This window comes from Anolis sagrei, chromosome 4, assembly GCF_037176765.1.
Source record: "Anolis sagrei isolate rAnoSag1 chromosome 4, rAnoSag1.mat, whole genome shotgun sequence".
In the NCBI taxonomy this organism is placed as follows: domain Eukaryota; kingdom Metazoa; phylum Chordata; class Lepidosauria; order Squamata; family Dactyloidae; genus Anolis; species Anolis sagrei.
In genome coordinates, this window is record NC_090024.1 from 221311580 (window position 1) to 221455758 (window position 144179).

At 40.1% G+C, this 144179-nt stretch overlaps 1 protein-coding gene and 1 long non-coding RNA gene across 2 annotated transcripts; one reads left to right on the forward strand and one right to left on the reverse strand.

Moving 5' to 3' along the window:
* The first annotated feature begins 40673 nt into the window (after positions 1-40673).
* SLC9A8 (solute carrier family 9 member A8) lies at positions 40674-114607 on the forward strand. Its single transcript, XM_060772132.2, has 16 exons — positions 40674-40887; positions 51221-51399; positions 63117-63197; positions 75746-75804; positions 78035-78118; positions 80690-80791; positions 84323-84357; positions 87090-87233; positions 90176-90314; positions 91318-91423; positions 98731-98847; positions 103405-103487; positions 107268-107379; positions 108424-108644; positions 112929-113075; positions 113959-114607. The coding sequence occupies exons 1-16, from the start codon at positions 40865-40867 to the stop codon at positions 114064-114066; spliced, it is 1740 nt and encodes a 579-aa protein (XP_060628115.2). The 5' UTR covers positions 40674-40864; the 3' UTR covers positions 114067-114607.
* Positions 57696-71392, reverse strand: LOC137097020 (uncharacterized). Its single transcript, XR_010909923.1, has 2 exons — positions 70893-71392; positions 57696-59411 (listed from the first exon to the last, which is right to left on the reverse strand). It is a non-coding gene; the product is annotated as an uncharacterized lncRNA (long non-coding RNA).
* Positions 114608-144179: the final 29572 nt, after the last annotated feature.

A 144179-nucleotide genomic window follows, 5' to 3' on the forward strand; every position in this document is an offset into this window, starting at 1 on the left:
CTGACCTCAAGGCACAAAGCAGCCCTTGCTCTGTGTGCATCGTGATTGTAATCCCTGTTATTATTATTTCTTCCTACACAGCTGAACATAGATCAAAACAGTCAAACCCACAAAAGTGAGTCAGTATATGCGGGATGGGAGAAGGCTGTCCAATGGAAGAGCATACAAGTGATGGCACGAAAATTTCAAGTGCTGCCCTGACTGTGCCCTATATTATAGGACCCACGCACAATGTATTACTAGTATGATGGATGCTTTCCTCTTCCTACAGGCTGGTATTTTGCCAATGCTCTTGAAACTCTTGGAAACTTTCCACTTGCAACAGACAAGGAAATACAGTATCAGGATGAGTATAATACCAGCTGCCCTGTATTCGTCTCCCCCAACATAGCTAGTAATTCCAGTGTTAAAAATAATAATTATCTCAAATGAATGTTGCTTTGTCCATGTCTTTGAGTTTATATCATTTAGAAGCTCAGAAAAACAGCACAGCACAGAATCAACCAATGGGCTGCCTGACCTAAAATGTTCTGAGAGTTATTGTTGAAAAGTAACTTTCCCAAGCTCTGAAAATCATACATTTAGAAGTCCAGGAATTCATTCTCATTGAATTCTATGAGTTTAGATTGGAAGGCATATGCTGTGACCAGGTTTTAACTAAGGCAATAAGGCAAATTATCAAGGCTACTCTGCATTCTGTCCTTGACAGCCTCCACAGTCTTGTTCTCTGTCACCTCCACATCATGTCACTCTTCCTTTGTGAAAAGTAACTGCCTGGTGTCATCTGTTTTATAAGAAAACCATAAGATAGTCATTTGCTAGATCTTGTGGGCCTTCTCTTTGCAATTTATTTATTTATTTATTTATTTATTATTTATTTATTACTGTGCTTATATACCGCCGTTTCTCAGCCTAAATCGGCGACTCAACGCGGTTTACAACACAACGACAAGCAGCAATATTCCATTAAAAAGCATAAAAACACATACACAATACACAATATTATTGGGCCACCAGATATCTCACAGGATAATTAAGTTACCAGCAATCGACAGGTAATGCTTCATGTATCACATCAGAAGCTAACAGATAGGATCTTCATGTATGGCTCATATTATTAGGCAGGCAATATTTTAGAGGAAGAAACTGACAAAACTAGCTTTGAGTATTCCTTGCCTAAAAAAGCCCTATGAAATCCATGTGGTTGCCATAAGCCACAAAAGTAACTTGAAGATACATGCACAACTATTTGCACTCAGTGATTCTGGCCATGAAAGCCTTCGATAACATATTTACACATTGAAAACATCTTCGGCTTGCAACTGCTTTCATAATGTGAAGGCAAAGGGTGTAGCTACAGTGCACTAAATGTTTTCTAGAAAGTGGCTTTTCTGAACCAATCAATCCATCAAATGTAGGCCTCAAAGTGTTTTTAAAGAGATTCTTTGAATCCCTCTTAAAAGTCATATTTTGGTCTAAAAGATAAATTACATTAATAAGGGCCCTATCAAGACAGACTATCACACAATATCTGCTTTGAACTGGGTTATCTGAGTTCACACTGCCATATATTCCAGTTCAAAGCTGATAATGTGGGATTTTCTGCCTTGGTATTCTGGGATATAGGGCGGTATGGAAGGGCCCTAAGAACTTGTTTCAAACACTTCGGATCTTCTCACCGGTTCCACTATACTTCATCACTATAGAAACACGGGAAGAACATTGCAACAAGTATTGTACTCAGTTTATACAATCGTATGCAATAATATGCAAATTATGTTAGATTTGAAGAACAAGGGTAAAGCAACCATACTTTCTAGATACATTTCAAAATGTTGGTTATAACCTTATACTGTAAACTCCTTTATAATTATCTGGAGCACTTTATTCTCCCATAAAATACTGTCCACAAGTTTTTATCTGCCTCTTTACTGTCACAGATACATTAGTGGGAACATGGGTCTTTTCTACAGCTGATATCAAGCTCTGTAATCCCCTTCTTAGGGAAGCTAGACTGATTGATCTATCCATACTGACCATTTAATTCAGTTTCAAACTGGCATTGCATTTATTTATTTACTTACTTTATTTATACCTGCCTTTCTCCCCATGGGGATTCAATAATCCCACACTTTGTTCACAATTTTAAACAAAACAAATACAGACAATAAGAAAACAATACAGTGTGGATTTTGGTAAAAATACAGTTAAAATTCCATAAATACATTAAAATAGCATTTAAATCTCACATTCCCCCACAGAGTCCCACCCACACCTTCCCAGCAGTGTGCCCATCATCCTTTCCCAAATGCCTCCTGACGGAGAATGCTTTACTTGCTTGCAGAAGGCAAGCAGGGATGTGGCCATCCTGTTCTCCCTTGGGTGGGAGTTCTGTAATCTGGGAGCAGCCACTGCAAAGGCCCTCTCTTGTATTCCAACCAAATGGAACAGAGAGAAGGCTGTAGATGTTTCATAGGTTCAGAGAAAAAGATATGGCTCTTCAGACAACCTGGATTGTTGCAACAGAGGAGTTGTACATTTCCTATGCCAGCCCCAGTTAGCAGTCTGGCTGCTGCTCTTTGGATCAGCTGAAGTCTCTGAGCACTTTTCAAAGGCAGCCCCAAGTAGAGCACATTACAGTAGTCCAACCAGGATGTAAGCAATGCATGTACCATTGCGGCCAGTTCCAACTTCTTAAGGAAATGGGTGCAGCAGGTGCACTAGCTTTAATCGTCCAAAAGCACTCCTGGTCACTGCTGATGCCTGGGCCTTTAACTTCAGAGCCCAATTCAGGAGTACCCTCAAACTGCAAACCTGCATTTTCAGGGGGAGTGTGACTCCATTGAACACAGGCTGAATCTGTTCCCAGATTTGTTCTTCTGTTGACCAGGAACATCTATGTCTTGTCTAAGCTTCAATTTGTTTGCCTTCACTGAAGAAAGTGGTTTTGTAGTGCAGATAATTACATAGAAAAATCCTGGAACTGGTTGGAGACCCAGATGGTCATTATACAAGCCACAGAGCACTGGTGTGTATTAAGGCTTTCTTTTACTAACTTTTGTGGGACTTTGTTGTCTGGCTGATGATCTGAAATGTTTTCTGTGTTAATGTTTGTAACTCACCTATTTTCCCATGGTAAAAAAGAGAATATAAACATTAGGGAGAATTTCTTGACTGTAAGAGCTGTTCAGCAATGGAACTCTCTGCCTCAGAGTGTGATGGACACTCCTTCCTTGGAAGCTTTTAAACAGAGGCTGGATGGCCATCTGTCAGGGGTACTTTGATTGTACTTTTCCTAAATGGTTAGGGGTTGGACTATATCGCCCAGGTGGTCTCTTCCAACTCTATGATTCTAAACAAAATCATTTATTTAGAATAAATGATTTATGTTAACCGTCCTGAGTCGCCTGTGGGCTGAGAGGGGCAGTATACAAATATAGTAAATAAATAAATAAATAAATAAAATAATTTCAGAGTTTATGCTCCATGCATACTCCATGTCTTATACTTTACATCCTTATATAAAGTAAATATGTTCACAAATTAATGTATCTGTCATTATACCTAGAGATGACTATACACTCAACCTGTTCCTTAACATAGAACATATGTGCTTTCAAGATACCTGTTGACATTGATGGCCACATGAATTTTGTAAGGTTTTCTTAGACAAGGAATATCCAGAAGTAGTTTTGCCACATCCTTCCTCTGAAATACATCTTGACAGTCTCCCATCCAAGTGTTAATCAGGACTGCTTGGCTTCTAAGATCAGATAGGATTTGTAACTTTTAGGGGATTTAATGTATCTCAGTGCAAACTGGAATGAATACAAGTACATTTCATTAATACAACACATTGTCAGGTTCTGTGACAATGTTGTAGAAATCACCAACATCTTCAAGTGAAACTGTTTTTAAAAAGTTTATAATGGAAATAAGTACCAGACCCCATCTAATTTTGGAATTTAAGCAAGATCAGTTCTGCTTAGATAGGAGACTGCAAAAGATTATGAGGTGCTGTTGGCTATATTTCATAGGAAGGAACTGTCAAAACCACTTCTGAGTCTTCTTGCCTAAGAAAACCCTATAAAATTCATGAGGTTGCCACAGCCATCTTGAAGGTGCATGTGCACACACATACATGTTTACAGTCTTAAACTATCTTGATTTCATAAATTGAAAGTGGTGCACTTAACGTTTTCTGAAAAATGCCTCTTCTGAATCAGTCAATCCAGCAAATTGGAGTCTCAAATTAAAATGCTTTTAAAGAGGTTTTTTTTATTTCCTCATTAGAAGTCAACTTTGGCTAAAAGGTAAATTACATTGCTAAGGTAAGGTAAATTACATTACAGGCACTTCAGGTCTTCTCACAGCTTCTACGGAAGTCACGCTCTTTCAGTTCTGTTCATTTCCTATATGATGGCATCTCATGGACTGACAGGGAAAATGTGTCCCTCAGGAAGAGGAACTGACTGATTGTTACTGCAGAAAGCACCAGATGGCAAGAACTTTGGCTTTCCTGAAATTTCCCAGGGGAGGAAGTCACTAGAACCCCCACAGTATAAAAGATAAAAGAAAAGTGGCATGCATTATTGATTAACCCAACCAGGCTTGAAACAAAGACTTTTTTTTTTTTTTTGCCTTTTGTCAATGTCAGTCTGACAGTGAAGAAACTCACATCATTTGGTGAGGTTTAGCAGTTATCACATATTGTTAGACATGTAAATACCAACTTGTTGCATTTTTGTACATTAAATAAGGTAACTTAAAAAATAACTTGCAATCTGCGATTTTTTCATAAGGTTCTTTCTCGGTAGAAGTCCCAGGGAGAATTTCCCTTTGCGCATTTCCCTAATATGTACAATACTGGGAAATGTTACTACTTAATATTAATATAAAACTACTAAGTAGCAAGGGATGCATTGTTTGTGTTTGAGAATAAATTGCCCAGATCTTTTATACTTTCTATGTGTGTATCTCACAAAGAAAGGACAACATTAGTTTAGTACACAGACATCAGTTTTATGAGGCTATGCCTGTATTTTTTAAAAAATTAAAATGTCATTCATTCTGCCCCTGCCCAGCATTGTCTTCCAAAGGATTAGCCAATGAAGCCTATTAAAGTCTAGGTTTTATGTGATCATGATTAATAGTGACATTTCTGTTTGTTAAAAATAATAAAATATAGGGAGCTGCAGTGGCGCAATGGTTTAAAACCTTGTGTCAACTGCACTGCTGATCTGAAGGTCAGTGGTTTTTTAATCTGCGAGATGGGATGAGCTTTCATCTGTCAGCTCCAGCTTTTCATGCGGGGACATGAGAGAAGCCTTTCACACATCTGGGTTTCCACTGGGCAATGTTTCTGCAGACAGCCAATTCTCTCACACCAGAAGCAACTTGCAGTTTCTCAAGTCGCTTCTGACACGATAAAAAAAACTTTAAAATATATAGAGTTCTTTACTTTTTGCTTTATTCCATCAGCATAACATAGTGATTTAAGCATAGCAAGAAAGTGGAGCAATTATGAGAAAATGTTTTACAAGAAGCCCAATTGACGAGATGCACAAGGGGATCCTCCTTATCATTGTTAAGGCATTTTGTGAACAATCAATATTTCCTCCTCAGTTCTCCCATCTATTACTTCCAGAGTTATCTAACCAAATCCAGGTTGGAACTAAGAGCTGTTGCTATTCTTTGAAAGGTATTTATTTATTTAGTAATTGGATTTTTACCCCACCATTCTCTTACCATGGGACCAGGCCCGTAGCCAGGATTTCGTTTGGGAGGGGGGGGGCTGAGTTTGTTTCGGGGGGGGGGGCTGAGTCTGAGTGAAAGAGGGTCTACTCTAGGAAACCTTTTGTATTGTTACCCCAATACCCCCATGCATATGGGATATATTGGGTATGGTGATCAGATCATGATATGAATAAACATAACAGTTTAAATAATGCACCAGTAAGGCCTTTTCGCGAACCACCATGAGAATTTCGGGAGGGGGGGGGCTGAAGCCCCTCAAGCCCCCCCCCCCCCCCCCGGCTACATGCCTGCATGGGACCTAAGGTTGCCTGTAATATTTTCAAATAAAATTAGCTAAAATGTTACATTGGAAAACATTAAAACTTATGCTACAGTACTATTAAAATTGTTAAAAAGCAGTGGGTTGTTGTAGGTTTTTTGGGCTATATGGCCATGTTCTAGAGGCATTCTTTTCAGAATTTCTTGCTGCACAGTTACAAAGTTATATTGGGCTCACTACACACTACATCAAGGACTCAGCCCACTTCATAGAAAAAATCAGCAATCTCAAGCTAAATACCAGCAACAAAGTGATCAGCTTCGATGTGGTGTCTCTATTTACCATGGTCCTGGTAGCAGACACCATTGCACTAATCAACCAGAAGTTCCCAGAAGACATCATAGCTCTGTTTCACCATTGCCTCACCACCAGCTACTTTCAGTGGGACAATGAATTCTATGAATAGAAAGATGGAGTAGCTATGGGGAGCCCTCTCAGCCTGGTCATAGCTAATTTCTACATGGAACACTTTGAAAAACAAGCCCTGGAAAAATCTCTAGAACATGGCCATATAGCCCGAAAAAACCTACAACAACCCAGTGATTCCGGCCATGAAAGCCTTTGACAATACAGTTAAAAAGCAGTTTAAATTATAGTGAACTCACAATTTACATTTACACAGCACATCACTTTCAATGTCAGCATTGTTTTGATGGAGTTTCAACGCTGCTGTTGTATATTCTTATACTTTATTTAATTGTGTTTTTATCTAGATTGTTATATTTTATTATGCTCTTTATTTTAATTGTGTTTTGCCTTAATGGATTGTTTTGTATTTGTGTCTTGTGGACATTTTGTCCCATATGTAAGCCATGCCGAAATGGTGGTGGGCTATAAGAATAAAGTTATTATTATTATTACATGATTATTATTCAGCCATATGATTAAAAATCAGTCAAAGGCCTTCCTAAAAGATTAAGTCAGAAGTCATGTCTACACCGGCTGGTAAATGTAGGTTCAGCTTAGAGCAGAAATGCTTCAGACTGGTCCAAAGGGTGGCCAAACACTCTCCAGAATGCAGTGTGATCAACATTGTCCAGCAGAGTGGAAACCACATTTCCCCACTAGACCATCAACTTGTCCATCTGTCTGCAGCCGGTCACAGAACTCAATGTGAGCAGCTGGGAGCTGTCAGGGGAGCCCCATATTGACATAAGCATGACCAGGAAGCATGACTTCTTCCTATTTGCATGGACCTCTCTGCTGATGTCAGCACAGGGTGCCTGTGATGAGCAGGGGCTCACATGGAGCTCAGTGGCTAGCAGGGAGTGGCAATGATGGTATCACAAGCACATTCTGTCCCTTTTTCCTTGTACCAATGAGCAGGTTAAAACATGAAGAAGGGAGAGTGAGGGTGTTGAAGTCAGTCTGGATCAGTTGCAAGTTGGGCGGCAGACTAAGCAAGTGTACAACTCACATTGACAGTGTTATGAGATAAAATGTACTGCTTTTCTTTTGAAGTTATAATACTGGCCAGGATCGAGCGGAATACTTCCCTTTGTCAATGGGAAGTTGGTAAGTCAACACTCATATAGATTCTATTGATATAATGGGTTTGCCTTGTATGGAGTAAACATTAGATTTCCATCGCAGATTGCAGCTTCCATTGTTCCTAGCCAGGATAGCTAAAATGTTTTCTAGTTATCTTCATTTTTTAAATTTTAAAGCCATGAGCATTTTGTTTTTTGTTATGTAATAATTGTTCTTAATCAGTTGGAAATAATCAGAGCTTTTAAAATGACTGTCAATGCATATTGGTAGATACATGCAGGAAAATAACAGTAATCCTTAATTTGAGAAGGGTGGGGATTATTCCTTTTTGTTTTTGTGTTGTTTCCTTTCCTATAACATATGACACAAGAATGCACGATTTCAACAACATAGTTCTGTTTACCCAGTTATACTAACCACTTTGCTTACTGTTCTGTGAATGTGGTCAACTCCCAACTGATCAATTATGGCATATCTGTCGGTTTTAGGATTTATGGTGGGCACCTGCTTGACAAACAATTTTCATTAAAGTTGTCTATTTAACTAGGCAACAGAGTGCATTAAATATTTGTACTTGGCTATTATTACACTGTGGCATTGCTATATTCACTCCCTTGAAGGATGGGCCAAATAGTAAAATAAGGCAATTAAATAGGATGCTGTTGAGCCTGATTAAAGAAAAGAGCACCTTGTGTCACAGAGAGATTCAAAGGAACATTGTTATCTAGGTTTTGAGCAACTTTTCCACTGACACAGCATACAGAGAACACAACTGTACATGCAACAGCTCAATCAAATTTGTATTTATCCCTATCGTTCCTAAAGTTCCATGAACAGCATGGCCAGTCTGGGGATTCTGGGAGTAATAATACAAAAACTGAGCTTTATAAAATCCAGAAATAAAGCATAAAATTCAAGAAATATCATTCTTTCTATATCATAGGGATCTAGTGTAGGTCCAAACATATGGGAGAGTATCAAATGCTTCTGAAGTCAAGGAGCATAGTGCTTGAGCCAGTCAAATGGGTTTGGCACCCAAGTCAGAAAATCTTACTCAACTCTTCCCTTTCCCTAAAGTGCACATATAATAATAGTTTAATTTAATTGTCACTTATTGCCATTTCACAACATATTAATCTCTTGTTGGAGGTAGCCATTTTGCACTACCTAATAGTGATGCTCAATAAGTGAAAATCACATCTTTAGCCTTTCACATCTTTCTCACAAGTGCCAGACATGTATGAATGGTTTGAGGGTATAGTATGGCAACAACATTTTACACATGTTCAGAGGTGCTTTTATATTGTTTCATGTGTTAAGAGTTGAGTTCCTCCAGTGGTTTTCTCAAGTTAAGATCTGAAACTTATAAGAGGGAATGTTGAAGATGAGTCCAGGAAGGAAGGAGGGGAGGGAAGGGAAGGCAGGCAGGCAGGCAGGGAGAGAGGAAGGAAGGAAGGAAGGAAGGAAGGAGTTTCCTCGTCACACATCTGTTCTCTAATCAGTGAGAAATCAAGGAGCAGGATTATTTTATTTCTCAGCAAAACTCTGGTAAAATGATCATGCAAATTGCACGTTCTCATTTAGAAGGAGGCAATGGCACACTTCCTCTGAATAAAACATCATTCGTTGAAGCTGCCTTGAAGGCGCAGAAGCACTACCACCACCAAGCTCATCACAATTTTGTTACATATAGCTTTTTGTACATAAAGATGATCCCCCTGTCACATCTCAGTTCTGACTTACTTCCCCCCCCCCCCCCCCCCCAGTATCTCTATTTTTGCAACTTATTCCACTGCATCCCCATAGAGCAGGCATGGGGAACCTTTGGCCCTCCAGGTGTGGTGGACTTCAACTCCCACAATTCCTTGAGGCCAAGGTAAGCCTTTGGGGCAAATGCCGAGCCTCAAGGAATTGTGGGAGTTGAAGTCCACCACACCTGGAGGGCCGAAGGTTCCTGACCCCTGCCATAGAGGAAGATGAGGGAGTGGGAAGACTACACTCATGACAAATTCAACCTTTCCTCCTCTTACTCTATTTATTCAACCAACAGAAGTATTATATATCATTGAGTCATACTAATGTGTGGTACCTGCGGCGTCCTTTTTCTACTTTTAATTCCCTTCTAATGCCATCACCGCTTTCCCTTTCACCTTCTGTTAATTATTTTGCTACTTTTTCAATCACTGGTTTTGTGGTTTCTGAATCACTTCTATGATCAGTTTTTCAAGTGTCTGTCTTCTACTTTTGCCATACCTTGTCAGGTGAACTAACCAGTTTGATGTCTGTTTGCTCTCTAATCCTATCACTTCTCACCTGTAACAGGCCTTGCTACTCTCCTTCACCACATTATTTGTCCCTTTCTATTGGTTCATTTCTTTCTGTACTTAAATATGTCACTGCAATCTCAAAAGCTTCTTAATTTCTAAGTTCTGGTGAAAGTATCATTTTGCCTCCCTTTTACTGCTAAATCATAAATGAACAGAAAATGTGGCCAATTGGAACAACTGCTACAGTTTCTCATAGTAAAGGTAAAGGTTTTTCTCATATTTTGTGTTTATTTACGACTTAGGCCATTGCCCCATCTTTCAACCTTAAACATCTTCCTTGGCAGATGGTGGAGGAGAAAACCAAATCAATAAAATATTACTCTGTAATAAGATACTTACTTTTCAATGCAAAACTCTAATTCTGACATCCAGCTTCCTATGTAATTGATTTTTATTGGCATTCTAGCTTTCACAGCAGTGAGATAATTCCATGATGTAGCACAAAGCACTTGAGTTTCTCCAACATTGGAGTAAATTTAAATATTATTTAGTAATATTTGTAATGTTTGGTAATAAATGTTGAGTCTCCAAAATGTTTGGTACTAGAAGTATTTTGGATTTGTAGGGATTTTAGAATATATTAAAAATAAAGAGATATCTTGGGACCCAAATCTAATCACAAAATTCATTTATGTTTCATATACACCTTATACCCTAATATTTTAATAATTTTGTGCATGAATCCAAGTTTGTTTATATAGAACCATCAGAAAGAAAAGGTGTCACTATCTCAGCCACTCATTCAGGCAATATAGGTTTTTGGAATACTTCGGACCCATATCTGTCTTTATTTAAGAACACGCATGTTGAGCACAAATAGAAACATAGATCTTGATATAGAAAAGGCACCCTCATCTTCTTTCATCTAAGGCCCCCATGGAGAAGGCAACTTCCTCCTGATGTGTCAAAGTTTCCAAAAACCCAGCCCTCTTATTCTTTTCTTATGTTCTGACAAAACATTTTTTGTTTAAAAGGTGAACCAAGAAAACTTTGAGTACAATTACTCTCCTCCTAAGCTGCCACTCCACCTCCCAATAGATAATATATCTGGATCCTATTGAGACTTGCTCAACATTAAACTGAGCTTAGAGGGTCCTCTATTTAAAATACTTGCCTGAGAGCAGTCTTTTATTTGAAGACTGTTCAATTCAAGCCCATATCAAGGTTCAGTAATCATAAAGAAGGAAGAGCATCAGCCTTGAAACCAAATATTAAGAATAGACCTGAATGGGCACTTGGGTAACTTTGAGGTTAGGTATGGTATTTCTATTCAAATTGTAGCATTTTTTTTCTAGATGTACATCTATATATTTAATTTGCCATGTTGCAATATTTATACAGGTTTCTGAACTTCCTTGCCCTTCCTAATGTGATTTATATAAGTATGTGACTTATTTGGGAGCAGATGTGGCATTACTTTATCTGTGTTCAGTAGTACTTATTCTTAAGCCAGTGTGTACAGGAGTGTAAATTGGAATATGCTTGTTTTTCAGGATTATTGTAAAAAGCCCCTCTCCAATTCTACAGTTGGAACTAAACCCATATTTCATGATGGTGGTGTTCTAATAGTATTTTTATTGCCAGGAAGAGGTGTTCGTGTAATTTTTTGTGCGCTGATGTTTCAAAATTACGTGATTTCCTTCTCGTTATCTTGGTCTTTTGCTCTAATAGTGTTGAGTGAAGAATTATGAAGGAGCACTAAATGGGAAGTGATCAAGGGATAAATCTAGTCTATAAGTTTGCAAAGTATGTCCCTGGTTCTGCATGTGGATGGTTCTGGAAGATATTTTTGGGGTCCTCAACACTTTCAGAATCCCAAGAGACTTTCTTTCTGGCCAAAAGAGAGAGGGGGAGTGCATTTCTGCTTTTGGAACATTTTAGGTACTAATAGTTTAGCTTTTAAACAGGATGCACTCTTTAACATTAAAAAGGGTGCATCTACACACTTTGTAATGTTAATTCAAATTAACATTACAATTAGCGCAAATTGACACTACTTTTGTTATTGAGAAATTGACCCCCCCCCTCCCGTCATAATTAAACATGAACAGAGAGAGATTAATTTTAAAAATATATTTTTTAAATTAAACAATTTTTACAATGTCGAATGATCACTCCTCTGGAAATCCAGAAAAGCGCAGCCAGCTATGTCTACCCTGGTTTAAGAAATCAACCTTTCAGGTGTTACTAAAACTAAAAGCCGATTAATGTATGCAAGCCTGAAGATACCTGAGTCTCATTGATGGGATATCTATTGTATTTCTGTGAACCAAAACTCCTTCCCATTGACAAGTTTCTTTCCCATTGATAAATCCTCTTCCATACATTGGAAATCTTCCTGGCTTCCATTGATGAGATTGGGAATATCGTCCGATACTGATCAATGCACCTGCTGCAGGCGAGACCAGCCCATTATACCATCAAGTGATTTCAATCACCCTATTGTGTTTTCCAAACTCCCCCTTTGTGTTTATCTGGACTAGACATTAAGTCAATCATGAACTTATTTGTATTTGATATCAATACATTCCAAGGGCCCACACCTCTCTCCGGGATTGTTATGGAGCAACGGTAACAACCCCCACCCTAAGATGTATAGTTCACCAAGGGCTCAGAAATAAATTTATAATATTTCCTTTTTAAAAGACAGCAGAGAGAATCCCCAGCCAGCAGAAGCCCAGATCCTACAAATAACAGTTTTCAGCCAATCAGAGGCTGGTGGAGGTATGCTGAATAGCTGTCAAAGGGAATCAATGTGTTTTGTATTTTCCAGTGCTTTATGTCAGGACTTTGAGCACTAGCTCTGCTGATATCCTCAATGACCATTGAGAATTAAAGCCCTCTACTTTTGCCTTCTATCCATCTGTTTCCTGATTTGGCCTTCTGGAGTGGCTGAGGAACTCCTGGTTTTCAAACCCATGATTTAGTGGAGCTGAAATCACTTAACACTTTAACTTTCAGGGCTATGTCCTTTGGAATCCTAGGAGTTTTAGTGCTACAAGATCTTTAGTATTCTCTGCCAAATCGTGCTGGTGTGTCACCAAAATACAACTCATGTGATTCCATAGCATTGAGCTATGACACTTAAAATGATGCCAAATTATATTAATTCTACAATATAGATGAACCCAATAATTACCAATTTTTCAGAACCAGAAGTGAACAGGCTGCTGCTTCAGATTTTTGGTTTTATTTTTTGGTAGTCTGTGCAGCTCTCCCCTCTTTAAGGTCTTGGGGCATAAAAGTGTCCCACCCTTGGTGCAGTTGTCTAACCATGATCTAGTTAGCAATAACTTTGTGTGTCTTTGAACACAGCTGTTTGTGGCTGCTGCTTTGGCTGCCAGTGATTTATTCCTCAGCCAGAAAAGAACAGTTCAAGAGTTGCGGCTCCCGCTCCAAATGATTTATTTTGGCTGCACTCTGGATTTTGGCAAGAGGGTGCTTAACTCTTTCTGCAGGGAGGGACATCTTAACTGTGAAGAAAGTTAATTGCTTTGAGCGTGGATGATGATGACTTTTTCGAAGTTATTTGCATACATTTTTGAGACAATAAAACATGCTACTCTCTTGCCAAAGATCTACACACTTATGCAGATGAATGCTGTTCTGATGAAGCCCCTGGCTTCTCATTAAGCTTCCAAAAATTAGCATGTAGAAATTGCACAGCTTGAGAGGCAATGAAATCAAAAAAGCTCAGCTGATGAAACCATCCCGTAGCCACAGCATCACTTGGTATTTATGGTTTTCACTTCTCTGTGGAAAGCAGGTATGGTGTGCCTCTGATTTTGGGGTGCTGCTATTATGGTACTTTACATTACAACTGACCAGAGGACTTGAAGATGTGGCTTCTTGTACCTCCTTTCTTATGCTGATTTGTTGAACAAGAATTCCATGATACAATTAAATTCTTCATGCGCTACTGCTTGGGGTGTTGAACTAGGACAGTGGAGAATCTGGCGTAAATCCAATCCAAATATGGTAAACCCATTGTATAAATGGAATTACTAGATTCCCATTGGTTCAGTAGGTCTACTGTAGTTGAAACTCATATTAAAATGTAGTCTTTGATTAAGCTTACTGAAGGACCTTGGGCCATTTGCTATCTTTTTGCTTAAAGGACTTTAGAGCAGTGGTGCACAAACTGAGGACCTGCAGGTGTTTTGGACTTTAGCTCCCAGAACTCCTGATCATTGGACAAACTGGCTAAGGCTTCTGGGAGTTAGAGGGCCACATGTCATGTATCATTAGCACTGCCTTAGAGGATTTGTGTGAGGACAGAACTGGAGAGGCTTTGGTAATTTTCCCCAGAGCTTGTGAAATTTAAGTTTGTGGACATCCGATATCCTTAATCCAGTAGTCAACATTGTGTTGAATAAGAGATTAAAAGTATTGTTATCCACAACCTGAATATTTTTCAAGTTCTAATTTTCACCATAACATGTGAACTTTTTAACATGAGGCAGGCAAACTGGCATTGAAGCTGGACAGTCACTTTTGGTGACAATCCCTATTGTGCAATGCTGTCCATCCCACTGTCAGTCTGCCTTGTTCCCATGATTTTTTTGTCTCTTGCTACTGAAGGGCAAATCTCATCAAAATAGCTTGCAATCTTGCAAAGTTCTCATTGCTGTCTTTGGTGCAAAGAGTCCTTTCTATTTCTGTGCCAGCATGCTGGCATTAAAGTGATTTGTGTGTGTATGGGAGGGGGGGGGATTCTCCTCCTTTCCCCCTTGCTATTCCCAAGTTGTCTGCTTTCCATTTATTTTATATTTTACAGTCATATTTGCCCTTTTTTGTTGAAATTACAAAATTGATATAAAATTAAAGTGCAGGAAGTTGGATTTATGAGGGTATGCAGAAGTATGATGGTGGGACCAAAACTTGCCGAATTAGAATAATAGCTCAAATTAAGGAAGGTATTATTTTGGATGTGCTCAATCCAGCATGTATCCTCTATCAATGATAGTGTGCCTGCAGTGGAACAGTGGGTTCGTGCAATAATTCTGTGACTCTGTGATACAAGGCCTGTTCCCCTTGCAACTTGTGAGTGTATCGGTAGAGGTATGTAGTGGGATCCCCTCACATAAACATGTGCTCATGCATGTAATTCCTGAAATTGGAATCATGACACCAAGTCCAGCATCATTGCTTGACGTTAGCAGCGTAAAATTAATTCTCAAGAATCTCAAAGCCAACTCCTACCACAAGGGCAAATAGTTCGTGGCTTATGAATAGGATGTCACCACACAGGGAATCACAGCTTGCAGCATTGTACTGTGGTTTTATGTTCTTACGTAAGGCCAAATTGCACTTCCAGATAGCTGTGAGCTACTTTGAAGGCTGAGGGCCATCAAGTACATTGCCTTGAAACAACCAAATAGCTTTGTCTTGTAATGTGCAGTCATGGAAATACACTGAAAACTTGCCCTGCAAGTCTGTAATCTATTCTAAACTGTCAGCTTCTCAAGGATACAGTAAAAAATAGCACTTTGGCCTTTAACCTCAGAATGCTGCAGATATTCTAGATGTGCAATGTATATGAAAATATATATACAGTACAGCTGTGCAAAGAAAATAATTATGTGGGTAAATATTCTTCAGCCTACATTGGAAACCATGTCCAGATCTTATGGAAAGTATATCAAGTGAGTCAGCCTACAGTGTTTGGTTCCAGAGCCGATAGAAGTACAGGTTGAGTATCTCTTATTTAAAATTCCAGAATTGTTTACATGAGTGGTTTACATAGTAATACCTTTATTTTCTGAGAATTCAATGTACACAAACTTTGTTTTGTGCATGAATTTATTACAAATATTTGTGTATAGAATGACCTGTGCACAGAGTGTATATTAAACATATACAAACACACACACACACACAGAGAGAGAGAGATAGATATAGATGTCCCATCTTTAAGATATCTCATTACGTATATGTAAGTATTCCAAAATCTGGAAATATGGAACACTTGTGGTCCCAAGCATTTTGGATAAGGGGTACTCAACCTGCTCTGTTAATTCAAATGACACATATTTGAATTTGCTAAATGATGTAGTGATGGCTGCCATACAGGATGCTTTAAAGAGGATTGGGGGAAAATAAAAATGGGGGATGCCAGTGGTTACTAGGCATGATGTATATTGGTATATATTTTTTTCAGTGCTGCTGATAGTTTATAATTTTTATATACCCCTTGTTGACAATACAAGAGCTATTGCTTTCACATTGTTACTTATAGGCATCCTATAGGCAGTCACTTGGCTGCAGTATGAACAAATTGCTGAATAAAGTTTTTGTTCTGATCAAGCAGTTGTTCTTTTTCATGTTTTAATCACATTGTCCAGATAGATTTAATGAGTTTGACTAGATTTAAGCTGCTCTGAGTCCCCTTCGGGGTGAGAAGGGCAGCATATAAATATCGGAAATAAATCATAGAATCATAGAATCAAAGAGTTGGAAGAGACCTCATGGGCCATCCAGTCAACCCCCTGCCAAGAAGCAGGAATATTGCATTCAAATCACCCCTGACATCCAGCCTCTGTTTAAAAGCTTCCAAAGAAGGAGCCTCCACCACATAAATAGATTTAGATTAATTCCAATCAATTTAGAATAAATGTTAATGGATTAGATTGGGAATATACCATTGTGAGAATTCTTTAAATTGTCATTTTCTCTCATGCTACTTGGTTGTAATCCCAATAGTATTATTGTTGAATGCAGAAACTGAAACATTTAGCGAAACAATTTTTGATAAAACTCTATACCATTAACTTTAGAAAATATTTTTATTTATATGGTATAGTATTTGTTGGGAGCCCCCGGTGGCATAGTGGGTTAAAGCACTGAGCTGCTGAGCTTGTTGATCAAAAGGTCGCAGGTTCAATTCCAGGGAGCGGCGTGAGCTTCCGCTGTCAGCCCTAGCTTCTGCCAACCTAGCAGTTCAAAAACATGCAAATGTGAGATCAATAGGTACCGCTCCGGCGGGAAGGTAACGGCGCTCCATGCAGTCATGCCGGCCACATGACCTTGGAGGTGTCTATGGACAACGCTGGCTCTTTGGCTTAGAAATGGAGATGAGCACCACCCCCCAGAGTCAGACATGACTGGACTTAATGTCAGGGGACTACCTTTACCTTTTTATAGTATTTGTTAATTATTTTTCAGAGCCACAACTTAACTGGGTTTCTCTTCAAGAAGATGTGGAAGTCATATGTTCCTTACCTTTGCTCTAGATCAGCAGTGGGGAACGTCTGGCTCTCTTTGCAAAAAGTAAAGCTCAGATGAAGCTTTAGGAAAGTGCAGTATACAGAAAAGATCTCAAGAGTCGATGATACAAACATTGGGTATGTTCCAAATCCAAAATGCAGGATTAGAACTGTTTAAAACAAAATATTTCGCACCCAAAACCACACAGATGAGACTGATGTGGGCGAGGGAGAACCTTTGACAGCCTCCCTGGATAGAGATTGGGATGACTGCTGAGACAGGGCACTTGGGGAGGGCAGGGCCAGAGGTTTTATAAACCCAGGGACATCTTGTACAGTGATGAGCAAAGTCTGGACTGTGGTTCTCAAGTGACTCTAAACCCCGTGTTTAGTAGCCCTTGGAGCCCCTCCCTCTTTTTATACAAAAAATGAAAACACCCTCCAAATCCCCTTAGCTAAAAATAGTGGGTCACTTCTAATTCCTTCCTATCTATCAACCATAATGGTAACTAGGGATGAAGACACACAAAAAAGGGTCATCTCAGGTCCAGATGTGCAGATATAGACCTCTGATCTAGTAGCCATAAAGGTTAGCATTATGCCACATTTCCTATCATATATTTATGTCTGGGACATGCTATACTCTTGAGCTGCTCTGGCCCAGTCCTATAATTTTATCCCTAAGTCTACTAGCACTACACAGTTATATTGATTTGATTCTACTTTCATTGACATGATGCCACCATAAGGGATCCTGAGATGTGTGGCTTAGTGAGATCCTCAGAAGAGACCTTCAGAAAGATCCCTGAGAAGAGAGGGACTGGGATTAATATGTTTTTAGTGTGTTGGAGAGCCAGTGTGGTACACTAGTTTGAGTGTTGAACCAAACCACTAGGATAGCACAGTTCAAATGACTACTTGGCCATCTAAGCCCACTTTAGGGGAGGGGGTGCTTTGGTAAATCAAACTCTCTCAGCCTTAGATGCAAACATACTCTGAATAAATCTTCTCAGAAAACCATAAAATGGGACTGTCTTAACTTAGGGGTGACTTCAAGGCACATTGCAACAATGAGAAATCTACCCCATTTCCATAAATTATAGTTTTTCACAAGATACCTTCAAGTGTTAACCTCATATACAAAGAAATTGTGTAAGCTCAAGCCTTAACAATGAAAAATGGTATCAAGCTTCTATATAGATATTCTCTTAAATTTTACTAATATAGGATGCCTTTGTATTTGTCAAACAACTCTACTCACAAAACTTTAAAGGAAACCTGTAACAGGATTAATGGTGGCTTGGCTAACTAGCTGGTCACCCCCTCTCATCACCACTCCCTATCCTAGAAGATCATGTAAAGTAGTTATCGTATGGAAGTGATATAACTTGAGTCATATGCAATTGATTCACTCAAGTGCCTTGTTAATGAGAAGGAAATGGTATGATATTTCCCCATCTAGCAATGGGGAACATGTCTGGAGTCTCAAAAAAGCAGCAGTTACATGGGAAAGGAGCACATGTGTAGCTGTGTTGGATGGGTAACTATTTTGACATTCACCCTGAGCTATTAAATATACTGGAATAACCCATTTCTCCAAGGGAGGCCAACTGGCATTGAAGCAGGACTATCACCTTTGTTTGGTGATAGTCCCTATTGCATGACACTATGCACATCTTGTTCATCTGTCTCCCCTCTGTGATTGTCTCCTATCATATCTTTATATATAAAAACATAGCCTTCGTATGTTTGTGCTCGCAAAACTCAAAAAGTAGTTGGTTGAATGACTTGACGTTTTGACACAACGTTGCATTCAAATACATGTGTGAATTTAGAGTAAAACCAGCAGTCTAGGAAGTGGCCAACAAAAATGATCCCAACACCCACTCTTATGAAAGTTGTCCAAAAGAAAATCTGTGTTGCCCATAGCATCCACTCATAGCCTAGCTTTCATTTTACCTCAGCCATATAAGAAACGAAAACTGAGCTCTAGCAACCAATCGCTGCACAGCTTTCCTATTACCACAGCAGAATAAGAAATAACCTGTCACAGAGCAACTTTCATTTTACCTCAGCAGAAAAAAAATAACAAAACGTAGTCAATCCACTAGCTTTACTATAAAAATCATTTCTGGTAAAAACAAACAAACCCAAAAGCCTCTTTTTCTTTTCTTTCCTTTCTTTCCACAAAGACACAGCAAGGCAAGGCAGGGTATTTACTTGAATGATGTGTTTCCTCGGTGAATCTATGTTCACAGCAATACTTTTATTTACTTTCACATTGATTTCATATCAGACTGAGTCACAGCAAACCATGGCCGAGTTTAGCTAGTTGAAAGATAAAATCTGTCAATAGCTGCCAATCCTGCCGTTTTGTCACCTACTTGGTGTGATGGGCCCATTCCACTTCTATGCCAGCATACCAACGTTGACACTATAGGAGGATTTTCCTCCTCTCCTACTGTCTTCTCAACACCCTCACTATTGAATTTGGGTTGTTTGAAAAAAAAATTAACAATTGCTGTAACTGTGTAATTGCATCATCAACATCATCATCCTACAGAGTAGCAGTAGTGTGAGAAGGCAGGGTTATGGGCGTATGCCGAAGAATGACAATGGGAAAGCGACACTATTCTGACACAGAGACGGGGTTATTGCAGTTTGATGGTTTTTCCCCCATGTTTTTATAGTGGAGACAGTTAGGAAATGACATTTATATCTCAAGAACAGCAGGCAAGAAGATGGAGTGGCTAAGCCAATAGTTTGGCATGGTGTCTCTACTCACATTGGTGTGTGTTTAGGGAACAATTTTGTCCTAGCTGTTAAATCTGCTTGAATATCCATGCTTGCTCAAGTCTTTCGTATTCTGGAAGAATAAAAGATTTGCTGTTTTGCGTTTTCTTTTGCACTCAGTTGGCATCCTAGGGAGGTAATGGGATTTGGCTATGGCCAGAAGAAAATTTTGTGTACAAACAGAATAGAAACTGAAGCAGCATTTTTGTCATGCCCTGAATTAAACTGCACCATGCAGTCACTGCCCTATTTTATATCTTGTATTTCTTCCAAGAAGCTAATGGCACAACATCCAAGGTTCTCCTTGTCCTGCCCCCCTCTGTCCTCCCAGCCTCCCCTTCAGGATTAACTTGAAAGATCACCCATGGAGCTGAACAGAGAGTTATATCTAATCCATCAGCTCTAGTCCAACACTTCAATATGTGGTTTTTAATAATTCATTTTAATGTTTATATGCTTTGTATGTTTTAATGTATAAAAGATAAAGGTTTCCCTTAGTCGTGTCCGACTCTGGGAGGTGGTCTCATCTTCATCTCTAAGCTGAAGAGCCGGCATTGCCCGTAGACACCTCCAAGGTCATGTGACTGGCATGACTGCATGGAGTGCCGTTACCTTCTCACTGGAGTGGTACCTAATGGAGGGAGATGCAGTAATGAAGGTTTTCATGCTGGTATATATCTGCTATTGGTGCTGTGGAATAGCCTATTTGTGCAATACCATCCTGTGCTACAGACGGGAATCTTTGATCCTTTCAATATTGTGGACTACACTCCCTTACCAGTAACCATGCTGGGTGGGGCAGTTGTAGGTTAAAACACTTAGTAGGCCAAATATTCCCCAACGCTACTCTAAGGCAGCGAGTCTGTTCAGGGCCAGGGCTTTAGCTTTTCCTTGGATAAGAGGGCACTGATGCATCACGGGTTGTTTATAACTGTCTGTTTACTAGAGGTCAAGCACAAGTGGCGAGAAAATGGCACTTCCAGTATCTCAGATCTGATCTGCTGAAAGAAATCCAGCATGTTCAAGGTCCTTCTGCCTTCAGCGCTCTCGCAGGCTGTGCATTTTTTTCTTTAAAACTGTCAGCTCTTGTTGAACTCAGTCACTCACACACACCCACAACTACCTTTCAACCCTCGACTCCCATTAATGAAACATCAATCAACCCTCAAGAACTCATTAACTAACAATTTGCCCCACAAAAGGAAATAATTTCCAACTCATCTGTGGAGAAAGGTGAGTGAACTTTTGAATTGGAGAGAGAAAAGATACAGCTATTTTGAATTATTTTCTGTTTTCCGGGTTCTTTACAGTGCCAGGTAGGCAGGGCCTGTCAAGGGCAACCAAATTGTGGACTGCTTCTCATTGCTGTTGCTGTGTGCCTTCAAATCATTTCTAACTTACGGCAACTCTATAATCACAAGGTTTTCTTGGCAAGGTTTACCTTCCTCTGAATTGTACCTTTCCCAAGGTCACTCAATAAATTTCTATGTCTGAGAAGAAATTCAAACCCGGGTCTCCACAGTTCAGCATTCAAACCACCACATCACTCTGGCAGCTATAGTTTAACAAAAGTCATCAACATGATCTCTTACTTATAATGACCATCAACATTTTAGATAGCCCAATCCACCCACAAAAAATATATAAATGGTCACAAATAAAAACTAGAAAAACATGAAATTTCAGTCCATAGGCATCAAGGTGACTGTATTAAAAAAAAAAACCCAACCCGATTCCAGTAGGCTTGGGTAGAGACAAGGGCTTGAATTTAGTGCTTGGCCCTTTTCTCATTATCAAAACTGAGTAAACAATTTATCAGCAGAGCTTCTTCACCTTGCCCCGAACCTCTGCACCTTGCCCTGCAGTTATGTTTGTACATTAGGCTGCTTTTTCTCTTTAAAAACAATGGTTGTTTAGAGTAAACATTCTGTCAGAGGCCATTGCTGCTTGTTGTTAGTCATGGCATGTTTGCATCTTCAAAATGCAACCTTTTTCCTTTATCATCTCAGGAATGACTTGAGAAACTGAAAGTCGCTTCTGGTGTGAAAGAATTGCCGCCTGCAAGGATGTTGCCCCGGGATGCCTGGATGTTTTACCACCCTGTGGGAGGTTTCTCTCATGTCCCCACATGGGAAGCTGGAGCTGACAGACAGGAGCTCACCCTGCTTCCCAAATTCGAACCACCAACTTTTCAGTCAGCAATTCAAACCGGTACAAAGGTTTAACCTACTGTGCCACCGGGGGCCCCTAATGCCACCTGTAATAGCTTATTTCACGATGCATTAAAATTTAATTGGCCTGAACATTCACTACAGATATGTCATATGATATGAATACAGGTTAACAAGTGCCATCTGAAATAATGGGGGTGAAGACACAAGGCATGTTCAATCCAGTCCAGGCTGCAGTCACTTGTTCATTTCCATAGGCAATCACATTTGGGAGTTTTTGCATAGGTTCTTTTGCATTTCAAAAATGCAGTTGCATTAGGAATAAGAGGAAACAAGCACCCAGGGTGCAGTTTAAAATACAAAAGGATTGTGCACCAGAACTGATGCCAAGTTGCATAATTTCCTGCTTTAAAACACACATCTCAGTGATTTGTAATGCTTATTTTCAGGGCCCTTGGAACTGTTTTAAAGTATGGGTACTTCCAGATATCACTTCACACACAAACAGATAAAACACAGAATGCATTGTATTAAAGTAACACCAACCAACTGAAGCAGGAAATACTCTGGTTACCATAAAAAGCAATGGTAAAATAATACTTGAAATACTGCAGATTTGTTTAAATAAGCACAAGGAACATAAGTAACCTTATGAAGTGAATGCAAAGGTGCATATAAGGTCTTCTATCACATTCATTTCTCCACTGCACAACTTCAAAAGCAAAACCTGTTAAGATATGTTAGAAGATAGAAAGTGAAGTCGAGTCTGCACTAAATCATGAGGAACAGATGGCATACTAATAGAGCTGCTCCAAGCTACAGAAAAAGAATCTCCTCTAGTTCTAACTAAAATCTGACAGTAAATATAGAAAACAAAATAGTGGCCCACAGATTGGAAACAATATATGCATTGCAGTCCCAAAGAAAGGGGACACCGGTAGGCCTGTAGCCAGAAAAAAAATTGGGGGTGGTTGAAACTTTTTTTAAGCGAATCATGAAGAGTAGGTCCATAACACAACACAATTTAAATTCTAATACTCATTTTATATTTTTATATAGACTTAATTGAATCAAATGTCTATTTTAGCGACAGTTTCAAGTCTAAAAAACCCTGAAAATGACTCTTAATTGGTAATTTAGTGGTTACATAACAATATCGCAATGCCTGTTGGAAACACTTGAAAACTGTATCAATAGACTTTGACAGAAATCAGGCTCGACTGAAAAACTTTGGTGGACACTCAAGAATGCACATCCAGTCAGTCTTTCTTGCCCCACTGTGCATCTTATGCACGTTTTCAAACAATTAAGAGTTGAAAACGGCTTTTCATCTGCAGGTGTTGACACTAGCAATGTTGCAGAAATCTCTTTCTTCACATTCAGAAAAAAATGTCTATCATAGACAAGATATGCTTCCAGTGAATTTGATGGTTTTTCTGCAAGTGCAATCTTTTTCCATTTTCTATCTATAGAGGAGTGAGTAGGGACGTCATGCATGTGTGTTTCCTTCTGCATTCAGTCACTGATTTGGATGGGATGGGGGAGCGTGAGGAAGGTGAACACCCACATATGAGTCCTTGCACACTCACTCACTCACTCACTCACTCAGGGAAGGCAAATAGAGAAGACGGGGGGTCAGAGAGCCTAAGGAGGGAGGGCATAAATGTTCTTTTTCAATACAAAATTTAGATATATTGGTCTTGGAGGGCTTGGGTGGAATCTGTGGGTCATAATAACAGACAACACTGTGCCCACTAGTGCAGTGTAAGGATGGAATGTAAAGAACCAGCAAGCTGGATTGTCTTTTCTTGCATGCCAGTTCCTTGCTTCAGTATCTTGAATAAAACAGTTAAAATATACTGTGCCAGACTGGAGAAACATCAGAAACTGCTTAATATTAAGTCAAACCACAGTTTACACCGTATTATTATTTAGAAGTAGATCGCCAGGGCATCAAGCATGATTTCTTCCAGACCCTTTAATGTAGATCAAGTTGAGTGGCAATTAAACTTGATCTGCACTCTAAAATGCTGTTGTAGGACTAAGAATCTGGAATTTGACAGTCATCTTCCAATTCCACAGCGACAATGACTACTAAACCACCATAATAGTAGCAATAATTCTAAAGCTCTCAAAATGCTGGCTGGAAACATCCTCCATCCATGATTCTAATAAATGAAGATTATAAAAATATGTTGTAGATATTTGATCAATCTCCTGTCCACTAATTCACCAAGCCATCCAGGACAGTATTTTCAGATCAATTGGTACTTTCCTCTCTGTTTTGCTTCTTAGTCATACAGTATGTGAATCAGATGAAGGCTAGGAGGTCTCTGTTCTTTGTCTTTGTGAAGCTAAATTTACCTTACTTGGATCTAAATGAGGACTGACCCCATTAAAATTGGAGCCCTCATCCACATCAAATTTGCCCTTCTCTTTTTTCATGGTTTCCTACAAGGTGGTTACTGCCTTTACAGTCTTTTCAGATGTTCTTATGTTCATAATCTTAAATCAGGCTATAGTTTCATTGGTAGGCTATTCTACTTCCTGGGTGACAATCGTGTCTAAGAGATGTGATTCCCAGGGTAGGATAGCCAATGCTTCCCTCTGATCCTTTGCCTCACTGATCCAGTGATAAACCTCTAACACTTCTTGTAGAGAATTTAGGTTAGATAATATTTTCTCCCAACTGCATGAGTGCATGTGTAAGGGAATGCACATGTGCACCCTCTCCTTGTGCCATTTCATGCCTCAGCAACTGAGTGTATGGGGGAATATGCACACAGCCAAACTCAGCCACTCCACCACTTTTATTTCCTCCTAGCAACTAAAGACTTTACTGTTGACAAAGCCAGAATTAACTGAACACAGCTCAGGATGGAAAAAATAACATTTTTTTTGTTTTGATTTTTTAATTTCACAGGGGTCCCTATGCCCCTGACCCTAATGAATGTGGAAGGCTGACTGTAATCTCGCGTATCAGTGGATTTGTACTGTTGATTTCCAATTAAATACCATCTCTTTGACTAGTTTAGGGGTGTCCAACCTTTTAGCTTCTCAGGACCACCTTGGAAGAATAATTGTTTTGGGTCACACATAAAACAAGCTTACAATAATTATAACTTGATGGAGGGAAAAAAGGTCAATGCATAATATTTGTAATATTCCTCACTAGAGACAAGCAAAAACAGTGCTCGCATAATAACCCTAATTATGCACTGCCCCATTTGGAGAGTCTTTTAAAACCTTTGATTAGGTCTTCTGTCTGAACTGTTTGCAATTATAATGCAAATTACAAATATTACTCCGATATATGTAGACATAACATACAGTACTCTGATTATTCTATTCCATTCTGTTGTCATCTACAAGGTTCACACTTAAGAGCCACACAATTGAGTAAAAAATGCCCCATAATATTTTAAGTAAATTTACAATTTTGTGTTGGGATACATTCATAGGTGCCCTGGGCTGTATGCAGTCATGAGCTGCAGGTCAGATAAGCCTGGGCTAGATTATTGAAGATATAAACTCTACAGCATGTTATAGACTTACAATGTCACATAGTTTTCACTGCTAGAGCATTTTACTAGGCCTGTTTGATCAAGAAAAAATTTGTTTCTAAATTCGATTCTTAATTGGGGTGTTTTTTTGTTTCGTTATTTAAAATATTTACAAAACTTTTCCAAAAAAATGTTTTGTTATTTACGAAATTTCGTAAATATTTACAAAACATTTTAGAAACAATTTTTTTCTTGATCAAAGTGTGAATGTTGCAGTAATGGTCACCTTGATTAGCAATGAATGGCTTTCTCCCACCCTGGACATTCCATAGATAATATTAGATGATATAACTCTCCATTTGCCTAGTTCCAACAGACCTCTGAGGATGCCTGCCATAGATGTGGGCAAAATGTCAGGAGAGAATGCTTCTGGAACATGGTCATATTATACAGCCCTGAAAACTCACACAAGCGGCCTCCACGCGCCATCCGGCTCCGGCTCCTGCGCCCTCCTCCTCCTCGGGTGAGCGCGCGCGCGCCATCCAATTGGCTCCGGCTTCTGCGCCCCCCTCCTCCTCCTCCTCCTAGCACTTCCTGCAACACAGCTGGGTGGAGGAGGAGGAGGAGGGGGGCGCAGAAGCCGGAGCCGGATGGCGTGCGGAGGCCGCTTGTGAGCGCGCGCGCGCCATCCAATCGCTCCGGCTTCTGCGCCCCCCTCCCCCCTCCTCCTCCCAGCTGTGTTGCAGGAAGTGCAGCTGGGAGGAGGAGGAGGGGGGCGCAGAAGCCGGAGCCGGATGGCGCGCGGAGGCCGCTTGTGAGCGCGCGCGCGCCATCCAATCGCTCCGGCTTCTGCGCCCCCCTCCTCCTCCTCCCAGCTGCACTTCCTGCAACACAGCTGGGAGGAGGAGGAGGGGGGGGGCGCAGAAGCCGGAGCGATTGGATGGCGCGCGCGCGCTCACAAGCGGCCTCCGCGCGCCATCCGGCTCCGGCTCCTCCTCCTCCTCCTCCAGCACCACTCAGTCAGCAGCCCCCATGCCATTAACGAGACGAGCTGAAGCTCGTAAAAACAATGGGGGCTGCTGTTTCGATATTTTCAAACCCTTCCGGGTTTGAAAATATGTTTTGATATCGCTTCGTTTTTTAAAAAAATAACGATTAAAATACGAAAAACGAATTAACGATACAAAACCGACAGGCCTACATTTTACCACACTATTCATTCAGAAAGATCTGTCATGAAGCAGAAAGACATATCCTCCATCTTTTCATAGATGTAAACTGGGGCATCTGTGGCCAAGCAATGTCAAGACAGACACATTATTAATTGACACAAACAGACAGGCTAATGAAGTCAAGGAGCATTTTGCTTTTTCCTGAGACTACTGGGAAAAGCATGAGGCCTCCTTCTCTTCTCCTGCCATAAACTGAATTGAAACTATTTTTGCAACTCAATCTGCAGAAGCTGAAGTAACCTGAACATAAAGGGGGAAAGTGAGGGGAAAGAGAGAAACTGGGACATATTGTAGACAACTGAAAAAAGAAACAACAGAGGATTAATTAGGCTTCTCTTTGCCAAGTCAGAACAGTGGGAGGGTACGTAAAGGTTTTTAGGTTACTCAGGGGTGGCCCGTCCATTACTCGAAGTAAGCGGTGGCGGAATACTTTTTTTGCCAGGGGGCGCTGTTCTGTCCTTAGGCCACGCCTCCTCCTGCAGGCCCCATGCGCCCTCCACAGCCTTCTAATGGAGAAGCGCAGGCCCCGCCCACTAGGCGAGAGGGAAGTCCTCCCTCCACGTGCTGCCAGGAGGGAGGCAGCCATCCAGGCTCTTTCTTTCGCTTTCCGTTTCCTTCCCTGCAGCTGAGCCTGGACCCCTCTCAGGGCAGCAAGGAGGCCTGGTCAAAAGGTACTGCAAATGTCATCTTTTGTACATGCCTCCCCCAAACCCCTCTAGTATTTGGTAATGGAAGTCCTATATGCCAAGCTTGGTTCAATTCTATTGTTGGTGGAGCTCAGAATGTTCTTTGGTGCTTGGTAAACTGCAATTCCCAAATGTCAGGGTCTATTTTTCCCAACCCCCTCTCCAGTATTTTCTGTTAGTCATGGAAGTCCTGTATGCCAAGTTTGGTTCAGTTCTATTATTGGTGGAGTTCAGAATGCTCTTTGGTGCTTGGTGAAGCATTCTCACCTGATGTTTCACCCACATCTATGGCAGGCATCCTCAAGAGGCTGTGAGGTCTGTTTGTAACTAGGCAAGTGGGGTTTGTATATCTGTGGAATGTCCAGGGTGGGAAAAAGAACTCATGTCTGCTTGAGGTAAGTGTGAATGTTGCAATTGGTCAACTTGATGAGTATTTAATGGCCTTGCAGCTTCGAAGCCGAGCTAGTTGCTGCCCAGGAATCCTTTGTTGGGAGCGGTTAACTGGCCCTGATTGCTTCATGTCAGGAATTCCCCCCCCCCCTTTTTTAGTGTTGCTCTTTATTTATTGTTCTGATTTTAGAGGGTTATTTTAGAGGGTACTGGTAGCCAGATTTTGTTCCTCTGAGGTTGCCTGCCATAGATGTGGGGAAAATGTCAGGAGAGAATGCTTCTGGAACATGGCCATACAGCCCAGAAAACTCACAGCAACTCAGTGATTCTGGCCATGAAAGCCTACCACAACACATTATTATGTTTATTTATACCCTGCTTTTTCTCTCCCCAAGAAGACTCAAGTTGGCTTAGATTAAAAACATTTCAGTACAGTTTAAAATCCACAAATATGCAAACATTAAAATGGAATTAAATATCATTGGTATTTTAAAAATTCAGTTAAAATCCATAAAAAACATATCCAAAACTAAAAACTGCAGCAGACCCTGACTTGATCTTTAAAACCTTTTAAAGCCTGCATTAGATTACCAAATGTAATGTCCCTTCATACACACTGCTTTATATTAATTTCCCCAGTATTCCTTTATCTGATTTGTCATCAACACACTTAATGGACTGCAAAAATATGATCCTGTGTGACTAACAAAATGAAGTTCAACAGTGACAAATGCAAGATACTCCACTTTGGCAGAAAAAATGAAATGCAAAGATACAGAATGGGGGATGCCTGGCTCGAGAGCAGTACGTGTGAAAAAGATCTTGGAGTCCTCGTGGACAACAAGTTAAACATGAGCCAACAATGTGATGTGGCGGCAAAAAAAGCCAATGGGATTTTGGCCTGCATCAATAGGAGCATAGTGTCTAGATCTAAGGAAGTAATGCTACCCCTCTATTCTGCTTTGGTTAGACCACATCTGGAATATTGTGTCCAATTCTGGGCACCACAATTCAAGAGAGATGTTGACAAGCTGGAATGTGTCCAGAGGAGGGCGACTAAAATAATCAAGGGTCTGGAGAACAAGCCCTATGAGGAGCGGCTTAGGGAACTGGGCATGTTTAGCCTGAAGAAGAGAAGGCTGAGAGGAGATATGATAGCCATGTATAAATATGTGAGAGGAAGCCACAGGGAGGAGGGAGCAAGCTTGTTTTCTGCTTCCTTGGAGACTAGGATGCGGAACAATGGCTTCAAACTACAAGAGAGGAGATTCCATCTGAACATTAGGAAGAACTTCCTGACTGTGAGAGCCGTTCAGCAGTGGAACTCTCTGCCCCGGAGTGTGGTGGAAGCTCCTTCTTTGGAAGCTTTTAAGCAGAGGCTGGATGGCCATTTGTCAGGGGTGATTTGAATGCAATATTCCTGCTTCTTGGCAGGGGGTTGGACTGGATGGCCCATGAGGTCTCTTCCAACTCTTTGATTCTATGATTCTATGATTCATTGCTGGCCGAATAGTTTAAATTTGGATAATATTTTGACTTTGATATTTTAGCAATTACATTTTGCAGCAGTGTCTTTTGGGTTGCTAACTCTTGTCCTTCCACTTATCCTTCCATCAGTTCCAGGGCTCAATCCCAACTGCTGTTGGACGAGACACTATGGAGCTCTATATTTATATTTCCACAGTACAAAGTGGCAAAATCAAAGACTGCTTTGGGATTTTTTTTTTAAAAAAAATGTTTTTAAACCATGGATGGTTGAAGCAGTGGTTGCAGAACACCAACTGTGTAACACTGTCACTGTACGAGTAAAGCAACAACAAAATGCTCCCCTGCCCTTAGGTGTATAATTTAATTAAAACATGACACAAAGGCAAAGGGATGCCAGTGTGGGAAGGGATGAAGGGCCTGTCCAGACAGGCCCTATATCCCAGGATGTGATTGCAGGTTTTCTGTTTATCCTGGATTATCTGGCAGAGTGGACTCATATGATCCAGTTTAAAGCTGAAAACCTGGGATTTATTTATTTATTTGTCATGTCAGAACAACCAGTCAAATTATGTTACATTTCTAACAGAACAAAGCAAAACAAGCAGATTACAAAATTTGTGAGTATGGTAGTTGATTAAATGTCCTTTGATCAGTATCTGGCCACTTGGAGTGCTTCTGGTGTTGCCGCAAGAAGGTCCTCCCTTGTGCATGTGGCAGGGCTCAGGGTTCATTGCAGCAGGTGGTCAGTGGTTTGCTCCTCTCCACACTCGCACGTCGAGGATTCCACTTTGTGGCCCCATTTCTGAAGGTTGGCTCTGCATCTCGTGGTGTCCGAGCACAGTCTGTTCAGCGCCTTCCAAGTCGCCCAGTCCTCTGTGTGCCCAGGGGGGAGTCTTTCATCTGGTATCAGCCATGGGCTGAGGTGCTGGGTTTGAGGCTGCCACTTTTGGACTCTCGCTTGCTGAGGTGTTCCAGCGAGTGTCTCTGTAGATCTTAGAAAACTATTTCTGGATTTAAGTCGTTGACGTGCTGGCTGATACCCAAACAGAGGATGAGCTGGAGATGTCTCTGCCTTGGTCCTTTCACTATTGGCCGCTACTTCCCGGTGGATGTCAGGTGGCGCAATACCGGCTAGGCAGTATAATTTTTCCAGTGGTGTAGGGCGTAAACACCCTGTGATAATGCGGCATAGGGCCTGTCTGGAAGGGCTCCATGGCTTCACATGCCACCTGTTTCTCCAAGGCCAAAGCAGTGGCAGTTGGATGGAAGGAGGGCTCTTCATCTGCTTCTGGGTCAAGCACATGCAAGAGCAAACTTCAGCCCTCCAGGTGTTTCGGACTTCAACTCCCACAATACCTAACAGCCGGTCTAGCAGTTTGTAACGTAATACAGGTTGAGTATCCCTGATCCAAAGTGCTTTGAACTAGAAGTGTGTAAATCACTTTGAGTCCTCCTGAGGGTGAGAAAAGCGGTATACAAATACTGTAAATAAATAAAAATGTTTGGGATCATGGGATAGCTGTTTACATACACAATGACACATTTCAAAGATAGCACCCAAGATGAAACACAAAAGAGGCATGCACGAGGCCTCTTTTCCCACGTGCCCGGCAATGCCGCTGCGCATCCCTCTCTCGGCATTAGGAAATGTGCGCCCTGCATCGCCCTCCTTCTCCATGCACTTCCTAACGCTGGGAGAAGGATGCACACTGGCGTTGTTGTCTCCCTTGGCCTGCAAGGAGGAGGAGGAGAGGAGGACAACGTGCGCACTTGTGAGGGAAGGATGGAGGGAGAGCATGCTCCCTGCATGAGGGCTCTTTTTCCGTGCGCCTGGTAATGCCGGCGCGTGTCCCTCTCCCGGAGTTGCAAAGCGTGTGGGGGAAGAGAATGCAAAGCGCATACCCAGGAGCCGATGGAGCACAGGGCCTCTTCTCCTGTGTGAAGAGGGGCAGCATTGCAAGTGCCTCTCCAGGCAGCTGTGCCATCACCCCTCTCAGGGCGGCAAGGAGGTTTCTTCATGAATGGAAGTGACTGAAGGTACTGCAAATCTAAATTATTGTACATGTTTCCCCAAAACCCCTCCAGTATCAGAGTCTATTTTCCCCAAATCCCTTCAGTATTTTGTGTTGGAACTACATCAACACTGACAAAGAAACAACAAGAAATACTATTTACCCACAAGCATTAAGAAATTACATATATTAGAAACCAACTTTCTTATTACTTTCTTTTCAAGATCACTAGACTGGATCACAGCAACGCGTGGCAGGGGATGACTAGTGTGTGTGTGTGTGTGTATGTATGGCTGGCATGGGCCAACTTCAGCCCTCCATGTGTTTTGGACTTCAATTCCCACAATTCCAAACAGCCAGTAGGAAGTCCTAAATACCTGGAGGGCCAAAATTTGTCCATGCCCCCATAGATAGATAGATAGATAGATAGATAGATAGATAGATAGATAGATAGTGATTGGTTTTGGGGGAGGGGGGGGCGCCAAAATACTGTTTGCTTACCATTGAAAATTACCTAGGGCCGCCTCTGAGGTTACTCTAGATAGAACATCCACTTACGACTAAAGACAGACAGAGACATTTACTGCCAGATCACAAAGGGGGGGGGGGGGGGGATGAGTTTTAAGCAACAATGAAAACATCAGAGTGTATTAAAGGAAAGAGTCAAGCAAACATTTACTAGCAGATGCTTATTAACCACACAGCAGACAACCACAAATGAAAGTTTTGCAGATGAGTCCTTCTGCAAAAATTACCACCTTTGAAAACCAGTGTGCTTGATCTGGGAAGCAACTGTCTGAATACAGAAGTTTTGGAGAGGGAAGGAGAGGCAGCTCTATTCACCATCCTTTCTACACATTTTGGTTTCATTTCCTTGATCTGGTTTGAGCAGGATGAAAAGAATGGTACAGTTAATCAGTTTGAGCATGAAGGTCTCTTTCCTTCTCTCCCTTCCCCATGGTTCAATTTCACACTGTTTGGTAATATGATCGAATGTTTATTTATTCATTTAACTTCTTTCAAAATTTGGTACTGGTTTTTAATGCAACCAGGATACTCAACAGCTGGCCAGAAGGAAGGACTGGAAGGAGAAGGAAGGAAAAACGATGAACAGATACAGATTTGTTTTATGAACAGTCTGATTCTTTAAGTTTTTAACACGAGCAACAATAGTAAATTTAAGTTGATCCTATAGACATAACCATAAAAGTAAAGCATATTTAAGGTCACTGTTGTCTGCATGTGAAAACAACATAGGTCGCTTTGTTCCTATGTGAAAAGAATGCAAACATGTCAAAGATGACCAGAAAGTTGTTTTGCAATGTTGTGAAGAACATTAGAGAGCATGTAATTCAACTGTTTGTGCTGTTTGAAAGATGTAATGTATTGACTCAAGTATAAGTTGAGGGTGAGAAATGCAGCAGCTACTGGTAAATTTCAAAATAAAAATAGATACCCATAAAATTACATTAATTGGGGCATCAGTAAGTTAAATGTTGTTGAATATTTATATAAAACTGTAATTTAAGATAAGACTGTCCAACTCTGATTAAACCATTATTTTAACATTCTTCAATATAAATGTGTTTATGTATCCTTCCAATAATAATAGAGTAAAATAATACATGTAATAAAATAATAATAGAGAAAAATAATGTAAATGTAATAACAACAGCAATAATAGGGTAAAATAATAAATAACTTTGACTCAAGAATTTATTTATTTTATTTAGTTATTTACAGTTCTTATATTCCGCCCTTCTCACCCCGCAGGGGACTCAGGGCGGATTACAGTAAACACATATATGGCAAACATTCAATGCCAGTTTGACAAACAACATTTAACAGACAAAGGCTATTTAACTTTTTTTTTTTCTGGCCGCCGGGGGAGCTGCTGCTTTTCATCGTCCATCAACGACACCGATGAAGTTCTTCCGCATTCCACATTCCCCGGAGTCTTCTTTCTTTATGGCCTCATAAATTAGTTAAATTTAGCCTCCCACACAAGGTGGTACCTTATTTTCCTACTTGACAGATGCAACTGTCTTTCGGGTTGCAAAGGTCGACAACGGGCTACACAATGGCTGGACACCCACTCCAGCCCGGGCTGGCTTCGAACTCATGACCTTTTGGTCAGAGTGATCTTAATGCAGCTGACACTCAGCCAGCTGCGCCACAATCCCAGAATAAGCCAAGGGGAGCTTTTTCAACTTAAAAAAAGGGCTGAAAACTCAAGTTTCTATGGTATATTGGATTCTGCTGGCGAACGCTTGGGAGATATTCCAACTTTTGTAATTATGTATCTGGAGATGGAAAGTTGGAGACATTAATGAGCTAATCCACTGTTTAGTAGCAGGAAATTTGGTCAAGAATCTGATAAGAACAAGAGAACTCAAACTCAGGATTTGCACAAAATAATTTAACCAAGAAGAAAAATCTGAGCTGATAAAACTATGTAACATGATTTTTGTTCCTGCGTTATAAATGTCATTTCCTAATTGCTTCTATCATTAAAAAACTGAAAAAAATATTAAGTTGCAAAACTTTGATTTTTCAGGACATCTTGCAGCTATAATTTTTTAATGAATATCTCATAGAGACTCAACCAAATCAATATAGTTTGTGGTTGCCACAAAAGCGAAGTTTTGGGAGTATAACAACTACCGTATATTCCGGGGTACTACACGACTGGGGCTATAAGATGACCCCCCAACTTTAACACATAAAATAGAGAGTTGGGCATATACTCGCCATTTAAGTCTGCATTCCAGCCAGGTAGTTTCTGTCCTCTACGCATGGAGCGCGGTTGCCCCTGGGCCTCTGGGCTGCTTCCTGCGCCGCCTCCAGAAGGGCCTCCCGCGTTGCTCAGGCCGCTCTCCTTCTTCCTGTCCCGACTCTGCCGCCATGGCATCTCAGCCTCCCAGCCCCGCCAAGCCTCACGAGAAGCGCCTCTTCTCCCACGAGACAACATTGTCTCGCTGGAGAAGAGGTGCTTCTTGCGAGGCCTAGCCAGGAAGGAGAGCGGCCTGAGCAGAAGGGCCTCTCGCGCTGCTCAGGCCGCTCTCCTTCTTCCTGGCCAGGCCTCGCGAGAAGTGTCTCTTCTCCCGCAAGACAAAGTTGTCTCGCTGAAGAAGAGGTGCTTCTCGCAAGGCCTGGCCAGGAAGGAGGAGAGTGGCCAGACCAGTGCGGCACAGGCTGCTCTCCTTCTTCATGGCCAGGCCTCGCGAGAAGCACCTCTTCTTCAGTGAGACAACGTTGTCTCGCTGAAGAAGAAGTGCTTCTCGCAAGGCCTGGCCAGGAAGGAGGAGAGTGGCCAGACCAGTGCGGCACAGGCTGCTCTCCTTCTTCATGGCCAGGCCTCACGAGAAGCACCTCTTCTCCAGTGAAACAACGTTGTCTCACGGGAGAAGAGGCGCTTCTTGTGAGGCTTGGCCAAGAAGAAGGAGAGCCGCCTGAACAGCACGGGAGGCCCTTCTGCTCAGCCCGCTCTCCTTCCTGGCCAGGCCTCACGAGAAGTACCTTTTCTCCTGCGAGACGTTGTCTCACAGGATAAGAGGCGTTTCTTGCGAGGCCTGGCCAGGAAGAAGGAGAGCGGCCTGAGCAGTGTGGGAAGCAGCCCAGGGGCCCAGGCGCCAACAAGGGAGAGGCCTGGGCCTGAGCAAGGAAGGCAGCCAGGAAGAGAGGAAGGATGGGGAGCCTGCCCGGGAGGCTGCCATGAGCCAAGGCAGCGGAGGAGGAGGAGGAGGAGGGGAGCCCATTGCCAAGGCCCTCCACACCAAGAGGCTCTACTGGTGAGGAGGAGGAGGAGATTCCAGTAGGTCTATTTTTGTCTTTTTTCAGTTTCCTTTTGGTTACAAAAAACATTTCTTTACTTTTTGTGGTTGTGCATTGATGTACTTGAGATTAGATCTAATCATGAATTTTAAACAGAAAGGAAATGGCGTTCATATAGATCTGGAGAGTTGATTCTGGGACAGAGCAATATGTGCAACTCTCTTAACCAGCACCTAACATCATGCAAGATTACATCTAGTTGAAGATCCTATATTGGGGTGATGTACAATAAATCTCTGCTGGCATAAATGTCCACATTCTGTAGAATGGCAATGCTATATAACTGAATGAATGATAAAGGGATATTACTGCTAGTTTCTGCAGGGGTAAGTGGGTATGAATTGCCCCGAAATTGGTATTTCTAGGTTCAATGGCATCCAATGCAATGGCATCAATGGGCTTTGGATAGCAGGCATGAAAGCACTTTGGGTGTTGAACTGGACTGGAAGAGGCTATTTGGCTTGATAATAAAGTTTTTAGATTGTTTTAACTCACTGTTTTTATTGTTTAAATTCTGTTATATTTATTATATCTGTTTGTACGTTGCGGCATCGAATTGTTTCCAGTGTAAGCCGCTCTGAGTCCCCCTTCAGGGGTTGAGAAGGGCAGGGTAGAAATGTTAGAAATAATAAATAAATCAATCATATATGCAACTCTGCTTCTACATTCTTGAACTGCATTTGCAGTTTACAATGACAAAAATGTTATTGCTTCCATAGAAGAACTTATAAACATATAAGAATCTGAACCATGTATTATCAAACTGGAATCACTACAAATTGCTAGAAATGCCCAAGAGGACCTTCTAGCTTTTCTGCACTTCACACAGTGAAACAAAGACCCAGACTGATGGATCAAAGAATCATATTAAATACCTCCTCTGCGTTGACTCCTCTACAAACACATTATTAGATGGACCTTATGGTTTCAACACCTACTACTTTAAACAGAATAATAAACAGTAACATCCAGAGACAGCAACATCTGCTTCAGGTGCATCGAAGCAAACTCAAATTATAGACCTTCAGATACCAAAGCTACAGTTACTGAGTGTTTATAAATGAACACAAAGGTCAAGAATAGGACATTATGGCTTGCTTTAAGGAATGGATTGTTGCTGACCTTATTTTGTGTTGAATCCTTATATTGTTTGAAAGTGTGTACATTTTGATACTCCTCTTTGGTCAAAGCTACTGTTTAAGTATATCTAATAATGCCACTTGCTTGAGTGGGTTTTGAAAAGAATGTACAATTGTCCATGCATGGTTCTATGGCAGCATTTCTCAACCTGGGGATCACAAGGGGGTTTCAGAGGGGTCTTAGGAAGGAATCCTTTGGCAGAGAAGGCTGAAGATCTCTCTGCCTGTCCTTCTCTTCCTTTTTGGAAACAGATGGCAAATCCTCCCATCAAATGCCCTCCTCCGCTGTGATTGACCGGCCTCTCAACCAAGGGGAGGGCTATTTCTGAGACTCCAAGCAGGGAGGGGAGAGCAGGTGTGCTCAGCACATGGCAGAATGGGGCACATGTGCAGGCGAAGGAGAGTGTGTGAGGCTGGTAGGAGACTCACACCAGTGAGTCCCTTAAAGGCGGCGGGGGGGGGGGGGGGTCTGTGTGGGAAGTTAGGCACAATTCTATTGTTAGTGGGGTTCAGAATGCTTTTAATTGTAGGTGAACTATAAAGCCCAGCAACTACAACTCCCAAATGTCGAGGTCTGTTTCCCCAAACGCCACCAGTGTTCACATTTGGGCATATTGAGTATTCGTGCTGAGTTTGATCCAGATCTATCAATGTTTGAGTCCACAATGCTCTCTAGATGTAGGTGAACCACAACCCTAAAACTCAAGGTCAATGCCCAACAAACCCTTCCATTATTTTCTGTTGGGGAGTTGAAAATAGGATGGGAGTTGCGTGTGCCAAGTTTGGCTCAATTCCATTATTGGTGGAGTTCAGAATGCTCTTTGATTGTGGGTTAACTATAAATCCCAGCAATTACAACTCCCAAATGAGAAAATCAACCCCCTCCCAACCCCACCAGCATTCAAATTTGAGCATATTGGGTATTTGTGCTAAATTTGGTCCAGTGAATGAAAATACATCCTGCATATCAGATATTTACATGACGATTCATAACTGTAGCAAAATTATAGTTATGAAAGAAGCAATGAAAATAATTTTATGGTTAGGGGGTCACCAAGGTTGGGCTTCTGCAACGTGCTCTATATTTGGCTACTTTTGTACCAAGTTTGGAAACTCCCGCTAGTTTGAAATACCGCAGCCAGACTGATTACGGGAATATCTAGGAGTGAGCATATTACACCCATCCTAAAGTCACTCCGCTGGCTGCCTATTAGTTTCCAGGAAAAGTACAAGGTGTTGGTTTTGACCTTTAAAGCCCTAAATGGTTTGGGTCCAGGGTATCTAGAGGATCGTTTTCTCCTGTACTATCCGCCCCACACACTTAAGTTCTCTGGGGGGAAGTTACTCCAATTAGACAAAACCTGACTGGCAACCACCACCCAGAGGATCTTTTCATCGGCTGCTCAACAACTGTGGAATGACCTGGCAATAGAGCAGTAGAGAATTTAAGATACAAGACCTATCTCTTCCATCAGGCCTACTGAGACAGTTTTTATGTTGAATTTTAAACTCCACTGTATGCCTTGTTTTGTTTTGTGTATTTTGATATGTATTTTATGGAGATATGTTTTAATATGTCTATTTTACAGAGTGTTTTAAAATTATTGTGTTTATGTTTTAGTAATGCTGTAACCTGCCTCGAGCTGTGAGGAGAGGTGGGCAAGAAATAAAACTATTATTATTATTATTATTATTATCATCATCATCACCATCACTAAATGTCAACAAGTCATGCCAGACTAATTGTATTTCTTTCTTGACAGAGTTACAAACTTAGTAGATGAATGCCACAGTAGATGAAGTAGATCAGTGGTTCTCAACCTATGGTCCCCAGATGCTTTGGCCTTCAACTCCCAGAAATCCTAACAGCTAGTACACTGGCTGGGATTTCTGGGAGTTGTAGGTCAAAACACCTGGGGACCCACAGGTTGGGAACTGCTGCTATAGGTGTAGCATACCTTGATTTCAGTAAGACCTTTGATAAGGTTCATGCATGATAGTCTTGTAAACAAGCTAGTAAAAACTGTAGACAATACTACCACTTGGTAGGTTTGTAATCAATTGACCAAAGTATCTGAAATGGTGCTCAACAATGGCTCTTCTTCATCCTGGAGAGAAGTGACTAGTGGGGTGCTGGGCGAAAGCTAACAAAATGATTTTCAATAGGGAGGAATCTAAGGTATTACACTTAGGAAGAAAAAAATGAAATGCGCAGATACAGCATGAGATATATCTGGTACAAGTGAAAGGGATCTAGAGCCTTAATACACCACAATCTGAATATGAATCAACAGTGTGATGTGACAGCTCAAAAAGCCAATGCAATTCTAGGCTAAATCAATTCTATAGTATTGATAATTAAGGAAGTAATATGACCACTCTATTCTGCCTTGGTCAGACCTCAGCTGGAATAATGTGTCTTGTTCTGGGCACCAAAGTTCAGGAAGTACATTGAAAAGCTGGAAAGTTGAGGAGTGACATGATAGCCATGTTTAAATATTTGAAAGGATGTCACACTGAAGCTGGAGCAAGCTTGTTTTCAGATTCTAGAGACTAGGACACAGAACAATGGAATCCAATTATAGGGAAAGAGATTCCAACTAAACATTAGGCAAAACGTCTTGACGATATGAACCGTTTGACAGCGGAATATGCTGCCTCAGAGTGTGGTGGAGTCTCCTTCCCTCTGACAAGCACTCTGTGAATTCCTAGATGGCCCTCTTCCAACTCAGTAAGAACTGTAAGATCTGCCAAGCGTGATTCAAAAGGGTAGCTCAAAGGGTTGGGCTAGTTTCCCAATGAAAGTAAGTGAAACTGTATTTCTTAGTTATTAATAATATGCCTGCAGAAATACTGCAGTTTGACACTTTAACTACCATGACTCAATGCATGGAATCCTGGGATTCTAGTTTGGTAAGGAATCAGAACTCTTTGGGCCCTTCCACACAGCCATATAACCTAGAATAACAAGGCGGGAAATCCCACAATATCGGCTTCAAAGAGGGGGGCCTGAGTCCACACTGCCATATATTCCAGTTCAAAGCAGATATTGTGGGATGTTCTGCTTTGATATTCTGGGTTATATGGCTGTGTGGAAGGGCCCTTGGAAAGAGGTAAAGTCTTTGTAAAACTACAAAGTACTAAAGTTGGCTGACAGAGCTGCAGAAGCCAGACCAAGAGTAGTATTTATTTATTTATTTATTTGGTAGTTTTGTATACCGGTCTTCTCACCTCCATTCGAGGGACTCGGGCCGGTTTCCAACATCAATATTACAGACCGTCATTAAAACACCATATTTCTAAATCACACTAAAACATTAAAACAATTAAAATGTCAAAAATACAATCATATGATTACAGTGGTCAGTCATCATCAAAGTCATTATTCGTTATCATCCATCCATATCACAGGATCATGGCTCATTCCTTGAATGCCAATCCCCAAAGCCAGGTTTTCACCTGTTTCCTGAACGTTAAGATTGAAGGGGCAGTTCTGATCTCCAGTGGAAGGGAGTTCCAGAGTCGACGGGCCACCACCGAGAAGGCCCTGTCTCTTGTCCCCACCAGCCGCGCCTGTGAGGCCGGTGGGATCGAGAGCCGGGCCCCTCCAGACGATCTTAGTAATCTTGATGGCTCATAGGGGAGGATACGTTTGGACAGGTAAATTGGGCCAGAGTCGTTTAGGGCTTTAGTACTACTATTGCCCAGAGGGGAGGAACACTGAGGGCCCTTCCACACAGCTGAATAAGGTGGAATCTCCTTTATAGAATCAAAGAATCAAAGAGTTGGAAGAGACCTCATGGGCCATCCAGTCCAACCCTCTGCCAAGAAGCAGGAATATTGCATTCAAATCACCCCTGACAGATGGCCATCCAGCCCGTTTAAAAGCTTCCAAAGAAGGAGCCTCCACCACACCCCGGGGCACATCCTAGTCACACAGAAGCTTTTAAACAGAGGCTGGATGGCCATCTGTCAGGGGTGATTTGAATGCAATATTCCTGCTTCTTGGCAGAATGGGGTTGGACTGGATGGCCCATGAGGTCTCTTCCAACTCTCTAATTCTATGAAAACGCTTTTGAAGCCAAGGTTTCAGAGCCTGGGGCAGCCCCGAGAAGAGAACAGGAATGCAGGCAGGGCGCCCCACTGTTTCCTTCTCCACGCTTTGCTTCGATTCCACAACAGGACGCCGCGCGCGCGGCTGCCGGGAACGTGACGTCACTCCTTCCTAGCAGCGAAAAGGAACACGCAGGGGCGGGAGGGGGGGGGGGAGAGAGCAGTGACGCACCCCGCGCCGGAAGCGCCCCGCCCCCGCGGTGACGTCTCGCGCCAGCCACGCGCCCCGGCCGGGCTAGGCCGTCCGTTGCCAAGGGAGGACGCGCAGGCGCAGAACGGCATCCTCCTCTTCTCTCTTTCAATCCCTATAGCGCGCCGTAAACAAGAAACCCGGAAGTGCGCTGTTAAAAAAAAGAAAGAGGCAAAGCAGGTGGAAGGGAGACTCACCTCTCACCTTCTTAAGAATGGAGAAAATGGCGGAGCTTGAGTGAGTGGAGGCTTGAAGGGCAGGGTGGATGAGGGTGGTAGCCGAGTATGGATAGAAGATATCATTATAATAGAGTATGAATGTGATAGTCGTTGGTTCTGCTGCGTTGGGTGCATCTAGGCCAGGCAGGAGCAAACTTGGGCCGTGCAGGTGTTTTGGACTTCAAGTCCCATCATTCCTAACAGCCACAGGCCCTTTCCTTTTCCCCCTCAGCCGCTTAAGCGGCTTAAGGAAGGGGCCTGTGGCTGTTAGGAATGATGGGACTTGAAGTCCAAAACACCTGCACGGCCCAAGTTCGCCCACACCTGGGTTATACTATAGAATGAATGTGGTTTGATGATTTGCCCCGTGTAGACCAGGCAATGTTCTCTCAAGATGAGCCCAGCGTTGGCCAGACACGTCTCGTACGTGGTTTTTCTTGCTTGTAAGTATCGTTTCTTTGGAAACCCCAGTCACCACACTGACCTCACCCACGCCTTCCCAGGTCAGGTTTCAGGAAAGATGAGTGCTGTGTTAGACTCCACAACAACGAGCCCGATGGCACCTTCAACAAAATAATAATAGGGTTTTTTGTGTGTGTTTTCCAAGCTGTAATCCACGCAACAGTCACTACTAGGTTGGACTATTGCAACGCCTTATATGCAGAGGCGGCCCTAGGTAATTTTCAACAGTAAGAAAACAGTATTTTGGCGCCCCCCTCCCCCAACCAATCACTGAGATATATTTTCTGTTCGTCATGGGAGTTCTGTGTGCCATATTTGGTTCAATTCCATCATTGGTGGAGTTCAGAATGCTCTTTGATTGTAGGTGAACTATACATCCCAGTAACTACAACTCGCATATGTCAAGGTCTATTTTCCCCCAAGAGCGCCTCAAGAGTGCCCCTGGGCAAAATCAACTATACTGCGAATGCTTACTTTGTGTAATGGGTTGAGCCGCCCCTGCTTATATGCCAGCTATCCTAAGTCAACAACCCGGAAGATTCGGATGGTCTAAAATGCGGCGGCCAGGCTGCTAGTGGGATCATTTATAAGGTCCCATATTACACCGATTCTGCAACAACTGCATTGGCTACCAATAGAACATTGGATCTCTTATAAGATACTGATCCTGACATTTAGAGCTCAAAATAACCAAGGACCTTTATATCTTAGGGACCACCTCATTCCTTTTTTCCATCAGTGGTTACCTCGATCCATCCAGGAAAATCTATACATGCCGGGCCCTAGGGAGGTACACCTGAAAGCTACAAGGCTTAGAGCTTTTTCGACCTATGCTCCAATTCTGTGGAACTCATTGCCTCCATATGTTAGAGGAATGTCGAAGTTGCGACCTATTATTATTATTATTATTATTATTAACTTTATTTGTGCCCCGCTAGCATCTCCCGAAGGACTCGATGTGGCTTACAAAGGCCAAGGCCTCAAAACACAACATAACAATGTAAAAGCGCTCAAGACTTGGCTGTTTGGTTGTGCATTTAAGTAATCAGATCTAATTTGCCAAATAGTCACTGTTGAATGTTTTTATGTTGATTGTTTTTATATTGTGAAATGCTGTTTTAAATTGTAAGTCGCTCAGAGCACCTTGGTAGAGAGTGACTAATTAAGAAATAAAGTGAAGTGAAGAAGTATGGCCATGTTCCAGAAGCATTCTCTCCTCACGTTTCACCTGCATCTCTCGCAAGCATCCTCAGAGGTGGTGAGGTTATAGAAGTGGACAGTTTCAACAGAAAGGAGGAAACCATGAAAATGAACAAAATCTGGCTACCAGTATTAAAAAAAAACCCTCTAAAATTAGGACAGTAAATAAAGAGCAACACTCAGAAAACAGGAGAGATGTGGTCACGTACATAGGCAGTACCTGAACTGTATATGGTTTTATTTATTTGTTTATTTAGAGCTTTTGTAACCCGGTCTTCTCGACCTCCGAAGAGTGACTCAGGCCGGCTAACAGCAGAAAATTCATACACACATAGAATAAACATAATAGCATCATAATACATTAATACAAAAATACATTAAAATACAGATCATACAATTACAAAACCCAGGTCGTCAGAGTAAAATCACAAATTCATCACCATCTGCCAGTGTGGTCAGCCGTTATTGACTTTTATAGGTAATAATAATAATATTTATTTATTTAAAACTTTTTTATCCCGATCTCCTCTACCTCCGTAGAGGGACTCAGACCGGCTGACAGCAAAAATTCCATGCTAACACTAAAATCTAAAATATACATCAACATTAAAATTAACCAATACATATAGGATAAATTACATAACAGCCATTCGCCAAGATAACATCATGTCAGCTCAGTCCGTATATTCAGTCCATATATTGTGGTCAGTAACTTTGGTCAATTGCCGATCTCAGACAATATAATAATAATAATAAAACAGTTTGATCTGGTATCAACTTTTGTGGACAGTTGCCCATTTCATCAGATTCTTCATTTCATGAAATGGACTGAAATCTACAGAATCATAGAGTTGGAAGTGACCACCTGGGCCATCTAGCCGAACCCCGTGCAATGCAGGAAAAGCACAATCAAAGTGTCCCTGAAAGGTGGTCGTCCAGCCTCTGTTTTCAAAGGAAGGCGCTTCCATCACACTCTGAGGCAGAGAGTTCCACGGCTGAACAGCTCTTACAATCAGGAAGTTCTTCCTAATGTTCAGGTAGAATCTCCTTTCCTGTAAACCACCAGAAGGCTTATGTTCAACCATGTTTTTTAGTCTGTTAACATGACATGAGATTACTCACCCTGAAAATTGCTGCATGATTCCAACCCATTCCACTACAGGCCTGGAAATCTTTATTTCTAATTTTTGGATTAGAAATTGACTTATTTTTTCCCCAAATTTTTAATTGTAATGTATACAAATGACAAGCATAAGCAAAAATTGCATTAACAAGCAAAAATTGCATTAACTAGCAAAACAGGTACATTGCAACATTCGAACAAATCTTTTCCCTCCAACCCTGTGAACCCACCACCTATTACTTATTGTGGTTGGATTTAGGTTATGTGCTTCTTGCATTGAAGGCCTGGATTCTTGCACTCTCTTCAATTCTTGTATTTGAATTTATGTGGAGTCTTATACTAATGACACATGGTGGGTGCTTTGCATATAGATGTCAGTGATCTCTGCTGTCTGTGTGACTAGGATGTTGAAGAGTCTGAAAGGGGAGGCTTCAGTGAAATAACCACCCATCCCCACCCAGATCAAGTGATGTTGGGGGACCAGGAATATTTCCTCCCCAGTGTGTCAGAGACTGGTACCATATTTGCATCTGTTGGCTACAGTCCTTTCGTTCTTTCCTGTTCAATAGATGAATATGCTGTCTCCGAATGTTATGGAGTCTCCATCTCTGGAGGTTTTTAAGCATAGGCTGGATGGCCATTAGTCAGGAATGCTTTCGTTGTGTGTTCCTTCATGGTAGGGGATTGGACTGTGTGGTCTCTTCAAGCTCTGTGATTCTATGATTCTATGAAATGTACAAGGGACTGGGAGCTGATGGATTGCGGACCCACATCAGTTCAAGTATCACTATTTTAATTATCTCTGGTGTTGTGGAACCAGGTTATATTACCTGAATTCTTTCATTAGGAGGTGTAATAAAAATGACAGGTCAGCGCTACCACCAATTGCAATAAAGGGATTGCTTCTCTTACTACTGCTATTAATAGTAGCAAATAGGTGTGGCCTGTCAAGACCTTGAGGGACAAGAGACACACACCCTCACACTAAAGGCAGGACAGTGGGATTCTTCCACTGTATTTTATATTTTACTTTGCTGCCACCATATATTTAATAAGATTTCTCTTGCTGCCACCTTCTGTTGTTTCATAGGCCACTTCCTTGTCAGAATGTTCAAGAAGCCACACAAACTCTTCAGGTGAAACAAAATGAGAATGTTGTTTATTTTTGTTTTTGAACAGTAAAGACGCGTAATGATTTCAATAAAATATCAGGCTTAACTTTACAGATAATGGTGTTTTAACTTAAGTTCCTTAAAAGCAGTGATCCACAAACAGGAATACAAACAGGTTATTCTGAACCTTTTAAATCCTTTCTCCACACCAGCCTTCTATCACTGTATCTTCTATTACCTAACTATTTTTCTCAAAGAGGTATCTTTTAACAACAGTTCCCCAAACCCTTCCTTCTCCTTCAAACCTCCTAACCAACCATTCTAATTCCAAACCCCCAACTGACAATAAAAATGACTGCCTTTGCTCTTTCTTTTTTCCTTTTGGCTCCACCCATCTCCAGTAGCTAAGCATTTTCCTCCAGTTTCATCAGCCAATCAGGCTGCTCTTCCAGCTATGGAGGTGTCTGATAGCTCCACCCCTCTGCTCTCCTTAGCTTTTCCAAGCCAGGCCTGTTTACTGCCTTTTACACCAACCCTGTAAGGTAGGCCAATCTGTTACAGGAGGGATGGTGATATCACCAGCAGCCCCTCATATGCTTCCTTTTCCCTGTTGTTCACGTCTGGAGTAAAAATTAGTGACAATATGCAATTGTGAGCAACTGTGTTGATATGTTGTTGGAGTAAATAGGAAGTAAAGATCAGTTAATTTTACAAATAGACATGTTTCTGGTGAAACGGAAAACTGCTCTAGCTGGTTTATTGATATGAATCATTACAATTTACCACATTTTTGACATTTCCTTAAGGTGTGGCTATAAGTAGCGTTCTGACAAGTATATTTATTACTATACCAATACTGTGCCTTTCACCTTTTCCATAGTGATATAGATGTGTTCACTGTAACAACTGCAGCTTTTCTATTATGTTGTACATGCATGAGAAATGGATGGTTAGGAAAGAGAATAAGGTCAAAGTAAGTTTGAGTAGATAGCTGTTATAGTCCACTCTGCTGTCCAGAACACACAAAACCATCTTACAGTTTTTTAGGCACCAAAGGTGGCCGTTCTGAGAGCAGGACTGAGATGTGTGCTTGTAGTACCAAAATTATAATCAGGGCTTAGCGTGCCTGGTAGTAACTAATGCCAGCAATTTTGAAAGGAGGGATACACACCCACACCCACATTCTTCCTCAGTATCAGCAAACAGTGGTGTCTTAGACTGGCAAGGTGATGATATTTATATCTGTCCTTTGACTGTAAGCAATATAACTTCTCAAAAGAACAGTGATATCAGAAAAATAAGAAGGTATACTTTCTTATCACTGCAGTGTCACCATATTACCCTCAGCAGACCCAATTTTATGGGTCTTAGATTTTGGAATCTAAGTATGGTTGAAACCTGTGAGTACTTGGATGTGAAGCTATGAGAAAATCAAGAGACCTTCCAATACTTTTTGGACCCCTGGAGATCTGTCTTCAGTCAATGATTACAGTAGTGGATTAGATGTAGCAGTGATCAGATTTAGTATAAGGCTGTGTACTATGTTTCTAACATTTCAGAGAGCTAATGACTTGAAGTGGATGGAGTTAGGGCACATATGTCAGCCTCAACAATAGTCAGAAAATAAAGGAGAGCATTGAGTTGCTTTGTTCATCCTTCTGCTCCTTTCTTTGCAAATTGTTGGCACTGTCCAGATAGATAGATAGATAGATAGACAGACACACACACACACAGAGAGAGATTGGGAGTTGAAAGATGCAGATTTAAGGGCCCTTCCACAAAACCATATAACCCAGAATATCAAGGCAGATAATCCACAATATCTACTTTGAACTGGGTTATCTGATTCCAAACTGTCATATAATCCAATTCAATGTAGATTTTATACAGCTGTGTAGAAGAGGCCTTAGTCCCCACTGAGCCATGAAACTCAGTGAATGATCATGGGAAATTCACTCTTTTAGGATTCCATGAAGCTCTGGTGTGATAAGGATAAAATGCAAAGGAAGAAGACCATGAATACTACCTTTAAACATTTTTGAGGTTGATTAGGCTCAGAAGCAGCCATTTGCTCAGTGTAAGAAAGTGCATTAAACAGAGGTTATTGTACTTGGGATACATCAAGACACGATTCACTGGAAAAGATGATAATGTTAGGTACAGTGGAAGAGAGTATAAAAAGAGGTATGCATAGATGGATTTATTCAATCGCAGACTGGAACCAGGAATATAATTTTTCATTTAATACACATACACACAAATCTCAACAAAACATTCAAATTCACAAACAAAATATTAAATATTCAGAAAAGAGAAAACAAAGGCGAAATAAAACAAAAAGGAAAGCTATAGTACCTTGTAGCAGCCTCAGTCCTCTGGATTCATTCTATGGCATTCATCATTTTATTACCATGTGATGATGGACATACCTGCCTTTCAGCTGTACCTGCTTTCTACTACACATTGCTTATTTGGTGTTGTTGAGTTTTCTACAGGAAATGTTTTCATTCAAAGCTGGGAGGATTAAGTAGCACTTAGACGTTTGTAAAGATACTGAAGCCACAGAAAATACTTTCCTAGGTTTTTTGGGTTGTGACAGTGGTGGCAGTTTTCAGGAACATGGACAAAAAAGCACCTTTTCCAAAATTGAAAATAAATTTGTTACTTTAATAATAAACACTGCCATGTGTATAGTTCGGTTTGGCATGGAAGTTTGATGCGTGGCATATTAAATATACAGTTTATTTAGGAAATAATTTAAAATTTGAATTTACAGCACTTCTTTTAATAGTATTACAAATGCAGTTTCCAGGTCCTGAAGTGCAAGGAACATCTGACCTAGAGAGAATCTATTTGCTTTTGCTCATTTATGAGGACTTGGGGGGGGGGGGGGGTCATGAAAAACAGTATTAGTAAGGAAAAATTATTTTGTTATTTCTAGTAATCCGAAGTGCGAGCAGTCCTAAAGCACTCACCCATGCCCATAAAAATAAGAGATGAAGATTGGCAATTGCAGTGTTGTGAGATATTGTACATTGTCTTATATTGTTACTTGCAACATCCACATTTATATAGGGGAGAGCAGATACAGGAACATCTTGTCTTAAATAATTTATTCACCATTGTAAGACAATCCACAATTTCTCCCCTCCCCCCAGGAAAAATGGGGAGAAACACTCCCTCACATTTTTTTTGTTCTTTCCAGATCTTCACTTCTCTAGATGTAATGCCAAACTAAGTTTTTAAAAGAGTGTTCTTAATGGGTTATGTTAATACACCGTCAAGTTCCTCAGCTATAAACTTATTTGTTAGGCTTTATGGAACTGGAATAGATGTATTCTCTTTAAGCCATTGAGTATATGTGGGGAAATTCCAGCTTCGTCTACCTGAGTTCTTACTAGTTTTCACCATTTCCTATTATGATTGGTGAATGGCCTTTTGTCTTAATGGCAGCAGAGCATAAAGCCCTTAGATACCCATAGTAACACACACACTTAGCAGTACATATTTCCCAAGAACTTCAATGTTGATTTTTAAAAATAGAAACCAGGATTTGTTTCATTGTAGTGTCTGTTTTCTCAAAACATAACTTCAGGAGAATAGTGTCTCTGTGTAACAACAACTTCAGGAGAATAGTGTCTCTGTGTAACAACAACTTCAGGAGAATAGTGTCTCTGTGTAACAACGCCTTAGTTGTATTGCACAAAGTTTGTTTTGGTAACAAGAATCTGTGAACATTTTTCACATACCGATCAGCAAGGAGGCTTTGGGCTTCCCTCAGTTTTGATGGGAAAAGTGGGCTGGAAATAAAGTTAATATTAACTCCTCATCTTTTTTAGTTAAAAGGATCAGGCCTTTTCTGCTGCTCAGAAGCTTGAATGTTGGGGTTAGATAAGGAGTGGGCAACGTATGGGCTGCATGTGCTCTCCTGCTAGTTGTTGGTCTCTGAATCACCAACCATTTCCATGCTAAAACAAGACATGTAGGGAAGATGCGCTGTTTTACCACAGAAATGTGGCTTAGCAGTGGTTCTCAAACATTTGTCTTCCAGGTGTTTTTTGAAACTCAGCTGCCAGGAGTTCTAGCCAGCTTGGGCCAAGTCAAGAATTCTTGGAGGTGGTCTGAAATACTTAGAGGATGAATGTTAGGGTGATTCATATATATCAGAAGTGGTTTTCCCTTCACTTTTGCTTAGCAGAACTACCAATTTTTGGCAATTTGCTGAGTGGGATAGTTTGTGCTGGGATCCATTGTTCTGAGATTAACCCATGGATACACCAAAGTTGCCCAAACCTAAATTAAATGGAGACATAATCTGTGATTTGAAGGCAGCTTGGTTGATATCAGTTCTTTGTATATCCAACTCAAATAAGAATTTGGATGCAGCTCATCTTTCAGCTTTAGTTAGAGTGGAAGGATCCACAACTAAGTATGTAGGTGTGAGATAAGACTATAAAGCTAAAAAAGAAATCAGAAACAGGAAATGAATCTAGAACCAGAACAGAAATCCAAAAGAACTGTCTATCAAGCTGCCTAAAAATAGCTGTGATGTCTGTAAGGAATAATAGATATATATTCCTATAGTCAATCTTCCCGTTTCCTTTTAGGTAATAGGGTACATCTGGCCCCCTTCTAGTTTCCTGGCGAACAGATACCACTCTCCTCTTTCTGAGAATGACTCTGAGGGAGAAGCTGCTTGGAAGCAAGACGTGTGCTTAATCTCTAACTTTAGATTTTATACCAGTCTTTAGGTTAAAGTTGGGGCTGCCTGAAGGGATTGTTAAGGGCCTAAGGGTCTTTGCAGTTTGGCAACTCAATAGACTCATCAGAATTCATTGCTTTATCTTTTCCACTTTTTACTCTGATGAGATCTCTCCATGGTCCTGGTCCGGTCGAATCCTAATTCTTCTTTCTTAATTTTTATTGAGTGCAGATAATGGCTTATGGGCAATTTGGTTTGTAGGCCATAAATAACATTGTTTGCCTGATTTAATATACCAAAAGTGGAATAAATAATCTCAGATACGTGCGTTCAGCACTTAATGGCTATTAAAGGAGGACTGTTGAATATTTACCCTGAGGGATAAAATGTATTGTTAATGATGGGCTATGAAAACACGTAAATACTTCATTTAATCATAAGGAACGTACACAGTCCAGTGTAACATTAGCCACTTTTCACACTCCTTGGGAACAACATTGGTATGTACCTAAGGCAGAGTCACTATAAGACATATGCTTTGACTCATGTTGTACATGATATTACTTTTCAGCCATGCCATGTTAAATGACGAATATAGGTCACATTGCAAAATAACTGAGTTTGCTTTCCTTGTGGTTTCTTAGGGTTAATGGATGTGATCAAGAGGCGTTGTTGCCTATACATCTGTTGTTTTCCATTGGCAGAGAGACCATAAAAGCTGACTTGTCTCACTACTGATTTAGTAGTATCACTAATGAGTCTAGTTTGCTGGATCTAACTTTTTGGTGATTTTTCTTCTCAAATTTGCTTGCAACTTGCTCTGCTTGAGCAGTATATATAAATGTTAATAAGCTTTCAATTGTATTAATACTCATGCAGAAACTATAATCTTCCTGTTGACTCACTATACATTTGTGGCAGTATACAGATAAATAAACCATGAAAAGTGGGAGAGGGGATAAGGTAAAGTATGAAATGCTGCACAATACAGAGGCCACAACAGAAAAGGATCTTTTCAAAGTACCCACCAGTCTCCTTTTCTTAGAAGTGGGATGCTTAATGAACTCTCACATGATTAATCAAAGTTTTGAACATATTCAGTGAATTACAGCTGAGTGTCCCTTACCCAAAATGCTTGGGACCAGAAAATTCTACATTTTGTATTTTAAAAAATATGTTGGAATATTTATATATACACAATTTTGAAGGTGGAACCCACATCCAAACACAACATGTGGACAATTTTGGGCTTTGGGGTATTTTGGACTTTGGAATTTCAGATAAGGGATGCTTAACCTGCACTACCTTTTAATCCTCCAAGAACATTGACATAACAATCAACCCCCCCCCCCCCCATTACTCCTGAAAGGGTACGTTCTCAGAAGCTCAGCCTGTCTCTTCTAGGTTATGCTTGTGTGCCTGTTTCCTTAATGTCCAAATTATGGAAGATTTGGGTCATGTACCTTAAGCCCCGAGGAAGCCAACCTGTTTTCTGAAGCATATCTTCATCTACATTTCTGAGAAATAGTTGACTGTCTAAAATGATTTTTCCCCAAGAAACTTTGTAGTTACAGTATTCATATGTGGGACTGTAATGGGAGGCAGCTGCTTTAAGACAAGTAGAAATTTAGTATGATGTTTCCCAAATCATAGTTTTTCTTTTGATCTTCCTGCAGAGTTCTTTGTTTTTGTTTGTGATTTTGTTTTTGGTCCTGTTTTTCTTAGCCTGACCTAGATTTGTTTTGTCTTACAGGTTCCCCAATGCTACACATGATGTGTTCAATGTCACCCTTCACACAACGCTGGCTCTTACCACAAAGCTGGTACTTCCTACACCTGCTAAGCCAATACTTCCAGTGCAAACTGGAGTTCAAGCTCAACAAGAGGAGCAATCGAGTGGCATGACTATATTCTTTAGTCTTCTTGTATTAGGTGAGGTGAATGTGTATTCGAATAACTCATATTACTTATTTTTGGCTGAATTTTGTCATATATAGCTCTAGTAGATAAGGGGAAATTTGGAAGCTGTGATATTTGATTTCACTTATTGATATTTGCACCTTTAGGCAACTTGTATTCATAGTGCAATGTTTCCATTTTGAAAAAAACAAAACAAAACTATATCAGAGACCTAAGAATTTGTAGAGGTTTCAGAGAGATGGAAACAAACAGAAATTTTGGGTTAATTAAAAAAAAACTAGGCATTTTTGGAGCTGATAGTAACTTGTTTCGAAACTGATAAATTTATTTATTATTTAAATATTTGTATCCTACACCATATCAGGATTTTCAACAAAAGCCTTTTTGAAACAACTGTAAATTGACTAAAACATGCCAAATATTATTTTAATTAGTTTGTTGAAACATTTTAAATATGCATATAAATTTAAGACAAAATCTTTCAATCCCAAGATTTTGATAAAGTTTAGCATAGCACCAACATTGTGTCAGAGGTCATTACTAATCAACCTCTAAGACAGTGGTTCTCAACCTTGGGTCCCCAGATGTTTTTGGCCTACAACTCCCAGAAATCCCAGCCAGTTTACCAGCTGTTAGGATTTCTGGGAGTTGAAGGCCAAAAACATCTGGGGACCCCAGGTTGAGAACCACTGCTCTAAGAGATGTTAGTTCCACTAATATGCTGCCATAGCAGAGTAGGCCATTTCCTATGTTTCCACAGAATACATATGCTTGATGCTCTGTATCCACAGGCTCTGCATCCATAATAATCTACAGCTTCAAAATATTATTTTTTAAAATTCAAAAAGCAAATGTAAATTTTGTCATTGTATATAAGGGACCTCTTTCTACTGTGCTGTTGTATAAAATGGGAACTGAGCATCCATGAATTTTGGTATCCATTGGGGGGGGGGGTCCAATAACCAAACCCCAATGGCTATCAAGGGTCCACTATAACTCACTGGTGGAACAAGGAAGAGAGTGAATGCCTCTTGGAGACTTTAGTACTGTGCAAGTTAAATGCAGGAAGGGATATTCCTTCAGTGACAGGTTTTGGGCTATTTAGGACTTTGTCACCACCATCATCTTGAATTCTAACCAGAAGCATATTGAAAGCCAGTGCAATTTTTTTCATAGTTTTGTCATAATTTCTGCGAGGTGTTCCTGTCAGCACTTTAGCTGCTGCAATTTAGTCTCATTGCAGCCTCCGTGTAAACTTGAAGTGCAGTTCCACATAGAGTACATTGGCCAGGTTATCCAGGTTTCCACATGCTGGGTATAATATAGACCAGGGGTCCTCAAACTGTTGGAGGGCCCAATTATTATTTGAAAAAAAATGAATAAATTCCTATGCACATTGCACATATCTTATTTTTAATTCAAAAAACACTTAAAAACAATACAATAATTAAAATGAAGAACAATTTTAACAAATATAAACTTAATATTTCAATGGGAAGTGTGGGCCTGCTTTTGGATGATGAGATAGGATTGTTGTTGTTGTGTGCTTTTAAGCTTGAAAGTAATGGCAGTAACAAAGATTCACACCCAATAAAACACTTTGCCTTCTGCAAAGACCCATTGAAACCAAACCAACTTATATCCTAAACTTATATCCTAAAGCTCCTCATCAGAGGATGAACTGCTCCCCACCCTTTCATCATCACTTTCAGCTGCCCCATTCCCTGCAGCTGAGCACTGCCTCCCATCTCTCCACCTTTGCCAGCGTCTGTCAAGACTTAGGTCCTCCCTAGTGTTCCCAGATTGCCACTCTTCTGCAAACCCCTCAAAGTCATCACTGGAGGTAGGCTGAGTACAGATGTCCCTAATTTCCTGTACACGGGTCCAATCTAAATAATCCTCCTCCTCAATGACACTCCCAGTCCCATCACTCCTTTCAAAACCCACAAAATCTTCATTTTCTGTTGGAGCTCTAAGTATATCACGGATACGCTTCCTTTGGATCTCCTCATCAGATTCTTGTTCACGAGTAACCCGCTTAACTCCCCTGCTTTCCTCTCCTTCCCCCATTTCAGTCTGAGAAACCCTCGAAGGATTCGGAATCAGTTGGAGCCATGAATATATCTCTAATCCGCTTTCGCTGCTGCCCCTCCTCCAACACCTGCGCAGCCCTCTTCTCCCTTCTACTGGTAGTAGTAACGTTACTGTCACGCTGTACTACAACACTATATCTTTGACCAGATCTGAACTGGTATCTTTTGCAGAGACCTTCACACATGACTGATGGTTCAGATACCTCACTAACAAAGATTAAGATTAAAGCACATGCATTTTATTGTTCCGTGAATTTTTACAGAAAGGAAAACATGATTTGTGCACTACTCTTCAGTACCCTTTAGCTTCAGGCTGGAAGTCATTGTTCACTTTCTGCTGTTGTTATTATTACTATTATGATTTTTTTTGTTTTGTTACAAAAATATTGATAAAGAGGTATCTCCCCTTGATTTCTGACTGGTCTAAGGAAAATAACAAACATGGAGAAAGGTAAAGAAAACAGTAATGATGCTCTCAGCTTTTAACTTGGCACAAGAAAGTTCAACCATTTATAATAAAGTAATATCTTTCACTGTCATCTTGTTTGCTGTTGTGAGAGATGTAGGCTTCCTGAGAGCCAAGTGATATGCAGAATGTATTGTCAAAGGCTTTCATGGCTGAAATCACTGGGTTGCTATGAGTTTTCCAGGCTGCATGGCCATGTTCCAGAAGCATTCTCTCCTGATGTTTCACCCATATCTATGACAGGCATCCTCAGAAAGCCATTGAAATCCACAAGAATGTGGGCAGTTTCAACAGGAAGGAGGAAGCCATGAAAATGAACAAAACCTGGCTACCAGTATTAAAAAAAACTCTAAAATCAGGACAGTAAATAAAGACCAACACTCAGAAAACGGGAATTCCAGACAAGAATCAATCAGGGCCAGCTAACACCTCCCAACAAATGATCCCCCAGGCAGCAACCAGCCAGACTTTGAAGTTGCAAGGCCATTAAATGCTAACCAGGGTGGCCAGTTGCAATATTCACACTTGCCTCAAGCAGACAGAAGTTCTTTCTTCCACCCTGGACATTCCATAGCATTATGAACCTCACTTGCCTAATTTCAAACACTCTCACAACCTCTGAGAATTCCTGCCATAGATGTGGGTGAAACATCAGGAGAGAATGCTTCTGGAACATGACCATACAGCCCAGATATGCAGAATGTCTGAAGTCTTAATACAATAGTTATATATTCAGTATGGGGTTGCTTAGAAGGGCCAATTAACTCTTTGAACACTCTATATAATTGTGCAGCAGCATTGAAATGGTTGGTCTCTGACTGTAGCCACTGGAGCTTTGAACAGAAGCAGCAGATTGGTAGAAACAAAAAGGAAAACTCTGGTCATGGAAACTCAGGTGCTTTGTTTTAGCCTGAGAGCCTGAAAGATTGTACTAGGGGTAACTTATAAAAATGGATACTGTGCCAAGAGGACACTTGGAAAACCTTAGGTACAGTGCAGCAGAATGACTGTGTGTATTGAGTTCCATTGAGGACCTTTCTGAAGAAATTTCTCTGAGTGGGGAAGAGGCTATTAAGGACTCATTGCAAGTTGAGGAGGGTTAACTAGAGAATTCAAGAGCTTTGCTCTTAGAATGAATAGGAACCCTTCAAAGATTCTTGATTTTTGTTTGAGCTGGCTCAAAGAAAGTTCAATTAAAGTAGCAGGTGGATTCCTCAAACAAGAGACAGTATTAAGAGATATTCACGTGATGCTTTAATTTGCTGATATACTTCAGGTAAAGATATTTCAAAACTGAGGGGAGTTTTCTGTCAAGATTGACTAGCTATAGACTGCTTTATAGGTTGCTTGACTGGGGTGGTGAATTAGTGGTCAGAAAGATGTTTGCCACATATTTGGTGTTCCAGCTGTTTTTCTTCTTCCATGTAGGCTGTTGACTGAGTTTCAGTTGAGGGTGTGTAGACTGGGAGTGACAATTAAAATAACGATATGTTGCTGGAATATTACTGTCAGGACATTGAGATCCAAGCTGCTATGGGTGTTCTACCAAAATAGCCTTCCTAAAATGAAGACATACTAGACAACAATTATCTGATAGTGCCAATAAAGTAATCATGCACAGGCTATTGTAATCAAGCATCATAGCCAATGGTATGAACAATGGTTACTATATTTCTTCAGTTCTAAGATGGGTTTCTCCCATATAAACGTCTCTAAAACAGGGTAAATCCTAGAATCACGTGTTTTTTTTATGTTGGTGGTACTGAATTTAATGTGCATTTTACAATTGATGGCATCTTAGAATCAAATAAATAAGGTGTTTCTGAAGAATACTTTGAAGTTTGTTAAGTAGTTGGTGTAACATGCTGGCATTCACATATTGCCTTGTGGATTTCCAAGGGCCTATGGAGGCATTTATGTTTTGATTACAAGAGCAATCCCATTGATGTGAATGCAAAGCTCTCCAGAGGCTTCCTGATATCTTTTGATACTGATGTAGATCTGCAGTCAGAGGAATTAATAATGGTTTTCCTGTGACAGTGACACCCCCTCCCTCTGTCTATGGAGAAAAACTGAGATTTGAGTGTAACTGGTTTTTGAAGTTCAAAAGTAGTTCATGAAAACAAATCTTTTTTTTAATTAAACAGAGATAACCATGGAAAAAGTAGAACAACAAAAATATTGACAATGGTTACATAGGACATGGTATTGTGCAGGTTTGTAGTTAGATAATTACTATGCAATTCCAGAAATTGATAGTAATTATCGGTGCTGACTTCCATGTCAGAGCAGATTCAAAGCTTAGAAACAATGCTTTAGGAATAAAACCACTAAAAGGCCATTGCTAACTTTATGAAAACATAGTACAGTATCGTGTGCATATAAAATATTTATCAAATTTCAGTTACAAAAACAAAACCAACAAGTGCACAGTCATTAACTTACAAGTGGACTCTCTGGTTTATCACTGTCATTATAAAAAGCCTTATTGAGTTTTGACAGATCTGCCATCACTTTCCCCCTTAGTTGGCTTAGGCCTTAAGGAAGATATGTTTCTTGCTTAATTTGTCATTACAATGCGTTTTTCAATTCTCATTTTAGTCCTGATACCTATATGGCTATAGTACTTTCACCCTCACTGAGAGACACCTGCACCTTTTGTTTTATTTTCCCTGAAACATGCAGCCTGAGACTGATTTCTGAATAGATGTGCTTAATATTTCTGTAGTTCACGTGCTGTACTGCACATGTTTGCTGGGAATAAGACAAATAGCTCCCAAGTATGATCCGACTAATCACTATTAATATCCCCTCCAATAATGTATTTCTAAATTTCTGAGACTTGGACACTTAAATACTGAGCTTCGGTAACAATCCTATCTCACTCTTATATACTTCCAAGTCATTTCTGAATTATCACAACTCTAAAGATGAGCTGTTTCAGGGTTTCTTGCCAAATGAGGGTTTGTGTTTTCCTTTTTCTGAGATTGAGAGAATATGACCTGTGTAAGGTCATCCAATGGGTTCACATGGCTGGGTAAGGATTTGAACCCTGGTCTCTACAGTTGTAGTCCAGTGGTCAAACCACTGCACTACGTTGGCTCTCAGCAATGTTATCAAGGTTTCTTAAATCATCTTAGCATTTTTCAGTTTTCAAAATGTTAAATTTATTTCAGTGTTATTTCATTTTTCATCATTAATTTTCCCTTCCTTTAGATGATTTTCTCCTCAAAACCACTATGAGTTTTCAGTGAAAATTTGGATGGGTATAGTTGTTAAATATATACTGTGTCAGAAAGCTTAGCTTGTTTGCAGGAACATTGCCATTTATAAACCCAGTGAGGTAAACAATCTGATAAAGTCTTCTGAGATTTCATTAAGAAAAGCAACAGTAGAAAATATAATCAGGATTTTTTTTTAAAAAAAAAGAAGTGTAAGGCTCTTCTATACTGCCATATAAAATCCAGATTATCTACTTTGAACAGAATTATACAGCAGTGTAGACTCATATAATCCAGTTCAAAGCAGATAATATGGATTATATGTTGTGATAATCTGGATTATATGGCAATGTAGAAAGTGCCTATTCTTCTATAAATTTTTTTAACTAAGCCTTTGTCTTCAGAACAAATTGATGCCTGTACTTCAATTAGAACACTGATGTTCAGATCTAAAATGTGAAGAATAAAGCCCCCCAAACCTTCACACACACATGGAAGACCAAGAAAAGCTCTAAATATGTATATGTATATGTTATACAAAAGACTTTAAAAGGTTTATTCAGAAGGATGGAACCATTTCACCTCTCGCAGAATAATCTTGGCTGTGTTAAAAGTAAATCCTGAGAACAGCCAGCACTGAATTCCATCTTTCCTACCCACATCCTATTGAGAAGAGCATTATGTCACTATAAAGTTCACGTGGCTGTAAGAATACCCAAGGATTGTCTGGCACAGAATAAATGAGCTGAGGTGATCCACAAATACTGGCTTGACTGACTATCCCTTATCATTAATCTTTTCCCTGGACTCCTCAAACATGCACAAGAGTTTAAGGAAGAGAAGGGGCACTTGTGAAGGATTGAGAAACAGCTGGAATTTTTCCAGTTTTTAGAGGAGTCCCTGCTCCACTCCAGAAGTTTGGGGAAAAGGAAGCTATTCAGTACCTTGGATGATACTCATTCCGTGGCAAGGGCTGCTTCTCAATGGCCATTTTTCCAGTGGGTCAGTGTGGTATATTTGGGCAAGATACCCCAGTAGTTACAGTGATTTACTAAGTATTAGGATGGAAAATCTGTGGTCCTCCAGGTGTTGCTGAACTACAACTCCCATCATGACTGCATTTTCTGTTTTTGCCAGGAATAGTGGAAGCTGAAGTGTTAGAACATTTGGAAACTGAAAAGGGTCCCTTATGTGTGGATGTCAACACATGTGATAAAGTTAGCCTGTGCTGATTTATTATTCCGTCATAAAAGTAATAAGAAATCAGATCTTTTCCATTTACCTTTATTATAGCATAAAGTTGGCGGTCTTTTTAATGTGCTGCTTTTCTGTTGCTGGGGAAAACTTCACTTGATCTTATTTTTAATGCTGCAACATTGTAATTTCTAGTGTCCTTTCTCTACCCAGTGGAAAAGGAAGAGCCAGTACTGTTACAAACCTATAGCCAGATGATGGGAAACATTAACAAGATGGAGCATTGCTGTTTGGAAAGAGAGTCTTTTTGCTTGCATTTGGCCTTGTGTTTATTGCATGAATGACACTTGTACCAGTGATATTACATGGAAGGTCCAGTGATTATATTGAGCTTTTGTCATCTTAGTACATATCATAACTTTACTTTTGCTATGGTTAGCTAGGACCGTGGATAAAAGTATCTGTGTCTGGTGAGTGTATGCTAAACCAGATTGTCCAGGAGAGAAAAACCAACTCACCAGGTTGAAGAGAAGCCATAGAGGTATATTATGATTTAGCTAAAAATATACGAGTACAGCAAGTTGTATCAAAATGTACAAGCATAAACATACAGAGAAATACAAGACATCTTATATAGATCTGTCAGTTATTCAGACTTCCCACTTCCTCCCCTTATTTATTTTATTTATTTATCGAGTCATCAGCAACCAGTCAGTTATATTGCATTTCTAACAGAACAAAGCAAACGAACAGACAAAATACAAAAATACAAAATACAGAATACAAAATTTGTGAGTTTGGTAGTTGATTAAATGTCCTTTGACCTGTATCTGGCCACTTGGAGTGCTTCTGGTGTTGCTGCAAGAAGGTCCTCCATGGTGCATGTGGCAGGGCTCAGGTTGTATTGCAGCAGATGGTCAGTGGTTTGCTCCTCTCCACACTTCCTCTCCTGATTGGCTGAAATAGGCAGGCTAGGATCTGTGCCAGAACTGGCCGGTAGGGAGAATGGCAGCCAGGGAGTGGAGAACCAATCGGCTGTAGAGATGCCCCCTGGGATGGGAGGGGGGGAACAAATGGTAAATATATGTTGATGGGCTTCTGATGAGCTCGAATGTCCAGTTCCATGGCAAACAAAGATAAGAGCTTCAGAGCCCTTCCACACAGCCATATAACCCAGAATATCAAGGCAGGAAATGCCACAATATCTGCTTTGAATAGGAATATATGGCAGTGTGGACTCAGATAACCCAGTTCAAAGCAGATATTGTGAGATTTCCTGCCTTGATCTTCTGGAATATTTGGCTGTGTGGAAGGGCCCTCAGAAAAAAAAAGTTTTGGAGCTCCTGGAACAAAAGATTATGATCTTGGGCAATCAAGGGCTTGGCTGTCAGTAAGAGAGTTTAAAGAATGCACGTACTCTGAGCTTCGGTTTCTGCAGATAGCAACCATTTAGGCCCCTTCCACACAGCTGAATAAAAACCCACATTATCTGCTTTGAACTGGAATATATGGCAGTGTGGATAACCCAGTTCAAAGTAGATATTGTGGGTTATTTTGCCTTGATATTCTGAATTATATGGCTATGTGGAAGGGTCCTCAGCTTCAAATGAGCCATTTAACTAAACAGTTTTGGGTTTATCTCAGCTAAACCAAGAAGTCATCTATCCCTGCGTACACTTAAACAATGGGTCTGATGATAACCTGGCTTGAGAAACAGTCAGAGGGGTTTGTCCAGCTTTCCTGTTCTCAGGGGATTATCTTCACAGGGTTATGGAGAGTTGACTGTCTCTGGGTTGTCTTGATACATTTTGTAAGGCAGTTTGTACATTTTATATACAGTACACAGAAAGATACAAGTTACATAAAAAGTCAAGAAAAATAGATACAATATATTGAAGGGTTAGAAACTATAAAATTTGGGGGTTTACAGCTGCTGGTGGTTCTGTCTCAGTCTTCTGATGCTTTGAACTTGTGCAAGTCCAGAAAGGGTCTTTTTTTTTAAAAAAAAAAGAAAAGAAAAAATCGCATATATATTTTTGAGCCCTTGATTATCTATAAATCTTCTGGAGCAGGGTATTATTGTGACTCAACAAGACTTTCTCAGAGTCAAGATTTATGTTTTACCTTTTTCTGGAACTTATGCTAGATCTGATCTGCGTGAGATACCCTCTGTAAAATCTTAGGACTTGTGTGGGCCCATATGATGGAAAAGCCCCCTTTCCATCATGGACATGTTAGAAATAATAACCCTTTCAATGTTATAATATTAATGGTATCGCAAAGAAGGACAAGTTATTTTTGTTGCCTATGTACTTATTCTGTGACACAGGTTGACTGAAAAGTCCCCTTCCTCTTTCCTTATGTAAGCTCTTCTCATTTTATTACTTCCAAAATTCTTGCAAAGCCTGTTTTTCTGTCCATTTGCCTGCTTCAATTTCAACCTGTTCAGAGAAATAGCAAGTTGGGGCTACTGGTTGCTCTTTGTTAGGCTGCTTTGCAGGGAGCCAGTTCCAAATAATGTGTAAATTGCTCCTAACATCACTTATAAATGAGCCCCTGTATTATTGTTACAGTTAGTGCTTTATCGGTCAAGAAAACTCCTGGAATAGGAGGACGAAAAAGAACTTTGTATCCTCTGGGGAGAAGCAAAGCTATTAATATTGTGTTTGTGCAGTGGTATGCAAACATTTACTTAATTCAGCAAATGCCTCTGTGAGATGCGTATTAATCTTCTTTCCCAAATAAGAAGGTTGAGAACAGTTGGAAGCCCATTTGAACGGATATGTGTTTTTCTTGGAAGTAAAGTCCCTTCAAAATCTGTTGGGTTTTAACTTTTATGTAAATGTGCCTATGATTTCAAGCTGACTCGGGGTTAAGAAATACAGTGGTGTAAGGATAGAAGAGGAGGATTTATACAAAGATTTATCACAGTCAAAATACATGTACATTTGCTACCTGGGGGAGACTCTGAAATAATATTAATCAGTATCATTAATTTATATAGCACAATTACATTTACTTGGCACTGTACCATAAACCAAAAAAAAAAAAAAAAGCAATGGGCCCTGATAAATAAGTGTGTATACACATATATGCACAGAGGGATAGAGCAATAACAAAGCACAAAACTATAAAATGCAAGTGCAAAGTAAATAATCCTGGTAAAACGCAAATTAAAAGCACAATACAACACAAAATAAACTGACAATACATGTAATTAAAATGTATCAAATCTTCAGAGTTTCAACATAAATTATAGTTTGATTAGATGATTCTTCCTTTGATGATGGTTTTGTGATGGTTGTTTTGTGGACCAGTTGGATAGTCCCTCTGGCAATAGGAATAGTATAACTAGTATAACAGATTAGAGAGATGGGCCAAAACTAACAAAATGAAGTTCAACAGTGACAAATGCAAGATACTCCACTTTGGCAGGAAAAACGAAATGCAAAGATACAGAATGGGGGACAATGCCTGGCTCGAGAGCAGTACGTGTGAAAAAGATCTTGGAGTCCTTGTGGACAACAAGTTAAACATGAGCCAACAATGTGATGTGGCGGCAAAAAAAGCCAATGGGATTTTGGCCTGCATCAATAGGAGCATAGTGTCTAGATCTAAGGAAGTAATGCTACCCCTCTATTCCGCTTTGGTTAGACCACACCTGGAATATTGTGTCCAATTCTGGGCCCCACAATTGAAGAGAGATATTGACAAGCTTGAATGTGTCCAGAGGAGAGCGACTAAAATGATAAAAGGTCTGGAGAACAAGCCCTATGAGGAACGGCTTAAGGAGCTGGGCATGTTTAGCCTGAAGAAGAGAAGGCTGAGAGGGGATATGATAGCCATGTATAAATATGTGAGAGGAAACCACAGGGAGGAGGGAGCAAGCTTGTTTTCTGCTTCCCTGGAAACTAGGATGCAGAACAATGGCTTCAAACTACAAGAAAGGAGATTCCATCTGAACATGAGGAAGAACTTCCTGACTGTGAGAGCCGTTCAGCAGTGGAACTCTCTGCCTCAGAGTGTGGTGGAGGCTCCTTCTTTGGAAGCTTTTAAACAGAGGCTGGATGGCCATCTGTTGAGGGTTATTTGAATGCGATGTTCCTGCTTCTTGGCAGGGGGTTGGACTGGATGGCCCATGAGGTCTCTTCCAACTCTTAGATTCTATGATTCTATGATTCTATGATTCTCACCTTTAGATAATTCTTTAGAATAATAGAATCATAGTTGCAAGAGACCACAAGAGCCAGTTATTCTATCTGCCTGCAATGTGGGAATACCCGATCAAAGCACCCTCAACAAATGGCCTCCTAGCCCCTGCTTCAAACCTCCAGAAAATGAGATTCCACTACACTCTGAGGCAACATATTCCATAGCTAAACAGCTCTTACCACTAGGAAGTTCTTCCTAATGCTTTGGTGAAATTTTTTTCTTGCAATTTGAATCCAAGGCAACAGAAAACAAGCTTGCCCCATCCTCAATGTGACATCCTTTCAAATATTTAAACATGACTGTCATGTCCCCTTTTAGCCTTCTTTTCTCCAAGCGAAACTTACCGAGCAGCTCTTGGCCAAAACTGATTTTTTTAAAAAAAACACCAGAAAATCTAACCAGCTGGTCTTGTTCATTGGTATATTCAGCCTTCCCCTGCCCTTCTAATTAACTTTAAATTAAAAATAATACTTTGTACATTGTTAGAGTCTGAGATTTGCTGCTGTACAGAATGAATCCAAGTTGTTGTTTTTTTCTTACCAGGTATCTGCATCATATTGGTGCACTTATTGATAAGATACAGGCTGCATTTCATGCCAGAGAGTGTTGCTGTTGTTTCATTAGGTGAGTACCTTTAACAGTGGGAAAAGTGACTGCATTCTTGTGCTCTAATTGCCCAGGTATGACACTCTTTCTTTCCAATACATAATCCAATTCTCTATTTATTATTTTTGCTTATTATTTATATAACTGTATTAATAATTTATATTAATGTAATATACTTTATTAATAATCATTAATCAAAATGATATATGCAATGTTATGTTTTAAATGATATTTATTTATTTAATTATAGTCAAAAAAATTTCATTACATGCTTGCATTTATAACCTGCTATTCACTGAGTAGTTCAAGACCATGATTTCTTAGTTGTGTTATCTTCCTATTAAACTTGGAAAATAGGTTAAATTGAGGAAACGATGGGCAAAAGCTGACCAAGAATACCTAGTGGGCATCTTAGCTGCTGAACATAGGTCTTCTTGTTCTTAGCGCAACATACTTACAGCTGCATCTAACTGGTTTTGTAGTTCAGTGATATTCAAACTGGTGGTCCAAGGGAACAGTGGTTGTAATTGGGCACAAATATGGTGGCCATGCCAAGCACACTGGGAAAACAAACTCTGTTTGTTCTCCACATCAGATAGGTTAAGATGCATAATTAAATTATATGTCAGAATAGGAACAGTATTGATGATTATTATTCAGGCAATAGAACTGGTATCTAGAAATGTCCCTTTGCATCTGCCTCACCTTCAGCCTCTCTGCTTGCCCACTGCAATTATTTGCTAAGAAGAACTTCAAAATAAATTTAAGGGTGAAAAGTTTTCAGGAATCCATGTTATTCTGTCTGATAAGCTATTAGTACTGCCAGAGGCTTCATAGGAACTTCTTATTGCTTTCACTTTCCTATGTTGTATAAGAACTATAGGCAGAACAACAGAATTCAGGCTGTGAAGAGCACTCTCTCTCTCTCTCTCTCTATATATATATTCATTCCTCATGACTTCTTGTTCCTGAAGAGCACTTTCATTTCCATGTAATAATATTTAGTATCAACAGCTGGCCTTAATTCATTCACACACACATACACACAATGCTGCTTTCTCTTTCAGAAGCTTTCACAATTCTCTTCAGGCAGCTGCATCCAGACTATGTTTTAGTTATTTGTAAAACATTTCTGAAAGTGGTCTGAATGATAAAAGGGAGAATGCATTCTGCAGCTGTGGACAAAAGTATGAATGGCAGCCTCCAAAATATTAGGGGATGATCAAATCAGCTGTCATAATAGCAGGCTAGGAGGAATCACATGGTGAGAAAGAGATTGGGAGTATTTGAATAATTGGCTGTTAGCCCTACACAAATGAACTTGGGGTGTGTGCTTTCCTACTTCTTTCTCTCAGCAGAGGTCATAGAAGGTTTTTTTTTTAATCAGGTTCTTGTATCTAGTGTTCATCGTTCAAGACAAAACGAAAATGTACACACTTAATATTTTCTGTGGTTAAGGGAAAATATCAAAAGGCATAATTTAATTTGTTTCCTCAGACTAACCTCCCTTTTCTTGGCTTTGAGTATGATGATAAACAAGGTTAGAAAAGAATGTAGTAAAAAAGAGAGAATATGGAGGAGTACATATATATGTGGTTTGCTCATGTCAATATTTCATTGTATTTATATGATGCTGTAATAAATTTGATTTACTGTCATGCCACTTTCCCCTAAGAACTCAGTTTTGTCATAGTGCAATACAGGAATGGATTTTTCCATCTTATAAAATGAAAAGAATCAAGAGATAATAATAATAATAATAATAATAATAATAATAATAATAATAATAATAATTACCAGCCCCTCCTTTTGGCGGGTTATAACATCACTAACACACACAATTATCTAAAAAAAATCTACAAAATACTCATATTAAAACATATTAATACATATTAAAATACACCGAATGAAGATTAAACATAAGACGCAAGTTAAAAATTTGTGATTAAAACTGGGTGGAACAGAGATGTAAGGTATTCTGAGATACCTGGTTGTTTGCAGTCAAAATTAATGTGATGCAATTTTCATTACTGAAACCTTCATTTAGCAATTTATATTGCTAATCTTAACACGTCCACACATACAAATACATAAAGGAGTATAAATGAGAAAAAAAGAGTGAGAATGTGGCTTGGGAAAAAAGTGGAGAGAGTAAAGGAAATAACCTATCTCTAATAGGACGCCAACATGAAGGCAGTTTCAAGAGGAAGAAGCAAGAAGCTCGCACCCTTTTACTCATTACTTCCTTGACATAAACTCATTGATTCAAATAGAGTGTTTCCCCAGAACATTTCCTGCTGTCTGGACTTGATGGGAGAGCATGTCTGTTTGGCTTACATTTATTAAATAAAGCTTTTCAAACATCTGCTACATTATCTTTACGTTCTATACAACAACCTAATCCCTTTTTTGAAAACCTTAAATTAACTCACCATAATTTTTATTGGTGAGGGGGATAAGTGAGGTACTGAGAGATCCAAACAAATTGAAACCTTAATTGATTTTTTCCTGGAATATTATTAAATGCACAGACTTTTCAAATTACATAAAATTTAAAGAAATTTTTGGTGGACATTATTTATGGCAGGTTTTTGAACTAATACCCATTGGGCTAACTGTAGTAAGTTTAAGTGTCCTGTCCAGATGAGCAAGGTTTTGTAAACTAAGTAAGAGTTGATTCCCTGTCCCATTCAACTATCATGAAAGATGAATCAAGATTATCTGTGAGCAGATGTGCAGGCAGGGATTGTGGGGTGGTAACTTTGGCAGACTTCTTTTTAAGCCTGGTCTATAATATTAAATGGTCTCTAAAGCTAACACTTCCTTGCAGTATGTAAGATCCTTATTTAAAGGAGGTAATAAATGAAAGTTCCTTTCCATTACATCTGAAACAAAAATGAAGGATCCAGGATGCTACTGATACAGTAGTCATTCTGAAATGCAGTCATTAATTTGAAGAATCAGGGCTTTTCAATGCTGTCAAAGCTTTAGTTGTCTATCTTTAATCTACCTCTTAACTAATCAAACATTCCAACTCCAAATGGAGATATATCTAGAATTTGGGGAATACCTTGCCAAGCTTATTTTTGTCTTGGATGCTGTAACATCTATATATGAAACAGATATAGAAGAATTTCCTCAAGGGCACATGCTATTGAGAGCATACTCCTTGTAGCTTAAAATCTTAGAGCTACCGCAAGATTATAAAGCATTTTCACTGTAGAGTTATGAAGGATATTTCTGTTCTGGCAGTGGGGAGGCGTAAAAGAATGTCATCTTAAATTCAGATCAAACTCTTAGGTATTTGAACAAGCCTGAAAAGTTCAGCTGCATTCTGCTTACCCCACTGATTTGGTATGTTAGTGCAACTTGACTGATTTCAGAATGACTGTACCTTCAAAGCATGAGAATGTGTGCCATTTGGGTTTGTAATTAATTTCTAGTTTATTTATCTCAGTCTCCTTGCTACTTTTACATACCTTCTAGCATTTCACACTTGAAAACAGACCCACCTGGTTTCCAGGTGTGGGGAAGAGAATTTGTAATCACAAGGATCCAAGCTATGATTCATATTATAGCTAAACCAGCCGAACATGCAGCTGTAGAGGGATACTTGGTGATATTGTTCTTGTAACACTTCTAACCTCAAACCAGATGTTTCTTATATGTGAAAGTAAAAGTAGCTAAGAAATTTGCTACCTCACTCTGGTTCTTCTGAATCCCAGCTTTTGCAAAACTAGTGAGAATACTGTTGCACTCATGCATGTTCTTCTTTGTGATAACCGTACCAGTGATTTGGTGGGTGACTGTGTGAAGGTTGAAGGAAATAGGTTTCTGTTCAGTCTTGTATGTTTCTTTAAGTTAACTTTTCTTGGGTGTCTTGAGAAAAGGAAAAAATAATGAGAGGTCCAGGCTAGGTGCCCAAGTCATTATTTTCCGAGAAGCCAACAATTGCCTGAGACAGCCTTGTTTAAAAATAGCCAAACATACTGTTTCGTTATAAATTGAGATTACCATGGTTTCCTGTCGTAGTCCCTGTGAATCGCACATATGATATCTCTGCGCTTGCGCAATAGCTTTCGGAACCTTCTAGAAATAAAGAAAAAAGCACTTGACCCCTAGCTGGCTTTTGTAGACAATCAGGACGTATGTGTGGGGTAGTGGCTTGGGAGAGGAGAGTTAATAAATATTTAGATTAGCTTCAAGTATTCCGCAAAAACATATCTTTTTTTTTGCTGGCTATAGTAGATTTTAGAGCAGCTCCCCAATCTGCACATCATCCCCTCCATCCATGCTAATCCCCTCCATTAATTCATAATTTCTTTCTTGTTTCTAAATTTACCTTTTTAAAAAGTTTTGTCTATAGAGATAGTGCTAAAGTAATATAAGAGTATAGCATTTTAGCCCTGTAACTCTGAAGAGAAAGGAAAGATAACAAATGTTCAACCTGTTAACTGGAATTTATCCATGTTCACTCTCTCACACATTATTTCCATTTTCCATTTCTATTTTTTTATTTATTTTGACTCTGGAGACCAGGGTTCGAATCTTCATTCAAGCTTGGGTGAATCATACTCTCTGGGTCCCAGAGGATAGCAAATGCCAAGAAAACCACATGATAACTTTATCCTTGGTTCATAGCAGGAAGAACTGAGACAAATGATACTGAAATGTCATATTTAATATGGCTTGTATAGAAAACTCCCAGTACAGAAAAAATATTTGGTCTTGTAGTGGATTTGTAGAAGACCATCATGTACTGGAATTTCAAGAGAAACTAAAGTAATCCCTCCCTGAATATAGCTACAGTTGAATCTCTCTTATCCAACCGTTGCTCATCCAACATTCTGTATTATCCGACACAGTCTGCCTCCTGCCCGGATTCACAGCTGTTTCAATACATTGTGATGTTTTGGTGCTAAATTTGTAAATACAGTAATTACTACATAAAGTTACCGTGTATTGAACTGCTTTTTCTGGTGATTTGTTGTAAAACATGATGTTTTGGTGCTTAATTTGTAAAATCATAATGCAATTTGACATTTAACAGGCTTTTCCTTAATCCCTCCTTATTATCCTTATTTTCACTTATCCAATATTCTGCCTGTCCATTCACGTCGGATAAGCGAGACTCTACTGTACAATTTCTACCAAATCTCCATTTTTGGGGGGTAGTATGGAGGAGAAAAGAAGAAAAGGTGGTGAAAAGGTAGCTTTGAATTAATTATTAAGGTATGGTTTTGTAATTCTTTCATACAGTATTTATTTACTTGATAACTTCCAATAAAATATAACTATCAGAAAAGAATGTTTAATAGAAATCTCACAAAGTGACCTGATTATGAGAGTTACAGACTACTGCTATATGCATCCTATTTTGTAAATTGTGTTACATAGACAGGCAGCTGTGTTGTGGAATGTGTGAGAAAACAACTTGGTTTTAAATGTAAACTTTAAACACATGCCTGTGTTCTCTGGACGTGGGAAACTGTAGTTCCCATTAATCGTCTTAACTTTTATTTGAATATATCTTCCTGGCAATTTCTCCAGTATGAAACTGAGTTCTCACTGATGCCACTCCAATTCTGGAGAGGAAACAAGTGTTGCAAGCCCATATGTTGCAATACTTGTTTTCAGAATAGGATCTTGATTACAGAGGATATACTCGCTGGAAGTGAGAGGGAAAAATAAAGTTCCCCCAGTCCTCTTGATTTCTTATGACTTGAATTCTCAGGAACAACCCTAATATTGTAATCAAAGATGTTGACATAGGAGGAGCTGTAGTCATTATGGACACACCTGACTACATACAGAAGATTGAGAGGCTACTATACAAAACTACACCTTACAGAATCCTAACAATTACACACACAAATAGGAAGGAATTACACAGACTACATAGGAAATTTCCCACAGAAGTCCTAAATCTGAATTGGCACAGCCCATGAACCTTAACCAGGCACATTCCATCTATCACCCAAAATACATAAGCGGTGCAACCCTGAACAGCCCATTGTCTTCAGCATTGGGACACTCACAGATTATGTCTCTGGATATAGGGACAGTATCCTAGGCCATATGCCACCTGTGACACTAGCTATGTAGAGGACATTACCAACTTCCTGAAGGGAACACCATCTTAGCCTATGGATTATATACCAACATCCCACACAAGGATGGACTGGAAGCTGGAAGAAACATCATTCTAGATAGGACAATAGCAGACCTGGATACCAAGATCTGCCACATTGCTCTCACACAGGATTGCACTTTTGGTAATAACTTAAACCTTCAATCTAATGATATAGCTATGAGCACAACACATAGCACCATAATATGCTAACATATGTATGGCTGGCCTTAACTCCTGCGTCCAATAACACCTACTTTGCCTGAAATACATTCATGCTATCTTCATAAATTGAATTAATGAATTCACTCAATACTATCCTCAGAATTTCAACAACTTTCAGCTTCCCATCAATTTTAGCCTGAAACTACCAACAGAGCAAGTTTACTTTCTGGACATCACTTTACAACTCACACCAGACATCTAAGCACCACACCGTATTGTAAAACCACTAAACATCACATGTAAGCCCAACTTCCACCCGTAATACAATACCAAATCATTTATAGCCAAGTCTTCTAAGACAATTACATCTGTTCAGACACACAAGAGCATTTCTCAAGCTTCAGTACCCACTATATGAAGTAAAACAACAAATTAACAAGGAAAAACTTTCACCTAGAATGGACTAAAGGCAGGACAGAATAGAACCTCATTAGTGGTCACAGACAACCCACAACTCAGAGGAATTTAAAGTAACCAGAATCTCCGTTTTCCATCTACTTTCTGTCAGGCATACTTTGATTGTGTTTTTCCTGCATGGCAGGGGGTTGGACTGGATAGCCCATGTGGTCTCTTTCAACTCTGTTATTCTACGATTCTATGGTTCTGTCCTATCTTAAACCTGAATGTTTTGAATAGGCTACAAAGGAAATCAGTCTCATAAATGCTGTACTGAAGTTGTTTAAAGTATCTTGAATATTCATAAGGTTTCAGGTTATGTTTTGTGACAGATAAATACTTAGTGAATAAAATATTAAATAAGTTGCATTCAGGGATTAAAAACATTAATTATGAGTCATTACAGAAAACAAATCACTACTGAAATTTCAAGCAATAAGCCTCATTTTGACATTTTGTATAGTCCATTCATTGCAGTAATCGTTCTTTGGGCATAGAATGAATAATTTCCAGTTCACCTGCTTAATTAGGACTTCCCATCCAATGAATAAGAAGTAGGTTATGTAGCTGAATGATATCTCTTCCTGTAACCGTTGAAGCAATATGCCTAGATCTGTCTGTGGCAATCTTCTGCAATATGGTGCCTTTCAGATATGTTGGGACTACAGCTTCCACTAGCATGGTTATGTTGGCTGGAGATCATTGGAGTGGTAGTCTTTGACGAAAATGGGGGCTACCATTTGCTGTTTGCTTTGGAAACCCATTTCTGAAGTCAGGTTATTGTTTTTAGCTATACATTTTAGCAGCCTTTCAGAAAGATGTTAATGAGGCTGCATATAAGGGCATAAACCATAAAACCCTTACACCCCTTAGTAGACTCTCTTTTCTTCCTAACCACCCCCTTTCAATTGACAACCTTTGTTTTCATATGATTCTTCAGTATAAAATGTGCAAATACTTACTGTATCAACTTTGTGGGCAGAGGAATACAAATCAAAGGAACTGTAGAGTGTAGTAAGTAGTTTCAGTGCTGGAGTACTTCCTCTTCCAGCCTCTGAATTGCAAATGTTGCCAAAGGCTTGTTCCAGTAGTTTTAAGACAACTTGATAAGAGCCTGTTCCAAGTGTTTTGGACTATCTTGAAAACTTTCCTAATATTCTGAACCAAAGAGGAGATTGTGAAGTTCAAATTTCCAGTGTCTGGAAATAGTGGAGCTGATTCAGAGGCTGTTTAGAAATAAGGGTTATCCATTTAGGTCCATGGAGCAGATGGTAGAGATGCGGTCCCTGCCAGTTCTGGCAGTTAGAAAGCAGGAAGAAATTGCTGTTACTGTAGTTTTGTTTTGTTGAGAAATAGAGAGGACGAGGCAGCAGCCCAACTGAGGTTTGCAAAGAATTGCTTCAAAGCGCTGTAGATGCCTTGTGTCAGCAACTCCAGTCACTGCTTATTACGCTCCTCTCTCTTTTTGGATATGACAAAGACTTTGCGAGCAGAGTAAACCTTAATGGGAACTATCTGTATTGGACAAAGAGCTCTGATGAGCCAGTTTGGCCCATAGCCAGTTCACATTTCTATGGTATATGAAGTTGTACTTGGCAGGAAGGAAATTGTACCATATTTAGTGGCTGCAGATTGCTGATCTAGTTCAGTCAAAAGTAAATGTGACACTCCCAAAGTGACAGTTGTCCTGGCTAAGATCAGTTGAAAACTCTGTTATTAATCAATTGGCTTCTTGACTGTGATTCCCTTGGCAGTGATATTTGCATTAATTTTAACTTTCTTGAAAAAAGAGTACATTGTTTGAATTAGTCAACACCAAATACCTGTCATTGCTTTACTGGCAAAAAAGTGGTTCAAATATGAGTGAGTTTTACATATTGGTGGTTGCTTTATCCAAACTAAGTAGTTCTGTCTGGACTACTACTTATTTCTAAGTACAAGACTGGTTGAAAAAAAACCTTAACTCACATTTTTTTTTCTTTTGACAGCAGTGACTCTTCATGTTTTACACAGGAATAGATGCTTTGTGATATTTTTTGCAGGGTTATTCTGTAATGACACCTTGAAATTCGAATATGAAAGAAAATAAGCTTCAGCATTTCAAACTCTCAGCCCTTATATGGGCATTTGTGAGGAACATCTGATCCTATTATGGTCTTTCAATCACCTCAGTAGGTCAAAGCACCATCTTCCTTTAAAAAATTCCCTTCAGAACTCTCACTTTCAGTCTTCAAATCATGTCTTCCTGGGCATGAGTAAATAATAGTTTCTGAATATTAATGACTGCCTAGTTGTATTGAAATAAACATAGGCTGTTTATCATTTTAATTTGTAAAGCCATTTTACTTTTCCTTAGTACAGCGAGTTTGCCTTCCTAGTAATGTTTTTGAGATATACCATGATTGTTTCTACAGATTTAGTATTTCTTATCCAAAATAATGGAAATCAAAACAGTTTTGGAATAGGGATCCCCCCTCCCCCAATTTTGGAATTTTATTAGAATATACTGTACCTTCAAAATGAAATATCTTGGAGATGGGACCCTAATCTAAATATAGAATATATTTGTTTTTTACAGTATATACATTATACAGCTGAAGATAATTTTATATACCATATTATACCAGTTGTGTGCACAAAACAATGTTTGTACATGTTCAACCATCAGAAAGCACACCTGTCACTATATCAGCCAGCCATGTGGACAATTTTGGATTTTGGAGTATTTCAGATTTCAGAATTCCAGACAACGGATGCTCAATACTGGATATAAGAGGAATTAGAGTGGAGGATTATAAATTTCTCAAACACCTTTGACAATCATAGGGTGTGAAGAAAAGACATTTCTTGCTACTGTTTGGAAATCCTTTAGAGATGTTGCAGTTTGTAGAACTTCAAAATGATAAATTGAGGTGATACTACTGGATTTGCTCTGGTTGTTCCATGCCTTTGCAAACCACTATTTCACAACTGAATCAAGAGTAATTTATGAGGAACACCTCTATAACTATAACAAAGTTGCTGAACCCTTACTAGGTGCAACAGCAAGAGCACCATATGGCCTTTTGCTTCTGCTTCCATGTCTCTTACTGTTTTAATAGTAGAAGTTGGTGCTGTGAGAATTATTCTTGTGACATTCGTGTACATGACATGGTGGGGAAGGAGAGTATGGGAATAGGTCACTCTGCAGATGGAGGTGAACTGCAGCTCTCCTAAACTCAAATCAGTGTAAACTGTGGTGAAGAATCATAGGTAGCATACCTCAATAACTTATGAGCACAGGTTTTCTTGCTTCTTCTTTGCAAGAAATAAAAAAAGGATAGCTCCATTCTTTGAACCAAAATATATCCTTGTGGGATAGTGCTTCCTATGCTTTCTAATGTGGAGGATTGGCAGAGCCTCCTCCCCCCCCCCCGAATCCTAGGGGCCAGCACCATATTAGTGTCCGACTACTAATTATTTCATTCTTGGAATCTTGTGCCAACCAGTGGCCTAGTGATAAACACTGGTCCATAGACCACTGTTTTCAATAGCATTGAGGTTGGACACCACAGAGAAGAGGGAGAGTGAAAAGGAATAGACAAGACATGTCTTCAAAAAGTGGTTGGACATCTTTGAAGGGAATGCTGTAGCTCAGGTTGCATGCAGCCCTCCAAGTTCATTTACCCAACCTCCACTAAAGTTCAGACTTAGGGTCGCTCTAAGTGTGAAACTACTGCTAATTAACTTGACCATCACTATCACATTGGCCCACATTTCCCATTGACATACTGGTAACTTTATGTTGGTTAAAATTTTTCTTCATTTTAAATTTTGTATTGTTCTTTCATTTTTTGCACTAGAAATAAGATATGTGCAGTGTACATAGGAATCAATTCATGATTTTTTTTTCAAATTATAGCCTGCCCCCTCAACATGAACCAGCTCTCTTCTTAAAAAGTTTGTGGACCTCTGCTTTAGCTGGAGATCTGCATTGAGCAGGGAGTTGGGGCAATGATTCTAATAGAGAAACATTTGTGATAACTCTCAAGATGGAGAGGAATGCAAAGTGTTCCACTGGTTGCCTTAGTTAGCTTTTTATTCATCCAGACAAGGACTTGGATTTAAACTTCAAGGTCCTCTGTATTTCTCTTAGTAATCATATGACTTAATTCTAGCTTAGTTAAATTTTGTAGCAACAGATCAGGTAAAGTAGTAGTAACTTGCAATGGCCAAGAGAGATAGGTTTTTTGTAACATCCAGGTTTTCTGAAGGTGAGCCTGTTGGTGTTGTCAGATCTTCTGGGGAGGCCCTTCACTTTGTTCCTGCCTGATAGGTAGTTTAGGTAGGAATGTTGGAGAAGGCAGTTTCAGTTGGCAGCTCCTAGGCTCCCACATTCTCCCACATCCTCACCTGAACTATTTGTCAGGCAGGAACAAAGAGAAGGGCCTCCCCAGAAGTTCTGACAACATAAACAGGCACATGCTTTGTGAGATCTTCTGGGGATCTGTTCTTGCCTGATAGATCGTTCAGGTGGGAATGTAGGAGAAGGCAGTTTCAGTTGGCAGCACCTAGGCTCTGGCACTCCTTCCTAAAGAGCTTAGGCCCTCCTTACTATTTTTTCATAGATAGGTAGACATTTTTTTGGCATATGTTTGTGGATTGACTGCTTAGAGAGAAAAGAGCTTTCAAGTGGGGTGTTGTTTGTATATGCTATGTGTTAAATGGTTATGCTTCCAATTGCTTTTAGTTTCTATTCTTAATTTTTGTATGATGCAAATTTTAGCTATATCTGTTTCAACTTTGGTAAGCTTCCTTCTTCCCAGACTGGGCAAAAGACAGGATATAAATAAATGTAACAAAGGACTACATAAAAAAAAACAGGATGTCAGGATTGATGAAAAGGCTGCTGCAGTCCTTGGAGAAAGGGAGAAGGGGAGTCCAAAGCCACTTCATAGAACTCATTGAAGTGTTACTGCTTACATTTTGTGTGTCATTTACATATAATTTAATTTTCTGTGCTATGTCAGCTAATTTATATTGATGTAAATTGAGAAACCTGTGATATTTGAGGTTAGTGCCTTAGGGTAAAATAGAACTAAATATCTTAATATTCATTAAAGCAGTGGTTCCCAACCTTTTTTGGACCAGGGACCACTTGACGAGGAACCACTTTGAACAAGGGACACCACCCTCCAACATTAGTACCCAAAAGGTTACTAATCAGTTTTAGGTCAACTTTAGATTCTGTTTAGTTACTTGGGGTCCTGATTGAGAAATTGCTCTGGAAAGACAACATTCGCTATAGTTTCTGATACAGAATATATGCCATCCCATAGTCGCCATCTGCTTGCCCACAGAAAACCATATTTAATAATGTAGAGCTGATGTGGTCTATCCAATGCAATTTTCTGAATTAGCACCCCAAATAACCCAGGAACAGGCCTAAAAACAAAGACACCAAGGCGCCCCTGATTCCAGGCACCACATGGAATGGCTCCACTTGGGGTCGGGGGGAGGAGGAGAAGCAGCAGTCAGGAGGCTTGTTGCTGCTCCTTTCGTGGGTAGTCAGTTTCTTCCCTCCTGACATCCCTGTTGCCTCAGCACTATTAGATGGTTTCACAAGACCAGTCACTCTTGTTGCAATGGTGTAGTAACAGTGAGGCCACAGATCGTATTTTAGTTCTTAGGGACCACTGGTAGTCCATGGACCACAGGTTGGGAATCATTGCATTAAAGCCATACAACAGATATGTAAATGCCTTGGTGACATTCACCTTAAGCAAACTGAGAATATGAACTCTTCATGGTTCTTTGTCTTCTCTTTTCTCTTTAGGTATTCTCATGGGAGCAGTTATAAAAATCATAGAAGCGCAAAAGCTAGCCAACTGGAAGGTATAACCTGCAATGTTCTAAGCTTATTTTTTTTTACCTTCTCCTTTTTTATTGCCCTCAATATGAACAAAAGAGGTGCCAGAATGAAACTTTGCTTGAAACCCTTTCCCCTTTATTTAGCATTCTTTGATCCTCAGAGCCCTGAAGCAAGATAATCTTGTTTTCTTCATCCCAGGTCACTCATGAGTGAATATGTGTAGATTTATGGTGTGGTTTATACATTCGATAAGAAAATATCTGATGTTCATTCTTCACTCTCAGGGTAAAGCCCCTGGGACGCTCTCCTTGTTGGAATTTGGGATCTTTGCAGAATAAGCCTCCCCATGGTTTCAAAACACACAAAAAAGCAAAGAATCTTAGTTAAAGGGAAAAAAGTCTTCTTTAAATGAAGTGTGTCTAGCTCTTTTCAGAAAATTATTAGTGTTTCACAGGCCTGACAGTTAACTGGCATAAGGAATAACAAGCATGTTCTTGCTCAACTGTATACCATGCTTCTCGAAAGGTCTGTAGACTGTGTTTTCTCAGTACAGATTTTATACTTGCAGTACAAACACACACAAAGAAAGACATGAGAAATCAACAAAATGGTTTTGCTGAAGCCAGCATGTATAATTTCAGAAATAGACTTCATCCTCTAAAAGTGTTGCAAATGAGTATTCAAAATCAATTTGTTTGAATCAACTATTTTGAAAGACATTTTGCTAACTTCCCCAATAAATTAGCTTTAAAAAGTTGCCAGGTACATTAAAATGTAACATTTGCATCCCTCAAGGAAAAAGCGTAGTTGTTGTCTTTCTTCTGTGACTTTGACAATGTTCTGTTTTGAGGAGCTGATCTAGAGTTGCTAACCTTCATATCTTACTACATTGTTCCTGATACTTCAATATTTGTTATGTCTTTCTGCTCTCACCTAGAGCTGTTAATGTACTTGATCTGCATTGATACTGTCAACATTTGCATGTTTTCAAACTGCTAGGTTGGCAGGAGCTAAGACTAACAGCTGGAGCTCACCCTCTCCCATGGATCCAAACTGCCAACTTTGAGATCAACAGTTCAGCAGCACAAGAGTTTAACCCATTGCGCCATTGCAGCCCCCAATTATCAAATGAAATTACGTGTCATTGATAACCTCTGACAGATTCTCATATCAAGTTTAATTTTGTAGGACTGCAGAACTAATCCTGAGTACAAGATCATATTGATTCCCATGGAGCTCAACAACACAACAACATTTTCTTACAATTCACAGGAACCACTTCCCTTCCATAGTGAACTCTGTGCTTTATTGAACTGCTTCTCCTAACTCAAGAGAAGGGGATGCAGAAAAAGGAAGCAGCTTTTCCCTGGAAAATTCTCTTTCATGTCCTAAAAGCCCAGAGAATATATGTGTGATATTTTGCTGTTTGGACTATAGATCTTGGAGGAGTTGGTCAATCCTTTTTATTATTTATCAAGGAAAGGAAATTTGCAGTAAGAACAGTTCACGGCAATTTCCGAATACAAATTTATGAAAAATAGAGCTATCCCAAACTGATTTTGGTGTTGTAACTTTATGTTTGGAAAGAGTTGTATCAGGTATTTCATTGCTTTTTATGTTAGGTGGGTGGGGGTTTAGATGCAGATGGTCAAAGGAAGCATTTTGAAATTTGTTTTCTATAGAAAGCAAATTAGATCTTAAGAATTCAGAAGGATGGATTTCCCAGATTCATCCCTTTTTGAAAGTTGACCTATCATACCCTTCACGTGTTGTGGCCTCAGGGAGTTCCAAGCACATGTGGAAGCCACCTGCTTTGGATCTTTGTCATACAGAGGGCACAATCTGGGACAGTTGAAGACCAAATCTATTGCAGTGTGCTTCGGCTTGTGAAAATTGAAATAACAAACTGTTTTGTTGGCACAGTTGTCTTGTTTCCAATGCTGTGCATTTGGACATAGCCATTCAAATAGTGCTTCCTTTTTTTAGCCATTTGGTGAAAAGCAATTTAAAGAGTAATCCCAGGAATGTTTGCTACCCTAATGGTAGCAAACATCCCTCTTGGTATGTGGTAGGAAATGAGGCAATATAAACATTTGCCAGCATTTTTGCTTCTTAAAACCTCCCCCTCCTTTGGAGTGGTAAATATTTCAAAGAGAATGGATTTAGGCCTGATTGTTTGTGTCAGTTGGGGTATTATTGGCTTTGACACACACTTCATAATCCCGTCATCCTTTTGTTTGCTGTGTTTTGCAGGAAGAAGAAATGTTTCGTCCCAATATGTTTTTCCTTCTTTTACTTCCACCAATCATATTTGAATCTGGGTATTCATTACACAAGGTGAGATGTTGCAAAATCTTTATCTCCTTACAGGTATACCCCAACTAATGAAGCAGATATGTCCCAAAGCACCACTTCTTTAACAGGAACGGTGATACTGGAGGCACAAATAACATGGAAAGAATAGATAGCTTCCTTCACCACAAAAAAGAGCAGCTAACATGTTCCAGCAACATTTTTATTCAGAATTTATAATATGTCCATGTGGAATGAAAGCAACTAACTCAGGCCCACCTTGCATAAGTAAACAAAAACGTTTCAAATCTTCTATAGAACACTTGAATCCTTCTTCCAAAAATAATCCAAATCTGATTTTTTTCTTCCACTTTTTCCATCTTTCCATCAGCTTCCATTTTTTCCATCTTGGCAGTCAAATGTATAGATTTTTTAAAAAGAACTTGCTGGGATTAAGTGATGAGGCAGGTTTATCTGCTCTCTTTTCTCTGTTTTGCTGTTCACACGTAGGGGATTATAGAGCCGGTTGTTGTTTACCTTGCCTTTTGTGGGCAGACACACAAGCTATGGTAGAATTGGTGACAGTAGAATTATCTTCTTTTCAACTTCAAAATGTTTTCATTGCATCATTTACAGCAGGCACTCTGCTCCAACTCAAAATCAAAGGTCTACCTTTGGCCCTCCTTCACCATTCTCCCAATATTGATCTGCTAATAAAATCTTCAAGTGGAACAGAGAATAGAGAAAGATGGCTGCATGGACATAAAAACACTTTGTAAAAAGGAGCTTCTTTGAGTCCTGATTAACAGAAATATGCCCGTACTTCCTTTTATTTGGGGGATTCTTTAATCCCAGTGTCTTTGAAGCTATTTATTTATTTATTTATTTATTTATTTATTTGCAAAAGGGACTCAGGGCGGATCACAGAACCCATATATGGGAAACATTCAATGCTGATTATACAATGACAAGGCAGACAACAGATAGAGGTATTATATAGGATTTTTCACATCTTTTCGGCATCTTTGGAGGTTGTACTCAGTTCTGGTCACAGACAGTGCTGTAGCTTCATTTCCTTGCCAATGAGCTTTCTTTGGTCATAATTTTTTCTTCCTTTTTATGACTGCCCAAAGTATTTTCCCACTTTAATGTGGTTTCTATTTATCTACTTACATTGCTACTTTTGATCCGCTAGGTGGGTGGGGAGCTGGGATGAAGGTCAGGAGCTCACCCTGACCCAGCTTTGAACTGTCAACCTTTTGGATGGCAAGATATACTGCTGCTGCAGCTGGTGATTAACCTGCTGTGCTAAATTTTAGAAGTTATTCCAAAAAATTCCTTTCATCAAGTGGTGCAGCTGTGGGTTGGTTCTCGCATTTATGTGAGTCACCTGACTTCTTTATTGCTTTCATTTTATAGGTCCAAACTTGCTGTTTGAAACACAAAAAGGCTTCCATCTGCAGAAGTGTGTTGGAGATTCCTAGTCTATTCACTGGGTCTCCTACATGCAGAAAAGGGTGGAAATTTTATGTGATTTCTCCTTTCCCCTGCAACTTTTATTGCCATCTGTTTGGATAGATCTGGAGAAGACATTGGGGGGCATAGTGGGTTGTAAGATAAGGTGGAATAAGCCAAAGCCTTTTCCCCATGGGAGTACTCAGTTTGCAGCCATCCGATCTTTGCAACTTTGGATCCAATCCATTATGTGAAAATGAAATGAGAAAAATTATTCTGTCTAAAACATGATGGGTTACCCACAAAGGCAAATTAAATCAGTTTTTAAATGCATACTGGAGCTTTTACTTTCAGTTGTCAAAACAAAGGGTGAGGGTTTTCTGTGAAGACCCAAACTTCTAAGATAGAGAGAAGAAAATCTACATTTGCTTCATTTATCTTGTTTTGTAAGACATATCCATCATTTTTACTCTTTCAGAAATTGCTTGTTCAAAAGCCATGCTTGTGTCTGATAGATACTCTCACTGTTTCCACTGCTTGTTAATGCATGGAGAGCCAAAGCTTTGTATAATTTTGTCTGATTGACTTGAGGGCATAGAGGAATGAGACTGCTTGGTCTTGGCTCATCTGTTTCATCCAAACAGTGCCACAATCATACTTAATAGTCATTTGTCCTGACAATTAAGTACTAAACTAAGCTGAGGGAAGGAAAGTGGCACATATTTCCCCACAATCTCCTTTAGAAACAAATCCGGTGTCTGCATCCTGAGAGCACTCATTAGAGTGGGAGCCAAAAGGTGAGGAAAGCACCAGGATCTGATTCTGGTTTCATTGGTGGAATGAAAAATGTCAGCACTGTGATTGATTGCTAAGAGAAAGAGAGGATGAGCCTCATCATGTCTTGGCGTCAGAGCCCTTAGATCTGAAATTTTTACCTGTTGATTCTCAGAAGGCATGGTTTACCTTCATTTATTCTTTGGCAGCGAGGGGTCCAATTATGCATTTTTTCTAATCAATTGTACTTTATTGCTGCCTCATTTGTTCAGATGTCAAGTCCCACCAGTGAAGATTAGTTCTGTGGCTGAGCTGCTAAGTAAGTTAGGATTCATATTATATCTCACTGCATATTACTTCTTTTTTTTCCTTTTTATCTTGTTGTAGGGGAATTTCTTTCAAAACATAGGCTCCATCACCCTATTTTCTGTGATTGGGACAGCAATTTCAGCTTTCATTGTTGGAGGAGGAATCTATTTTCTTGGTCAGGTGAGAGCTCTTGCATATTCAGAGTTTGGTGTGATCTGATCAGTTGGTTAGTAAGGTTGTGAAAAGGAATGATTGATGATGCAACCATTTGTGGTTCGAAAAACTTTGACCAAGAGATAGGGATGGGTGGATAGATCTGCCAGTTTAAATGGCATTTCTTATATTTCAACTTTTGTATCCACCTGCAAATGTTCAACTTTTGTTTATATAATTGTATCCATTTTATTTTAAATTTTATTAAGTGTGTTTATTTGTTAGCTGCATTGAGTCCCTATGGGGGGAAAGGCAGAGTAGAAATAAAGTTTATTATTATTATTATTATTATTATTATTATTAGTAGTATTAATTTCATGTCAAAAGCATTGCATAAAATAGTTTATCTAACACTGATAAAATAAAGGGATCACGAGCTGCTCAATGGTTTTTGATCAAAAATGGGAAACAACGACTGCATTGTCTGTAGCTTTAAACAATTATTCCTCTGTGCATGAGGCAAGGCATTGAGGACAAGCATACAAATGCAGAGTTGTATGTTCTGCTCCACAATCACACAAGGTGGAGGATTCTTCTAGGTAGTGCCATTTTGCCAGGTTGTCTTTTGATCTGCCAATTCCGCTTCTGAGTTTGTTCAGGGACTTCCAAGTTGCCCGTTCTTGGTTTGCCTCTGGAAGAAGACTCTGTTGGGGGTGGGGGGTGGGGTATCCAGTTGGAATTGCCTGATTTTGCTGCCCACATGGATATTCTTGCTGTTGCTGGAAGAACATTTAGAGGAGTGGTGGTTCTCATGAATTTTCTCCTTGATTTAAGTCTACTGGGAGGAGGTTGATAGCCGTTTAGTGGGTGGCTTTCACAGTGTTCAACCTTATTTCTCTCGCAATTGGCAGCTTCCCATACATCAGGGGGCAATGCAGGCTAGCTTATAGAGTCCATCAACAGGTGTAGGTTTAAAACATCCTGTGATTATTCTATTGGAAATTACCCTACATGAGTCTTAATGAAATTCTGCCCACTATAATAGATTTTTGGTGTATTGTTTTAGCCAACAAGTATTTTTTGCATTCCAATAAGCCTTTATTGGCATATACATAGTAAAAAGGTATAAAATACAGTACAAACCATAGAAAAGGGAACTTCACATTTGCTACACGTTCAGTTTACAGACTTCGTTGAGGAATCTTGCCACTGAAAGGCAGCAGTTAAAATCTTGACAATTTAAAAGCATAATTACTCTGTCTGGGCCACTGTGGTTTTTCAAGGAATCTATTACATGTGGTAGTAAGCTAGATCTTGGTTCCTGGTAAAGTGGGCAGTGCAGAAGAATATGTGGGATAGAATCCAGCTCTCCTGTGCTAAGGCACAAAGCCTCTTATTTTTTGCATTCATGCTCCCTAAAATAACCTCTCTGTATGCCGTCTTGATCAGAGAACTGCATGCCAAAATTTACAAGCATACTAATGAAACTGAAACTTAGGTATATTTCAGTTTGAATTCTGGTTTTGAGATGTAAAAAATAGGCAGGCACCTATTAGAGTGTAAAAGGAATCAACCCTTCCTTCTAAGCATCCCTACTAATGGACCACTTCAAGGCCCCATAGCAAAATTATGTCAAACTGTTCTGAAAATCTGGGGAATGACATGTATCTTTGGCTGTGTTTGCAACTTTTGGCAAAATGGGGCAATGTTATGTTGGAGCCAATTATCAGAGACTGACAGTTCCTCCTAGAGGAGCAATATCACAGTCAAAAGTGAGTTGGGTGTTGCCAGCCTAGGAACAAGGCATGCTAAAGGGCATAAGGGATTCAGAAACTAAAGAATTGCCTCTGTCCATAAGGAAAAACTGAGAAGGACATCCAGAGGTACAGTGAAAATTGTTATCCAAAAAAGAGATCTGTGTTTTCAGCAGATTTAAAACAATCTATCTTTTATGAAGGTATGGGAAGCAGTGATGAATAGTGCCATTATATTTTGAGCCACAGAAAGTATCAATAAATCCCAGAGCACACAAAAGGTGGGAACCATTAACACTAGGGAGTTCCTGTGCAATTAAATACCCCAAGCAGAGACTGAAACCATATCCAGTGTGATGGTTACTTTATTCTGTTCTACACTATAGTGTCTTAGAAGGTCATTGTCCATAGAGGTAAGTTACATAAGCATTTATTCAGATCCCTGATATGAGGAAGCTGGTGAAGATCAAATTTTCTCATTGTATGCCTGTTATATTGACTGCCTGCCTGCTTGCTTGCTTGCTTGCAAAATGTCATAGCACAGCAGTATACAAAAAGTAGTTAAAACTGAGTTGATAAAATTTCAATTACATTTTGAATTTGAATCGGGATTCATCATTGAAATAAAATCATTCCATTTAGTGTGTTAAAACAACAACAGCAGTGTTCAATATTCGTGGGAATCTAGAGGTGGTCTCACTTGAAATTTAGTGTAGTCTTGAATCTACAGGACAACTGATGTGCACATTTTTTCACAGCTGCAACATTTTTGATTAATCAATTAATAACTTCTGTTGACTTACAGCTGCTATAATTAATTAAATTGAATAAATGAGGCAACAGAAAAAGTTGGAAAGAAATGAACAATAGAAGCTTCAGACTAGGAGTAGTTAACTCCCTCTCAGACCCTCAAACATCAACCGCCAAAGATTTTTTTACACCCCCTGTGGTTTCCCGGTTATTTTTGTTATTTTGTTTAGTTGTGGAGGAGGTCTGTGACGGGTCCTGGGGATTGAAACTGGCCCCAGGCCCTAAGGATGTGGCCACCTCAGCTTTAATACCATACATGATCCTGTAAAATGGGGTTGGCTAACTTCCAAAACTCCAAGTACTTTGGTCAACAGGTTCTTGTGGGTTTTTTCGGGCTATAGGGCCATGTTCTAGAGGCATTTCTCCTGACGTTTCACCTGCATCTATGGCAAGCATCCTCAGAGGTAGTGAGGTCACAGATATATAAACCCATTGTCCTAATTCCAACAGACCTCACTACCTCTGAGGATGCTTGCCATAGATGCAGGCAAAATGTCAGGAGAAATGCCTCTAGAACATGGCCCTATAGCCCGAAAAAACCCACAAGAACCTAGTGATTCCAGCCATGAAAGCCTTTGACAATACTTTGGTCAACAACTGCCATCAGCTCCAGCCAGCGTGACCAATGGTAAAGGAGTTGAAGAATAAACCTAGTGGAGAAGCAAATGTTGCTCTCTCTTGTTGTAAAAAATATTGAAATTGCTGCAGCAGGTTTGCTACTTCTTTTGTGTTTTCCTGAACTATAAATGAATAGCTGTAATCTCTTGGTACTCTCTCATGTTAATGCTTATTCACACTTCATTGTCTTCTGTCTTCATGAAAACCTCTTTTGGCACTTTGATGACAATGTACTACATTAGTGAGGATATTTAAGCTCTGCCTGGAAAGGTTAATAATTCATCACAGTAGAACTTTTGCCTCTATAATGGGATTTGCAATTGTAAAAGAATCATAGTTAATTAAAATGCTTTGTGTTTTGTTGGTTTCCTTCCAGGCTGATGTAATTTATAAACTCAACATGACTGACAGGTAAGACTTTAGCACCATCTGTATACCTGTATTTATTCGAATACAGGGTTACAGCCTGTGTTGGATGGAGTTACACTCCCCCTGAAGACACAGGTTCACAGCTTGGGAGTTCTCCTGAACTCATTGCTGAGCTTGGAACCCCAGGTTTTCGTGGTGACCTGGGGAGCTGTTGCACAACTAAAGTTTGTGTGCCAGTTGTACCCATTCCTTGGGAAGTCAGACTTGGCCACTCTATGGTTACATCCCGAATAGACTACTGCAACATACTCTACATAGGGTTGCCTTTGAAGACTGTTTAGATGCTTCAATTGGTCCAATGGTTAACAGCCAGATTACTCTCCATGGTGGCTCCTCAGCTCTGGAACTCCCTCCCCAGCAAGATTAGATCAGCACCCTCCCTCCTGGCCTTTAGAAAGAGAACAAAGACATGGTTGTGAGATCAAGCCTTTGCCTAATATATAATACATAAATAGTACGAAGAATAGTTCAGGAATATGTGCAGTGACAATTAGGAATGGTTATAGTATACGATTTCTGGATCATGGGATTTTAATGTTTATACTAGGATAATTTTATGGTTGTCTGAATATTTAAATTGTATGTATGTCTTATGTTTAATGGTTTTAATTGATTTTAAGGTCATAGTTATATGTAGTAATTAGTTGTTATGATTTCTTTGTGTACTGTATGTTGGCATAGAATTTTTGCCTTTAGTATGCTGTAAAGCACCCTGAGTCCCCCCAGGGGTGAGAAAGGCAGTATATAAATACAGCAGATAAATAAATAGTGTGCCTTCAAATCTAATGCGCACCTCAATTTTCTAAACCCCGAAACAAAAAAAAAAGAGTATTTGGCGAATGTAATGCGCAGCAGCAAAATGTGGACTCTTTATAATTTGTTCCAAAAAGGTGTGTATAACAGTTCCTGTACACTTAGAATTCCTTTTTTAAGAAATAAAAAAGTTTTAGATCATCAAATCTTCCAGCAATGGAAAGTAAAACCAGGGAATCAGGGAACCCTTAATGGGAAGATAAAAAGGAAAGGAAGACAGGGAAAAATTGGAAGGAGGGAAGATGAAAGGAAAAGGAAAAAAAGGAGAATGAGAAGGAAGAAAGGAGAAGATGGATGAAGGATAAAAAGAAGGTAAGAAAAGAGAAAGAGAAGGAATGGAAATGAAATGAAGGAGGAAGGAAGGAAAGGATGGAAAGAAAAAGAAGGAAAGAAAAAATGAAAACAGAAAAGAAGAAAGAAAAGGATGAGAGAGGAAAAGTAAAACAGCAGTAAGGGAGGAAAAAAAGGAAGAGAGAAAGAGGGATGGAAGGAGGATAGAAAAGAAAAAGGCAAAGGTAGAGATAGATGACAAGAGGATAGAAGGGAGGAAGGGAAGAAAGAAAAGGAAGAGAGTGAAGAGTGGAAGGGAGAGAAGAAAGGAAAGAAAAGAAGAAGGGAGGGAAAAGTAGAAATATAGAAAGAAAGGCTGAAACGGCTGGCGGGCAGGCACAGTTACGCGCACACAGGAAAGGTAGTGGGAGCATGTGCCTTCACCTCCCTGTCTGCCTCAAGATGGCTTCTCCTTCTCTGCTCCCTCTTTGTCTCTGCTCACCAGAGCCTGCCGCCTCCTTCTGCTGCTGGTGATGCCCTCTCCTCCATTGACCAGGGCCTGCCGCCTCTCCAGGGCTGTCCCCCACAGCCCTGTGCTTCCAGGCTACATCATCCCCTCCCTGCCAGCACCGCTCAAGGAGGGCAAAGGCGAAAGTGGTGTGGAGGCAGTGAGGTGGCTCTGGCAAGATGGCAGGCCCTCAGGAGTGGAGGCGAAGGGGGTGGGTCACAGGAGCAGAGGAGGTGGATGCAAAGGCGATGATGACTTGCGGTAGACAGGCAAATGTTCCTATTGATTCTCCTGTGTGCGCTGGCCCACAATCCAAGCCTTTTCTTGACTGTATTAAGAGACTGTAATGTGCAACCCAATTTTGGCAAGGTCATTTAGCCAAAAAATACACATTCAATTCACATAAATACAGTAATTATCTGTTATTTGTACAAGATATCCTCCAAAAGGTTACTGTATCAGTGGTTCTCAACCAATGGGTCCCAGATGTTTTGGCCTTCAACTCCCAGAAATCCTAACAGCTGGTAAACTGGCTGGGATTTCTTGGAGTTGTAGGCCAAAACACCGGGGGATCCACAGATTGAGAACCACTGCGAGATGAACTGGTTATAAAGATTAATATTCCTTTTCAAAAAAATCCAAAATACTCCAAAATAAAAAAAATTGAACTATGGCATAAGTGTAACCTTGGCTCAGAGTAGAGACCCAAGTCAAACAAACAGCTCTCCTCTCCACTCTCCCTTGCTTTCACTGCTGAATCCCAACCAGTGCCTTTCCTACCCATGTTGCCTGCAGATGAGAACCCAGTAATCTCCACAACTCTGGTGGTAGTGGGGCTGCTCTCTTTTGCCCTTTCTAATATTTGTATACTGTAATATTTATTATATACACAGATTTTTATTTATTTATTTATTTATTTTTTAGAAAAAAGCTTACTGGTGTCTTAGTAGCATTTTTCTTACTGTTTGAAAAGTCAAAATAATTATTGTTTTTTAAAAAAACAAAACAAAACAAAACATTTTGATGTGTTTCAGAATGGCTGAATGCTGCTTGTTATCACATATGCAGCAACATTGACTATTTGCGGGCATATGCAAACCTGGTCTTTTCATTTTTTTTACAGTTTTGCATTTGGTTCTCTGATCTCGGCTGTTGACCCAGTAGCTACTATTGCTATCTTTAATGCCCTTAATGTTGATCCTGTACTTAACATGCTTGTCTTCGGGGAAAGTATTCTCAATGATGCAGTCTCAATTGTCCTAACAAAGTAAGTGCATTCAAATTTAGCAGTTCGAATTCTGGGGATTTTTAATAAGTCAGAAATTTTAAAATGCTGCTTCTTGTCTTACCATTTTGAGAAAAACCACCCCATTAATTAGAGTGTGGTCTTGAGAAAGGCATGTGCTTTATAGCTATACTTCTTAGGCTATGCATCTGCCCTTTTGCTGGAGTTCAGTCCCATCCAGGCCAGTCACTACACCAGATTTATCAGATATAGCAACCATAGTCCTTTAAGCCTTTACCTTGTACAGATTCCACTTTAGTTATGGCTCTCATCAAGTACCATATGTTATCTAGCTGAGCCCCTTAACAGCATCCCTCTTATTCTTAATCACAAAGAGATGTAGAACTCGCTGCTTTCAGTATACTGATGCCGTCAAAGTTATTGGTGATCTTGCCAAGTAGTCTCATTTGGATATTTAATAACGTGAATGATACAATAGAATCATATAGTAATCCATAATCTAACATCTTGGATTACTACATGATTCCATTCTATCACTCATATTATTAAGTATCCAAATGAGACTATAGTAATTCATAATCTAACAGCTGGAGCTCCCGATAGCATAATGGGTTAAACCCTTGTGCTGGCAGGACTGCTGACAAAAAGATTGGCAGTTCAAATGTGGGGAGTGGGGTGAGTTCCTGTCTGTCAGCTCCAGCTTCTCATGCAGAGACGTGAGAGAAGCCTCCTACAGAATGGTAAAGCATCCGGGTATCCCCTGGGCAACGTCCTTGTAGATGGCCACACCAGAAGAGACTAGAAGTTTCTCAACTCGCCCCTGACACGAAAAAAAATCTAACAGCTATGGAGCTAAACAGAAGTTCCTCAATCCCACTCTTGGTAACCAGCTGTTCAGCAATATACATTCCATAGGAGAGTGCCTTCTGCTTTTATCTCATAGAACTGGTCCAATGAGATTCCATGGTTAGTAGTCTCAAACGTCTCCAAGAGATCCAGAAGGATTAGTTGGGTATTACTGTCCCATCTTTACCCGAGCGCAGCTTATCCATTGAAGCAACCATGGGAAGATTTGATTCCAGACTTTGGCTTGAAACTAGACAAAAATGAATCCAGATAATTTGTTTCTTCTAAGAGCAGTTCAAGCTGCCCATCCATCATACCCTTGAGCACCTTATCCAGAAAGTGCTGGGGGCGGGGGAGGCAGCAGGAAGGGTCTGCTGTGGGATGGTAGTTCTTACATGTCTCTAAATCCAGGGAGGTCCTCTCGAGAAGGGGGTTTAGCATTGCACCCCTGTTCCCCAACAGCAGGTGCCCCCAATATAGAATCATAGAATCATAGAGTTGGAAGAGATCTCATGGGCCATCCAGTCCAACCCCCTGCCAAGAAGCAGGAATATTGCATTCAAATCACGCATTTGCCTCACCAAATCTTTAAATTTACTCTGAAGAAAAGATAATGAAAATTCAAGCCTATATGTAGTGCAATTATCTTGTCCATATAAATAGGCCATATAATCAACTGAAACCGTTTCCAAGAAGAGCCATTAGACACTAATCCAGATGACACCCAAGATATTGCCATGACTGTGGCATGAAATCTTAATTGTTTTTTTTAATTCTGCTTGAAGCGCATACCTTATTCCTTGTAGCACAGTGGCCCCCAACCTTTTTTTGACTAGAACCACTTGATCAGAGACCACTTGACCAGGGACCACTCCAACATTAGTACCAAAAGAGTTACAAATCAGTTTTTGGTCAACTTTAGATTTGGTTTGGTTATTTGGGGTGCTGATTCAGAAAATTGCATTGCATAGACCACATCAGTTCTAGTTTATGATACAGAACATTAGCCATCCAGTAGTCGCCATCTACTCACCCACAGAAAATCATATTTAATAAACTTCAGCACTATAAGAGGGTTTCACAAGACTAGTCGCTCTTGTTGCAACAGTGTAGTAATGGTGAGGCCGCAGACCATATTTTACTTCTTGCGGACCACTGGGGGTCCACGGATCACAGGTTGGGAACCACTGTTGTAGCAGGTGACCAAACATTTTCATTCCACCCCTCTGAGCTGAAACCCAGGATGTCCTTCATCATAACATCTTGGCTTGGCAAAAGCTTGACAGTATGATGTTTGAAGTCAAATCAGGCTTTTTGCCCTGTCACTGCTGCATAATAGACATGAATGAGTGTTTTTATTTATGTGACTAGTTTCCACTACAGAAGGGGACGCATCTGTCACCTTTTACCTAAACTAATTTATTGGGCATATGGTCCAGATACCAAAGAAATCAGATACTGGTGAAGAAGCAGACCTTGTGTAGGCATTCTGAAGTATTACTATCAATAGGATCTGGGTTTTTTTTCCTTTATTTTTACTGTTTTTTTGGTTCATAATCAGCCAGGGTCCTGATCTACCTTCTCACATTCCTCCCTTGATTACTGAGGAGCAGTTATAGCTCTCCCCATACCTCCATATTCTCCTATGCCTTGATGGTCAAAAAAAGGGAACACCCTTGCTTTTGTGAGAATATATTTCTGTCTTTTTTGAAAGCAGGAACTAGTTCAAGTTTTTCCTCTTTCCCTGTGCTTTGTGTGTCACTAAAACCTTTGTCTCCTTTTTGCTGCTAAAAGTATTTCATTTCTTTTTTTGCAGCAGGCACCATCCTAGCTTCTTTTGTACCATTGCTAAAAGCATTACAGAAACAAGGCTAGATTTCCAGATTTTTAGCAGAGCTGTGTTTCCCTGTGGGGAAATTGCACTCAGCACTTGATTTAATGCCTTTCGACATTCCACTTGTTATATCACAGTAAAAGCATTTTAAGAGCAGTTTCAACACAGAAATGTAGGTTCTTGAGATTGTTTCTTTTTTCAAAAATGTGGTGCGTGCAAGTCTTATGATTCAAATGTGCAACTTGACTGGTTGTCTTTCTATTATTTTTTTAATTGTTCCCAGCACAGCAGAAGGTTTGACAAGAGAACATACGTCCGACGTAAGTGGATGGCAAACCTTTCTCCAGGCTCTGGGTTACTTTCTGAAGATGTTCTTTGGTTCTGCCGCGCTGGGGACTCTGACTGGCCTTATTTCTGCAGTAATATCCTTTGCTTTTAGGGAAAGTAATGTCCATGCATAAACGAGTGAACCGTTCCATTTTAATAATGACTCTCAGTTGTGTTTCTTCGGGAGATGATCTTTTTAAAACAGAAGGCCATTTGATTTTAGCATTCTAGTCCCTCTCTTCTGTTTTAATATCTACAGTGCTTGTGGGCAGCAATTTGAAACTTACATAAAAACTGTTGCCTTCATACATTATTGTCATTAAGGCCTAGGTTACTCTGTAATAGCTCATCTTACATGCTAATGGAGGATTAAAATATGCTAATTATTTGCTGTAGTCCTAATACATTAATTCCATTTTCAGTAATGGATCATTTGTTAACATATGCTCCACTTTTCATATGTAGAAAGCATTCAGTAAACAAATGAGATTTTTTAACCTTGGGGGGTTTATTGTTGAATGCTGGAATCAGCATCCATAACAAAAATATACCCAGTGGTTGAGCCTTATTCCAGTTCAGTGTGGATTTATGTCAAGCTGGATGCCTGTGACTCTGCAGTAGATGAAAACTGGTTTTAAACATTTGAAAGCCTCACTCACTAGGATGGCCATTGGAGCTGCGTAGGTTTTGTGTACTCTTCTACCCACACCATACCATCTTATAACCAAAAACTAATAGATTATGTTGTTATATTGCAAATTTCTCTGACCTTGGGGAAACGCATATGGCGTGTAGGTTGTTCTATCTCCTCCTGGCAACTCTCAGATATTTTGGAGTAGAATTCCCACTATCTCTGCCTCTTGGCTATGATTACTGCGGCTAATGAGAATTGTAACCAAAACATTTGTTGAAGAAAGTTGCAATAAAATATGAAGAATTGACCCACTGGACATTGCACAGTGTGCCACTGTGCTTATGGCTCATAGGAATATTTTGCCTTCTAGTTTGATCCAGTAACAAATGATTATCTCCTTCTGGCTGTTTAACTTTTCTTTTCTCTTACCTCACTTGTATTTTGCTTAATTATTGGATATTGACGTATTAAAGCATATCGATTTAAGGAAAACACCTTCTCTGGAGTTTGGAATGATGATTATCTTTGCTTACCTTCCGTATGGATTGGCAGAAGGTATTTCTCTCTCAGGTAAGCTGCAAAATGCATTTGCTCAAAGCTTCTAATGACTTTGCAAAGATATCCAGTCTTCAGTGTGTTCAACTTCATTATATATATCCTGTAACTTTCTGTAGAGGGTGTAATGTTTCCTTGAACTAACACTTGTATTTCAGAATCTCCTGTATCCTATGAGGAGAGAGAAGTGAGGGAATTCACTACATTCTCTAGGATTAGATATTCCCTCAGCTTTGTGACAGTTTCACCCCTCCTCCCCATTGATACTACAAAACATTTGGGATTTGCTTTAACAAGTTTCACAGAGAAGAGAGTTATACAGTGGGACCATCCCAGTAGTTCCAGTTAATACATAACTTCACTCTACCTCAGTGTGTCTGGGCAAAAAGCAAAGCTTGAAAATCTTATTTTTCTTTGGAATCCAAGTCCCAAACTTTCTCAGCCAACATGACTATTCCAAATCTCTGGTAGATTACATCCAGTGCACCATCAAGCCAGGTTTTTTAAAAACTCACTAAAACTCTAATTAGAAAAGTAGATGTTGATTGGAATCACAAAGATCCAAGATATGAATAATTTTGGTGCTGAACTGAATGGGAAGGTATTTTATTCAGGAGAGAGCTTGTTGTCTTGAGTAAATTTGGATTATGTTCATGAGAAATATAGAACCTCTGTCAGTTTTGAAAGACCAGAACCTGTTTCACTGTCATATTTTCCCAGGAAAGGTGTTCTGAGTTCTTCTTTTGGGGGAGGGGGAGCTTCTTTCTGCCTCACCATTCCTATAGGTACATGTGATGGGAACATGGGAGAGGACCTAAAATTCCTGTTCTGGAGAAGTTAGATTAGCATCTTGCTATCCTGACCTGAGCTGGTGAACTTAGTGACTGAAAGGTTACAGGTTCGAATCCAGACAGTGGGGTGAACTCCTGCTGTTAGTCCCAGCTTCTGCCAACCTAGCAGTTCAAAAACATGCAAATGTGAGTAGATCAATAGATACCGCCTTGGTGGGTAGGTAACGGTGCTCCATGCAGTCATATTGGCCACATAACCTTGGAGGCATCTATGGACAATGCTGGCTCTTCGGCTTAGAAATGGAGATGAGCACCACCCTACATAGTCGGACACAACTTGCTTGGGTTAGGTCTTTTGTAATGATAGGTATTAGAAATAGTCATTATTTTTGGTTTTGGATTTTATGGATGGTCCCATTAGAAAATGCATAAGGTTGTGGGTAAACTACAATTTCCATCATTATCTGTTATTGCCCTCAAACCGCACCAGTAAGAATAATTGGTCATGATGGATATGTGTGCCCAGTTTGGTTCAGATCCATCATCAGTGGGAGTCACAGTGCTATCTGGATGCGAGTTAACTACAACTTTTCAATTCCCCCAATCATCACCAGCAGTTAAAGTCAGTCATGATGGGTATTGTGTGCCAAGTTTAGTTCCAATCCATTGTTGATTGGATTCATGGTGCTCTTTTATTGTGAGTAAACTGAAATCCCAACCCCTCCCCCAACTCCTCCAGTATGTATTCCAAGTATGGTCCAAATCTGGAACTGGGAACCCTCCTTTAAAATACATACTTACAAACAGGCAAACATATATAGATACATAGATATTTTGACTTATATAGAGAGAGAAGTTTGGCATAAGGGGACACTGAGACACAGTATCTTCCTTTTAGCTTTTGTTGCAAACACACATACACACACACACACACACACACATATATATATATATATTGGCATAATGCATGTTAAGGAAATACATTTTTTTTATTGTGAAAAATAAGTGTGTTGGCTAGCAAGCAGCATAAGCACAGTTCTAAGCATTTCTGCAAAGATTTTGTGGTGTTTTGGGCTTGGAATAGGCCTACATATATTTGCTATAAACCTTTGGCATTGCAGTGTATTGCAATCAAATAATGATGGCTTCAGCACTTACTATCTGAAGCATTCTTCCTCGTTCCTCTGCAGATGTATATAGAATTTCGGCATGTATCATCACAAATAAGCATTTGTTCTAACTTAGCTTGCCTCTGATTACTGTCAGACATCTGAACTCAAGATCCATCTTTTCTTACATGTGTCAAGGACTCCTGTTCTCTCCTTTCCTCATAGTATCTTTATGGTTTTTTCAAAGATGTGATGGGCAAGTGATCACAGCTGCATATTGAGTCTAATTGCATTTGCATTCAGGCAGACTACCACAGACATGTGCTCTTTTGACAGTCAGTTCCTTTTCAGATAAAATGGCAATACTTGAGCATTTGCACACATAAATTAGAATGGATTTAAGGCTCTTCTCCTGTCCTGAAATGACCCCTGAGGATCCAGTGTTTGCCTGATTAAAGCACTTGCCTCCTTGATAAAATCTGGAAAATGTAAAACTATTAATTTTGGAGCTGATTCCCTGATTTAATAAACACTTGATGAAGTGTTAGAAATTACATTGGACAAATTGAATTATTACATAACTGTGCATTTAAAAAAGAAATCAGCCAGGGGATTATGGCAACATTGAGATTTACTGAGGCTGTCAGCTGCTATCAGATCACATTGTGTGTTCCGATTCTTCAGATGCATGGCCATTTCCCCCTTTCAGTGTCCTTAACTCAATCCTGGTATAGCCTCACACATGATTGTTTTTATTTTAATTTTGCAAGAGCATTTGCATCTCACATGAACATGGCTAATGCTTCCTCAGAAGACTTTCACCCAAAATAAAATTCATGTTATTTGGGGGTGAAATAAGGCTTTTACATATGTACCAGAGAGCAAGTGTTTCCTAGATTTTCATGTGTGTATTCCCACTATTTACTAAATCCTTCATCCAATAGCTAGTCCCAATCTAGAGTACAGCCACTGAATCAGTGAGAGTTACAGTAATCAATTTCCTGTTTAGCAATTCATTGAGTATATGTACTCAACTTGGAAATAAATTTTAGATCTAAAATACTTAATCCACCGTATTACCTACAATTCAAGGTAGCCCAGGGTTTGGACAACAGATTCAATTGTGGAGCTGCTATGGACTGTTGCATGCTGCCAAGTTTATTTAAAACTAGCTTGGGTACCCGGCATTGCCCAGGTTATTTGAGAAAGTCTTTTTTAAATTGTACAAAATGCATACAGTTGTGGATTAACTTCAACTGATGTCATGCCAGATTAACGCTGAGAAACTTCATCAGTACTTAAAGTTTGTTATGTTGGGCAAGTTTTCTCTAGATGCATCATCGGTGAGGATCAGTGTGGTTTCTGGCTGTAGGGTAAACTACAACTCCCATTATGGTGAGTCAGTCCCCTCAAACCCCTCCAGTAAGTTAAGTTAGTCACAGGGGTTCTGTGTGCCAAGTTTGATCCAGGTCCATCATCGATCAATTATTCTCTGGTTGCGGGTGAATTACAACTCTCAGAAAGGAAGTCAGTTTCCCCAAACCCCTCCAGTAATCAAGTTTTGGCATATCAGGTACGTATGCCAAGTTTGGTCCAGATCTATTGTTGTTTGGGTTCACAGTGCTCTCTGGATGTAGGTGAACTACAACTCCCCCAAATCAAGGTGAATTTTCCCCAAAGGTCTTCAGTATTTTTGCTGGTCTTGCGGGCTCTGTGTGCCAAGTCAGTTCCAGGTCCATTGATGGTGGAGTTCAAAGTGCTCTTAGATTGCAGGTGAATTATACATCCCAGGACCTACAACTCCTATAAAACATGGTGAATTATCTCCAAACCTCTCTAGTATGTTCAGTTGCTGACCAATTTCTCTATAAAATCTAGGATGAAGTGGTCCCCATATAAAAGCCTTCACTTGGGTAGTGGGCAATATTGTGTTTGTGGAGGACATTAGTAGGTCTCTTATACGTCTTCATGGCACTCACTATAACCTGCAGTGTCATTGGAGGGAAGGCCTTTGGTGTCTTCTGAGTAGTGGGAGCTATAGCTGTTTGTGGAGGCAGGAGCTTGTCTGTGTAAGTTGGCATCCCAGCACACATACATATTTTCACTTTTATTATCTGTATGGATATTTGTTAATAACTTTCATGCTTGTCAAAAGTCCCAAGGAAAATGTGCAATAAAACAGATTTTAGAAAGTGTTCTTTAAAAAACAGACTTTACAAGTTATTTTTTCTAAAAAACAGTGTAAAACCCAAAGGCCATAGAGAATGATTAAGAATGTTGGCAGGTCACTAGAAGCTCAATAGGGATACAGATAGCTCTGTAGCAGTAACTCTGTAATGGAACTTCCTTGAGAGGCAGTTCCGCCACCGAGATCCCTTCCACACAGCTGTATAAAATCCCATATTATCTGCTTTGAACTGGGTTATATGGCAGCAGTGTGGACTCAGATAATAATAATAATAATAACAATAATAATAATAATAATAAAAAAATCTTTATTTATATCCCACTTTTCTCCCTCACAGGACCCAAAGCAGCTTACAACATATTAAAGTCATGTAAACAACAATCCAAATACATTGATGATAAATGTAAAACATCATAAAATTAACAGTTTAAAACAACAATAATATACATTCACATTCTTGTGGCCTCATGTCAGATTATATTGCACTTAGTTCCAGTCCATAAACATTATGGTGTTTCTTATTACTCCATCTTAGTTTCCTTTACTAAAGGCCTGTCTAAACAGGAAATGTTTTAATAGGTCCTTGGAAGAAGAAAGGGAGGGAGCTGTTTTAATTTCTTTTTGAGAGGGTGTTCCACAGGGTCGGCGTGGCCACCGAAATGCCTTCTCCCTCATCAGTGTCTGTCTCATTTGCAACAATAATGGAAGTAAGAGCAGGGCCTAACCAGAAGATCTTAAAGAGCAGGCCAGTTGGTAACCCAGTTCAAAGCAGATATTGTGGATTATCTGACTTTATATTATGGGTTATATGGCTGTATGGAAGGGCCCTGAGTTTCTGTTACAGAAAAAGCTTTCCCCAATAAATATGTTAATTTCAAAAATTCTACTTCATGTCTTATTTTTTCAGTGTTCTCAGAAATACTGAATACATTTATTGTTGAAGGCTTTCATGGCTTTTCAAGGTTCTGGTCCTTTTAGGAAAAGGTATAGCACTTTTCAGAACATATCTGAAACCTGGTATGGATTGTATTGTTGAAGGCTTTCATGTCCGGAATCACTGGGTTGTTGTAGGTTTTTTGGGCTGTATGGCCATGTTCTAAAAGCATTCTCTCCTGACGTTTCACCTGCATCTGTGGCAGGTATCCTCAGAGGTTGTGAGTTGGCCATGCATTGATGTGGCCAACCTTCCCTCCCTCTTTCCCTCCTTCTCTCCTTCTTTCTTTCCTTCTTTCCTTCCTTCCTTCTTTCCTTTTCCTCTTCCCTTCCTTCCCCCCTTTTCTTTCACTTCTACTTTCTCCTCGTTCTTCCTTCTCTACCTATTGTTGGACTGCAATTCCCAGCAGTCCTGATCGATCTATCTGCCTACCTATCTATCAAGCTCTATCCAATCTATCTATCTGGAAGATTGCTGGGAGTTGCCGTCCAAAAATAGGAAATTGGAAATATGCAGGGGTTGGGATGCGTTCAGAGAAATCCAAGGAAAAGAAAGCTTGCAGCTTGGAAGCAGTGCATTTGGATCATTCTCCTCTCCTAAAGGGCCTGGTCTAGGGGATGCTGGGAGCTGCAGTCCAGAAGAGAGTGTGGATGTGCTATTGTGTGTTTTGTTTGTTGGGGGAGTCATTTTTGCACATGTGCTGTAGCATCTTTTTGCTTTTTGGCTTTTTAAGTCCCTTCTGCTGTGTTTTTCAGTGTTTGTATGAGTGATGGTCACTCATTGGCCTGATAGGTGTATTGTGCCCAAATTTGGTGTCAATTCTTCCAGTGGTTTTTGAGTTGTGTTAATCCCACAAACAAACATTACATTTTTATTAATATAGACTAGCCGTTCCCTGCCATGCGTTGCTGTGGCCCAGTCTGGTGATTTGGGAAATAAAGTATTGAGAAAGTGTTGGTTTCTAATTATGCAATTTCTTTATGCTTGTGGGTAAACAGTATTTATTGCTGATTTTTTTGTCAGTGTTGATGTGGAGGTTGTGTGGTTTGCCTACTTTGGAACATGCAACATATAATTGCCTCCTTTGGGGGTCCCTTTCAAATGTAGGATACTATATCTGTATGTGTGTGAATCATATATATCTATCTATATCTATGGCTGGATGGCTCTTTGTCAGGAGGGCTTTGATTACGTTTTCTTGCCCTGGTGAAGGGAGTTGGACTGGTTGGCCTTAAGTATTTTCTGTTGGTCATGGGGGTTCTGTGTAGGAAGTTTGCCCCTATTCTCTCGTTGGTGGGGTTCAGAATGCTCTTTGATTGTAGGTGAACTATAAATCCCAGTAAATACAACTCCCAAATGCTAAGGTCCATTTCCCCCAAACCCCATCTGTGTTCATATTTGGGCATATGGAATATTCGTGCTAAGTTTGGTCCAGAGCCATCATTGTTTGAGTCCACAGTGCTCTCTGGATGTAGGTGAACTACAACTTCCAAACTCAAGGTCAGTGCCCACCAACCCGTTCTAATGTTTTCTGTTGGTCATGGGAGTCCTGTGTGCCACATTTGATTCTATTTCATCATTGGTGGAGTTCAGAATGCTCTTTGATTGTAAGTAAACTATAAATCCCAGCAACTACAACTCCCAAATGACAAAATCAATTTTTTAGTGATGGTCATTCATTCATTGGGTTGTTATGCGTTTTCTGTCAAAACTTGATGCTAATTCCTCCTGTGGTTTTTGAGTTATATTAATCCCACAAATAAACATTGCACACACACACACACACACTTAAATATCTTGGTTTCCAGAAATCAGGGCAGTACATAAGTGATAGAACAGATGGTATGCTTTTGCAGCCTCAGGTTGTTTTAGTTTATGCAGTTGTTCTTTACTATTTAAGGCAGGAAAATGTGAATTTAGCCTCTCATTCAGTGATACAGTCCAGTAATCTTCTCCAGAGGTCTGCCAAAGCTTCAACATGAAATGTCATAAGCAAAGGCTCTTTTCCACCCCACTTTGACTTCAGGGGCATTAAGATCCATCCTTGTGAGGCATGTGGAGCTGTCCATCAGTGTTGAAGGGAATAAGAAAACTTTTGCATATGCAGAACCTTATCCTTAGCTGATCATGGCTTTCCTGGTGACCAGCAGAACTTATTGTACATGAATGTTGTAACTGATTTTTCCATTTTATGAAGTGCAGAACTGCTGATAATTTTCGTGGGGTTGCAATTAGCAGAAATTAGGAAATAGGTGATGGTATAGTGTATTCTTTATCTGATTGTAACAATCTTTTTCCAGGTATCATGGCTATCTTGTTCTCTGGTATCGTAATGTCTCACTACACCCATCATAATCTCTCTCCAGTGACACAGATTCTAATGCAACAAACTCTGAGAACAGTTGCATTCATGTGCGGTAAGTGCCATCTTTTGTTTGATCTCTGTCATTCCAAACATCAGCTGTCTAAAAGCTTTCTGCTTATTGAATTTTTTTATGTAGTTCTATGTTAGTGTAAATATGCAGATTGGTTCACACTTCATAAGGGGTGACTTGAATCAGTGAATTATTAGGATGGTTGCTCATAGTTGTGTCCCACTGTTCAGAGGCTTAGGGGAGCCTTGAGTTATTCCTCACAATGATGCTGAATGGTAGTTTAAGTTTACTGCCAGTGACTGCCCTGAAGTGAGTTTCATAGCTTAGTTGAGGTTTAAATCCATCTCTTTTGGGTTCATTGCTTCAGCGTGTAAATATAGCTCTCCTGGGTGCATTTGTATTGAGCACAATTCACAGTGCTGGCTTTAACCTATAAAGCCCTAAACGGTTCTGCCCCAGCTTACTTCTCCAAATGTATCTCTTCCTATGAACGACCTCAGAGATTAAGATTGTTGGGGGAGGTCCTACCCTCTGTCCCACCCCCCTTGCAAGCGTGACTGGTGGGGACGAGAGACAGGGCTTTCTCATTTGTGGTCCCTTGGCTATGGATCTCCCTCCCCAATGACATTCAGAACAAAAGTAAAACCTTCAGAAGAAAAGTAAAACCTTGGCTGTGGGATCAGGCTTTCGGAGGATAGTGCAATGCAATAACAGATTTGGAATATGTTCATTGACCATGGAATGGCTTGGACTACAATTATGGATGGCGTGACTTATTATGAAATGTAATGTTTTTAAATATCTAATATGCATTAATTTTAACTTAATTTTTAATTTCTAATTTTACTAGTTTGGAATTATTTGTGTTTTATGGCATTGAATAAAAGCTGCCTTGAGTCTCCTTTGGGGTAGAAAAAGGCAGGGTATAAATAGGGCAAATAAATAAATACATTTTGTCCATTTTTCTGGCCATGACCAAACTCTTGTCACAGTGGAACTTGTTGTTATCTCTCTTCAGCACAAGTAAATTCATTTTATCTGAAGACAGTTCGGCATTCTATCATAACTGAGTAATCAGATGATGTTATATGTAAAAGGATGAGACCTTTCCATGGGAATATTACTCTTAAATCCATTGTTTTGAGTGTGAAGGCAATGAAATGGCAGTGTTGTTGCATTGATATAATAATTTAACATGAATCCTTTTGAATCAGACCTAAGGCAAGTCTTCAGGAGTGGGGAAACTGGTGCACTCCAAATAGTGTTGGAATGTAGTCTCTGTTAGCCCTGGCCTTTGCTAGTGCGAGTGAGAATTGGAGTCCAGAAATATTTGGCGGTTTTTAGTTTTCCCATCCCTGATCTAGTTCAGTGTCCACTAGACACGGATGTTTCCAGAATAGCACAAATAGGTTAGCAGGGAATGGCATGGCTTTGTTCTTGGTGACCAGTGGCACCAAACAGGTGATCAGTATCATTCAGTTTCTCAACTGGAGCTTTTAGCTATTGTGCTTCAAAGACATTGGCAGCTTTATCTTGCCTCAGTTCCTCTAATTATCTTTTGAAATGATTTAGTAATATGAACTGTGAACACAGTGAAAACAAATGTTCCTGTAGCTGTGGGAGTATCTCTTCTGCACATTTCTGAGGATAGATTCACTAATATGGAGCCTACTAAGCAGTCTAAAGTCACCTTTACTGACAAACAGGATAAAATGTGCCATAAATCTTTTTTCTCCCTCATCTTCCCACTCCAGCTCAGTCTTGCCACAAGACAGATAACAAAACTTCTCTCTTCAACTCCTTTCTCTCTCTAGGCTATTTTTAGATGCAAGAGACACACTGATGCACATACCTATCAGCTAAAAGCTTTTGGATATCAAGACACGGTGGGGTGCGGGGTGGTAACAAATTAATATGAAAGTGCATAGAGTGGCTGGATATAAAATATGCTCTCCCTTGCTTGTCCTTTCTTACACAGGCATTGTGACCAGAGGAAATTGCTTTGTCATTTTAAGTGGGGACTGTGGGACTTGCTAAATATTAATAATAGTGACAGGGATGGGAAAAAAACCTAGGTCTTTTGATTATGCCCACATAGAAGTTAGTGCTGGTGTCATGGAGAAAGAAGACAAGAATGTAAGCCAGTCTATGATGAGTCAGGTTAATTCAACATCTTTTTTCAAAGAATGGTCCTCCAGCTTCCTTCAGGAAGCATGATGAATGATTTATTGGCTAGCTACCTTTACACCCTGCTTTTCTCTTAATGAGTTCAAGGAGATATTCCTGACTTTTCTCCGTCTTGCATTTTGTCCTCACAGCAATCTTGTGAAGTATGTCAGGCTGAGAAAAAGTGACAAACCCAAAGTCATTTAGTGAGTTTCATGGGCTAGTAGATGTCCCAGGTCCAGCACTCTGACCACTTCTAGTTGCCAAGCAGATCCATAGAGGTGGCAGACTTTCCCAGTTGTTTGTCCCCAAAAGCTAACTTGGGGTGCTTGCAGAGCCAAAACAGGGCTACCAAGCAATAACCATGAGGTAGTGGCATACTTGGGGGACTCCTTGTAGAAAAATATTTCAAAGAAAAATATGCACAAAGAGATAATCCAATTCCTTGGAATAACTCAAGGAGGATTGAGTCTGCTCAACAGCCATATTGGGAGAGAAAGAAAAGGGGGAAGAAAGAACCCTGGGGCATGTGTGCATGGAAAAAAATCAAGGAAGAAAGCAGGTTGCACTAGATAGAATGCTTGGCAGAAACACTTTTTCCTATTTTGTTGTTGGTCTCATCTATCTGGCCTAAAAAGTATTGATATAACCATAGATTGTCCTTCCTAACCAAGGACTTAGCCTCTATGTGTTTTTTCCTCTTTTTGAATTACCATCTGGGTTCTCATCAGCTGCTAAAGCAATGGCTTTTATACTCTGCCATAAACCTGTTGCCAGTTGATTTCACTAGGTGATCTTGAATTTGGATGTGAAATAAGCAAAACTTAGAGTTGCATATGCCTATTAAACTGTATGTTTTCATACACATTTGAAAATATAGGAATATCAAGACTACTTTGCCCATAATGAAATATAGATGACTGTTTAAGTGTTGATGTTTGCATTGATTTGTATCACATTCCTAATTATATGTGTAAAGGAAATCTCTAGGATTCTTCATATAACAATGCTTCAGAAAACATTTTTTGTGGCAGCTTACAATTAATCCACTTGACCAAGCTGCAAACTTATATACTTACTGGCAGGCATGTAGCCGGGGGGGGGGGGGGGGCTTGAGGGGCTTCAGCTCCCCCCCCCCCCCGAAATTCTCATGGTGGTTCGCAAAAAGGCCTTACTGGTGCATTATTTAAACTGTTATGTTTATTCATATCATGATCTGATCACCATACTCAATATATCCCATATGCATGGGGGTATTGGGGTAATGATACAAAAGGTTTGCTAAGCTAGACCCTCTTTCACTCAGACTCAGCTCCCCCCCCCCCCACGAAACTCACCCCCCCGAAAAAAATCAGCCCCCCCCCCCCGAAACGAAATCCTGGCTACGGGCCTGCTTACTGGGAATGAGCCATCATGGCTTCAGTGAGATGTGATGTACATCTGAATACAAATCAATAGAATGGAATAGCTGGATCCTATTAACTCTAGAATTTCCTGATAAAATCGGGAAATCCAGAGCTAGAATGTTGGAGGTTATTGGTGGACTGCAAATCTACTTGGCATGCTGTGAAACTTATATAAAGCAGAGTGGAACATCTTGTTCAGTAATTTGGTCCTAGAGTCTTCCAGACACAGTCTGTTTGCAGCTCACTGTACCCAAAATTAATGTGATATCTCTCAGTAAGTGGCCTGTCGACTATCAGAAATTCAGCTTTGTAGGTCTATTTTGTTCTGTAAATGTCATTTGAAAGCTGAAAGTATGTTATAGTAGAGGCCTGTATGTGTGATTTTCTGACATGCATATCAAATCTGTTCAGTGAGTCCAAAAACATTTATGTGAAGGTGCACCCAAAATGTATTATCTATTTTTTAAAATATCCAGTAAATTGCTTTTCATCCTTTTGGATACTGGAGATACAATACAATATGTATTGTATTCTTGTCCCTCTCTATTTCGTTTCAGTAAACAAGATAGTTGGCGAAAATATTATGGCAGGCAACTAAAAATATACCAGTCCCCCAGCTTTCACTTTCTCTTTTATAGCAGAAAAAGAGAAATGCAGGAAATGAAATACTCCACTCAGAGATCAAAAGAAAATATATAGATACACAGATGTTGCATCATTGAGGCAAGATAACTGGATAGGGGTCATGAGAAGAATAGATAGACATCCAGAATGGTATAAGAGCTATCTCCTAGTCCTACTTGGAGAAAGGTTGAGTGAGAAAGGAAAGAGATATCACCTTATATCAGTTCCTTGATTGTTTATGCAGCTGCATATATCGAGCATTTCTTTTAATGGAAGAAAAATCCCAGAGTTATTTCGTTTTGAAAATGACATCAGAATTCATAAACTACAAAGGTTGCATATATGGTTTGAATTGTTCAGTGTAGTATCGCTTGAGTACTTACTTGTGTCTTCTCTCTTTCAGAAACGTGCGTTTTTGCATTTCTAGGGCTGTCGATTTTTAGTTTTCCTCACAAATTTGAAGCGTCCTTTGTCATTTGGTGCATAGTAAGTATTAGTGGGTATTAATGCCCATTCCCTTCTTGCTTGCAACCCCCTTCTGTCAAGATCAACCTATATTATGTGTGACAAGCCAGAGCCCATTATAACTCAAATCAAGATTTTTCTGGCAGAGACTTGGAAAGAATGGCTACTCCTTGAGCCTGCCACATTTCACTACCCAGTGGAGCCATCAGGGAGTGCCCTCAGGGTGAGCACAGTGTTTATATAGCTGTTTATTTTGAGGTTAAAAGGCGGACCATTTGTAGTCACAACTGATTTTGCCTACAGGATATTTATTCATAAGACAAACTATGGTGGAAACTGGAATAACTGCTCTTTGCAAGCACGCTGTGTTGCACTTTGTACTCCATAACAATCCAGTGCTGTTTGTATGAGGTTTTACAAATGTGAATGCATTAAAATTTAGGTCAGTGTTAGGACAGCTTCTTTTCATGCAGAAAGTCCTGGGTTTGAACCCCAATATGTTTAATTCCAAAATAAGTCTAATAGTATGATGTAGCTTTGCATTTTCAAACATTTTGAATTTGTCTTGTTACCACTAGGGTGAAAAAGAAGGGGCCAAAATATTTGGTCCTAGTTGGGACCGTAAGAGTTAATATTGCATGATTAAGCCAAAGCCCATCTAAGTCTCACTCCTGTTTACACCATTGGTGCAAGCTCTGATCTTATGTATGTTGATGATAAGGTCCCACTTCTGTTGCTCTCTCATGTTAGCAAAGCAGGAAGGACTAAGTAACCATTGCTTCTTCAGGAGTATTGCAGTTGGTTGGCCCTTCACATTTGCAGGTTTAATTTTGTGGCTTTGATGATTTGTGAATTTTGTCTCCAAGGGGATTCTATGGAGATTCCTGTTTTTTCAGGTAAAAGTAAATGGCAGTTCTTTTGCCGTATTCATTTTTTTCCACTTTTGCAAGTGCCCTCCACCCCTAACTCCCACAAATGTAATAATAATGATAATTATTATTATCATTATTATAATAATGATAATAATATTATAATAATGGACAGAAAAACAAGAAAACTGATGACAATCCACTACGCATTACACCCACATAGTGATGTCGACAGACTTTACCTGCCCAGAAAATCAGGAGGCAGAGGGCTTCTGCAAGTGGAACAAACAGTAAAAGAAGAGAAACATGCACTGACAGATTATGTGAAAGACAGTCATGAACCAACATTGAGTGAAGTCAATAGTAGTAAACTGCTTAAAGTGCAAAAGACAAAGAGGGAATACCGTAAAAACACAATCCAGAGCAGAAGAGAAAACTGGCAAAAGAAGGCTCTCCATGGACAGTTCCTGGGAAAAATTGAGAGCCAAATTGACAGAAAAAAAACATGGCTGTGGCTCACAAATGGAACTCTGAAAAAGGAGACGGAGGGCCTGATTCTGGCAGCTCAAGAACAAGCCATTCGAACCAATGCCATCAAAGCCAGGATTGAAAAGTTAACAACAGATCCCAAATGTAGACTCTGCAAGGAAGCAGATGAAACAATAGATCACATCCTAAGCTGCTGCAAGAAGATCGCGCAGACAGACTCCAAGCAGAGGCATAACACCATTGCTTAGATGATTCATTGGAACTTGTGCCACAAATACCATCTGCCTGCGACAACTAACTGGTGGGATCACAAGCTGGAAAAAGTTGAATGAACACGCAAAACTCCTCTGGGACTTCTGGATTCAGACAGAGTTTTGGAGCATAATACTCCTGACTTCACAATTGTGTTAAAAAAACAAAGTATGGATCGTCGATGTCACAATCCCAGGTCACAGCAGGATTGCAGGAAAACAACTGGAAAAGCTGACACGATATGAGGATTTAAAAATCGAACTGCAAAGACTCTGGCACAAACCAGTAAAGGTGGTCCCAGTGGTGATCGGCACACTGGGTGCAGTGCCTAAAGACCTTGGCCTGCACTTAAAACACAATCGGCACCGACAAAATTACCATCTGCCAGCTACAAAAGGCCACCTTACTGGGATCTGCATGCATTATTCGCTGATATATCACACAGTCCTAGACACTTGGGAAGTGTCTGAAGTGTGATCCAATACAACAGCCAACAGAGTGTCTGCTGTGGACTCCTCTTGTTGTGTTTCTAATAATAATAATAATAATAATAATAATAATAATAATAATAATTTAAAGATAGAACTGCAAAGACTGGCACAAACCAGTAAAGGTGGTCCCATTGGGGATCGTCACACTGGGTGCAGTGCCTAAAGACCTTGGTCTGCACTTAAAAACAATAAACATTGACAAAATTACCATTAGTCATCTGCAAAAGGCCACCCTACTCGGATCTGCACGTATTATTCACCGATGCATCACACATCTTGTGATTTCAGGAGAAATGGGGGCAGGACCATACCAGCATTGTTTATGATGCTTAGCAGACCCTATGCAGAAGAGGGAAAGGGGACCATAAAAACCCCAGTGTGAAGAGGTCCTAAGAGAAGTGCCTCAAGTGGCAGATGGTGAGGTGGCTTGTCCCGTCTGAGCTCACTTGATGCCTTCCTTTGCTGGAGGACAGAGCAGTACATTCCCAATGGCCTGTCCTGAACCCACTGAATTTACAGCCACATTATCTAGGATTTGAAGTGACTGGACTGACCTTGAGGGAGCTGGGAGCTGGGGGTGGTAACGGCCGACAGGGAGCTCTGGCGTGGGCTGGTCCATGAGGTCACGAAGAGTCGGAGACGACTGAACGAATGAACAGCAACATCTAGGATTAGAGGCCCAGGAGCCTTGCAAAAGTGGGAAAATGCAAATGAAAGTAGTATTAATTTTTTTTTACCTGAGAGAACACCTCTCTATGAATTTCTAGGTCATGGAGCATGATTCCCAGTGGAAATTGATCATAGGGTTATAGGGGAAGACTTAAAAATTCCCAGAGAAAACATTTTAATCAAGTCCACAAATAACACTATGTAACAAAATTTGAAAAAAAAATCTGTTCCTGGTCTGAAAGTGTTATTTCCTGTTTATTTGTGCTGTACTTAATTTCAAAGTAGTTGTTACACTCCAGAAACTTTGTTTTTGTGGCTGCCACAAACTATGTTAAATTGGTTGAGACTCTATGAGATAGTCATCGAAAACGTGTGCTGCAGGACATCCCGCAAAAACAAAGCTTTTGTAGTTTAATAAACTTTTTCCATGTTTTTATGATAGAACCATTAGAAAATGACATTTAAAATCCAGGAACAAAAATCGTGTTACATAGTGTAATCAAATCCACAAAAGTCAAGCCCACCTGTGGAGGGTTGCTATACTGTCTCTCACATAGTGGAAGTTTTCATGCCACCCCATTGACTAGTCAGTTTCTGTACATACAATGAGAAAGGGAATCTTGCCATTTTTTCAGGCAGCAAAAAGTCTTGTGGCTATGATAAAAAGATCGGAGTTAAACAACAACAACAACAACAATGCTTTATTTATATTCCGCCCTATCTCCCCACAGGGACTCTGGGTGGATTATATTCCTTAGCATATAATAATGCCTTGGCTTTCTGTTCACTTATTATTAGTGGAAATCTGTCTGGCGACTTTCAAATATGTATCTACAATTTGGCACAGTTTAATTTCACTCACAGGAAGTTAGTGACTGGAATTTTTGCAAGATAAGAGTACAGCTATTTGGGAGGTGATCGTAATAGTGTTTCCAAATTCCTCTCCTCACATGCCATTTGTTATTTAGACTTCTGTAATATCCTTACAATGCTCCCTTGTAGGCTTGTTATAATTTGATTGTCTTTGACAGGTGCTTGTGCTTTTTGGCAGAGCTGTCAATATTTTCCCACTCTCCTACCTGCTCAATTTCTTCCGTGATCACAAAATCACTCCCAAAATGATGTTCATCATGTGGTTTAGTGGTAAGTTGATATATATTTTTAGACTATTCTATTCTTGTTTGTTTCTTCATATAGCACCATTGATGCACACCAGGGTGAGCAACCATGAAGTTTCTATTGGTTGGACCTTGCATTATCCATATGCTATGTTACCCTGGACCGTGCAAGAAGCACTGCTTGAATATCAAGCAAAAAGTGGGTGTTCGAAACAATATCATACGAAAGGTGACTGGCTCAACTTGGGGATCACAACCAAGTACAGTGAAGACATCTGCCCTTGTGCTTTGCTATTCTGCAAAACAGCAAGTGTGGAACACATTTCACTATGCTAAAACAGTGGATGTGGCTCTTAATGAAACATGCCACATTATCACAGGATGTCTACGCTCAACACCACTGGAGAAATGATACCACCTGACATTCGCCAGGAAGTAGCAGCCAATAATGAAAGGACCAAGGCAGTGACATCTTCATCCTATCCCCTGTTCGGATATCAGCCAGCACACCAAAGCCTTAAATCAAGAAATAGTTTTCAAAGGAAGCAAGAGTCCAAAGGTGGCAGGCTGAAACCCAGGACCTCAAGGCATGGCCGATACCGAATGAGAGACTCCTCCCTGGGCACACAGAAGACTAGGTGACTTGGAAGGCACTGAACAGATGGTGCTCTGGCATCACAAGATGCAGAGCCAACCTTAAGAAATGGGGCCACAAAATGGAGTCCACAACATGCGAGTGTGGAGAAGAGCAAACCACAGGCCACCTATATTTGCGCATGCACAATGGAGGACCTTCTCACAGCAACCCCAGAGGCACTCCAAGTGGCCAGCTACTGGTCCAAGGAAATCTAGTATAATGTCAAGTTTTTAAACTTTGTGTGTGTGTTTTTTTAAATACATACAACTGTCAGTTTGCTTCTGATATGATAAATAAATCTTTGAAAATAGAGCCCTAGGAAACTAGGGTGTTACCTCATGTTGAAATTAATCTTAAAGCAACAAGTAATGTCATAATATTGGGTGGCATCAAGACCAGACATTGCTTTTGCTTCTTTCTTCTTTTTATTAGGCTTACGTGGAGCAATTCCTTATGCATTGAGCCTCCATTTAGGGTTGGAGCCAATAGAGAAGCGTCAGCTTATTGGAACCACGACAATCATCATTGTATTGTTTACAATCTTGTTGTTGGGTGGAGGAACTATGCCTTTAATCAGACTGATTGATATTGAAGACTCAAAAGCAAGGCGAAAGAACAAGAAGGATATTAACCTCAGCAAGACAGAAAAAATGGTAAGTATTTCTTATTCCAAGCATAAGTATGACTGATTCTTATCTTTCATAGAGTTCTGTCATTGCATCATGGGTTATATGTGAATTAAGACAGAGGAGGGAGTGTAAAATTGTGATTCCCCTTAATATTGTTCTGCATACATATTCTCCATACTTCAATGCAATGGCTGAAAGAGCTATTTCAACATTCAAGAAGTGCCTATGATGCAATCTAATTATCAGTCAGCCACCTTTAAGTAAAATAACATTCCAATTGAAATTCATATTCAGTACCACTGGGTGGACTGAGTCACATATAAATGGATGATAATCACACATAGACAGTGAGTCAGAGAGGGCAGGGTGTATATTGCTGATAAGCAGCAATCGTAAATTATTGGCAGACAGTTCAGATCTGGGAAAAATGCATAGCTAGAATCAGAGGAAGGTGGAAAGAATTTTTGAAAGACCACAGCTTATTTAAATCTGCTATCTTGCCAGAGCAGAAACACTGCAGAATACCTGGTTTTGCCTGAACTGTTGTGTTGCTGGCTTCAAAGGTAGACAAGTGTATTGAGAAAATGACTCCATTTGAAAAAAAATATTCAAAAGGTAGAGCCACACTTTATGCAACCAAAGTGTGATATTTGTACATGCATTGTTTGGGGAAACTAACCGACTACACATTACACTGGCCAATACACATTTTGGTGCCTCAAATATTAGTCTCCTTTCTGGGCATATTTGATTTGCTGATTCAAAAAATAGTGCCAGTTTCCTCCTATCAGCTCTAGCTTTTGAGATACAGAACATATGGCATATGCCAGTTGCCATCTGCTCACCAATGGAAAACCATGATAACCGTATTTAAGAAATTAGAATTGATATCCAATTCAGCACTCCAAGTGGCCCCAGAAACAGGTCTAAAAACGAAGACACCAAGAACATTGTTTTTATGTTGGGCTGTGCTATCATTAATTATGAAGGTTACTCCATTTCTTCAGTGTTCCTCTTGTCAACAGTAGTAGATCTGGTGGTCAGCTGTTGTGAAGTGGCCCATTCCAGTCCATTTCAGTTCACCGACCCCCAGAATGTCTATCTTTAATCTTGACATCTCACCAATAACAACATCCAGTTTGCCCTGACTTATATTCTTATACTCCAGGTTCCTATAGTGTGTTGATCTTTAAAACATCGGATTCATTGTTCACCTCCAGCACTGTCAGTTGCTAGCCTTCCTTTCGGCTAGCTGCGCCATCACATTTGGGGCTAGTTGAACTTATCCTCTGTTCTTCCCCGGTAGCATTTTGACCCATCTTCCAATCTCAGAGTGCCATCTTTCGATGGTATACTGACATATCTCTGGTTGTACTGATCCATTTAGTTTTCATGGGAGGAATACTGGAGTGGGTTGCCACTCCCTTCCCCAGAGATCATATTTAGTCTGACCTCTTTGACATGACCTTCCTGTCTTGGGATTTGCTCATGGCATCAATGAGGTACTCATGTTCTAGCACCGCGACAAGGTTACAATTCTTTGCAGGCATTCCCCATAATAACCTGTGGATGTGAGAGTTGGAACATATGGAAGGCTGAGTGAAGGAAGATAGACACTTTTGAACTGTGGTGTTGGAGGAAAATTCTGAGAGTGCCTTGGACCACAAGAAGATCAAACCAGTCCAGGAAATAATGCCCAATTGCTCACTAGAGGGAAAGATACTACAGGCAAAGATGAAGTACTTTGGCCATATAATGAGAAGACAGGAAAGCTTGTAGAAGATAATGATGCTGGGGAAAATGGAAGGAAAAAGGAAGAGGGGCCGACCAAGGGCAAGATGGATGGATGGGATCCTTGAAGTGACTGGCTTGACCTTGAAGGAACTGGGATGGCCACAGCTGACAGAGCTCTGGCGTGGGCTGGTCCATGAGGTCATGAAGAGTTGGAAACAACGGAACAAATATACAAGTGCTATCATTGACCAGTCTGTGTTTTTTCTTTTAATCGGCAAGAGGAGTTGTTGTTCACTCGTTCAGTCGTCTCCGACTCTTCGTGACCTCATGGACCAGCCCACGCCAGAGCTCCCTGTCGGCCGTTACCATCAAACCCCAATTTTGGCATTTTCCAACTTTTGGATTCTGCCCCCCCCCCCCCTTCCACCTTGCCTTCAACACACAATTTCTAAAAGATTACTAAAAGACAGACAATACAACATTTTGCTTACTGACAGGAAGGGCTTTATGCTAAAACATACTGACATTGTGTTCCCACCAAAGAAATGTTTCCCAGGAACATTGAATTGATACCTTGGATTGAAAATTCTTCCCCACCCTTGACCTAAATCATAATTAGTGTTATCAACAGCTCTTAAATTACATGAATTGTGATTTAGGATTATTTCTGGTGCATTCAGTGTTTGAAAGTACAGACAGTGTTTGTCTGATTATTACCTGGGAAGGAATCCCACTGGAGTTTTGCACATCAAAATACTGGGGAGTTACCCTGGACCGTGCTCCGACTTTCAAGAAGCACTGCTTGAATATCAAGCAAAAAGTGGGTGCTAGAAATAATATCATATGAAAGCTGACTGGCACAACCTGGGAATTGCAACTAGATACAGTGAAGACCTCTGCCCTTGCGCTTTGCTACTCTGCTCCTGAATACGCACGCCCAGTGTGGAATGCATCTCACCATGTTAAATTAGCGGATGTAGCTCTTAATGAGACATACTGCATTATCACAGAATGTTAACGCCCTACACTACTGGAGAAATTACACTGTTTAGCTGGTATTGCACCGCCTGACATCCATTGGGAGTAGCAGACTATAATAAAAGGACCAAGGCATTGACATCTTCGGCCCATCCCCTGTTCGGATATCCTGTTCGGATATCTGCTAGCAAGCCAATGTCTTAAATCAAGAAATAGCTTCCTAAGATCTAGAGATACTCGCAGGAACACCTCAGCAAGTGAGAGTCCAAAAGTGGCAGGTTAAAACCCAGAATCTCAATTTGTGGCTGATACTGGATGAGAAACCCCTCCTGGACACACAGAAAACTGGGAAACGTGAAGGGTGCTGAATATACTGTGCTCTGGCACTACGAGATGCAAAGCCAATCTTAAGAAATGGGGCTACATTAAAACAGCCGTTAACAAAAGAGATTACTCAAAGGATGACATCACCGATGTGAAGATGATTGGAAGTTAGATACCCCAACCCAATCCCATCCCTTTTCCCTTCTCTAGCCCTTCTCCACTATCACCCTTACGCTCACCCTTAACCTTCAAACCTACCCCAGCTTGTCCTTGAAGAATCCTTTCTTTTTAACATACCCTGTAAAAAAAAAACCTTAATAAAAATAATTTATATATATAAAAAAGAAATGGGTCTACAAAGTGGAGTCCATGACATGTGATTGTGGAGAAGAGCAATCCACAGAGCCTCTACTACAATGTGATCTTAGCCTTGCCAGAAGCACAATGGAGGACTTTCTCACAGCAACACCAGAAGCACTCGAAGTGGCCAGCTTCTGTTTAAAGGAAATTTATAATAATGCCAAGTTTTTAACTTTGTGTTTTTTATATACATTATAACTGTATTCCCAATTCACTTCTTACACAATATATAAATGTTTGAAAGGCATTCGAAGAGAGTTCTGTAATCACATTTAGCTCACTTTAACTATACGCCGTTTGAAAGTTCCCATGAACAGGGACTCTAGTCAGGTTGGTTCTTCTTCATGGTCTCTGTGCCTCACACAAATGGACGAACTTTGAAAGGGAGTCATTCTTGGCACTGCTTATACTGGTGCCCAAAGGACAGAGTTACCGTGAAAAGCTATTCAGCTCTGGAACATTCTGTGGTTGGCTTTGTGCAGGTATGAAACTCATCTGTTCAATGATGACATAAAAGAACCACAGTTAGAGGTGAGAAACCTACCCTTTCTGATCATAGTAGATGTATAACTATGATCCCTCTTAGGTTTAATGAACTGGAGATGTTAGAGATGGGGCTTATGTCCTCAAACCAGGTGCAATTCAAGCCTGCAGTAATTCTGAATGCATTATTTATTTATTATGAATGCAGTAAGTGGCAATAGTTTTCGTTATGTTGATGCGTCATTCTCTGGCTGTTTTTTTTTTTAATTTCCTACATTGTATTTTGTTGTTTTGCTGTTGTTTTTGTTGTTTTAGCTTTAATAAATAAAGTAAGGAATTTAAGAGAAGACAAGGAGTAATTGAAGCAACAGTTATTTTACACCTAGATAATCATTCCCATTCCTTTCCCACCTTTTTTGCTCTTTCCAGGGCAACACAATTGAATCTGAACATCTGTCTGAACTTACAGAGGAAGAGTATGAAGCACACTACATCAAGCGCCAGGACCTCAAAGGCTTTATGTGGCTTGATGTCAAATACTTGAATCCTTTCTTTACCCGGCGGCTCACGCAAGAGGTGGGTTCTGTTTATGTGATAACCTCAGCAGGTTAGCAACCTCTGCTTGCACCCTGCTTTCAAGCCCAAAACCATAGTAGTCACATTTGGCTTAATAAACTGTGGCATAAAGAGCTTTCTTAATCTCTGCAAAGCTATTTACAGAGCTCAACCCTTGGTACATGAAAGATTTATAGATAAGGGTGTTCTCTATGCATCTCCTCATCCTAACCTCATTTCTACATACCTAAGGACTCTTTCAGAGCCCCCAGTGGCACAACAGGTTAAACCGCTGAGCTGCTGAACTTGCTGACTGATAGGTTGGCGGTTCAAATCCAAGGAGCAGGGTTAGCTCCTGTTGTTTGTCCCAGCTTCTGCCAATGAAGCAGTTCAAAAACATGCAAAAGTGAGTAGATCAATAGGTACCACTTCGGAGGAAAGATAACGGCATTCCATGTTGTGACATGACCTTGGAGGTGTCTACGGACAATGCTGGCTCTTCGGCTTAGAAATGGAGATGAGCATCCCCCCCCCCCCCCGAATCAGACATGAGTAAACTTAATGTCAAAGGGAAACCTTTACCTTTTTAAAGGACGCTTTGACATTGCACAGTTTTAGCATTGTGAATTCACATTAGTTAGAATGGCTGAATCTCAAGGAATCTTGAGGTTTGTAAAGAGAAATTTTCCTGGCAATGGAACTTTGTCCCCAGGCTAATTTGGTTTAGTCGTAAATACTGCCATTGTAATGATGTATTTAATAATCTCACTTTATAATTTTTTAATACTTTGTCTTGCATTCACATGTCACCCTTGCTTAATTTGAACAGAGCTCACAACTGCTCTGCAAAGATAGAAAGTGCTGCCTGTCTATAAGTCTGCCTTTTTTTTTTTTTTTTGCTTAGGACTTACACCATGGTCGCATACAGATGAAAAGCCTCACCAACAAATGGTACGAGGAGGTGCGACAAGGACCGTCTGGATCTGAAGATGAAGAGCAAGAGTTACTGTAACTGGAGACTAGAGCAGGAACTTACAATGATGGCACCAAAAATGTAGGACAATTCATGAAGATGAGCTCCAGGGTTGTACTCAAGACTGCATTTGGTATACATGGTGGTGAGCTAGCCATCTGGAGATTTATTCCAAACAAACAGCTGCAACATGTTTTGAAGAGAAAGGCTGTCTCTAGTGCCAAATTTTGGGTTATCTGGACATTGTGCTGAATCCATCTGCATCGGGATAACTAGGAAATGGGTTTGTACTGATTATGATTTCTGCTGTATTTATTATATGTGAGAGGGACTCTGTAGGACAGCTTCAGAAAACTTTAGTGCACTTTATTCTTTTTTCTGATACACTGGCTTTGGAAGTCATGAGGATGACTACTGTGAATAATGAGCAAGTACATTATTATTTGAAGCTCATTTTTAATTTGCTGTCTTGGTATATTACGAACTCAAGAGGCCAAATAAGAACATTGCTACAGGACTGTTATTGTGCATGAACAAAAGCACCTAATTAAAGCCTCATAGTCTCTGGGATTTCAAATTATATTGACCTGTTCTCTTTTTTAATAAGGTTGGACTGGCCTGACCCAATCATATTATTTTTCAATTGCACTGCAGAGCTTTGTTTGAAATCCACCATGCTGAAAATTCACCTCCCTTGCCCTGGTAACTTGAGAAAACTTGCACACCATACAGTGATGAATGACCAAGCTCCTTGTCAACTCTGGTGGCTTGAAGTGAACAAGCTTGGAAGTTTCTTCCTTGTAGGCAGAGGCAAATAAACCAATCCCTTTCCTTTGAAGCAATCTATGCTAGCAACAGGATTAGTAAACCCTCTGTGACATCGTTTCATTCAGACGCTTGGCATATCTACTTAACTGGCTTGAAAGACTTATCTGCGCATGTAAGGAAATTACATGATGGGATTCATGGAGCTTGAATGCTTTCTCTGTGTGCCAGAGACTAGAAAGTGGAAGAATCACATGTCTAGCATTGCATCCAGGCTGACTGAAAATACACAGAGGCCTTTGCTCCCCCTCTTTTGAAAAGTCTTATTGTTCATTTTTTTCTGATTTTGTACTGGGTTAAAATAATCCAAGCTGAGAAGCTAAAAAGTCTCTGATTGCACCAGGATGAGACAGGAAATGTTTGGAAAAAGGGAAGAACCTTCAAAAATAAAATTGGAAAGAACAGGGACAATATCTGGAAATTTCTTGCCATTTTAATCAGCCTGGATGTTTATTATAGCCTTCTGTGTTTGTCATGGTAAATGTTGGTACTAGATTTTCCCTGATTTAGTAGCAAGAAGTGTTCTTACTGCCTGTGATGAATAGTTATAATTCAGAAGGTGTGATGATACAGAAGGCCAAGATTATCATTCTTGTGGCTAGGATGTGGCCCAGAGCTCTGATGTGGCCATTGGATATTCTCTGTGTAGAGTATGTATTGTCATCCATGTTTTGCTGCAGGCCAACTGGTCTGCCATCAGCTGGGCAATGGGTTGGAGAATGCATTTCGTGACCATAAATTCCTCTTCTTGAAATCTTGATGTAGCTAAGATTGCTTTTTCCTCACTTCTTATAGCAGGATGATGCCAGAAATGTGATCTTCTCCCTCAAACTGTGCCGATACTTTTGAGATCACTGAAGAATAAGAATGGTTTTGCTTATGTGCATATTGACAGTTTTAGATGTGTAGTCCTGGAAAAGCAGCATGTATTTCTCTGGGTGAAAAAGATTGTCCACTCTTCTTGTAGGGCAGTGGTTCTCAACCTTCCTAATGCTGCAATCCCTTAATACAGTTCTTCATGTTGTGCTGATCCCCAGCCATAACAGAAAATACTGTGTTTTCTGATGGTCTTTGGCGACCCCTCTGACACCAACTCCCCCCCCCCCCCAGGGTTTTGACTTCCAGGTTGAGAGACGCTGTTGTATTGTGATCATTCTTCTGTTAGCTCATTTGTGTGAATCAACAAGGAAAGCAAAGATTCCACCTGGGGAAATGTAATCACTTGCCAACACACATTTTGGTGCCTCAGAAGTTAGACCTGTTCCTGGATATATTTGACCTACTAATTAAAAAAAATAACACAAGTTTTTGAGAACATATGCCATACACCACTTTTCACTCTGCTCGCCCATAACAAATAATTTAGTATTTAAATTATTTTATTTGAAGTGTAAATGAAACATAAAAATACATAAAGCCCCCAGATGAAGTCCTAATTTCATACCACAAGCACAGGTTTATAGTAAAATTTTCTAGTCCTTTGACATGCCATTTCTAAAAAACTAGAGCTGATGCAGTCAATCTAATGCAAATTTCTTTGTTTTTATCAAATTTTAGATTGTGTAGTCCACGTAGGAATGTTTCTGGTTTCCTAGGAATGTCAATTCCAAGCATTTCTTGTAGTGCTTTTTGGATCTTCTTCCAGTAACTTCTTGCTTTGTTGCATGTCCACCATAGATGGTAATATGTTCCTTTGATTTCTCCACATTTCCAACATTTCGAATTGGCGTTTGTATAATATTTCCCTAGTTTATGTGGGGTTATATACTATCTATGGGCCATTTTGATCCAATTTTCTTTTAATTCCGTTTGCACTTGTATATTTTAATTCCTTGTTCCATATCTCTTCCCACTCCTCTTTTTTATGGTTCTCCCTATGTTTTCTCTCCTTCTCTTCATATAGCCTTTCTCTGCCTCTGTTCCTCATGTCCCTTCTAAAAGCTTTTTATATATTTTAGAAATCAATTTACTTTTGGTTTGCATTATTTTATCCCAAAATTTTCCTTCACTTCAAATCCTGTTTCTTTGTCTTTCTTTTCTCTCTCTCTCTCTCTCTCTCTCTCTCTTTCTTTAAAAAATATTTTTATTAGGGATTTTTTAACAGTAAGGGGTTTTTAACATCTTTTTTAACATCTTTTTTGAAATGATCTTTTATCTGCCAATATTGATACCATGATATCATTTTGTTTATGTTGTTTAATTCCTGCTGTGTCTTCATCTTGATTTTTCCTTCTTCTCTTTTCAGTATATCTTTGTAGTTAGGCCATTTGTTCCCACCTATTATCCTCCTACAAGAGGCCTCGAGTGGAGATATCCACATTGGTGTTTTCCCGTAGAAGCTTTCCTAGTATTTTTCCCATACTTTCAGTAGAGAAGATCGTATGAAGTGATTACCGAAACTTTTCTCGGTTTTGGCTTTCCCGTACCATATTACCATATGAGGAAAAGAATACACTGAGCCTTTGATATCTGCTGGAGTTTGGATGCTCAAATCCATGAATGCTCATGTCTATTACATCCAACAGGGTAGTAAAATCCTTTATATGAAATGACCAATTCTGGAGAGAGCCTTGATTTGTGAAATGGTGAGCAGGTATACCTACACATCAGTGTAGTGCTCAGTATAAAGATACGCTCGATGTCCAATTGGGCAGGGGGCAAGAAATCCCACCACTGTCCCTCCTTCAATAAGGAATTCACACCACTTTGGCTCTTATAGCGTTTGAGGGGATGTCTCTTTATTTAAAACCTTCGCTGCCACCATAAACTGAAGAATCACGAACCCTCTAGCTATTTAGAATGCTAAAAGACTGTTTAAAATAGTAAAAGGCTTTTTTACTCCACCAAATACTGTATATTAACAAGGGCTTCTTTGAGGGGAAACAGGTTGAGGTTGAATACACTGAAAAGGACTCAAACCAAAAATGGCACTTGACTCAGGCTTAGATTGTAAAAAATAACAAGAAAGGTTTATTGAATTCAAGTTACAGAATAAAAGTGAATGCAGGTTCAGAGGCATGGCGGTTACAATTAAAGTGTTCTTGGTTCTTAGAAACGTAGCGGTTGCTTGAGAGAATGGCACTATTCTTTGTTACAATTTCCTAACCAAATCCCAGCTATGTCTTTTCTAAAATAGCTGGAACCAGTCTGCCACAGCCTACTTTGCTGTGCAAACTACAGGCAAGCTGCCTGTTCCTAACAGAGACTCCTAAAACTCTAATCCTCCTCTAACATCCCCCAGAACTGAACTGAACTGTCAAAATAATCTGATCTCTTTCCCTCCAACTGGCTAACTCCGCCCCCTTTTACCAACCAATCCTGGCTGTTGCTGGGCTGGCTCAGGCCTAGGCCACTCCCCACTCTGAACTGGAGGCTTCCCTAAACTAAGATGGCTCTTGCAGTTCTCTGCCAGGCCTTCTAAGCTGAAAACTACCTAGCCTGTCTCTTCCTGGGCCCTGCCACCCCCGGCTGGCAAGGTAAGGGATCTTCACACTCAGCACTTGGCAAAATCAAAAATTCCTTTTTGAATTTCCCCCCAAACATTTTCATGCTGTGGCTGGTTGAATCCATGGATGCAGGACCTGTGGGCATGGAGGACTGACTATAACTCCTTTGGAAATATGGATCCTACTGTTTAAGTCTATAAATATTAGTTAAAATCAATGCAAAAATCTTGGTTTATCTACAGATCAATGTAGGTACTGTACCATAACTCCTATTGAAAAAGGAACCATCCTATTCTCTAACTAGAGTGGCAAACAGCAAGAGTTTAGTCCATCCTGGGAGAACATAAATGCAACACCAAACTCTCTACTGCCTCTTCAGTGGCACAGCTTGTGGTATTTGAATTCCTAAAGAGAAATCTTTGCTAAACCATTACTTTGTGCATTTTATAAGATAACTCTCTGCCTACATAATTGAAATGGAGCTCAATTATTGTTAAATGCTTTCTTCTGCAGCTATCAGGAATTTCCCCACAGTTGCTGGATTTCATTACAGACGTGAGACTGTTCTTGCTGAGTAGAGCCTCACAGTGCCTGGATGCAACTAGCTCAACATGCCCAAGTACTACCAATTAATTTCTTAAAGGCATAACTGAATTAAAAAAATTAATTAGTTGTTTTAGTTAGTTTATGAGCTGTGGGGTGTGGCCTCACTAAATGGTGGAGGAAGACTATCACATAGTACAAATCCAGACTGCTGCAAATGTTTTATTGTGCATATGGAGGAAATGGAGAGGGCAGACAGGAGAAAAGTGTTGTTTGTAAATGGCTTATAGCAGATTTTGGGTTGTAGTAACAATTTTGAGAACTAGGATTATAATAAGCTTTTGTATTGTCAAACGCTTTCATGACTGGAATCACTGTGGTTTTTGGGCTGTATGGCTGTGTTCTAGCAGCAGTTCCTCCTGATGGTTCGCCTGCACCTGTGGCTGCACTTGTGGCTTCCAATCCTCTGAAGATGCCAGCCACAGATACAGGCGAAATGCCAGGAGAGAATGCTGTGAGAACACTACCATGCAGCCTGGAAAGCACACAACACCCCAGTAATAAGCTTTTCTCTCAAAGTGATACTTTAACAAATATTGACTCAAACGTAAAATGTTAGCTTCTATGAAAAAAGCAACTTTCTAAACTGGGGCTTGCTTGCAAAATGTACTTACCTGCAGCTGTAAACATATGGCTCTAAATGAATATGTTCCAGCAACATAGATTCATAGGATCACCATTTGGGAAGGCCTTTCTTCAAGACAATATGGATTAATTCCTAGCTGTGCAGAAATCCACTAGTAAGGCACCAATGAGATTTGTCTCATTGCCATAATTAATTCCTCATTTAGCTCCTTCAGCCTCCCAGTTGAGAAATGCAGGAAAATCAGTGCTGTGTCTGGTCCTTGGATGTCTAGGTGGGATTTGCACTCTTAACTTCCACTGAAGATGCAGACTAGCAGGCGGTGGAATTAGTGTGCCAAAGCTTTGATGTTAATGTGTATGATTAGTGATAGCATATTTACTCTAGAAAAATGGCAACACAAATATTTCATCATCATGTGAATCATCGAGCTAATTAGATTGATAGAACATGTTTATTTAAGCTGTTATTTTAATATTTTTTCTTGAGTTTGTTTTTGATTTGTTATGTGCTTTTGGCATTGAATGTTTGCTACTGTGTTTTATATTGATAGAAGCTATCCTGAGTCCCTTTGGGGAGATAGGGCAGATTATAAATAAAGCATTATTATTAGGGGAGATAGGGCAGGTTATAAATAAAGCATTATTATTATTATTATTATTATTATCACCATCATCATCATCATCATCATAAAATACATTTGTTTAATTAATATTTCTAAAATTCCTATGAAAGTAAACATGCAATAAACAAGGCACATAATAATTTTTGAAAGCAAAATGTAAGTACAAAATGGCATATTTATATATTGTTTTCAATGTGAGCTTTTATATTAAGGTACAGTTTTGCAAACTGACTCTTCCCCAAATTACTTCTGACTCTTGACTCTTGACTCCACAGCCCTGCAAAACAGTTTTCCTTTTATTAACCTTTGCTAATAACTTCTCTTGCTGATTTAATTTGTAGCTCATCAGTGATCTGTAAGACAACATTCTGCATATTTTACTCTTCCTTCCTTACATAGATATGCACCGTGACATTTACATTCAGAAGAGTGCAGGCAAAGACATGCATACACTCATATCTGGCAGATAATTTATTAGAATTGCTGAAAGCAATAAGAATGCTCTTATGCCTATTAGGCATTTGTTTTTGTTTTTTCTCATCACAATACATTACTGTAATTTACCAAGTCTATAGGTTCACTGGAAATACATGTTTGGCAGTTGTATGTATTGTGCAAATTCCCCAATGAGCATGGCCTCAGAGTCTGCTGCTGCAGAAGAGGTTAGAGACAACTCCATCCAGCTCTTCTATTAGTTGCTTCTGGACTTCTCATGAGTAGACTGCAGTTCAGGCCCATTCCAGCTGAGTGTGACTCAGCAATCTCTAAGGAGGGAGCAAATATATATCAACTTCCAGTCACCTGCCAGCCTGGGAACAGTGTGCTTTACAGATGTTATCTTATTTTTTTCTGACAAAAACCACGTAACATAGGTGACTAGTACTATGTTTTACTGCTGATAAGCAGTATATGCTCAGATGGTGCGACTGCAAATTTCCCAAGCCCACTTGGATCCATCTACACTGTAGAATTAATGTAGTTTGGTACCACTTTAACTGTCATGGTTCATTACTATGGAATCACGGGAGTTATAGTTTGGTGAGGCACAAACATTCTTTGGCAGAGAAGACTAAAGATCTAGTAAAATTATTACTCCCATGATTCCATAGTGTTGAACTAAAGTTATGCCAAACTGCATTAATTTACAAAGGTGGATACACCCTCAGTATTTTTACTACGGTTTTAGCAGGTTGTACAGAAACACAAAGAAGAAGTTAAAACTAGAGAGCATTCAATAGAATCCACAAAACACGTTGCAAGGTCTTCCCCCTCAAAAGCCCAGCATATTTCCACATCTGTTTTAAGACCTTATTCAGAGTTATATGAAATCATAAAAGGACAACATGAAAACACCGAACAACAACAATAAAAAATAATTATATTGATAAATTGCCTCTGATTTGTTTGTATATAGCTATGTTAGAATCAAGGTATAGAATTTTCTGGACGAGTGAAAACATGTAAGCAAAGACAAGTTTAATTAGATTTTTTAAAATGATATGGAAATACATGGCATTCAAGGACAAATGGAAGTATCTAAGCTAAAGGGAAAGGGATGATTTCAAAACCTGGAAAGAAGTTTTGAGAGTGGAATTTTTTTTAAAGCTTCAGCATCCCAAGATATTACATTGTGTAGTCCTTTTATGATATAAGTAGCCCCCGAGGAAGGTCTTAAGTTGATTCACAGGACAAAATGTGCTTTGCTTTAAAAAAATAAACAATAATCTTTTGAGCCTTGTGAGACATGTTGCAAAGAAGTATTAACGCCACCGAAATGGGACCACCAAAAACTGTAAGGAACCTCCGACAATGCTAATTAAACTGCCACCATAATGTATAGAGACGCTGGTATTAAAGTCTCTGTTAGTCTCTGTTTGCGTTGTGAGGTAATTTTGGTAGAGTGGAATGCACCGAACGTAAAATCAATGGAGATGAGGCAGTTTTTAAAATAACAAAGAGAACAAGTTTATTGTTGAACAAAGCTTGTGGTTGGAATATAAAGATGTTCAGCTTGGCATATACTTGATGGTTACAATATGACTTGGTAGAGATACAATTCAGCCTTTGATGTTACAACCTTTAAACTCTTGCTCTGGTGAAGGTGTCTATTATTCAGTGTTCCCTGTTGTGAATATTCTCACTGTTTGATCTACACTGGATCAAATAATAGAACTCCAGTCTTCCACCGACTGGCAATCGTACAAAGCCTCTGTTAGTTCTTTTTAACTAAAGAAATCTAACAAAGTTTTACCCTTCAGCTCCCTAGCTGAAGAAATATTCACGAACACTAACTAACACTACACTTCTTCACTCCTCAGAGTCTCTTCCCTGACTCTGCTACTCTCTCAGAGTCCTTATCTGACTCTGCTACTCTCTCTCAGGGTCTCTTCCTCCTGACTCTGCTACTCTCTCAGAGTGCTTATCTGACTCTGCTACTCTCTCTCAGGGTCTCTTCCTCCTGACTGAAACTTAACTGTCACTTTCAAACCTTTTTCTCTCTAAGCTCCTCCCACCTCCTCTTCTGCCTTGTTTCCATGGCAACATATCTCTCACAGCTGGGCCGCTCCAGCCACAGGCAACCAATGTAAAACACAAATACAGTTTTAAACACATTATAATAAACACTTCTGTACACATGTGTTCTGTTGCTTCAGCAGAAACTCACTGGTAGTCTCCAATAGTAACATCAGCATTTTTTGGCATATTGACCATTCAAAACAATAACTTCCTTAAAAATGTGCTCTTCATTTGCTCTGTTTTTCTATCTTTAGGTAAAAACATAGGCATTTGGATCTGACACATCCCAGGAGTCTGGAGAAGTCATTGGCCATTCATAGTTAGGCTATAGAAAACCTCATGAAGAGGATATTTTGCTTAGTGGAAGAGTTTTATTTTATTTTATTGGCTTTATTTTTATTGCAACTTAAGGTGAAATAAATTTCCAAAAGTGTATTTTTCAAGAGTAAAGGAACTGGAAGGTCTTTATAGTCATTGTAAAGTATATGTATGAGACCAGAATATATGATTGTTCCTCCAAAGTACAGCCATGTCAAACTTTAATGCCAGGATATCCATGAGCTTCCTGAGCACTGGACTGGCTGCAAGCAACAGATTATCAGAGGTTGGAGAACTCACCCTCCAAGATTTTAGAGGTTCTTCACACAATGGGTAAGAAGATGGCAGTACCACTGACAAAGTCTATCAGCCTGGCTGAAATGGGTAGCTATAAGATTGTGTAGAATTGTGTGACTGACCTAGTTTGGTAACATGTTCTGATGGAAAAACTGCCTTTCCTGGACATTTTCTGGAATTACATATTTGTTTAGACTATTTATAGCCTACTTTTCAGCCATAGCGTCACTTTGTCAAAACAGTGGATATGGCTCTTAATGAGACATGCTGCATTATCACAGGATGTCTACGCCCTACACCACTAGAGAATTATACAGTTTAGTCGGTATTGCACCACTTGACATCCATCGAGAAGTAGCAGCTTGTAATTAAAGGACCAAGGCAGTGACATCTCCAGCCCATCCTCTGTTTGGATATCAACCAGCAAGCCAACACCTTAAATCAAGAAATAGCTTCCTAAGATCTACAGAGATGCTTGCAGGAAGACCTCAGCAAGCGAGAGTCCAGAAGTGGCAGGTTAAAACCCGAAACCTCAAATCAGTGGCTAATACCAGAGGAGAACAACCCCCCCCCCCCCCGGCACACAGAAGACTGGATGACTTGGAAGGTGCTGAACAGACGGCACTCTGTTGCTATGAAACCTTAAGGAATGGAGCTACAAAGTGAAGTCCATGACATGCAAGTATGGAGATGAGCAAACCACAAACCACAGACCACTTACCACAATGCAGTCTGAACCCTGCCACATGCACAATGGAGGACCTTCTTACAGCGATACCAGAGGTGCTCGAAGTGGCCAGCTTCTGGACAAAGGAAATTTAGTATATGTAATGCCAAGTTTAAAATGTTGTTTGTGGTTTTTCTATACATGATAATTGTATTCTCAATTCATTTCTGACATGATAAATAAAGCCTTAAAGGCTTTCATTGGCTAATTTGATTTGATTCCGACTCTCAAGTCTTATGGTTGAAATAACACAGAATTCCCAGGAAAATGAAAATGGTGATAGAGGAATGGATTGAGCCCAACATACACTGCCAGTTGTTCTCCCTTTGAGATTGGGACAGTGGCAGCTGGAATGGATAGAGGGACTCTTACCTGCTTCTGTGCCCAGGCATGATGAACCAGTGTCTGACTCTTCTTCTCTCCTTCTGAAAACAGTACAGGGGCAGTTGGGATGGAGGAAGGGTCTTTTGCTTCCTTTTGAACCTGGACATGATGGAGCTGTGCCTACCTCTTCTCCCTTTTCCGAAGACAGGGTATATGCAGAGGCGGCCCTAGGTAATTTTCAACGGTAAGCAAACAGTATTTTGCCCCCCCCCCCAACCAATCATTGATCTATATTTTCTGTTTGTCGTGGGAGTTCTGTGTGCCATATTTGGTTCAATTCCATCATTGGTGGAGTTCAGAATGCTCTTTGATTGTAGGTGAACTATACATCCCAGTAACTACACTTGCCGCACTTGCTCCCTTGCCTGGCCCGCTTTGGGTCTAGAGGCGTGCCTGAAGACTCCGGCGTGAGCATCAAAAGTCACCTCTTCTCCTGACTTTCTCTTCAGCCATTGGGACCGAGAGAGAGACAGAGGTGGAGATGCCCACCTTTCCTGAAGGTAGGCGCAAAAACAAAGGAGGGAGCGGAGGTGGGAGATACCTCCAGACAGAGGGGCTCTCTCTCTCTCTCTCTCTCTCTTGGTCCCAATGGCTGAAGAGAAAGTCAGGAGAAGAGGCAACTTTTGGTGCGCACGCTGGCGTCTTCAGACACGCCTCCGGACCTGAAGCAGGCCAGGCGCGGCGGCTCCACCCCTTGGCCCACCCGCGGATTGGGGAGAGGAGAGGAGGCGGGTGGAGCGCCGGGAGATCAGGAAAGGGAGCCGGTCATGGAGAAGGGATCGAACGTGGAGAACAATTGAGCGCCGGCTCTGCTCGCGCACCCGGTGGCTGGGTGGAGCAGGAACGAGAGGGGCGAGGCGAGGCTCAAGGGCCCGGCCCCTTTGGGAAGAGGATCGCCCGGCAGCGAGGCAAGAAAGCCGAGGATCCCCCCGGACTGCTAGGGCTGTTGTGAGCTGAGAGGGCGCTCCTCAAGTGGCGGTCGAGGGGCATTTACAGAGGCGCCTCTGCGCCCCTGCGCCCCTGGCAAAAAAAAAAAAGTGTTCTGCGACCGCTTACTTCGCGTAATGGATGAGCCGCCCCTGAGTATATGTGTAATAGTATTGGAAGTACAAGAACGGTCATCTGCAGTTAATTTTGTCAGGTTTCCAGGGAAATATTGTTTTCCTGTTTGATTTGTGTCCCCTTTCCTTTTTGACTGATAATTTAGGGGCAGGGCTCAAAGAGGCTACTTTTTTTTGAAGTGCAATTCACAGATTCCCCATACAGTGTGGTCACTGTGCATGTTGATGGGGCATTCTTTAAAAAATAAATTTTCAAAGCTTTGGTTTGTTCCAGGGGTAAATGCAGTGCTATCTGGTTCTCCCAACTGGCCATTTTGGAGGTGAAGTACCTGACTGGGACAACACTTCACAACATTCACACTTACACAATCATGCAAATGTACCATTCCCAATCATAGACCAGGTGCAACAGGAACATACTCAGGAGAATGATAGGCTCTTGGACGAATCTCAATGGATTGCCCTTGACGAATGCACTGGGGATGTCGAGGAGGAGGACAACACTTTACACCTACACAATTCACATCAACAGGATCACTTTTCTGGGGACCTACACTGCACAAAAGGGACCATGATAATCCTCAAAGTAAGCAGGTCTTGGTAGTAGGTGACTCCCTCCTTAGAGGAACGGAAGCCGTCATTTCCAGACCAGATGAGATGGCTCAAGAAATATGCTGCCTACCGGGGGCAAAAATACACCATATCACTCAGAGGCTCACCAGGCTCCTCAAGCCCCATCACTGTCCCCCCCATCATGTTGATTCATGTAGGAACCAATGATACTGCTAGGCATACTTTTCAAAAGATCATAAATGATTTTCCAGCTATCGGAACAAGGCTAAAACAGTGTAATGTACAGGTGGTCTTTTCATCCCTGCTCCCAGTTGTAAGACACGGCCCTACAAGGGACAGAAAAATAGTACTGGTCAATAACTGGCTTAGAAAATGGTGTCAGGAGGAACACTTTGGCTTCCTTGACCATGGCCTACTTTTCCAGGAGAATGGCCTACTGGCAAGGGACGGGGTGCATCTCACACAAATAGGAAAACACATTTTTGCTCACAGACTCGCAAATCTCATTAGGTGCACTTTAAACTAGGTCCACTGGGGGAAGGGGGTCAATAGCCTTGCTAACAGTATTTACTCACGATGTCAGGGAACCGCCAGAAGGCTAAATGGAGGGCTGCACAAACACAACAAGGACGAAGTATCAAAAGCACAATAATCCCAAATAAACAGCTCAGGAGAAGATCTCAGGGGCTCACATGTCTTTACACTAATGCACAGAACATGGGAAATAAACAAGACGAACTCCAGCTTTTAGCACAACACCACAAATATGTCATAGGCATAATTGAAACCTGGTGGGATGACTCCTATCACTGGAATGTAGATATCGAGGGCTATAACCTCTTTCACAGAAACCGAACAAAGGGGAGAGAAGGCAGAATAGCCTTATATGTCAAAAACTATTATGCTGCAGAAGAGATGCAAGACAGCAATCCAGAAACCCAGCTTGAAAGCATCTGGATAAGAATCAAGGGAACTGGGACTCAAAAAGATCTCATTGGAGTCTACTACAAACCTCCAAGCCAGGATGAAGAACTTGATGAAGTCTTCTGCCAACAGTTGACCAAACAGGCACAAAGAAGAGATATAGTAGTCATGGGCAATTTCAAGTATCCCCATATTTGTTGGAAAACAAACTCGGCCAAGAGTACAAAGTCCAACAAATTCCTCGCTTGCCTTGCAGACAACTTCATGGTCCAGAAGGTAGAAGAGGCAACAAGGGGGTCGGCTACTCTCAATCTCATCCTAACAAATGTGGAGGACCTTATTGATGCAGTTGAAGTGGTCAGAGGCTTAGGGACGAGTGACCATGTGTTCTTGCAGTTTGAAATACAAAGGAAGGTCGAAACTAAGACACGTCAAACTTGCATTTTGGACTTTAGGAGAGCTGACTTCTGAAAAATGAAGAAAATATTGAGCAGCATTCCGTGGACACAGATACTAAAAGACAAGGGAGTTACGGATGGATGGGAGTTCTTCAAGAGTGAAATACTCAATGCACAATTGCAAATAGTGCCAACAAAGAGAAAAAATAGGACAAGTGCAAAGAAGCCAGAATGGATGTCCAAAAAACTTCTAACTGTGCTAAGACTCAAAAGAGACATGCACAAGAAGTGGAAAAAGGGAGAAATCGCCAAAGAAGAATTCAAACAAATAACCAACTCCTATAGGGAAAAGGTTTGCAAGGCTAAAGCACAAAATGAACTCAAGTTTGCCAGGGACATTAAAAACAATAAAAAGGGCTTCTTTTCTTATGTCAGTAGAAAAAGGAGGAACAAGGAGGCAATAGGGCCTCAAGTTGAATAGGTCAGGTGAGAGTATACAGCCCTGCTGTACTCCTTTCCTAGTCTTGAACCCGTCTGTTCTGTAGTTTGCTCTTACTGATGCTACTTGGTTATTATACAGATTCTTCAGAAGACTGGCAAGGTGACTTGGTATTTCCATACCATCAAGAACTGGTCACAATTTATAATGTTCCACACAGTCAAAGGCTTTAGAATAGTTAATAACCGTTAGTCCCTGCTCTAGTAAACCCATTGAATCAATGGAGATTTGGTAATTTACCATGTTTGCAAATTCTATTGTTTGAGTGGATTTCCTGTACTTGAAACTAGCAAATTCTGACCGGAACAAAATTATCTTATGATTAAAATGTTTCTTTAGCAACTATTGCTGCTAAAGAACCTTCCCCATTTTATTAATGGCAATAGCAAAGAGGTGATATATTATCACATCAATATTTACTTTAATCTGCTCCCAGAATGTGTTCTACAAGGAGCATCATAAAACATAATGAAGAACCCAGTATATTAACAACATGATATTAAACACACATTATTAGCTGTAAATGATTTCTTTTTTGCAATAACTAGGACACAGCTGCATTATATTATGAATGGAACACACAAAATATCATCTCTCTAGCAATATAACTCTCTTGAGCTACACATTTAAAAACTGCTCTTTTACTAAACACAGATATGTCCCATAGATTGCTTATTCACCTCCCAGTTCTTATTGCTTCCTTTTCTGCAAGAAGGAAAAGTCATGAATAATCTTAGTAATTCCAGTTTTCTTTTGTCATGTTCTGGCCTCTAGTGGTGGCTCTGCGAAAGTCACCCAACAATAATTTATTGAGAACACTTAGAATAAAGTATAAAGAAAAATAAGCTTTTCAAATCAAAGTTCTCTTCAATGTCATAACTAGAAGCAGTAGAGTTGAATAACTGTGTTGAAGAAGAAAGTATATTTCTCTTCTGTTTTGCATTCCACTCCTTTGAAGAAAACTAGTAACATATCCGGCATAACAATACACTACCATTTAAACCACTACATAGTCTTATGGCACATTAAGGATTAATTGATTATTACATAAATTTTGATAGACTGGAGTCTACTTCACCAGATGTCAGAAATGCCTTTAACTGATTTTTTAAATCAGGTTTAATGCCCAGGCTTCCTGATGCTTCTACGGTGGTAGTGAGCCACATTGGATGATCTGTCCCAGGAAGCAATGCAATGTGGGATGATGTTCTGAAGTCTTTGGGGAATTTTCATACAGGCCTAGTTTTCCAAGTGTCAAATCACTGCTTGGAAAATGACTGTTTTTTTTTTAATTGCAAAGTTGGGTAAGATCTACATTTGAGCTTTTTCTTATTATTTTATACTTACATGTTGTCACATATTTTTTATTTTAGACATCACCCAATGTTTCAGCTGATCAAGATCCATTTTACCTTTGATTTTGTCTTCTGTAGTGTTGATGTAAGCATTTCTTTTATACCTCCATGGAAGGCATTCATAGGAAATTGTAAGGGTCTTGGGATATAACTTTGTAGCAATCTATTTGAAACCTACTTCTATGTTAATGGATCTGCCATATCCTGTCCTGTTTTAAAGTTACTATCTATTATAAGCTGGACATTGATTGGGTTATATTTTCTATAATGTAAATACAATGATTGATAGCTTGACTTAAGAGTTTAATTTGTTCTCTGACTGAGATCTTAACTCATGGAGCCAAACCAACAGGAATAAAAACCACACAAAATCAACTAAGTTCTACAAAGCAGACAAGAGCAAAATGGACAGCAATCTCCCAAAGCAGACGGGCACAAGGCACAGAGGCTGCTCCCTTGAAACCTGAAAGCCCTATACTCCCATGCTAGCACACTCTTTCGCACTAGCTCTTTACTAAAAATGCTGCTCTTATGCCAAAGCAAAACCCAGGCCAAGCAACAGCTCTTAACTCTAAACACTAAAATTGGGACTCTTTAGAGGTTCAACTGTAACTGAAACTTAAATAGCAAAGCAATAAGCTTGTTTGTAAGGCACAGGAGATACAAAGTTTGTATAAGGCCAAGGACATTAGGCACTGACCAATTCCAGAGCAGAAGCCAACTAAACTGTAAACAAAAGAATAAAGGGAGAAACTGCAGGACACAAAAATATGACCAGCATTCCACATTCATTGGCGTTAGAAGCACATGACCCCAAAGAAAGTAAGAAAACAACAACCATAAATACAGCCAATGCTTTTTTACCCGAAAAAACACACACACACACACCCTATGAATGTCTTGGTCTTCCAACAAAACTCTATGATCAATTTCCACTAGAAGCCAACCACATTATCATAGTGGAGACCTAGAGATTCCTCTATTAACTCAGCTGCAGGAGAAGAGGGGAGGGGTATAATCTTGTCTTTTCCAAAAGGCTTATGCAAAGCAAATTGCTGCAGGCTCTTCATTTTTTGTGTTCTCCCTCAATAATGTTTGCCATCTTGACTAACCTCTGATGTTATTTGGACAAATGTGTCCTGGTTTTCATTTGTGAAATGTTGGGGGAATGTGGCAAAGCCAGCTGCCAAGGTAAGTTACCTATAGTTAAGACTCTTCCAGTTTTGCTCACCACTTAATTTTTCCATGTCCTTTCCATATTTTGGTTGGGTCCCAGCTCCATATTGGATGGTAAGACTTCATTTTCTTTCTCACAATAAAATAATGTGCATATTTATATGTTAGCAATATCTCTCATGCTCTGAAAAAATTGTAGCTATTTGTATTTGTGTTTTCAAAATGTTCACACATTCAGAACTCCTCCCCACCCCCGCCATACATATCTTTTTGTTTACATTTTCCTAATGACTAGGATGTTTATATACACATTTAAAAAATGTTTCTATTGTTAAATCATTTCCATTTTTGAAATGTGCTCATAATTTTGTCTCTTTCCCAACATTCAATACAAGCCTTATCAATGTTCAGATTTCTAAGACCAGATGCATTAGTAGTCTCAGCAGGTGCAAAAAATAGATGTCTTTGTCTGGAAATAAGAAGAGAATGAATTATTTGCCATCCCTAGCTACAGCCATCTTTTGGTCACATTTTCTTCATTGTGTCTGAATCAATTGGTGGATTCAGCAAGTAATTTGTCTTCACAAGGAAGCAAAAACACAAACATTGAGTGTTGGAATATAGTAGGATTTGGACCTTCACTCCACCATGGAAACACACTGTCTGGGCTTGGGCAAGTCACACGCTTTCAACTTGAGAGGAACGCAATGGCAAAACTCCTCCATAAAACCTTGTCAGGAAACACTGATGGGATCACCACAAGTCACTGTCAAACTGAAGGGACACAACAACAAAAACTAGAACAGCTATGATGGATCAAACTATAGGCCACTCTAATCCATCTTTCCATTCACAGCCTAATGTTTTTGGGAAACAGGCAGAATATGAAGGCAACAGCATTCTCCTATTTGTGCTTCCCAGCTCCTATAGCTTGCACGCGCTCCAACTGCCCCAGTTTGACAGAGACAGACCCGACTAATCCTCTGTTGTCCCATTTTTCCAGTTGCTTTTTAAATGCCTCAGTTTTCTTCTTCTTCCACTTGTCCTCAGCTTACTTCCATTGCTACTACCCAATGTCATGGAGAAGAGGGTAGGAGAAAGGATGCTCCTTCCATGTAAGGTTAGACAAAAGCAAACCACCGAAGCTTCTTCTACTATGTCTTCTTTCTCACACTAATAGTGCTTGGCTATAAGTGTGCTAGTTTTCATCTGAAATGTTGGAGGGTCTTAGTCCTTCTGTTACTGAAATTTGTTGCGAATAGCGGGTTTCAGTCAAATCCAGTGCAGAAGATGCATTGCACACAGGCAAGAGGAAAAAGACCAGAAAAACTTTACTCTTATCAGCAGAGTTAAAACATAAACTTGCAGTGTTGCAAACAAAATCAAACAGCAACAAACTTACATAGTCCTTGTAAGTAATGCAGAATAAGGCTTCTTCATCTTCATTCAAATGAGAGAGCAGTACAAATAGCTGAGCAAAATGCTTGAGTAAAGGCTCCTCAGAGCAAAAGCTAAACTGTATTCTAAAACACATACAGTTATACCCCACTGGGTGTGCTCCAAACATACATGCTGACCTACATTAGCAGCTGCACACAATGACCAGCAGTATAAGGTTTTCTTTAACACACACACACACACATACTTGATCCTGTTACGACTTAACTGTAACAAAATTGACATTCAGTTGCTTGGTATGTCTAATGATGACTCTCCCCCCCCCCCCCCCCCAGTTTAACTAATCCTCTTTAAAGATGCCCATATTGGCAGTTTAGTTATGTAACGTGTGAAACAAATACTCCTTTTAATCTGTCCTGAATCTCCTCACCATTTAACTTTGATGGATGAAGTTCTAGGATTGAGAGAGAAACCATTTTCAACTTTTTCCACACCCTGCAGCATTTTCATGTGTCCTTTCAACTTGCCTGAGAACAATAGTCCTAACTCAATGCCAACAGCTCTTTGGCTGAAAGTGTTCTGAACACCCAGAGGCTTGCTGAAAATATATGTGACATTTCTCTGTGTTGCTTGTGGAACAGCCAGTGGGGCCAAGCTCTTTCAAGCAGTCCCGGCAAGGGACGTTCTTGGCATAGCGTCTTTTAGTTAAAACAAGAGCTTTGGCATGTTGGTTGCAGTGCTGCATTGCTGTTCCTAATGACTGCCATTGCTCAGAGGTTCCAGTCGATTAGTTAAAAGAACCAGAGCAGCTCCCATTGGTCATTTTAGCCTTGAGGCCCTTCTGAAAGCGAGCAGCATGCACTGCCATTCATCTTCCTTGGAGGTGAAGACGCCCTTGGTGATTCTCTTTTATAGTTCTGGGCCTATGAGAAATCACTCTCTCTGCCAGCTTTTTAAAAGAAGAAAAAGTCTTAAGATTGGTGTGTGTGTGTGTATATATATATATATATATAGAGAGAGAGAGAGAGAGAGAGAGAGAGCGCACCAGCTAAGAGCCATCACATAGACAGGTGCATGGTTTAATCAGATAGCCTTAAAATGAAGAGAGATGCTGTCAAATTGTTAGAGGAAATTTCCAAGGAATCAAAAGATGTAGTTCACCCCACATATCTAAAGATTCAGCATCTACGGATTTCACCTTACACAGTTTAAAAATATTCCGCCCCTTCATCCCAAAAGCAAATCATGACTTTCCCATTGTATGTAATGGACACCATTTTACTACATCATTGCATATAATGGGACTTGAGCATCCATGGAATTTGATATCCATGGAAAATCCTCGAACCAAATTCCAGCTGATACCTTGTAGTTGCAAGATGTCTGTGAGTTCCTAGCCCCACAATCTGGGAAAAATGTGTTCCCAAACAGCTTTATTTTTCTCCACGTGAACATTAGGAAGAACTTCCTGACCATAAGAGCTTTTCAACAGTGGAACTCTGCCTCAAAGTGTGGTGGAAGCTCCTTCTTTGAAAGCTTTTAAACAGAGGCTAGGTGGCCATATGCTGGGGTGCTTTTTGCCTTTGCTTCATGGCAGGGGGTTGAACTAGATGTCCCATGTGGTCTTCTCCCGTTCTATGATTCTCCTTCCCCTCTTATACTTAATCTGTACTTGCAGGGATTTTTGGGCTTCTTTCATCAGTTGGTATTACCCTGCTTTGGTTCAGTGGACCAAATTTGGTAGAAATACCCCAAATTTGAATGTGAAGTTGGGGGAGATGACTGCTTTTGTCATTTGGGAGTTGTAATTGTTGAGATTTATAGTTAACCTACAATTAAAGAGCATTCTGGACTCCACCAATGATGGAATTGCACCAAACGTGGTTCACAAAATTCTCATGACCAACAGAAAATACTGGAAGGGTTTGGTGGACATTGACTTTGAGTTTGGGAGTTGTAGTTCACCTACATCCAGAGAGCACTGTGGACTCAAACAATGATGGATTTGGGCCAAACTTGGCACAAATACTCAACATGCCCAAATGGTGGAGTTTGGGGAAAATAGACCTTGGCATTTGGGAGTTGTAGTTGCTGGGATTTATAGTTCATCTACAATCAGAGAGCATTCTGAACCCCATCAATGATTGAATTGGACCAAATTTCCCACACAGAACTCCCATGACCAACAAAATATACTGTGTTTTCTGACGGTCTTTGGCGATCCCTCAGATACACCATATGCCACCTTCCCAGGGGTCCCGACTCCCAGGTTGAAAAACACTGTGGATGTCATATTGAAGATGGAGCAAGCAAGCTTGTTTTCTGCTGCTCCAGAGTCTAGAGCAAGAGGTTTCACCATAACATTTAGGAAGAACCTCTTAAAAGTAATAGTTGTATAATAGTGGAATGTGATGCCTTGGATTGTGGTTGAATCTTTTTCCCTGGAGGACTTGATGGTTATCTGTTGGGAGTGCTTTGTGTATTCCTTCATGGCAGGGGGGTGGATGGGTGACCCTTGTGATCTCTTCCAACTGTATGATTCTTTGATTCTATGAAAGGAGACTCCCTCTGCTGCCCCATATTAAACACACTGGCTGAGAGTTTTGCTCTATCAATATGATGCAGGATGTCCACCAGAATCTAACCCTGTGCACCTGCATCCTTGATCTCACATATGCTCATAGTGTGGTTTCAAATGCACTTGGCTGAATACATAATTTAAAATTACAATTACATTGTGGTGTACTGCAGTGAGTGCTCTTGCTTTATGCTTTCCTTCCTTTTCTACAGGGAAAAAGAGCACCCAAATGGGCAGGGTAGCCTCTTTGTTCTACTTTATTGAGGGTAACTCTCTGGAAAAACATGTTGGAAAATGTGAGAGTTATTTGTAGATTGTTCTCTGTCAGAATAATCATCTGGCAAGGCAGAAGCTAAACAGCAACCAATGTCTACACTAGCAAAGACAAATACATGAACTTAATCTTAATTTGTGCGTAGTCAAACATAGGGTCTAATGGCGGGGGGGGGGGGGAGGCTGCAGCTTAATGTGATGCAAAAAGAATGTGTGGGAGAAAAAATTCTAACAGTAAGTTACCATAAATATATGCTGTGCCTACACTTCTGGAAAGTTACATTTGAACTAGTAATCAGTGACCATAGGCATGTAAAGGCTGCTTACTCTAAGAAAGCAAGTCTGATTTAAAGATATATAATAATCTATATAAATAAAAATGTGATGTTAGTTTGTGAGATTAACATAACTCAAAAACCACTGGATGAATTGACACCAAATTTGGACGCAAGACACCATCAGGCCAATGAGTGACCATCACTCATGCAAACACTGAAAAACACAGCGGAAGGGACTTAAAAAGCCAAAAAAGCATAAAAGATGCTACCGCACATGCACAAAAACAACTTCCTTGGCAAACAAAACACAATAGCATATCCACACTCTCTTCTGGACTACAGCTCCCAGCATCCCCTAGATCAGGCCCTTTAGGAGAGAAGGATGATCCAAATGCACTGCTTTCAAGATGCAAGCTTTCTCCTCCTTGGATTTCTTTGAGAGCATCCCGATTCCCTGCATATTTCCAATTTCCTAGTCCTGGACTGCAACTCCCAGCAATCCTCCAGATAGATAGATTACATGGAGATAGATAGGTAGTTAGATAGATTGATCAGGAGGACGACTACTGGAAGTTGCAGTCCAAGAATAGGTAGAGAAGGGAGAAATGGGAGAAAGAGGAAGGGGAAGAAAAGGGGGGGGGAGAAGGAAGAGGAAGAGAAGAAAGGAAAGAGAGAAGGAAAGAAAAAAGGGAAGGAAGGAAAGAGCAGGGAGCTGGGGCTGATGGTGGGTGCTCACCCTGACCTGGGCTTGAACTACCAACCATTAGAATCAGCAGTATATTCTTCATCTTAGTGTTTTAGCCCACTGTGCTAAGCTCGACCCCAAAGGAGCAGGAGCATTGAAGTTGCCTCTTTCAGGAGAGCTAACTGAGCAGGCATACTAGTAATGGTGATTCTCAATCCAATTGTACGAACAGGCAAATAATGATCTATGGAACGACTGGATGATGTGAATTGGAAAATGATTTTAGTAAGGAGAGACTGAGGATTTGTTTTTATTGGTTTTATATGGTTTTTATATTATTTGCTAAATGTTTTTAAATTGTATTATATGTTGTTGCGGGCATTGAATTGTGCCGACTGTAAACCACCTTGAGCCACCTTCGGGCTGAGAAAGGCGGTATATAAATATGGTAATAAATAACTAAATAAATACTGTATTTCTGCTTAAATCAGTGGTGGGCAAAGTACAGCACTTTAGATGTTAGTCGACTGTGACTTCTATCAGCCCCAGTCAGCACAGCTCAAGGTGAGGAATGCTGGGAGCTGCAGTCCCACAGCATCTGGAAGGCTGCATTTTACCATTGCCAATTTATAGTGTGTGTTTCTAAGTCATCATTGTGCCAACTTTGTGTAAGCCTGAGTCCTCTTTTTCTGGGGCAGTGCATAAGTGGACTATCTGGCCCAGTGTCTTGTGCAATTAATCACAGTGTGCAAAAGGGAATTATATCTCACCTTTGCATGGTGGACAGAATTTATCAGAATTCCCTCAACTACTGAAGGCTTAAACCACCTTTACATTTGGCTGTCCTAATGCAAACATATTTCCCCTCTCACTGCATTCCATTAAAATGGGAGCTTCGCAGCAGCAGCAGCAGCGAAACGTGGGCAGCTCCTTGCTGATTGTTTTCTGCAAACCTTCACTTTAAATTATTAACCATGTTGGGAGTCCAAACATTGCCAGTCTGAAGGAGAGTTTAGCATTCCAACCTTGCCCAGTTGTGTTCTCAGCAAATTATTCAGGCTTTTAATCTAAATGACACGTATGGGGAAAACTACATTTCAATTTAAGCTCAAGTTAATAGAAACAAAAGTTCAGGCGCGGCAGGCCAAGCTGATACCGGCTGTTTGATGCCGTATAGATTTGTTTGCATCAGCGTGGTTTTAAATTGCCCAATTTGCATATATAATCACAGAATGTTTACTTGCAAATAAAGCCCCCATTTCTGCCAGGGAGAGCCTTGCAGTCATCATTGGACTGTAAAGAGAACTGCAATTTTCAGTGTGCTTCTGTTAATGGTCATGTATAGGAGTTGTTATTTATATTGCTACTCTCTTCCTAGCTTGCCTTTATGGGAGTGGTTCTCAACCTGGGGCCCCCAGATGTTTTTGGTTTACAACTCCCAGAAACCCCTGCCAGTTAACCAGCTGTTAGGATTTCTGGGAGTTGAAGGCCAAAAACATCTGGGGACCCCAGGTTGATAACCACTGCTTTATGGGGTCTAGTGGGGAAGTAGGAGGCATTGGGTGGGGTAATTATAGCAGTACTGAGCCACTGATTTTATTTTAAAATAAAATATAATCCAGTTCAATGTGGATTTTATAAAGCTCTGTGGAGGGAGCCCAAGTTGGAAGAGACCACATAGGTCATCCAATCCAACCCCCCGCCTTGCAAGAAAAGCATAATCAAAGCACCACCAATAGATTGTTATCCAGCCTCTGTTTAAAAGCCTCCAAAGAAATAGTATTGTCTTGTCCACATTTTACTAGTTTGTTTGAAAGACAATCATGGGTGACCTTGTCGAAGGACTTACTAAAATCAGGATATGCTGCATCCACAGCATTCCCTGGATCTACCAAGCTTGTAACTCTATCGAAAAAAGAGATAAGATTAGCCTGGCATGACTTGTTTTTTGAGAAATCCATGTTGACTTTTAATGATCACGGAATTCTTTTCTATGTGATTACAGACTGTCTCCTTAATGATCTGCGTTTCTGGTATTGATGGCAGGTTCTCTGGACAGTAATAGTTTGGGTCCTCTTTTTTTCCTTCTTGAAGATAAGGACAACATTTGCACTCCTCCAGTCTGCTGAGACTTCTGTTCTTCAAGAATTCTCAAAGATTATTACTAGTTACGATTGGCGGGAACGAGAGACAGGGCCTTCTTGGTGGTGGCCCCTCGGCTATGGAATGCCCTACCGGTAGACATCAGACAAGCCCCCTCGTTGCTGGCGTTTTGGAGGAAGGTCAAGACTTGGCTCTACGAGCAAGCGTTTGGCTAATCAGTGCAACTGAACAACTGAACACAGGAAGTCGGTAAAATTGAACATAGGAATGGCACAAGGATTATGAGAATGGATCTTGTTCTGTTGAGGCGTCATGAATTGATAAGGAATTGATAATGATTGTTGATTTTGTTGTAATGTGTGATGTGTTTTTAACTGTATATCACTGTCTAACTTGCACTGTGTAAACCGCATTGAGTTGCCTAATCTAGGCTGAAAATGTGGTATAGAAATAAAGCAAATAAATAAATAAATAAATAAATAGTGGTTCTGAAATCACATTTGCTAGTTCCTTCAATAGTTTTGGATGTAGTTCATCTGGCTTTGGATATTTGAATTCATTTAGCATAGCCAGATATTCCATGACTACTTTTTTATCTATTTTCGGTTGCATATCCCCTATTGCCTTATCCACTCCATATTGTTCAGTTTAAACACTGTTTTCTTTTTGGGAGAAGATTGAGGCAAAGAAGGTATTGAGCAGTTCTGCCTTTTACATGCTCCCTGTTAGCATTTCACCACCTTCTCCATGCATAAACCCTACCGTTTCCCTGTTCTTCTTTTTTCTATTGACATAACCAAAGAACCCCTTTTTATTGTTTCCAATCTTTTTGGCAAATTTGAGCTCATTTTGTGCTTTAGCCCTTTGGACCTTTTATCTACATATATTGGTTATTCATTTAAATTCCTCTTTGATGATTTCCCCCCTTTGTTGACATGGTTTACAATCTGCCTTCAGTATCTAACTTTTAAGAAACTTCCATCCATCATTAACCCCCGTCTCTTTTGGTATATCTACCTATCCATGGGATCACACTGAGCAGTTCCCCTAAATTTCCTGAAGTCCACTCTCCTAAGGTCTCCTAAAAGAAGTAAAAATCGCCTTTTTTCTTCTGCATCAGGAATTCAAGTGACCATCCAGACAACATGATAAGCACACAGTGTACCAACTTTAAAGGGCTATTTGTCAAAGATGCGCCACTAGAGGGCAGGCTGTGACTATATTTACATTTCTTCTCACTAATCAGCAAGTGTAATAACAATTCTGATACCAATGTTGTCAATATGTAATCTAGTGTTTATTGTCCTCTAAAATGGACAATAATGAGAGAGTGTCCTGGAACCATAACATTGTTTGGATCTCCTCCTCTGAGTGCAGAGAAAAAGGTCTGCCTTTGGAAACCACATATCATATATACTCGAGTATAAGCCAAGTTTTTCAGCCCTTTTTTAGGCTGAAAACGCCTGTCAGCCTACACTCGAGTCAAAGTTATTTATTATTATTTTTCTTACATTTATTATTTTACTCTGTTATTATTATAACAGAGTATTACAGTATATTATATTATTATTATTATTACATTTTCATTATTATTTTATTATTATTTTTATTACATGTATTATTTTCTCTATTATTATTACTGTTATTACATTTCCATTATTTTACTCTATTATTATTATTATTATTATTATTATTATTATTACATTTATTATTTTACTCTATTATTATTGGAAGGATACGGAAGCACATTTACATTAAAGAAGGTTAGAGTAATAGTTTAATCAGAGTTTGACAGTCTTATCTTAAATTACAGTTTTGTGTAAATATTCAAAAACTTTTAACTTACTAATGCCTCAATTAATTTAATTTTATTGGTATCTATTTTTATTTTGAAATGTACCAGTAGTTGCTGCATTTCCCACCCTCAGCTTATACTCCAGTCAATACATTTTCCCAATTTTTTGTGGTAAAATTAGGTGCCTTGTCTTATATTTGGGTCGTCTTATCCTCGAGTATATATGGTATCTGGCAGAAACATTTATCTCTCTATAATCAGAGTTCTATTGCTCTACCACAGATGCTCAGAAGAAGGCAATGGTAAGTTTCATCTGAATCAATCTTGCCAAGAAAATATGATTATCAGATTACCACAAACCAGAGTCATTGTGAAAGCATGTCACACCCCACACTTTCAATGTTAGCCCTCCAAGCCTCCTAGGAAGTAAAATATTGAAAAGTTACACAGGAAAACACAATGAGGAAAGTATTTGTTTCACACATTTATTTGGAGATAATTGCATTTCCTTCACGACTTGCAAAAAACACTTTATTGTCTGAGATAGATAGCAACAATGCATTCTTAGCCCCTCTGTCATCCACCAAGGATTGCTGGTGGATGACACCAGCAATCCTCTTTTTAATGGGACTGCTGTGACTTTGGAACCTCGAGGAGCTGCTTTAGAGTCTGGACAAATATTCCAAGCAGAAGGACTATCCTAATGACATGGAAGGCATAAACTTCCACTGTCCTGTACCTAGGTCTAGTTATGTAATGCACAAAGTCAGGCAAGTTATTTGGCCACATGAAAATTCAACAACTAACTATATCTTTCTCTGCCAGTTCCACTGAGAGACTCTGGATAAGTCACATATTATCAGCCTCAAAATTATGGTCTTGACTTGAAGGCATATAGCAACAAAATATAATGTATCTTCTTATCCTGGGCATATAATATCATATTTTATTGTTAGACAATATTTGCTGCCTGGGGAAGTTATCTCACACTACTCTATGGCAGGATTGGACCATCTTCTTTTGACAAATGGTCAAACTTTCCTCTTTCATGCAAGTCTCTATGCAAAAGAAAAGCTTTGTCAGCTTTGCTACATCAGTACGAAAAGTCGAGGGGCCTTCCTAAGTGGGTGGGAAGAACGTGAAACTCGATTTTTTGAGTTAAGGGCAAATGAAATGCAGTACTGGAGAAATCAGTTAAACCTGTTGATGCCTTCTAATATTCTACCTGCTTTCCAAATCTGCACATTTCCACTGGCCTGCATAAAAAAGAAACAGGCGTTAGAAGGACAAGAGTAAATGTGAGCCGTCGCAAAGACTCAGTTGCTCACTGACAGCAACAGATAGAAAATGAGGTGGCAGAACAATTCTGGGAATAAGTGTTCTTTCTATTGAAATCAGTTAGGCTAGTTTTATTCCCCACGGCCTGTTCAAGGTGATGGGCAGCAATGGGGCCCTGAGGATGCAATTTCCTGGAATTGCTCTTCAAGAGTGATTGCTGTTCCAGTGATAGCTTTCTGAAGGTGTTGACACTTTTCTGGGCCTTTTTGGCTTGCCAGTCAAAGTGGAACAGGCAGCTGAGAGCAAGGGAATAAAGTCCTTAGAAGGCAAATGGATATATATTATATATACACACACACACCACGTACCCTTGACTGGAGTGAAGGCTGTAGGAAGGACATGGACATTGTAAACTGAATGGGATGTGTGTTTTCTAGACTCATGGAATCACAAAGTTAGAAGAGACCACAAAGGCCATCCAGTCCAACCCCTGCCATACAGGAACACACAAGCAGAGCACTTCCAAGAGATGGCCATCAAGACTCTACAGAAGGAGACCCCATCACACTCCAAGGAAACAATATTCTACTGTTGAACAGCTCTTACCATCAGGAGGTTCTTCCTAATGTTTAGGTGGAATCTCTTTTCCTGCAATTTGAATTGTAATCTCTGGAGCAGGCAAAACCAAGTTTGCCCTTTTCTCAATTTGGCATCTTTTCAAATATCAAGTTTTGTATAGGGGGTGTCACTATCTTAAACACAGGGTTTAAATGTGCATGGAATTTTACTTTTTTTTTCTTTTAGCATAGACATATCTAATTTGCCTTATGGTCAACCTCTGTTAAACATTCCTTCCAGATAATCAACCATGTCTCCTTCCATATATCTCTTTTTCTACTCAGACAAGTTACCGTCACCACCCAAGCAGAGAGCTTTGAAATGGTTGAACAGAAGCTCTCTAAAGCTTTAGGTGCTCTTACTGTCCATTACAGGGAAAACCAGCTGATTCCCAATCCATCTAAAACACAGATGTGTGCTTTTCACATTAAGAGCAGACAAGCATCTTGAGCTCTGAAGATTACCTGAGAAGGGATCCCACTGGAACACCGCAGCACACGCAAATACCTGGGAGTTACCCTGGACCACTCTCTGACCTACAAGATGCACTGCTTGAATGTAAAGCAAAAAGTGGTTGCTAGAAATAATATCATATGAAAGCTGACTGGCACAACTTGGGAATCACAACCAGACACAGTGAAGACATCTTCCCTTGTGCTTTGCAACTCTGCTGCTGAGTACGCATGCCCAGTGTAGAACACTTCTCACCATGCTAAAACAGTGGGTGTGGCTCTTAATGAGACATGTCACATTATCACAGGATGTCTATGCCCTACACCACTGGAGAAATTATACTGTTTAGCCAGTATTGCACCACCTGACATCCACTGGGAAGTAGCAGCCCACAATGAAAGGACCAAGGCAGTGACATCTCCAGCCCATCCCTTGTTCGGATATCAGCCAGAAGGTCAATGATTTAAATCAAGAAATAGTTTTCTAAGATCTACAGAGATACTCGCAGAAACACCTCAACAAGCAAGAGTCCAAAAAGTGGCAGGCTAAAACCCAGAACCTCAAGGCATGGCTTATACCGTATGAGATGCTCCCTTCCGGGCACACAGAAGACTGGGTGACTTAAAAGGCGCTGAACAGACTGTGCTCTAGCACCACGAGATGCATAGTCAACCTTAAGAAATGGGGCCACAAAGTGGAGTCCACGACATCCGAGTATGGAGAAGAGCAAACCACAGACCACCTATTACAATGCAGTCTGAGCTTTGCCACATGCACAATGGAGGACCTTCTTGCAGCAACACCAGAGGCACTCCAAGTGACCAGCTACTAGTCAAAGGACATATAGGATAATGTCAAGTTTTTACACTTTGTGTTTTTAAATACATTACAACTGTACCCTGGTTCACTTCTGACATGATAAATATAAAATACACTCAGACTTCTTATTCCACTTTTAACTTTCCATGATTATTGAACATGGCCCCCTATGTTATTTCTCTGAAACATGTATTATACTGTATTTAGGTCCCTGTATGTATGTGTTTTCCCTTTGGGTATTGCTGGGCATGAGCAATACCCTCTTCTCTCTTTGCAAAAATTCAGTTGGCACCCATCAGGTGAGTTCTTGGTTGGGAGAGGAGGTGACCTGGAAGAGTAGATTCTGACAATTCCACCTTGAATAAATCTGTTTTAAACCCCTGAACAGACCGTGTCACAGAACAACAGGGAATGGGCATGTTCTGTGGGGTGGTGAAGAACAAATTAATAAGAGCCTTGCTGTACAGCAGAAGATAAGCTTCAAATGAAGATGCTTGGGAGATAAACAGTAAAAATGGGTGATAAGAAACCAATTAGAATTAACAAAGAGGCTGCTAATCACTCACCCACCAGTACAGCAGAAGGGAGAAAAAAATAATTGTGATGCCCCATGAGGAGAATTTTAAAAGCACCTCTGATCTGACTCTTTTCTATTCATCTTACACTAAGTAGCTATTCCCATATTGTATATGTATGTATTTGTATTGTACTTGCAAAGCAGAGTATAGGCTAAAATAGAAACTTTCTAAGCCTGGGTGTATCACAAGGGCAATCTAGTCCAACTGCCCATCATGCAGAAACAGAATTAAAGCACTCCTGAAAATGTCCATCTGACCTCTATTTAAAGACCTCCAAAGGTGGAGAGTCCACCACCCTTTGAGGTATTCCATTGCTGAACAACTCTTACAGTAAGGAAGTGTTTCCTAAAGTTCTGATGGAATCTCTTTACTTGCAATCCGAATCCATTGGTTTATGTTCTAAAACAAACTTGCCCATCTTCTACATAACATCCCTTCAGAAAGTTAAAGATAGCTATCACGCTAATCTTCTGTTTTCCAAACTAAGCAAGTATAACACCCTACATCATTCCTCACAAGGCTTAGTTTCCAGAACTTTGATCATCTTGGACATTCTCCTATAGACACATTTCAGTTTGCCAGTTTTCTCAAACTGTGATGCAGAAAATGGAATGCAGTGTTCCAGATGGAGTCTGTCCAAAGGAGCATCAAATGGCACTACTAGTTTTCTTGATCCTGACATAGTTCTGTTGATGCAGACTAGAATTGCATTGGCTTTTTAAGCTGCTGGATCACATTAGTCTCATGTTTAACAATTGATCTATTAACCATGTTATCACACTGGGGCTTTAACATAGGCACCCCCTTCTTCTGGCACCTGCAGACTTCTGGGAGATGTAGTTTGGGGTGGGGCCTTTTGGATACTCAGCTAGAGAGGTCCACACCTTTCCAGACTATATTTCCCAGAATTCTTTAGGCATCAGTAGGACAGGACTGCCTGTGTTAAAGCCTCAATGTGATAAGCAAGCTTATGTATTCAGCTTGC

What these genes read in the sequence shown, in the direction of transcription:
- SLC9A8 (XM_060772132.2), top strand. Translation starts at nt 40,865, where the DNA reads ATGGAGAAAATGGCGGAGCTTGA. An exon ending in AAAAGCTAGCCAACTGGAAG is followed by an intron (nt 75,805 to 78,034) that starts GTATAACCTGCA and finishes TGTGTTTTGCAG; the next exon opens with GAAGAAGAAATGTTTCGTCC. An exon ending in GTCTCAATTGTCCTAACAAA is followed by an intron (nt 87,234 to 90,175) that starts GTAAGTGCATTC and finishes AATTGTTCCCAG; the next exon opens with CACAGCAGAAGGTTTGACAA.